This window comes from Aphelocoma coerulescens, chromosome 12, assembly GCF_041296385.1.
Source record: "Aphelocoma coerulescens isolate FSJ_1873_10779 chromosome 12, UR_Acoe_1.0, whole genome shotgun sequence".
In the NCBI taxonomy this organism is placed as follows: domain Eukaryota; kingdom Metazoa; phylum Chordata; class Aves; order Passeriformes; family Corvidae; genus Aphelocoma; species Aphelocoma coerulescens.
The window spans coordinates 2,718,486-2,838,940 of record NC_091026.1 but is presented as its reverse complement, the minus strand read 5'-3'; the positions used below and the strand labels follow the sequence as shown (position 1 = coordinate 2,838,940).

Genomic DNA, 120,455 nt, shown 5'->3' with positions numbered 1-120,455 from the left:
TCTCCAGTAACCAATAGAGGCAATGGGAATGTTTGTAAGAAAATCAGATTTATTCTAATACTCTTTCCAGACTAAAATTTCCTAATAAATTTCAGGTACAAGAGCAGGCTGTACCAATCCACCCCCCAAAAAAACCCTAGAATTCCTGATTAGGAGAGGAGTAAGTAAATAATCATAAATGTGGATCCTGCAATTCCACCACCACGGGCTCCTCTTGCAGGTGCTGTAATTCCCACTTTTTCTGGTCGTGGAGAAGGCTCTAAACTCTCTCTGCTGGCATGGTCTCACACTGTATAAACATTTATCAGTGTCTTGGACACAGCAAATGCAGAAAGCCCTCGCAGCCCTTCTGGCTGGGCTTTCTCCTGGGAGGTGAATTTTGTCTGATTTCTGGCCCTAAATGTGGTGTCTGTTTGTTTGTACAAAGTGCAGCCCTGTGAGTGAATGACTTCCAGCATGCTTTTATCTCCCTAGGTAGGGGGATCTGCAACTGTCCTTGGCAAATCCTGCAAACACTGAAACGAGCCCATAATTCCCTTAGTGTCCTTATTTCCTCTCCTTCAGAAGCATTTTATTGACATGAACTACCTATGGCCAAACCCAGATATTTTTTAATTTCTCTCTTTCCATGAGGAGCCAAATGGTTTTGTTTTGTTTGTTTTCAGTCTGTTCATTTCCATAAGTCAAAAAAAAAAAAAAAAAAAAAAAAAATTAATGCTCCAGCTGTACAAACCCATAACTTCAGAAGCAATTACAGATTAAAAAAATTTCTGCCTGTGATGGCTCCAAGCACTTCCCAACCATATTTATGGCTTTGCTGCATGCAGTTTGTAGTGGCCTTCTGTGAATTTATGCAGTGATCCCACAAAACTGATGGTCTGAGTGGCACAGCTGCTGTGTTTCGATATAAACCCTGATCTGTAAACTCTGTTTCAATTAAGCAAAAAGAAAAGGTGCTGTCATAGTGTGGCTCTGAGTTTCTCAAACTCCCAAAGCTCCATTTCTAAACTCAAGGGTCACCAAATATTTCAGAGAGCTGCTAACAACAATGCTGATAATGAATTAGCAATTTGTGATGCCAAGAGCTCAGAGTCTGCTTTTGCAGCTGATTTGCAGTCTCATTTCTTCTCTCCCTTTAATGATTTGCTCTGCAGTTAATTGCATTGTTCTTGTCTACCTGCACTGACACTTGTATTTTTACAAACCTACTTCCAATTTCGACTTGTCATCAGCAATGAAAACTCAAATTGCACACGTTGGAGGGCTGTGATCTCCACTACATCAAAGTGAAAGAAAAGGAAACTTAAATGGATCGTTGAGAATTAGTAGCACAACAATTGAGTTGATGGAATGGTCACAGCCTTGTCTCAGTGAGTTTTAGCAATATCTGCAGCTAATTCCAGTCTTGTCTCAGTGTAAGATAATTTATCCAGTTGAATAATCAAATGTTTTCAGCTTTCAAATAATAGTTTGGTCTTTTGGGCTTTTTAAATTGAGTGTTCAAGAAGAATACTCAACAATTAGAGCTTTTTTTTTTTCTAGTCCTACCTCAAGTACCTGGTTTTGCACTAAATAACAGTGGAATCAGTACTTGCATTTATAAACACAGTATATTTTAAAGTAAAGCATGTTTTGTGCAAGTCACTTTTGCAATATAATTTTTTCTCTAGACTATTCCAACCTCCTGAGGCTGTGAAGAGAACCTTTCCTAATTTCTGATGGGGTTTCCCACCTGAGCACACTGAATATCCAAATAAGCTTTATTGCCTTTTCAAAGTGAAGGAGAGAGGTGCTTTTCCTTGTAAATCATCTTGGGATAGAGTAAGAAAAAATAAGAATATGCCTGATTATTCTGTGAGCCAGTGAAAAAGACAGACACAAGAGGCAGAATCAATGTTGTTGTGACAAAAATTGAATTTGTGGCTGTAATAGAGGAATATAACCCCCAAATATTTGTATTATCCAGCTGAAAGCCTCACATGCACAACAAGATTTCTTTAAGGATGACATTTTATTTTCTGGAAGTATTATCCCAACCAAAAACCACAAGACCCTGTGTGGTGTAGGAACACTTGGGACCCTCTCTTTAACACCTCTGTGTCTCTACTTCAGAAAAACCAATTATTTTACAATCATTTACAATTCTGTTTTCATTTATTGGACTGCTCAGTCACCTCCAAGCCCTGCAGAGCACCACTGTGGGGAATGCAGGGCCCACACTTGGGACCTTCTCTGGAAATGGTACAATTCTACCTCAGTTTAGGAATATCTTCTCTGGTCCTCACCACTTTCCCTTTGCTCTTCATATACCTGACAAAACCACCTGAGGAATGGGAAAGCATCTCTCTGTTTTACTCAATGATTATTCTACTGTGACTAAAGTTAAGAATTTGGGATCGGGACTAGCAAAAAAGAACCTTGACAGATGAGGTCATCAAATATTGTAAAAAAAAAAATATGTGTATTTGCTTGAAAAAATATTTCCCCTCCCCCAAAATATGATTTTTAAAAATATTTTTTAAAAAATTATTTTCTATCTACTTCCCATAGAGGTTTAATCTTTCCCTCCTCCTTGGTGTTTGTAGGGTTTTCTCTGCATTCAGAAGCATTATAGTGGAATTTACTACTGAAGGAAAGAAATTAAAATTATTAATTACTAATGAAAAACTATTATTGGAGCTATTAATTGAAACTATTAATGAAAAGCTGTTATCATGAAAAACTAATTAATCATTATTAATGACAAACTAATTTTGGGGCTGCAAAACCCCACAGTCAAATAAAATCACAACTTTCCAGTGACCTATTACCCCAGCTGTGACAAATTCCTGGGGTTCTGCCTCTCTTACACCTGCATGTCCTAACCAGAATAGGATTTTTTTCCAAGAGCTGGTCTAGAACTCAAGTAATTACCAGGAAAAAATGGATGGCTGTGCTACCCACTTACGTTGTCAAAAGAGATTCTCATAGTCTGGCCAAAAATTTAATTATTTTAACACTTCACAGTATAAATAGAGCATTCAAATAGCAAACTTGAAAGAGGAATGTTCGCACTCTTGGAAAACTTCCAGGTATATTTTTGGAGAAATTATAATTTTATCCTGGTGGATGCCTGGGCTTGCTCCTAACGTGACTGACTGAGGTGCTGTGCAGATGGTGGAGGCCACAGTCACCCCTCAGAGCAGTGTATTTCCCTGCCATGACCTTGTTGTGCCTCAAGTTAACGTGCAGTTACATTTTTAAAGATTAATAAAAGGATTTGTAGGTCTGAGCTATCACCAGCACCCTAGAAATCGCTGACAATTGCATTTTTGGTGGTATTCTCCTCAGCAGTTGCTGTTCTCATTCCAACCCAAATTGGAATGATGAAGATTCAGACACATGACAGGAATTGTGCCTGGCATTTGGCAGGTTTGTGCTGCTGAGCAGGTGCTGCTGCACAATCCCAGCTCGGAAATGCCAGGCTCTGCTTCCCTGTTTTCCCAGCACACCAGAGCAAGCTGCATTACCTAGACCTGGAAACTAAGAAACATTTCTTAAATGAATGCTCCTTTTTAGATGTTACAGAGTTTTTTATCTGATTATCACACCTTAAAGTGCAAGTGTGAGCTGTGCTCTAATATTCCTCAATTTAGTATTGATTTTAATGGAGTGTGAGCACTGAAGGCATTCCCAGAAAAACCACTGCCCCCACTCTTTACCCTGCAACATTCCTGACAGTGCTGTTCCCCCCTATATTGACACGTGCAACTGGTTTCACAACAAATATCTCTAAAGACTGACAAATATTCATAATTTGCTTTGCTTTATTTGAGTTCAGGGCAATTAGAGGTGGAGTAATGGCACAGCTGGAAATTTAGGCATGACAAGTGCCAAACCCCAAGCAGAAGTCTGGGTGACTTCATGTGTCGGCTCCCAAAATTCACTGAGTGGCCCCTGTTTGGTACAAAAATTTCTGTTCTTCCTGTGGCCTCTTCTTCCACCTGTTGAGCCTCTTTTCCCCGAGAGCTGTGTAGGGCAAGGGCATCGTGGGGCAGGAAAACTCGGCCTTGCTGACCTTCCCAATCCCATTCAGCTGCAGACACTCAGTGCCTGAGTTTCCCAGTGATCACCTCACCTCTGCTTCTGCTCTTACCCATTTTTTCAGGCAGGTGGGACTTACTAATGATAAAAGACAAACTTTCAGCTGCAAGGTCTCCTCATGGCTCGAAACACTGGGGTATAAAAGGTAGAGTCCCAATAGTCCTGCGAGCCAACTGCAGCCCTTTCTGCATGATGTCCTTGGGGTTTTGATTTGGCAGGGTACCTCCCTTCTGGGTGGTCTGAAGATCTCCAAGTCCTCTGGCAACTGAATGGCCTTTTTTCCAAAGCAACTGGTCATATCCTCTTTTTTTTTTTTTTTTTTTTTTTTTTTAAATAAAGTTATTCAGCCACTTAGTCCTTTCAGTTTCACTCAGGAACTCCATTCTAGAGAGACTTTTGGTGGTTCTTAATTCAGCTAGACAGAAAGTTTCTAGTAACACTGCATTATGCAAAATCCCCAACAAACACAGAGGGGAGGAACAAGTTAAGTATGTTGTTAGAGGAAGAAGGATGTTTTTAAAAGTCTCTGGAAGGAGCTCAACGGAAGTTTCATGTCTTACACCCTCTGCCTCTTAACTGCCCCTCTGAAACATTTATTTTATCTTTTGCTTGCATAGTTCCATCTCCCAAACAAGAGAGTTGTCGAGGTATTAATGCATTTATTCTGGCTCTGTTGTGTGGTTAGAATGAGATAAGAAACATCCCACAAATGGACATTTTAGCAAGGAGGAATTTAGCAGGGCAGCTTGTCCTGTGATGAACCTCCCGGGGGAATTCAGGAGAGGGATTGGGAGCGGGGGGAACCAAACCTTGGCAGGTGCTGGGGCTCACAGCAAACCAAGGAAGGGTTGAACAGACTCCTCAGTGTGCAGATTTCATCCCTGCTGGAAGTGGACAGGATGTGCAATCCAGATGGAGCAGGGAATGAGGTGACAGCTTGATGGCATTTGAACATTGCAGCCCTCCTAATTTGGGGGAGAAAGTACAGAAAACTCCTGTTTGGACATAGAAGGAAAAAAGAAACTTTCCATCTCTTGAGAAGAAACCCCTGAAAACACTTCAGTGTTACAGGACTTGTTCAGGCCTTTGCAAAGTTTTTATACCAGCTTCTAAAGAGAATAAAAATGGACCTAATTCCTGCTGGAGACATGAAACACTGAGGCTGGATTAGGGTTATTATTTCCCCTGTTTCTACAGATGTTAGAGAAATATATTTATTTATATATTTAAGCTATATTTAATAATTGAGCTGTGTTCTGGGGAATGGCAAGGTATCAGCTTAGTAGCAATACAAGAGTTGTCTCTTTCAGAGAATTTCTATATTTTTTTAACTTATGCTATGAATTCGAAAATCCCACCAGGATTCCCCCTTCCCCCTGTCACTCTTGACTGTGCAGCACACGACTGGGAGTAGCAAAAATGTTTTATTTGCACCTCTTGAAAAATTTCAGCCAATAATCACCAAAGCCTTTAAAAATATCACCAAAGAGTTCCTGATTATAGCAGAAAAGCTCTTTATAGTGCAGGGTTGTGGGCTCGCTGCCCCCTATTTTGAAGTGGTTTAACGCGTTATTTCTGCACAGGCTGTACAAAATATCAGCTCCTCAGAGGAACCCAGGTTTTACTTTGTTAAACTGAAGTGTGAACCACCCAACTTTCAGCACCCTGCAAATGCCTTTCCTGTCAGAGCTTTCCCAGGAAGGTGTTTTTACAACTCTTGGGTTGTGCTTTGCAATGTAAGGGAGCCTTAATACCTGTGCTGGACGTTTTTGGGAATTAAAAAGCAATGGCTTTCCTAAAAAGCTATTTAGGTGCAAATAAGTTTAATTTGTCATTTTCTGTTAAAGCTAAATGTGGATTAAGAGAATGGGGCAGCATGGAAATCAAGGATACCACAGAAAAGAATCGATGGGATTGATCATCCCTCTGGATATGTGTGACTGCAGCCCACCTCCCTTAGGGTTCAGTGCACTCACTAATTACCCTGCTTGGGGAAGATTTAGAGTGTGATTAAAAACTGGAGGAATTTCAACAGGACAAAAACCCCAATAAAACCAGCAAACAGGTTCCCAAATTATGTTGCCTATTAGGTTTCTCATTTCCTCATTTACACTGAAATCCAAACTGCTGGATCCTCCCAGACCTCATTTCACTTTTGCACTCAGAACAACACATGCTCTTGTATTTCACTGTAATCATCATAAAGCTGTAGCATCAGGAATTCAGTTCTGGAGAAGGCATTCACACTATAAATGTTTTGGGTTTTTTTTACCTCAGTACATGTCTAATTTTGGATTTTTTTCTACCAAACACAAATTATTACCAAAAGTTTATCTACAGCCATGCCTACCATATTTTCACATTTTTTCTTTTCTCCAGCAGGGTCCTATATGATTGAATAAAAGCAAATTAATTCAAGTTCATCTTTCAATCTTTTTAAGTGAACAAGAGAGACACCACTCATTTGAATCTGATGATTCTTAAACAGAAATAGTTATTATGAAGGAGTCCTCCAGCTACCTAACAAATAATTTGAAATTCCTAGAGGCTTCATCAAGTACTAAGATGGCTTGAATTATTAATATTTACTCCCACCAAAAATGTCTGGCATATTAAAATCTACTTATTCTGTAAAGAATATATATTCTATTTAATGTCCTCTCAAAAGCATGGTCAATGAAATGAGGATCAGGACAGAAGAAATATTAAACTGTCAAGGTATTCCAGGAACCAACATCTTGCACCATCTTTAAAGTTAAAAAAAAAAGGCATTTTACGGATTTTGGAATAGAAAAATGAACGAAATTTTGCTTTATACATAATGGCTTCTAAACTGCCTTGATATCTTTCCTAAGATTATTGAGCTCCTGAGAAAGGTGACCCTGGGGAAGGGGCTCAGGGTCAGTCCTGAGGGGCTGAGGGAGCTGGGAAAGGGGCTCAGGCTGGAGCAAAGGAGGCTCAGGGAGGACCTCGTGGCTCTGCACAAGTCCCTGACAGGAGGGGGCAGCCGGGGGGGTCGGGCTCTGCTGCCAGGAACAGGGACAGGAGGAGAGGGAACGGCCTCAGGCTGGGCCAGGTTGGACATCAGCAGGAATTTCTCCATGGAAAGGGCGCTCAGGCCTTGGAGCTTCCCAGTGGGGTTTGGAGTGCCCACCCCTGGAGGTGCCCAAGGAATTCCTGGACGTGGCACCCAGAGCTCTGGGCTGGGGATGAGCTGGGCATCGGGCACAGCCTGGACTTGCTGACCTTGGAGCTCTTTTCCAACCTCAACGATTCTGGGATCCTTTGAGCCTAGAAGTCCATGGCTTGTTTGAAGCTCAGTCCCTGGGCTGAGCCTGGGACTATCTCTGGGGCTGTTCTTGCCTCCCTTGGCTGCTCTGGGCAGGGCTTTGGCTGCCGATGCTCTTTCCATGGGGGTTTTGCTTCCCATTCCTCAGGGAGCAGCGAGCCCATGTAATGCCCTGGCTCTGCTTTCTGGAGTTCTTTTAAAACGACCTGTTAGACCTCAGCAATTCTTAATTCATACAAGTCACTTTCTTTTGTAAATCTTGAGCTTTGTACTATTACAGCCTCTGCATTTTTAATTCAGTAGGCACTGCAGAAACACAACAGTATTACTTTTTTTGCCTTTTTTAAAAAGAAGATTTACATTTCCTGATTTGGCATGTTTGTAATTATCCAAATGTGTTTCCATTCCAATTTGCTGTTTTCTCTCTTTATGCAGCTGCATTCGGGTTCTTCCCAATTTGCCATCTCAGATTGTCAATACTCCAGTTCCATTTATGCATGCAAAGATTACACCTTTTTGTTTTTAATTTAAAAAAACCCCACAAACAACCTGAAAAAACCCCCCTGCAAGCTCATTCTTGTGACTCACATCAGGGTAAGAGGAAGAAGAGGAAGTAAAATCCTCTATAAATAATAAAATAAATGAGAAATAAATGAGAAATAGATGATAATACAATGATAAATGAGAATGAGAAAATACATCAAGGGAAGGCTCCTGGTATACATTTTTCTTGTGTGAAATATTATGTATTGCCTCAGCTGAAGAAAGGAAATTGTCAAGGCAGAGCAATGTAATGATCTCCTTCTGCAAGTAAGGAATCCCTAACCTTTCATCTGTGACTCAGGCAGCATCAGAAGGGGTGCAGAACAAATCCTCGCTGGCATCAGACATCGGAATGGCAGAGCCACGGGAATTGATTATGAAACTGGCAGCACTCTCCCTCCCTGGAAGTTTTTAAAGGTATCACTGGCTGTCCAGGGAAAGTGCATTCTGACAACTTCTGACAACGTGAAGAGGCAGAGCTGCCTTTTATTGCCGAGCATCTGCAGTGCAGACAGCTGGCAGGATTGCCCTCCTTCAACCCTGCACTGAGGCCAGCAAATCCTCCCGTCTGGGACTGAGCAAGGAGCAATTCCTGCTCTGTTTTCCTGAAGAATATTGGTTTGTTAAAGCCTGAAGCTCCTCTGCTTTGTGCTTCCTCTTAATATCTCAGGGTAAATATTGTGTAGGATCTCTCTGGGCCTAAAAGCCAAGCATGCCCCAGCTGTGGTGTGTGCCTGAAGATGTCCCATTGTACATAAAAGTTGTGCTTCAGGCATTATTCAGGGAAAAAGGGAAGAAGAAAGAGCCATCGAGGCAGATGTGCTTGCTGGCCTACAAATCACAACTGCATCCAAAGTCTGGAGGGGCCAGAGCAATGGTGGCTTCATCCTTTGCCTAGATCTGATCAAAACCTGCTCAAGTCGGTGGAATAGGGAGAGCTGAAAATGATGGGCTTTGATAATCCCAACAGCTTTCCACGAGTGCTGGCTCTGCCTCGGAGTTAACGCAGGGAGTGGCAATCAGAGCTCTCTGCTGCAGTGGATTTGAATATGTAAAAAGAGGTTTCCTTGAAATAAGCAGAAATTTTACTACACTGACGATGAAGCAAAATATGCAAGGGTTGATTTCTTGTCAGTGTTTCAATTGAGATGGTGCATATTTTAGTGAAGGGAAAGAATCTCCATCTTCAGCTTGACTTTCCGTGATTTTTTGCTGCCAAAGCTATAAATGGAGGAAAGTTCAGTAGAACTAAAGTGATATAAAATGAGAACTCCACAGCTGTGTCCAAAAGTAAGACTTTAATTGAAACCTGAGATTCTACCTGGTTTTAGGGACTCAGCTTTGCTCAGCTGAGCTCAGTGCATTATGGAGTATCTGGAACTCCAAAGTTCCACTTCCAAACATGGATAGAAATAGATATATATGAATTTATAAATAAGTATCAAATTTTCTGCAAACAGCAGGAGAAACTTACCATAGAGTTTGTCATATCTTAATGCAGTGAGGCAATGCTTTAAAATCCCATATGCCTGTGAAATTGGGGCTCTATAACATTCTGCATTCCTCTGTCTCAAAAAAAAAGGACCATGAAATTTTGGCAGTTGCTGGAACTGGATGTTTAACTCAAAAGGTTAGGGATTTTTAATCCTTTTGTTTTATTCCTAGTGCAGCTAATTTGCTTTTTTGCAAGTATCCTAGCAACCTTTTTTTTCCCTCCCCTTTCCCCAGCACCGTAAAGGTTAGGTAAGGATTCTGGAGAGATTGGCCTAAAATATAAAACAAACTGACAGAAGAACATTTCTTAAAGGCACAATTTTCTTTAGTACCCTTCTGACAATTCCGACACGTTTTAAGGGAAAGGGGACAAGAAGCAGAGAAACAATCCTGGAATAACTTCCAACAGTTTATGACTGTGAAATATTAAACTGAATAAGGGTTTAAGCTTCACAAAGGGCTAGGGATCATTCCCTATGGAGACTCAGGGACCAGTCCTTTAAAATAATATTTGGTGGAGTGAAAACTTGAAGCAACAAAAAATTGTTGAAGCCTATTCAAACCCAGAGTTTATTCTTCTGCAGCCAAACATTTACAGCTGGAAGTGGGAACTATCAAAGTTCCCCTGGATTTTGCAGAAGCTCTGATGAGATTTATATCAATAACACAACACAGAGATGGCGTGAACAGAAACCATTTCCTCATCACAGCGGGTGCAGTCCCAGGAGCCGTCAGACATCACCAGAGTTAACTCCAGTCTGCTGTGAAATGTTCTGGATGCACTTGGGTTACCTATTGCAGCTCCACGCCTGCTCCTGACCTGCTGGAAGGTTCTATCCATGCAGCATTTCCTGACTGGCAGGCTATATTTAGCCATGGATGAAATTTTAACTACTTCAGTCAAAATCTGGTAGGTCTTGGGCAGGACCACATGGGATCAAGGCTGAATAGCCAAGTGCAAGTGCTGGAAGCTGTGCAGTGATGCTGATTACACAATCACAGGGCCTTTGGTTTTCTATTTTCAAGGGTGGGATGTGTTTCTTTTTTTTTTAATTTTGACAACTTTTTGAGCTAAAAGACATGTGCATGTCCAGTATCAGCTTTTTCAAGTATTTACACTTTTGGTTTGTTGTTTTAAACGTCTTTCAGTCTTCTTTTCTAAACATCATTTTATTCCTATACCTCTAAAAAGTAGCAAATATCTACTTTGAAGTAACCACAAGGATGGTAATTTTTCAAATGAAGCAGGGGTGGAATTAATAATCAGAATTTTCAAACGTTATTAAATAAAATTACACTGTTTCACCTTTAATATACTTGTTTTAAAAGGCTTTTATTTTTTAAAAAATGAAGATTTCTCTGTGCTTTCACAGCCTGCATAGCAACAACAAAGAGCCTGTACAACCCCCGAGTCTTTACTCAAAATAAAAGAATTTATTGTTCAGAGCTTTACAAAAAGCCGTAGAGCTTCCTGAACCTACGTGCTCCCGAACAGGTTCCACCTCATCCGGCCAACTCCAATGGGTCAGACTGCACAGAGTATTTTTTGGGGGAAAAAATTGTCATTTATGGAAATGAGCCACCAGAGGGAGCCTGTACCTGCGCTGGTACAGATGTGATCCTGTAGGAACTTCAAACCCAAATGAACCCCCAAACAAACCCCAAACGAAACCAAAAAACCCTAAGCCAAACGAGCTTGATGGATTTGTGTTAAATATGCTTCCCATGCTGACTGCATCCCCGTGCTACAAACCGACAACTTCAGCAGCAGCCAGTTTCAGTTTTTGGTGCTAAAAAGTTGGATAACTCTCCCTTTTCCCTTCCCAGTTTAGATTTTTGCCTTTCTCAGGTGGTAAACCCAGTGCCACCCTCCGGAATGAGCCCCACTCCCCCGTTCCTCCCCAGATCATGACCCTGTGTTTTCTGGATGCACTGGACTTTCTGCTTTCCTGCAACATGGTCTGTTCCCTAACCAGCAGCTTGGAAGTCGTATGGAAAACCAGTTGGGAACAGCAGCAAGAAAGGGTTTGGGAAGCATTCCCTCCACATGTTTTGGATGAAATGAGAGTGTGTTGCAGGAATGCCTCGATATGGGCATGGGTTACATTTATGCATTTAATACAAAGGTTATATTTAATAAAGATTACAGCAAAAAAAAGGTTGCACTGAGAAGCCTTTTTAAAGGGCTTGTTCCATCCACGATCTGTTGTTTGTCTGTCCTACAGCTCCAAACTCTTTTGCTGCCAAGCTGGTGAATTCCCAGAACACAGAGGGGAAACATCAAATATCAGAGACTACCAAAGTCACACTTCTACATCGTGGCTTCAGAAAAATTAACCCCCAGCCCCACCAAGCCTTCATCTTTTCCTGAGGTTAATTGGTGTAATTGCAATCAGACACCTGAAAGCCGAGCACCAGAGAGGACCATCCGAGGGGGGCACAGGGCCAGCTCCTTATTATCCTTAATCCACAACACTTGTGCTTAAAGCCAACGTAAGGAGGAGATAAAAGCTGAGGTTGGGGGCTCAGTCTCTCTCTTCTCAGGCTCACGTAGCCAGAGGGAGCAGTTTCTGCCCAGGGAAGTGTTGCCAAGGTCACTCTGAGGTGAGAAGGACTGAAGGAGCCAACAGAAAACTTTACCACAGATGAATACCTGTACCTGCACAGTGGGCACAAGGACAACTTTTGCTTCCTGAGCCTACTCCCAAGAAATGGGGCAGGGATTTGGGACTGGGAAGTATTGCTGCCTCAATAAGGAGGCATCTCCTCTCATTCCCAGAGACCCACAGTGAGGATTTTCCCAGCACAATCTCAGCATAACCCACCTTTCCCCTTCTGCTATTTACACTAAATACCTGAACAATGTTTTCCAAAACCCTATCTCAGTTCACATTCGTCAAGCAGCTCCTCAGGCACATTTATTTTCACCAGCAAACAACTTTTATGAGTTTTGTGAGGAAACTCCTTCCTATTCCAGCTAGAAGAAAGACAAATGTGAACTCCTGGCATGAGTTTGGATTTCATGCATGTTCCTGTGTGAGCAGATGTCCCATTTGCTGTATAGATTTGGTTGCAGTGTGGAGATTAAAGTAAAACAGATGAGTCAAATTAGGTCACCTTGGTTGAAGGGGGAGAATTGAATTCCATGGTGGCTACTTTGGGGGTTTTAATTGATATTCTGTATGCAGCTTCGCCAAATAAAGGGAAGAATGGGTGATGCTTAATTATCAGCACTTACTGCTGCACAAAAGCTCTTGCCTGTGTTTTCTTATCTATGAACCATCCCCAAATTCTGATTATAGTCATTATGTAATTCATCCAAACCAAACAGGGATCCTGGTCTGACTAGATGAACAATGGGCCTCCACTCTCGAGCCCCAGAACTGTAAATGATGCCTCTCCTAGGCTGGTACCCCATGGCAGATGTCAAAGGAAGGATGGAGGTTATTCAGGGTTTTATGTTTCTAAAGTTCAGGTAAAATCAGCCTTTTCTAGGAAGACCCACTGAGGTTTCACTGCACATACAAATGAGGCTGATAACCTTTTCCATTTTCATAGCAGTTTTAAATGATGTTGGAACTCCTCACTAAATTCAGTATGTGGTTTTCTAAGCACGGCTGCTGGAATTCTGCTGCTGCTGTAAATGACGGTGAGGACTGCCAAGGGCTGCCTATCCTTCTGTGAGTGAGAGAGATCTTTTGTTCTCCATTACATTTTTAGAATTCGGGAGACTCTGATCACTCAGTTATGCACAGGACCTCTGACAAGTGGTTTGGCCTTCGTTTCTTTGTTGTAAATTGGGAGATAACTCTGTCCAGCGAGGCTGTATAATCAATAGGTCATTAACTGAGGTTTGAATATCATAGCCACTTAACAAGGACCACAGGGGTTTGGAAATTAGTGGTGTGATTGTTCACTTGAAGTTTGGCTTATTTTTAACACTCTGGCCGCTGTGCTGTGTGAGCAAGTGCTCTGGAGCCAGAGGTGAGCAGAGGAAGTATTTCTGTAGCACAGAGTGGGCCACCCTAATTTGGAGGGCAGTCTGAAAAGGAACTTTTGTTGACCATCTTGCCCGTTACTCTTTGGTTGCTGTCTGAATGGGATAGCACTGCCCTTGTCTGTAGCTTGGCTTTTAAACTGGGTCTACAATTTACCTTCCTACTTTCACTACCTCATTAACACCTCATTAGTTACTCTGCTTTGCTTCCAACGGCAAATATTTGATCTCTTTCAAGGGGGTTGCAATGCCAAACTCAGGGAAACAGCAGAAAACCCTTCAGTCTGCTAATCCTCACAATCTCAGCTCATGCCCTCTGGAGACTTGCTCTTCTCTCATGCTGCAGCACTGCCCCTGCTCGTGTGATTGACAGGAGTCAATCACTGCCCCAGTGGTTTTACACCAGTTTGCTGCATTCAAACAAACTCTGAGCTATAAAAGCTGAAATAGGATGTTTTTATAAATTTCTCAAAACCAGATGGAAGATCAAATGCTAGAATGTAATAGAGCTACAGCCCTTTTGAGTTTGGAAATCTCTACTGCGCAGTTCATTAATAGGAAATGCACTTTTAATGCTGGTTGACTGAAGAATTTAATGTATATCATCCACACTGATATTCACTATATTAACAAAATTTTAATTCTTATTAATTGGGAGTATGTGGTCAAAAATACTGGTGTGGTTTTATGGAGTGGAGGATACAGAGGTAACCTGTAATCTTGTGCTTCATTCACACATTTATACTGAAGATACTTGAATTTCAAGGCTTGACAACAAGAATGGCTGGCTGTGATCTGGAATGGTACTGTGCCTCTACTCCTGTAGTAATCCTTTTTATATGGTTACAGCAGTTAATGTAATGTTTGGTGTGAATCATTTCTCTACAAATTCACACCACCAGCTATATCAGGATCATTTCCACAAAGAGGCAATTCCAGAGCATCTTGTCTAAGACTGCCAGTATTGTGGATACAACAGACAGACGAACAATTTATCTTCACATCCATTAGTGCTGAGATTAACTATTGCCAAATATCAACTTTTTGTACTAAATTAGACTTTCTTTCATCTTGCCACAAACTATACGACTTTGATACGCCTCCAGTTTGCTTTTCAAAGAGAGTGGCAGTGGATGGGTGCTCATAGGGTCTTCTACCCTCTAGGACAGGCTGACCTTGTGCTGGGACAGAGAGGATTCCTCCCCAAAACCCACTGTGTGTCTGGAGCAAAGCCTTCATCCCGGGAGCTTCCAATGGAAGGGAAAGGCTTTGCTTGTAACAGGACTAAGATCTGAACCAAAAATCCCAAGGATGAGGGAGAAAGGTAACTTACCAAAGGGGCCAGAGGAGATTTATGAGTACGAGTCAGTGCCTTGGATGGGGTTTGAGGTGCAAACATGTATCTTGGGGCTCTAGCAGTGTGTCCTGGCAGCCGGGGGGGACATCAGTGTGCTGGGGGCACCATGCCCAGCATGGCTTGCCAGGCCAGAGACGGGATTGTCCTGCTCTGCTCTGGGCTGGGGCAGCCTCACCTTGAGCATTGTGTGAAGTTTTGGTGCCAAAATACAGGAAAGATGTTAAACTTTTAGAGAGTGTCCAAAGGAGGGACGGAAAGATGGCGAGGGGCTGTGAGGGGAAGGTGCATGAGGAGAGGCCGAGGGCACTTGGGCAGTTCAGCTGGAGGAGACTGAGGGGAGGCCTCAGGGATCTGCAGCTTCCTCGTGAGGGGAAGAGGAGGAGCAGACTCTGATCTCCTTCTGTGGTGACCAGTGATTTGGAATGACCTGAAGCTGTGTCAGGGGAGGGTCAGGTTGGAGATCAGGGAAAGGTTCTTCCCCCAGAGGGTGCTGGGCACTGCCCAGGCTCCCCAGGGAATGGGCACGGCCCGAGGCTGCCAGAGCTCCAGGAGCGTTTGGACAGCACTGCCAGGGATGCCCAGGGTGGGATTGTTGGGACAGGAGCTGGTCTTGAGGATCCTTGTGGGTCCTTTCCTGCTCAGGACATTCTGTGGCAAGCTGGTGTCCTGGTGGCAGTGCTCAAAGGTGTTTCTGGAGTTGTTCTGCTCCTTGGGAACCAAGATTTGCTCTCTGGGCACTATTGTGAGTGCCTGACCTGTAACGTGAGTGCAAGGCCTCACAAGTTAATTTTGTTTTTTATTTTAATGCCTTTCAGTGATGCTGGCTGCCCTCTAGATGAGCACTGCTCTTCCTGCTCAGAGGAGAAAACGTGTGTGAGCTTCTGTTCCTCTAACAACCCCCATTAAACTTCTCTGCATTTATCCCAGAGATTAAACTCCTAGAAGTAGGCTCCCATTCTTCCTTTCTCGGTAGGATGAACACAAAGAAAGCCATTCCAGCATTTTCCTTTCTCCAGCATGTTTTCTGGCTGCCTGGAGCGATTTTTCAGTGTGCACTGCAGCCCTCCTGCTCCGTGTCAGTGCTGATCTGCACCGTCACCCTTGGATCCCTGCCCACAGGCTTCAGGAATGCATCCAGCCTCTGTGTGACACCTGGGCCTGGCTCTGGGAATGCACAACAGACTTTGATGATATATTCAGCTTCTAAAAATAGCTCCATCAGGTAGCTAGCAGTCCTTTTCCAAGACCTAACTCAAGAACACAGTAGCACGATGCACTAGATCGCTGTAAAGCTACTCCATTTCTCCTTTTAAGAAAGGAGAACGATATGGGAAAGAAAAAGTAAAAAGATGAATATATCTAACTTCTCGACAAAGAATATTTTTTTTAACTTTAGACCATTTCCCTCAAGGTATTTCAGTTTGTAACAGGTATTTCTTAACTCTGTGACTCAATTGGTTTTTAATTAAATGAGTGCATGTAATGTAGATTACTTCATGTGCCTCGTCTCTGTAACACAAACTGTTGACCAGATGGGGAACAAAAAATCTAGAATTTATCAACAATGCTAATATTTTAATTTTTTTTCTTGATTGTTGAATTGTGTCTGTAAATGTATTGATAAATTTTGTTTGTTTTTTCCAAACAGTGTCTTTGGATATAGTGTGGTAATACAAGCTTCCACATACATGATCTCTATTTATGGAAAAATATCAAAGCTTAATGCTTCTCTTAAAGTGCTGGGATTGAATGTTTCTATTGCCTGGTCATGTGTACCAAGGCTAAGCAATAATTCACTTCTCACAGTGAATGTACCCTCTCACAAACTTTTGTGTTTCCCCGATGATTCATAAATTTTAATTTTTTTTTGAAGGCTGCATCTCTTGATTTCCATGTTTTCCACATTGAAAGATCAGATTATTGCTCAAGGAATATTGCAAGATGTCTCTTTTGTGCTAAGTACGTGTATCTTTCCCACAAGGCCACCAGGTGTGGGTTTTTCCATAACGTGGGTAGCTTTAGTTGTGAATTTTCTCCTGTCCATGGGTACACTTAAAATAAATTGTTTTTCAGATGACTTCATATTGCTTTGCTCTTCCAGAGAAGATTCATATGAAATGTAGCATTTCTTTTCACAGTCTATATTTAAACAGTGTTGATTTCTAGTTCCACAATGATCCTTATGCTTTATTTTTACTTTTGGAGAATCCCTGTGGTTTGGGGTGCTGGTGCTCAAACACACAACTGAACCACATGGAAAATATGAATATATCTGTAGAGTGGTATAGTGGTATAGCTAATTTCCAAATATTAATGCAGGAGAATAGTGGAAAATAAATATTAGATAAATTCTAAGAACCTTGGTCTGCACGCTGACTATTACCACAGAGTAATTCCCACAAGCCATCCCTGCTCTTGCCTGGGCACAAGGAGAACTCTCCAGGAAAACAACTACAGGCTTGCAAAATAATTAAGCAAAATGCTCACATCCAGACTGAAATCCTGTTAGTGAAATCTGAAAAACGTTGTAAGTTGTTATTGTAACCGTGGGCTCTTAGAGGAGCACCAGCAGCTTCAGGCAAGAAACACAGAGAGGGAAGAGGCTCTTTTTAGTCAGGAAAGGTAAAAAATATTTTGATTTTTTTTTTAGAGGCAATTAAAATACAGAACATGAAAGCTGCTCATTCAAGGCCAGACTGAGGTCAGGATTATTTGAGATTCATAGCAGAAGCTGCAGGTGAAATCATAATGTGCTGAATATTTCAGAGCAACATATAGATGTTCAAAAAAGGTGAAATGAGGCTCCCTCGTTGTGCAAACATTTGGCCAGGCTTTGGTTTATAATATCCTGTGATTTTTGTGGTGGTTATTCTTTCCCATCACAGTTGATATTGCACCTCCACCCACAGATTTTCTGATGTTACTGCAGTGGAATATGATGGATTTCCAAAGCAATCAATAGTGGAGTGTTTTAACTCGTTAAAGCTCAGCAGTGCCACCACAGTCTGTGGGTGGTTTTTTTGAAGTTGAACATGATTTCCCACATCCTTTCTCCCCACAATGTTTATCTGGAACAGGGTGCTGCCTCACCAAGTTATCCTTTCCTAACTAAGTGCTCTAACCACTCTCTAAATAATGCTATAAATAAATGCAAATAGATCTCTCTCTGCCTTCCCATCACCAACTGCTTATTACAGCCATTATTTATTGGCTGAAAGGAGAATCGTAACTTGCAAAGAACATTCTGAGGGTGGTTATAACATTTTTCTTTGTGGACAGCAACAGCATTTAGAAATTTTTCTGTAGTGGTGTGAGATTACAGATGAGATATTAAAAGTCTCTCCTGCAGTCTGTGTGCAGACCTTGACTGAAATCTGTTCTAGATGGCCAAGGGTCCTTATCTTTCACAAGGTATTCACCAGCCAAACCATAAAACTTAACTGCTTTTGATATACCTCAGTTAAACTTTTCCAAGCAGTTTATTTTACTGTAATTTCTCCACCAAGTGTGTGGAAAATGCGTCCTAGTAGCCACAAAACCAAGTGAATCCTCACTGAACTATTGTTGCATTCAGTCATGTTCAGAAAGGGAAAAAAAAAAAAAAAAGCAAATTCCATTTCTTCTTTAAGCTATTTTATCCACATATTGCTAAGTTTTTTAGTGCATCTATTAAAACCATGTTACATATAAAAAAAATTCTGCATGCATTCTTATATTCCTGTGGATTTCAAATCATTGTGCTGTGTAAAAACAAGTTTTGATACCTTAGAGGACTATTACCAAAAAAGTAACAATTGCAACAGTCACAAATCATCTTGACTGTGACGTAAATTGATAAATGCAGCCACGCAATGAAATTATAAACAGATCAATTTTTTTTTTTATTATTAACCAAAAATAATCCCTTATTGTCCTATGGAGAATTGAGCTTGATAGAGTTTGGGCTAGGGAATAATTACTTGTAAACCCCAGCAAGCTGCTCAAATATACAATAAATAGGCTGAGAGTATAACAGCAAATGTGTGGATTTAGAGAGAAAATATCCCCCAAGTCCTGCTCAGCATTAGCAGGATTAGCACTGAACATGTGCCAGAAGATTACAGCAGACAAGATTCTTTTTTTTCTTATTTTGGCAGGGAAAAGCTGACGCTTTTTGAAGGATCAAGCTAAGTGATTCTGTTGTATTATAATTTTCAGCATTGTTTTATTTTTATTGAGAGTTACTGCTGGCTTTTTCCCCTTTCCTGGGCAAAGCCTCTATGAGCAGAGCAGGAATGTCCTTTTTCAAACTGCAGGAAGGGGCTCCAAGGCTCTGGCTGCTCAGTCTGCTGTGTGGAGCAATCAAAGCAGGCACTTGCCCTTGCTCATAGCCTAAGAATGAACATATTTTTTGTATAACAACTTCGAGCTTGCTTTGTTTGCCAGAGCAGATGAAAACGTGCTTCAACTGAAAGTCAAATAGACACAGTTAGCAGAGGATATGAATCCCTATCCTCCCACCAGGTGATATTTGTGAGCAATGCTTGATATACATACCATGTTTGGAGCCCTGCCTTTGCCTGACATTCTTGATGTAGCAATTTTCTGGTTGAGAAGTAACTTTGTTCTGGCTGTTTCCTCTTCTGATGGAAAGAATATATTTTACCCTCTAGAGGTAGAATAGCTATATTTTTTTTACCCAAAAACCAGAATATCATGAAGTCAGTTTAAAAGCGTTCTTAAAAATACATTTCCTGAGAGTAGTGGGAACATTTGAGAAGAAACCACACGATTTCTTTGGCGTACCAGTGGAGTTTATCAAGGTAATATAGAAATATACACCTGTCAGCTGGGCTCAGGCCACCACAGCTGATTTAAATCACTGAATTAATCCAGGGGGACTGGTTTGATCACCTGCTCTGACCACTCCCTTTGCAATGAAAGCCAGGGACCAAGGCTCACAGCTTAGACAGTGGAGTTATGATCTCTCAAATTATTTTTAAGCCCAGGCAGGTTCTCATGATTTTGTTTGCTGATATTGTATCGATATTTTATTGTATTGGTGTTGTACCACCCCACAGTTGGTGTTTTGTGCTACACAACTCCCCTTGCATTTCAGATGAAAGTGCTTTAGGAGACTCCAGCTTTACCCAGGTGGCCTCTTCTCAAATTAATCTTACAAGGTGAGGTCCAGACTCCAATTCTTAACTCTTCTCTGTATAATTGCATTTGAAATCCACAACTCTGTGGATTTTTAAAGAAGTGCTTCCTTTTTTTCTCAGTGGTATTTGCACAACACAAATTTGCCATGGGTAGATCGATGACTTTAGCCTGCAGGAGTGTCGGAAGTCAGTGTGTATTAGAACTCTAACATTTGTATCTAAATTCTTAACTATTTTTAACTCCAGGATCCTTTCAATTGTCATCTGAACTGACACTCATCCAAAACCTTGATTTGTTTTGGTTATGCTGGAAGAAGTTATTCCGAAATCTTTCTGGACTTGTGTAAGTGTTTAATCATTCAGACTTGGTACAGGATGAAAATGATCTCTTCCTCAACATGAAATGAGATCAAAATGACACAGTTTTGCCACCAGTAAAAACTCATTTTCTGTTTGTTTTAGCACAGTGGTTCCAGAGGCTAAAGGAGGAGCAGTTGTCTGTAAGTGGCCAGAACAGGTCATGTCTGTGGATAGTCATTGGGTAAAAAGAGAATTTTGGGTTTTAGTTGTTTAGAGATGTTGCTATTTGGATTTATTAAATGTTTGAAGCTAAGCAGGGGTTAGGCCTTGGAGGCTGCAGTTGCTGATATCTTGGGGAACTCTGATAGTGGACAGGCAAAGGAAAGACGGGACTTGCACAGAACGAGGCCACACAGCCTTTTGGTTGCTCAAGTAGCTGACAAATTCATGATTGTCTTCATGAAAAGCCCTTAGAAAATAACTCAAGAAAGCAGTCAGGGTGAAAATAATTTTTTATACTTTTTTATCCATGTATCAGTGATGTAACTGATGTGCAAACACCCTGAACGATGTTGTCATGAACACAAAGCTCTGGTGAGTCCCACATTACTGCGCTCAGTTAATGGAATCCCCAGACCTGCAGTTGCTCCGTTTACCCCAAGATTAACAGCAGCAACAAAATGTGCATTAGTGGAGCACAAGCAGAATTATTGCTGTTTGCCAGTCGTTTTGGTCACTTGTAAAAGTGCTAAACACACAGGCAGCTGGTCAGCTTGGGAATTCAGCATTGAGGGGGGATGTTTGGGCGCAGGGACTGTCTGTGCCCTGGCTCAGCAGACACCGCATTTCCGAGGCACTGAAGCTCCCAGCAAAGTGTTGGAGAATGTTAATGACTTTTAGCTGGTTTCACTGGAGCCATGTGTTCTCTGGGCAGCGGGCAAGGCCAGCCTGGGCTCTGCTTTCACCCACATCCCTGCTTACAAACGGATGTCCTGGCATCCTAGGTGGTCCAGGGCTGTGTTTGGGTTTGCATTGATACTTTTATCTTCCTAGGAAGTAGAAAAGGTCAAGCAGTTAATGAACTTATTTTAAGGAATATCAAGTCCTGTTCCAGGCAGATATTCAGCTCTGACAACATTGGGTTGCTGAGCCAAGGGCCCATTTTGTTGTCAAGCAGCTCCTGCTGAGAAACTCATTTTGTAGATAATAGAGAGCCCACTTGAGGGTGGGAGGGGGTGGAGGAATGCTGCTCCTTGGAAAGGTCTCTCGTTCAATAGCTGCACATTCAGGGGAACTTGTGCATCTCCAGCAGTCTGGGATACCTGTCAGAGCTGCAGCAGGCAGGTTTCAGGGAGGCAGGAGCAGGTTTTATAGCTGTGAGCTCGAATTCGCTGCTGTAGGTCACACACTTTAAAAAAGCCCTGAACCTTTCTGTTCTGCCAGCACAGGACAAGGTGACAAGAGGAGGCTTTTCTTTTAAAAATAAGTTATGCCATGAAGATTCAGCTGTAAATCATAGATGTCAACCCTTTGGGGGAGTAGTCATACAAAAAATTTTCTAAGCTGTTTCTAGAGTCAGGGGGAGATTGAACCAGACTCTTCACAAAAGGTGACAGGGATGTGATGTTGGGGCACTTATGGTTCACCCAGACAAAGGATTCCTCTGGGATTTCTCTCTCCTCCTTGCTGCTGCCTCTCTCGCTAATCTACTGTCGCACATTGTCCCTGCTGAATTAAGAATTCTGTCCCTACATTTATCTCTACCTAGGTGAGGTTTTTAAATCAGTTTACCTGCTGGCATCCCAGCAGTGGTGTGCAAACAGCTTCAGCCACTGAGGTGAGCCCGTTGGTGACCCAGAATGTTCTGTTTGCAGCGATTCCCTGGGAAGTCTATTGGATCACAGCACATCTGGGCAGAGTTCAGAGCTGCTCGGGAGAGCAGGCAAGACTGGCTTGGTTTCTTTTTCAAGTGCCAAGATTTTGTTCAGCTCTGTGAATCCCTCCTTGCAGCAATTAGGCACAGTGCTCCTGAGTTAATGACAAAAATAAATGCAGGAAGTCCATTCCTCAGCAAGGAATTTTTGCTGATGGTGGCATTTTTGCAGTCTTTAGAAAGCACCTGTAGGAACAGCGTGGAACAATATAGAAAACTAGAAATACTCCATGTAAATAGTCACCTGTTGCATCCAGAAGTGGAGCAAACACAGCCTGATGGGAACATGACTTAGTAAATCAGTCAGTATTAATAAAAAGGAGAGTGTAAACGGGAAGCCCATTTCCATAGAATTCCAGAATGGTTTGGGTTGGAAAGGACCTTAAAGATTACCTCGTTCCCATCCCCTGCCATGGGCAGGAAAATTTAAGCCATGAGCTACAGAATCAATCATGTCTAAATATAAATGTTTTTTAATTTTTTTTTAAATTTTTGAATATATTTTAAAGTAATCTCAAGTGAAGGAACTAAATGCAAGGTGCAACCTGAACAATTAATTTCAACATCATAATGCTAGAGTTAAAATGGCCTATAAAATACTTATGGATTCTACTTATAAGTAAAATTATTTTCATGTTAAGTAATATGTTAAATAATATTAAATAATACATTACAGTATTAAATAATGCATTAAATAATGTTAAAGATGTTAAATAATAAAATAAGGTTGTAAAACCACAGAGAGCTCTTTATGGCCCAGAGACATATTTCAATCAATGGAAAAGCTGTTCTGATTACATCCAGGTAATTATGCCTGGCAAGCCAGTAATAAAAATTGCTTTAGAGAGGCATTATCAAGCATTAAGAGAAATAAAAACAAAAAGCTGACAGGACAATCCAGCTGGACTATTCCATCCAAACCATTTAGTTCCTAACAGTGAACTGAAAAATCTTGGAAGTTATTGCTCTGAAAAAACAAAAAGCTTTGTGAAAAATTAGTTCAAAGCAGAAGAAAAATGAGCCTTAATTTGTCAGGAGAGTTTTAGGCGTGCAAGGGTTTTGATGTCTTGTTGTAGAAAATCCCCGGAAAATATATCCTTTCTATAATAGGGATTGAAGTACTCTATGAAGTTTTAGGAATATTTTAAAATGTCCTACTACTGCAATTTAGTTTTCAGTGTCATATTCAGGACTGGGATGGCATTTGCAGGGACTCATTTTTCCATACTTTAGGGATGCACCAACGAGAAAGGAAAGCCCAGTATTGGAATTGAAAGGGAATTTTACCAGGAGCTGCTTTTCAAACACTCCACCCCCCAAGTCCTTAAGTAAAACAATGAGCATTAATTTGCTTTAATTATGTAGAAATCCTTTCCACTTGAGCAAGGCCCTGCTATAAAGGGTTTGCAGGGGTGATACCACAGGGTCAAGAACAATGGATGAGGAATCATTTGGGAAAAGGCATTTTAAGATAATCTTAAAGCCTGCAAACATAAGTGGAAGATGTGAAGAAACCAACTGTAAGCAAAATACACTACAAGGTAACCCTTTTTTAGACAAACATAGATGCAAGATGTATTTACTTCTCCTGAAAGATTTTAATTAGCACTTGGAACATGGAAAGTTTAAATACTTTTTTTTTTCCAATTTTGAGAATGTATGTTCAGCACCATGAATTATTTTAGATTCTTCATAGCTGTGGATGCAGAGTGAGAATGAATTTCAGCCAAGAATTGGAATAGGATGGTGTTTGTAGAGTGGAAATTGTAGATTTGGGCAGATTTTCAGATATTTTAGTGCACCTGACAAGAGCTGATAACATCATCTGTGTTAGAATAATATCTTGTAAAACAAAAACCTTCATTAAGATGAAACTTCTTATGGAAAAATAACATTAACTACAGGGCTCAAGTGTGTCTTAAGTTTATTGCATTTAACTACCACAGTTTCCTCGAAGAAGTTTTTTTGAATATCTCATTTGCATTAATAGGAAACCGTAATTTATATCTGCTTCAGCCAAGAATAGAGTGCTAAATGTTGAAGGTGACAAAAAGAGTTCCTGGAAGCTGTTCCACAGATTAGGTGCCATTCACTCTGGTGTTTTGACCTTTAACATCAGATTTTGAATGCAGCTCAGGAACTTGCTTTGGCCTCTTCATTTTAATGCAACTCAAACGCTTCCTGAGCAAGCCATTAGGCAGCAGCCAAATTTTGTTGTAATCAAATGGACTCATAGATGGGTTGTTTTCTGTGTCTGGCCAGGATTCTGATTTGCAAATTTAAAAGGGGACTCAGGGCTTCAGGATGCTGTTAGCAAAGGGGCACTGAAACAATTCGAGGAACCACGTAGGGCTCCTGTGGTTAAAAAATGATGTATGCATGAGAGTATAAAGTACAAACAAAGAGTTGCAGGGTTTGGAGCTGTGCCAGGGCAGGTTTAGGGTGGAGATCAGGGAAAGGTTCTTCCCCCCCAAGGGTGCTGGGCACTGCCCAGGCTCCCCAGGGAATGGGCACAGCCCCGAGGCTGCCAGAGCTCCAGGAGCATTTGGGGGATGCCCAGGGAAGGATTGCTGGGGTGTCCGTGCAGGGCCAGAGCTTGGACTGATGATCCTTGTGGGTCCCTTCCAACTTGGGCTGTTCCATGATTCCCTCTCATGAATCAAAAAGAAATTCAATCTGTGTCCTGCTGAGGGATGGCACTGCCTTTGAGGGGTCAGCGTGCTGTGACACAGCCCCAGCCCTGCAGAAAGCTCAGTGCCCAAACCCCAGTGTGCAGAAACATTTGGTAGATAATGATTTGTGTTACAGTTCACAAAATCCACGTTGAATAAGTGCAGTCTGTTGCAGATTTATTGGCCATGCAGCAAATGAGCATAAATTATTTCTTTGAGTGTAAAACAGCACAGGAGAAAGTTTCCAAAGCAGCTGCTATCTCTGTATTAAACCAGGTCTTGCACCTGTAAGTTCTGCCTTTGTTGGAAGCAGCTGAACCATCCCAAGGGCTGAGCAGCTCAGCTGGAGAGGGAAACTTTGCTCTGCTCCTTGTTCAAGGCTCTTGTAAAACCCAGGGCTGAACTGGGAAACTCTTAATCAGCTTAAGGAGACTTAAAATAGAAATCAAGTTAAAATCAAAAATCCATGTAACACAAGCAGCTGAAATGTAATGCTTTCTTATCATCTGAAATTCAATGTGTTCTTATCATTACTTACAAGGAGCTGAAATTAATTGCACTAAGAGCTGGCTGCTCCAAACCCTCCCTGCTTTGTTTAAAAACAAACCTCAGAAGAAAACCTTGCCTGATTTAAAACCTCTATTTCTATGTGTATTACAGCTTTCTATTCTGTGTGTAAAGTTAGTAAGGAACTGAGGAAACTCACACTTCCTTGAGAGGTAAAAGCACTTACAGATATAAATCCAGATCTCCTTAGTCTCAGCTACTTTAATCATCAAAACAATCAATGTCTAAGGTGCACAAACCCCTTTCAAACTGCAAGCTATGAATCAAGTGCCATATTCTGTCCCTCTTCAGCAGAAAGACACCTCAGGAATTTAGCTCCTGAAAACTCAGTCTTTAGGCCCCAAATCTGTGAAGTGTCTTAAGAAATGAATTTCAGGCTGAATATGCAGAAAGTTTTGTAAATGAGGCGCTGGTGGAAAATTTCACTGTGTTTATTTGCAGCATATTCTGTAGCCTGTAAAAGTTAAAAGGTTGTGATTATGGAGACTTCTGCAGAGGAAATTTTCCTCTTCTGGATGCAGTTTTTCTACTCTTAAATGATATTTCATCTCTGTAGCAGATAGAGAAGTTGACTGCAAAACACAGAATGATGCTCCTAAAAATGGTATGCTTGTGATACCAGGGCTGATGAAGATGTGATATTTGTGGATGTGTCACTGTCACTCATGCTCTGACATTTTAGGACATCCAGCCTTATTTTTCTTGACTCCATCAGCAAAGTCTTCCTTTTCCAGTGGGATAAGTCAAAGTGGCATGGAATAAGGAGATCTTTGTAAGTGTTCTTCCTATTTTAGTTAACTACACACACCTAGTAATGAGGAAAAAAAACCACTAGAACAATATTCAGATAAAGTTAAACCAAAAAAATGTGTTGTTTTTTCAGATTGGTGCCTAGCATTCCTCAGCATAGGGAATTTTTCCTGTAAAAAAAAAATTACAAGTAAACTTTAGAGAAAGGGTTTGAGAAATACGTGCTGCTTTGGGGATTATGTTCACCAGATATTGTTCTTAAATGAAAACATGGTTGGAGCACAGATTCCCAACTATTTCCTTCCACTGAGCAGTTCTACTCCTGCCTTCCTTATTACAGACTGCAGAAAGAAATGAGCCCAGCTTCTTTTTCCTCCTGTTGTGAAGCCAGAACTCCATCTCTCAGCTGATGTCAGAGGGATGTCTCCTCTCTGCCTGATAAATTCCCATAACTCACCCTACAAACACCAGGGTGTTGAGGGAGTCAAACATAGGCCTTGGGCAGAAGTCATGCATAAAATGACCTCCAGCAAAATTCCTCCTCCTCTCCTGCATTCAGTTTTCCATGGATTAGGCTCCGTGTTTCTGGTAGTTTGATGATTCTCCTCAGTGCCAGACACTTGGAAAAGAATTTGAGACAAGTGTATTTTAAGCTTCTCTTTGCAATATAGTCAAGCCCTGTAGGATCAGTTTCAGCTTTCTTGTGGATAGAAAAGGAGCTGAAAGGCAGTAGGAACTGTCAGAAATACCCTGAAACATCAAAATAATCACAGAATATCCCAAGTTGGAAAGGACCCACTGGGATCATCCAGCCCAGCTCCTGGCCCTGCCCAGACCCCCCAACAATCCCACCCTGGGCATCCCTGGCAGCGCTGTCCCAACGCTCCTGGAGCTCTGGCAGCCTCGGGGCCGGGACCATTCCCTGGGGAGCCTGGGCAGTGCCCAGCACCCTCTGGGGGAAGAACCTAAAATCAGCTCAGGACTTTGTGAAAGTTTCCAGGAAGGCTTTTTCCACGTATAGGAATCTGCCTGTTTTGTTCTCTGTGCCTGAACTGTTCATCCATTTCCAGAGGAGTGCAGCAGCAATTCCCACATCTCCTCTTGCCCTCCCACCACACCCATTGTCAGGCTCGTGGAATCTGTGCCAGCAGAGTCGGGATCTCCCTGCTGGTCTTTGTTCCTCCAGGCCCAGCTTTGTGCACCTAAATGTGTTATTTGCCTTGTTGCTGTAGGGTTCTTCTCTCTCTGAGTTCCTTTGTTTCTTTCTTTAACAAGTCATTGGGAAGAATCATCATCCAGCAGAGATGAAATTCTGGGTAATCTGGTGCACTTGTATCTTCTCCATTTGCCTTCCCAGAGGATGAGAGTCTACAGGAAACTATTCCCTCTTTTAGCTGGGAAAGACAAACAAGTCCATGCAGTTTTAGTGAGTGGATGTAATAAAATTTGAGAGTATTTTCTCTTTTGGCTCTTGGGCCAGAGATGTTGGTGGGTATAATTGGGTGGGGTTTCACGAGAATTTATTTTCCTGCTCTGCCAGCTAAGTTCTATTTTGACCCAATTTTCAGGTTATAAACCTACAGGTGGCAATTAAGAGCTGATGATTCACAGCTGTAAAGAAAGTATTTCAGTAAGAGGAGTTTCAGTGTTAAAATACTGCAAAATATTTAAAAGAAAATATAAAAGGAATATATTTCTGATTAAAAACACCATTACAAAAAGCAAAAGAGTAAAAGAAATCTCTGGGCACTTTGCAGCACTGCACGGAAATGCAAGTTGGCTGAAACATCTGCAGTATCACATCATCTGCTCTGCAGGAATCTTGTTGAAGGCAATTAATTGTTAATTAGCAATGCGCCAGCAGACAGCTCAGGAAAGGATTGTTTGCTGAGTTAGTCCAAGTTGTCATCTGTAATTTGTGTGGCAGAGCAGTTGCAGGAGCTCAGTGTCTGTGGGAATGGACTGGGGCTGCTTTAGAGAACTTCACACACACCCCTTAAACTCCTGTGCCAGTGCTCAAATGCTGACAGAGCTGAAATGAAATCCTGAATAGCAAAGGGTGTGTTTCACAAGAGCTAATCAATATTTTCCAGGCAATTACTTTACTGATGTGCAGCATCAGCCAAAAAGACTTCAATAAAGGAAATGTTCTGAGAATACGGGACCTCTTTTTAACTTTTGAAGCAGTATATTGCTGTTGCACTCTAGTTAAAAATAAAATGTGATTGAGTTGAAATTTTAGGGGCTAATACATATTTCTTATTATTTTGCATTGGGGGAAAAACAAATGATCTTCATTATGGGTTGACCTGTGTTTTGGAGCTTTGTTCTTGTTTCAGATCTGACACAGAACAAAACCACTCCCTCATTCACACCAGTGGTTGAGTTTCTAATGGTAACTTGCTGTGGATTTTAATGCATTTTAAAGCAACACTTGGCAGAGTGTGCAGTGTTGCTGCCACCCCTCACTGAACCTGAATATTGCACAGGTTCCCATACTGGGAGGGTAGACCATCAGAGGGGGAAAGGTGGGAAAACGCATGGGGTGAGATGGAGATGGTTTAATATGTAAAGCAAAGCTGCATGTGCAAGCAAAGCCAAGCAAAGGATGAATTCCCTATTTCCCTTCAGCAGGGAGATGTTCAGCCATTTCCAGGAAGGCAGGACTTCATCCCATGGGATATTGGGGAAGAAAAATGCCACCACTCAAATCATCGTCCTCCCTCCCTCTTTGTCCCATTTTTTTCCTGCTGAGCGTGACACCTCTTAGCATGGGATGATTAGCTTCATCTTTAAGCTGGAATTTTATTTCTTTAATTACCATGCTATAGGCTCAACCTAAAGCCAACTTGGATTTGTGGCATTCCAGGTTTAACCCAAAGCCTGGCTCAGTGGACTGCTTGTAGAAAAGAAGGGCACTGGACCACGACCTCAGGGGTGGGGGAGATGTTTCTTCCTGTCAGGTTCACTCTTTTCTGTCAGAGCTGTGAGAGTTATTCAATTCCTTGAACTCTGTAATTCCTAACAATCTTCCCATATTGACCTGGAGCATCCAGTGCACAAAGCAACCCCTTACCCTACTTTACAACAGGGAAGAAAGAGTGTCTGGGATAAGATAAAGGACTTTAGGTGCCTGTAGAGAGCATCTGTAATTTGAATTAAACTCTGACTTTTTCATTGAGTACCTTTAATAATACAAAATATTTTAATATCATCAAAAACATATCGAGAGGACCTGAGCACAAACTCTCCTCAGAGTTCCTGCCTTTTCCAGGCTGGAGCAACTCCCACTAATTATGAGTTAGGCCTGCTGCTAACATCTATATCTCCATGAAACCTGCAAATTGAGGCTTTGATCTGGAAGAATGATTGACTATTGACAGTTGTGGTGTTATGCATTGAGTTTTCCTCAGGTCTCTTTGGTATTTCTTTTATTTGGTCTCTCTCTTATTGTAAGTCCCATTCAAACATTCCAAAGGTGTCTTCTCATTTAGTGCTGTCATTTATTTGTTATTTTCCAGGTTTCAGTTCAGTTGGATGGATGACTGCTAACTCTAGGAAGGTGTGTTTTACCTCAGGGTTGGAGGTTCTCTCTGAGCATAAAATACATGTTTAGGAAGCTCAAGGTACCATTACCCATTAGCAGAGGGGTGTGTCCCTAAACCACAGTGGGAATGGATGAATCAACTCAAGGAACCCACAATTTGTGCTGCCTCTTCCAGGAGATCAGCACAAGTCTGCAGCAGAAACCCCATTTTGTGGAGTATTATCACCCACTCCTGTCTAGAAGAGGGTGTGGAAGATAAAATGCAAGTAACAAAACACAGATCTCACACTGACAGTAAGGAGCAAAGGAAAGGTAACACCAAGAGATGGAAAACTGATTTTTACAGCTCTCCTCAACCCCAAACTCAGCATCTCACCCATTGTGAGGCAATAAATTGGATGGAGAGATATCTACGGCGATAGAGGTTAAGCCTTTCTAAATAGAAGCCAAACAATCAGGTGTTGCTTTACTTAAAATTATCTGCAACAACTAAATCTTTTTTTTTCCCGTTGCAGAAAACTGATTAGGCACAAATCAGCCTATTTTTGATTGAAGTCAGCTTGCAAAAACAGCTAAAGGCGTCTGTGTTGTTCATCATGGCTTTGTGATTTTAGGCTTTTGATCCAAAATATTGTCAGATTGTTATCACTGATGAAATTCTTATGGCATTTCTTTGCTTTTGTGTAGCTATTTAGCCACAAAGAGTCCAGCTTTATGAAATCTTTATATAAGGCTTGTGCAGATTTTGCTTATAGCAAATCTTAACAGAGGTTTTTAAATCTGAAGAGAATTGTTGTTCCCTCCCCCCCACAATCATATTGTCACAGGGTTCTGTATTGCAGAAACAACACAGAAATTCAGAGTTACAAAAAGGAGAAGAAAGGAGCCAAGTCCCAGTTTTTAATTTCTGAAACTACATCACATGACTTTAGCTGACATTAATTTTGGCAGCCTGGCAGAATCTTGTGGAAATGCGGATTTTTCTTGGAGGTTGCTTTCCCAAGTTACTCTAGGTATGAATGACTTCCCTCGATTAATTTTAGTTTACAAATCTAAATAAATGTAGCCTTGGAACATTGGGTACTTCACAGCACCATTCTCTGGTTAGCAGAAACATCTGATTTCCACCCCCACCCCTGTACTTTCTGCACAGAGTTGTAAAGGATTCCTTGGGAGTGTGGAGATAAACCTGAATAAAGCAGGACTTGGATTGCTTTTTAGGGCACACCATATTAATGTAGGGCCTGAAAGGCATGGCCAGGAAACTTATGCAGGGTCTCCCAGCAGGCTGATGGGAACGGGCAGGATGAGGAACACCAGAGACACAGGCAAGAGCATGAACTGAGAGCCAGCCTGCAATCCAGGGAATTTCCCTCATTGCTATAGCAAAGGCTCCACCAGAATTAAAAAACCCCAGGGTTCTCAACCTGCTCTAAAATTTGTCGTTTTATGTTGCAGACACTGTGCAGTGTTGACAAGGATTAGCAGCCAGCAATTACTCCCATAAACACTTCAGCTGGTAGGAGACTGAATGGGAATTGGTGCAGGACTACAGCAGTGGGTAAAACACTCGACACCAGGAATTAATCATTTCAAATGGTGAACAAATCAGCAGTGAATAAACACCTTCAGCATCTGCCCCTGGCCTGTCCCTTGCAGCAGGCCCTTCAATTGGGGGTCATCAATCTGTTTGATGAAGGTTGGTCTCTCCTCTGTATTGAATCATCAAATGTTTACTGTCCCTTAGCTCCCCTCCAGTTTTAGAATTACTCTCAGGAATAAAATGAGAATTCACTGTCAGCTTTGATGTTCAAGTGTATCCTGTTGAGCCTGCTAGGCCTGGCCGGAATACAGAAAAGCAGTGTCTGTTTTGATCCCTGCTGAAAACAAGATGAAGGAGGGGGTAAAAATAAATCAACAACAAAAAAAGCCCTTTGAGTTGAGTTTGGTTTGTGCAAAGTCAGCTTGGGAAAAATTGATCTATTGCATCCTCAATTAATTAATACCAACTGCATTAAAAACAGAGACAAACCACAAATTGACCACCCCAGACCAACCTAGATCTGGTAATACCTGTGGGGAGGATACTTTTAAAAAAATAAAATATAAGAATTTTGCATTTTTTTCAGCAGTTTTTCCTTTCCCAAGATAGGTGTGACTAGAACTGGCATCAAGAAGAAAAGAGAGAGGCTCAGCCTGCACCTGTTAGGTGCAAGGGTTGATGTGACAGAGAGTTGACAGGGTGAAGCCCCAGCACCCACTCTTGTGACAGGCATCGTTGAAATGCAAAATTCTGAAAACTTTAACCACAGCAGAAGCTCCAGCGTGTAATGTACAAGTGGGGTACAAAGTCAGCTCAAGTCAATATAAAATCTATCCGTGGGCATCTTTCCACTGTCCTCCATGCTAACAGGAGTCCAGGCAGTGGGAAAAGTCCATGGAGCTGGAGAGTGAGAGGGAGAGTATCCACATGGAAGAGGAGCAGGCTGTCTCTGGGGCATTCTCCAGCAGAGAATCCTGCATTTAGGAGCCTGTGTGTTCCAAAGTGCATCCCCTGGAGCTGCAGAGCAAAGCCTTGCTGATCGTAATTGCAGCAGAGTGTGGAGCCGAGGGAAGATTTGAAGCAAGAACCTGGCTTGGGTGCTGCCATTTGCTGAGGAGAAGCTGCAGAGATGAAGAAAGGAAGAGGTATTTAATTTGGGTTTGGAAACATGGGATGAAACTGACTGACCTACAAAAAATTTTAAGAAGGAGAGGGTTAAATGGGAAAAAATTCTCTACTCGAAATATTTGATTCAACCTGAAACAAAACCATTTGTAATAATTTTTTCCCCTATTCTCGCCTCTTTTACAGCTCGAATTTTAAGCCAAGCCCCAGCTAGCAATGCCCACATGGGCTGGTTCTGCATTTTCCTGGTGTAACTCGAAAGCGCCCACATTGTTTCCACACTTCCCAAATGTTCCCCCTCCATTTATTTTTTCATCCCGTCTGTCCCCCGGCTCCCCCCGCCGCCCTTTCCAGCTGAAGTTTCTGTCATCTGCTCCCGGCGGGTTCCTTTTTTTAACTTGCCGGGCCTGCGCCAGCCCCCCGAGCGCGGCCGGGAGCGCCGCAGGTGCGGGGCTGTCCCTGCGCCCCGCCCGCCGCATGCGGGTCCCCCCTCCCTGCCCGAGGGGTGCGGAGCAGCGCCGGGATCCGCAGGGGATGCGGAGCAGGGATGCGGCGCAGGGATGCGGAGCGGGGCTGCCAACCTGCCGGGCTCGGCCCTGCCCGCGGGGCGGGGGAGCGCAGGCTGGGGATGCTCGGTGGTGATGCTCGGTGGTGATGCTGGGTGGAGGAGAAGGAGGAGGAGGAGGAAGAGGAGGAGGGGGGAGCTGGCGGGACAGCCTGAGGTGGGCGGAGGGGGGAGGCGGGTGTTAAACCATCGCTCCGGGGAGGGCTGAGCATTTGCAAATTCCGGCTCCAGAGCGCGGGGAGCATCCTACTACCCACGCCGGGCCGCCAGCAGCGGCAGGGCAGGACGAGGCTTCCCGGCTCCCGGGGATCCTGAACGCCTTCTCCCCGCCGGCCGTGCCCTGCCCGCGCTCCCGGAGCCGCGGCCATCCGCCCGCAGGCAGCGCTGAGCCACAGCCCGGCCCCTGTCCCCGGCGCGCAGGCACGGGCAGAGCCCTGGGTGAGTAATCCGGGAGCTCCCCTGCTCCTCCAGGCAGGCCACAACCATTCCAGCCCTTCCGCACGTCCCCGAGGGCTCCTGGGCTCAGGTGTGCGCCTGGAAGGTGCAGCAGCTCTCTGTCCTCTGGTAGGTCAGTCAGGCTGGGATCCGTGCCCGGGGAGGGATTTTTGAAAGGCTTCCCTCGGTTAGGAAGTTGTCTGTCTGCACTTGGAAATAGCTCCTTCCCTTGCACATAACCTTATCTCTTCCCTCCACCCCTTTCTTTTCCTTTTCCCCTGCTTTACAACTTTTCCAGCCCTGTGGAGTTGCCTCCCTCACTTTCGCCTGCAGATTTCCACAGGTAACGAGAAGCCAATGCCACGCTGGGAGATTTCAGTCATTGGAGATCAGTACCAGCAAGCGTCCTAACACACCTGTGTGTTTTTCTTTTGTTCTCCACTAGGCTGAAAAGTCATGACAGCTGAAAAGACTATTCCTATAATTAATGGCAAGCCAGAAGATGCTTTGGACCCAGAAGCCTCAAGTACTAACCTCGTCCACATCAATGATAAGAAAGTTCATGAAAGAGGCCACTGGAACAATAAGGTTGAATTTGTGCTTTCTGTGGCAGGGGAGATTATTGGGTTGGGAAACGTCTGGAGATTCCCATATCTTTGCTACAAGAATGGAGGAGGTAAGATGGCATCACGTGTGGATTTACATGGAATTAAACACGGGAATTAAAGAGTTAAGAATGCTTTGCAGTGATTTATTGCTCTAGTAAGAGATACGTGTTCAGGATTTCAGTGCATGTGCAGACAGGGAAGCTTTAAACATCGGACAACTAAGAAAAATCATTGTGTTTCTCTCTCCTTCTCTCCAAACACTGTGTGGTTTATTTTTACAAGTTTCTTCTGTGTTAGTAAATTGAGATATTTTTCTCAGTAGCATTTTTCGTGCAGAAGAAGCCAGTGTTCTGTTATAGTAGTACAGGCTGTCTTCTGCATGTGAATACACACCCAGGCATGCTTAACTAAGTTTGTCTGACACAGAAGAGGAGGCATCACTTTATTTGTCACAACACTGTACTTGGGAGAGGATTAATTTTTTTTCTAATAATGCCACAAGCACTAAATATTTTTTCTTTGTCACGTGAAATTTTTTATACCTCAACGTACCTTTTTTTCCCTCAGTACTTCCCTAGTTCCTACAGCAAGGTAGGGGAAGATGTAAAACTGCAGGTTACTCAAAGAGAGCAAGCACTAATAAATGTAAAATATGAATGTTGGTAGAGAGAGAAAAGAGCAGACTCAACTTCTACAGAAGTGTGACATGTGCCATGTGTTGGTTATAGCTGACTATAAACCGTGTAAGATGTGTGACAGCTGGGAATAAGCACATCAGCTGTGCTGGGGAAGCAACGAAGGAAGAAAAGTCAATTACAAACTCAGTTTAGAATTCTGTGGACTGGGTTCAACATTCTCCCCACTTAAGGCCTGGGTCAGTGGTAGTGTAAACACAGAGGCTGGGAGAAAAATGGGATGTGCAGGGCTGATAAGCAGTGATCTGATCTTTAAAGGGCTTGTTTGCTAACAATGCTGTGCCAAATTTCTATTCCTTGTCCTTCCTTATCTGAACTTGGGGATGGTTTTTAGCCTGTTTTGTCTGCTGTTTCCACACGACAAATACTGCTGTGGAAGTTGTGTTTATCGTTGGAAGCTCCTTTCTTTATGGATCTGTATTTTGGTGAAACTTATGTCACAATAGTTCACCCTTTAGAGAATGCTACTACCAAACCCTGCTGTTATACGTGAATATTAACATGCTGCATATCAGATACACAGCACCTCTTGTTGATTGTTAAAGTGTTCCCAGAGAACTTTTGGCAGAGGAAATAACAGAAATGTATTTCTGATGTGCAGTTTTTGGGTTCACACGACCACCTTTAGGTGCCTCTTTATAGGTATGTGCCAGCTTGTCAAATGGTGATGCTCTCATTTTTAAGGCTGTAACATGAGGCACAAAGAATTCTAATCATTGCTAGGCGTGATTCGATGAAAGAGTAATTACTTGAATATCATATTTAATTAATTTAATTAAGAATAGAATGAGTGGGTGTGATTGAATTGGTCATGTCCTGGCACCATGGGACATTTGCCATTGAGCAGTTTTAGTCAATGGAGGCTCAGTCTGTGACCTGTGGCTTTGTAACCCCATGCTGGAATTAGACCAGAGTTTGTTTTTAGTACTTTCATCTGATGCATCAAACTCCTTGGTGTGTGGTAGGGGAAGGCACTGGTAAATATCTGAGCTAGTTGTGAATAAGTTGCTGCTTACAGAACAAATCTGGAAGCTGTAGTATGGAACTTGTGAGGTCTGACCTCTCTGGGACTTACTCCAAGTCATGACAGGGAGTGCAGGAATCATCTGCTATAATTTTAGGTTCTTGTGGATGTTCAGGTTTTAAGGAAAATTAATTTCTTTGCCTGCTTAGAATTAGGTATTTCTTGGAATGTGATCTTTTTGCAAGCTGGGAAACCTGATGTTTTCTAATTTTCCTGATGTATGCCTGTTGGAACAGTGTTGGAAAAACAGTCGGAGCTGATACTTTGGTTTTCCACAAGTTGCCATGTTAAACTCACTGTGATTGTGTGTATGAGAGGGCCAAGTGCATTTGATACTGACCAGTAAATCATTCAGAGAACCCATGCAAATATTCCATTCTTTGTGGAATCCCCATGGATTGCTTGAGAGGCACCTGGGATTCAGCTCTAGGGAAATTTCCTGGCTGAGGGAAGAGACTCCTGGTGATGAGATGTGAAGGAAACGTGGATTTAATTGTCTCAACTTTCTGATCAAGGTGGCTGAAGCACAACAGCTGTTTCAGGGTGTGGGTGTGCTGTGTTTGGGGTTTGCTGTGGTTCACTGCCTGTGCTGGACTTTACTGCCAGCATCCAAAAAAAGTGTTGATGCTTTGCTATTTTCCTAGAATTTCACATTAATATTTCTGGCTGATGAGGCCAAGCCCTGCTTTCCTGTCCTTGTAAGTAGTTCTGAAGTTTGTTTCCTCATTCCCTTTTCACAATCCTTATCATCAGGCTCATATAAATAACGTGAAAAGGATTTCTTGGATTTAAGATCTGTAACACTTCTTCACCCCTGAAAAAAGCAGGGGAGGTAGTGTAGACTGACGTGGTGCTGAGCAGAGCAGAACTTTGTAGCTGAGCACGGCTGGGATCTTCTCTGTGTTTGAGAGCCTCATGAGCTGACTTTGTGCTGAGGAACTTTGATCTGGTCTGGTTTAGCCCTGGCTTACAGGTTAACTCTTGATATTTGGGGCAGGAGTGAATCCTTCCTGCCCTGCCAGAGTGATGCCTGGGGGATGGCTCACAGCTGATCCTTCCTTTACTGGGAAAATCCTCACTGTGCTGCCGAGGAACTGGATTCATTCTAACCAGCACCCCCCAATATTCACTTGCAGGTGCTTTCCTCATCCCCTACGTGGTCTTTTTTATTTGCTGTGGAATACCAGTATTTTTCTTGGAGACAGCCTTGGGACAGTTTACAAGTGAAGGAGGCATCACATGCTGGAGGAAAGTTTGCCCTCTATTTGAAGGTAACAATTCTGTGTTCTACTACAAAAGAAAGCATTCAGTTTGAAGTAAAATGAAATAAATAGTATCAAAATGGAAGTTAGGATATACTTAAGAGTAAGCATCTGTTTTTAAATTATCTGACAAGCAGTTTTCTTTTGTATCTCACTTTTTATTTTGCTTCTTCAGGCATTGGCTATGCTACCCAAGTTATAGAGGCACACCTAAATGTATATTACATCATCATTTTAGCATGGGCTATCTTCTATTTGTTCAACTGCTTTACTACAGAGCTTCCCTGGGCTTCCTGTGGCCATGAATGGAATACAGGTATGACCTCAGCAGAGATTACTGATATACAAATCCTTCCAAGTGATTGATTGATACATTGAAATATCCTGAACAAAGCCATTGGTGCGGCCAAGTCAGTGGAAGTGGGCCAACCACATCCCACTACAGCAAGAGAAAGGAAACCTGGAGTGGAACTGCCTTGGACCTTTCTGGGTTGGGTCATTGTTTAAGCATTTACTCCTGGAGAATTTAATGTCAGCAGAAAAAGACTATGGATTTTGTTAATTCTGTAAGATGTTCTGGCTAAATCCCAAGACTCTCATTTGCAATCATATCTATTCTCCCTGAACACAGAGAGTGAATTCTGCAGCAGAGAATGACCTGATGACAGGTTGCAATCTTGCTCTTTCACTCTAATGAGATCAGGAGGAGTTTGAATGGAGAGGAAAAAATATTAAATGTGGATCTTTGGATTTGCTCTTTTAAATGCCAGATGTTGAGGGATAATGTTCATCAAGCTACTTCTGGAAATTTAGTCTCATAAATAATCCTTACTGCATGTAAAGTAGCCTCCTGCATGAAGGATGAGGTGTGCATTCATGAGGGTTTGCAGGGTAGGGCTCTGCATCTGTCCTCTCATTGATATTTATATCTGTAATTCTCTGCTCATTGAGTCTGTAGATCACAAACATCCATGGGGAGGATCTCATCCCAGTGCCATGTTCCCATGTTCCTGAAGTTTTGCATTTATCCCTTAAATCCCAGTCCAATTTCAAATCAAGTACCCATCGTATTGTCTTTCATGGTTTCACTAATTGGCCATTTATTGTATTTTTTGAGCCCACCTAAAGCTGCCTGAAATCTTAGTTTATGTCAGGGAATGAACTTTGGGCCCAGTGGATGTAGAAGGCTTTGGTGTCAGTTTTGGCAGCCCTGCAAAGGAGCTTGGCCAGTGTTATCACTGCTCAAATGCTCAGCAGTGCTGAGCTGCTTTGGCCTTTCTCTGTGTTAGAGATAATTATGATAAACCAGAGGAAATATCCATTTGCCTTACCAGGAAAAAGTGGAAGTTTATGGCTGGCCATGTTCCCTAAACCATTTGTAGCCATAACCCGTTGAACCAGCAGCTGGAGTAGGAGCATCTTGCAATTCCCAATCCATCTCCTCAGTTTCTCAATGTTTGTTTCTTCTGCCTGAGGGGATTTTTTGGCCCTGTGCCTCTGGGAAGTGTTGTAGGAGGGTCCTCATGGATGTTTTCCTGGGTTATCCTAATCTGGTGTTGCAGAAGTAGCAGCTGTTGCATTTAGTGCACCCAGAAACCTTTAAGCCCACCCAGAAAACGTGGTGTAGAATGGAGGCTTTTTCCCATCCCCAAGGTGCACAAACTGGGAGATGAACAACAACAGCTGTGCTTGCATGTCAACAGAGCAAACTCTTTCTTTTTGGTTCTTTTCTAGAAAACTGTGTGGAATTTCAAAAACTTAATATGAGCAACTGCAGTCAAGTCTCTTTACAAAATGCCACCTCTCCAGTGATGGAATTCTGGGAGTAAGTGCACAGAAACTTTATGTTTGGTCAGCCTGTTTGTTACCTTGCAATGATTTGATCATTTACACATGGTTAGATACCTCATAACCCTATAGCACTTAGGGATGTGAGCTCAGCTGGAAATTTTCTTATACGGCCACAGTCAGAATGAGAGTTTTTAACTCTTTTTTTAGAGGATACAAGGAAAGGAATTCCATATCCTGAAAGGACACAGAACAAAGTGTGCCACTTGCTCGGGAGCTTGGCTCCTGCTGCTGGAGGAAAGAGCCTCAAACCCATACTAATGAGGAGGCAAAGGTGAAAGAAAGAGGATGATTTACAACATTTGTGTTTTTCCTTTTCTTTTCTTTTTTTTTTCCCCAAATATTTCTTCCCTTAGGAGTTTGAGAGCTGCATCCTCATCCTTGTTTCAGCTAACTAATACTCTGGCTTCTGTATCTCATTATTTTTTAAAGGACTGTGTAAGTGTTAGTTATTCAGCTAGAATAACAGCAGAGTTTAACTCTCTCCTGTCCCCCTGACTCTGATTTCTTGTTAGCCTAAGAGAAGGAAATAATCTGTTTGCAAAAGATGATCTGCTTTTGTGGTGACATATTTTTCCCGACTATAAATATTTAATCAGGGCAGTGTAGTCTCCCATTTGCTCCTCACAGGGCGTTGTGGGTGTTAAGCCAGTCACAGAAATGGAATGTTGCTTTTAACGCTGAGTGATTTCACAATTCAAAGCCTGCTACAAAATTCTGGGTTACTACAACTTCTTGGGGACCCATTCATTTTATCTTGAAGACAGAGCCTTATTCTGAGGCTGTTTTGTGTTCAGGACAGCAACAGCTACACTTTGAAAGAGCCAAGAATGAAAACTCCTTGAGGGCAGAACTCTACATGGACATAATTTCCTTGAATCTTAGAATGTGCTCTTGTCTGCCTGAACCTCTTTTTCTTGGTACATCAGTTAACTTAGACTTCATGGGTTCTTTCAGCAAATAATAGTTTTATTTCAAAATAAAATACACCCCCCCCCCCCCCCCCCCCCAAACTAAATTAAGCCTGAACAATATGAGAGGTATTCACTCTCTGGATAAAACTGAAATTTTACTTTCTGTTCAAATTTTCAATAATCTGAACACCTAACATCTTAAATCAAAATATACCTGCTCCAGTGTTTCACAATAAACCAGAGTTTCTCAGGTGGCATCACTTAATGCTACAACTTCTTTTTATTTTAGCAAAAATCTCTTATGGTTCTTTGGGATAGTGAGAATTAAGACTTCATATCATTAGAGTCAATGAACAGAATATTTTCTCAATTATTAGCCAATTTACCCCTGCATTTATATAATTTTTCAGCAGTACTCCCAGCTCAGCCCCTGATGGTAACTCCAGTTACCCAGAGAAGTAAGAAATGTTCAGTTCAATTACATGGAGGGCACAGAGCAAGTGTTACACTCTCACGTTTCTATGGTTTTGTGGGTTTTGTGTTAGTGCTCATCTCTGGATTGCCTGAATTCCTGTGTCAGTGTTATTTTGAAGCACATCCAAAGCCATTTTAAGCACGTTCCTTCTCAGAGATCTCTAAAAATGAAGCCAAACAAGATTCTGTGGCTCAGCTTGCAAATCAAGTTGCAGTGGGTTTTAAACCCTTCAGTTTTGGGGCATATATCCCTACCTGACTTTGGCTAAGTCAGGAATGAATTATGGAACTAGAAGGGATAGTCGGATTTAAACTTTTCTCTTAGCTGGGTTTACAGTCTTGTGTATAAAAAGTTGAAAATATACAGTCCAAACCTTTTAAAATCACAAACACCAAAAGAAAAGATAAATTAAATAATTGTTATTTATCTGAAACTTCTGTCTTTACCATGCCACAGACAAACTTCTTGTAACACTAACAGTTTACTGGCCAAAATAACTTAAGATATTAAACTTATCTGCTTTCTCTGTCCAACCAAAACTGGAGTTCTTCACACAGAAAACAAATATACTCTCTTCCTGCTAAGGAAGGGGTTTGCCTTGTTTAAAATTTAAGTAGTTATGATGTTGCAGGGCTTCAAAATTAAAAAAAAAGACATGACAGTTTCAAAGGGGAAGAATGAGCCTCATTAAAAATTAGGACTGATTTTGCATTTAAATAACTCATTGGAATTAAGATTATAATTAAATTATATGTCTTAATTACACAGCAGTGGCCTTTCTGTATAAATGTGCAGAGCAGATCCCAGAGCAATACAAAGTAAATATGACTGGAACAGTTAATTTGTTTGGAAGATAAGTGTTACCAGCAATGTTATTTCCCTCAGCCAGAGGTGGTGTTCTCGTGATGATGCTTTACTACGTTGTAAATTCTGGTGCCAGGAGCCATAAACTCGTTGTAAACTTGTTGCAACAATTAGTAAGAGGCGAGTAGCTGGAGGAGACTGCATAGAGCAGCTGCTCAGGGCTATTTCATGGGCAGCGTGTGAGGATCCTCCTTGCAGCAAAAACCCTTCTCAGACCTGGGGTTATTTGCATAACCACCAGGTTCCTTACAATTAATTAACTACAATTAATATAATTAATTAAAATTAATTTAAAAATACAATTAATGCTTGGCAAGGGGAGGGGAAAGCTCGAGGTTTCTTGTGAACAACCATTCAGAACCTTTCCCTGTAATGCCAAGGCTGCCATTGAAATTCCTCCAAGTCGTGGCCACATAAAGCCAATTTATTGTGTGAGGGGTTGGCTTTGGGGAAAAAAATTGGGCTTTTGTGGGATTTTTTTTGTATTTGTGGTGGGTTTTTTTGTCTGTTGAGTTAATCTGTGGATTGGAGTGGGGATTGTTGTGCACAGTGATGCTGTTTGTTTGCTGTACGTGAGCTTGTTTACACGTAAAACTCAATCCTGCGTTTGTAACGTGTCAGGCTGATGCTGCAGCTCTCCTTCCAGAGCTCTATCACGTTGCCCCAGCCTTGTAGAGTAATCACAATGTCTTCAGATGGTTTTAATTAAACCCAGCCTAACCAGAAGAGTGCTTGGGGAAGACTCAGTAATTCCCCAGCGTTTTTGCTGTGCTCTGTGCTGCTCTCAAGTCCAGTGCTCCCAGTCTGAGAGTTACTCGTGCTGAGGGAGGTACAGGAGCAGGGGGGCAAGATGGATTTGGTTTTGTGTGTGCAAATGAATACACCAGGCCCAAAACATCTTTATTTCTGGCTTTGGAAAGGAATCTTTTTTAACTGGTGCTGCTAATAATTTTCCACCAACTGTGCTGTAAGGCTCAGCCTTTATTTACTCGTGACGGGAATTAAATCCAAATCCTCAGCTGGCTTGAGGACTGCAAACAAAAACTTCAGCCTTTCTGCTGAAATGTTTGTAGCTTTTGGTGCTTCTGTGGCCTTGGTGACTCCTAAAGCTGTGGCTTGAGTCAGGCAGGGACTCACCCATGGGCAGAGGTGGCAGAGGATACCTGACAGTGCCATGAAGCTTTCCCAGTTCCCCTTCCTCAGGTGTGCCCAGAGGATGCTGTTCCCTTGTTCTCTGAGCAGGTATAGCCTCACTTCTGATAATTCATCATTCTCTGCCTGCTTTGATAGCTGTGTCACACAAAGGGTGTGTGAGGGTTTAGTTTTTACCTTGCATGGACTGATTATTTGTTAAAACAAATAAAAAAAGGATTCAGAGAGAAAACCTGCAGCAGGTCTTAGATGCTGTTTTCCTCTTGGTACATGCCAAAGAACTCATTAAACTTCAGAACTTTAAATATTTTTGTGAGGCTGTGATTGATAACCACCTACCTGTAGCTACACAGCGAAAATGGTCTGATCCTGCTGGAGGAGCAGCAGGCAAAGTCTGGGAGTTTGAACATTCTTTTCTTCTTCTCCTGCTTGGAAATATCTATCCCTGTTATTGTTTTAAGACTTCATTTGGGTGAGGAGACTAACCACTGGCAACTGATCAAAATTAAGGGATTAAAACGTTTCTTGCTTTACTCAAAAAGACCTTGCAAACCACAGCCTCGACAAGTTCCACACTCTGTGGGTACAGTTCCTAAGATAAGCAGCTAAACTGGTATAAGTTCACTTTTTATTCCTCAAACTCTCTGCTGCTGTGTTCCAAAGGACAGGCCAGAGTCTGAACCTCCACTTTCCCCTCATGGTGGTGCCAGCATTCAGAGACCGACCTGTTTTCTCCCTTTAAGGCATTTCCCTCACTCCAATTGTAGAGTTTACGTATGGATTTTCTAATAAAAAGTAATAATCATAGTTTCAAGGTGTGGCACATAGAAATTTAGTGCCCAAATTTCAAACATAGTGGTAGCTGTGGTGTTGATAATTACTGATAAATTTAAGCAGGACATTAAAGAGAACTGTGGCTGTAGGTGAGGGTGTATTTGTAGGAATCAGAACAGGAGGGGGAGATGCTCTGCTCCATCACTGTTCTGCTTTCCTAGGAGAGGGAATTGCCTGGCAGGTGTGGGGGCTCAGCCATGCCTTGTGTGCTCCTTTGGCTGCTGCTCCAGTCTGTCACCACGGGCAGGAATTTGAGGTTTCCAGTGCCTGGGAAGGGAGCTGGACAGAAAGAGGACCCACGGTTTTGTGGCTGATTCCACCTCAATAGTTTTTTATTGGCTGTGGAGCAACAACTTAGTCCTCTGTTAAAGGAGGTCTGGTTGTTGGCCTGTCACTCTCTGGAGGGGGTGACACATCCTTAGCGTTTCCAAGTAGAGCCTAGTGAGAAAAAACATCGGTTTTGTCTGGGCAAAAGAAAAGGGGCTGTTCTCAGCAAAAAGGAAAAGGCACAAACCCTTTCCTTGCAAAGTCAAAAAAGAGGTTTTTCCTGTTTCATTCAGGCTACAAATGAGTGCAGGAGTCACATTGTGGTTAATCCCCAGCACAGTGAGAAGTCAGGGGCGAGCTGAGTCTGGTCCTGCTGTGCTCAGTACCCAGGGGACTCAGCACCACTCCAAACCAGCCCTTTGTGGGTGTCTTGTAGGACACTGAGCTGTGCCAGACCCTCCTCTTTCTGCCCAGTTCGTAAGGGGCCGTGTGAAAATTGCTTTTTGTTTGGAGCCACGTGAGCTCTCCATCTGGGTTTGCCTCAAGATCACTGACTTTGCCTGACTTCAGCTGAAAAAAGCAAATGAGATTGGTGTCAAAATGCTGCCAGTTTCTCCTGTATTGAGGGCTGAACCCTAAGCCAGGTGGATGAACTTCCATGGTTTTTGATTTTTACATTTCCTGTTGTACATAACACTTTCGCTATGGACAATGAAAAAATGACCTTCAAGTTTGCAAATTCTCCTGACTTTCTACTACTTTGGGAATTTGTAGCATTTGGTTGATTCCTGTGTTAGAATATGGTCAAGCTTTGGCTTGCAGTGGCATCAGAACCAAAAACTAAATTTTTGTAGCAAAGCTCATATGTGAGCCACTTAAAATATCCCTTAACTGCATAATTGTCAAAGTTCTAGAACGCTATTATAACTATTCATAGTAGGTAAACACGCTCAGAAGCTGAGTGAGGTGCTTAAACTCTGATCTTTAGAAGCTGCTGGCTTAGATCTCCAGTTTTGCTGCAAAATGGGAAATCTTATTTATTTGTAAATAGGGGCATTTCCAGGGTTGTGGGTAACACAGGAATGTGTGTTTACAGATGTGCACATCTCTAGATGCCAGTTTTGCCATTATAGGGAAAGAATTATAGAAGAAAAGCACATTTTTCTTGAAGGGGTAAAATTAATATAAAATGAAAAGTCTAAAACAGCAAAACCTCAGTTGTGCCAGGATGGGCTTGGCCAAATCAGCCAGGAGCAGCACGAGCCAAAAGAACCAGGGGTGTTTCTTCTGCCTTTGCCAGGGGTTTCATTGCTTTCTCATGAGCTGTTGATTTTCTGGGTTTGTTGTGTGAAGCTTTTTGGTTTTAATTTTTTTATTTATGAACAAAACCCCTCTACTGAAAGGCCTCCCTTCAGCTAGACCTGGTTTTATGCAAGTATAAAACCACCTCATCCCCTTTTTCCCCTAATTATCATGTACAACCTCCTACAGTATCTACACAAACTTTTAAATCTTCTAGAAAACTGAAAATAAGATATTTCTGGTGCTATTTGCTGCCTGAAACCAATTAGTCCCCTGCAGCAGCTCCCCTGTGTGAGAGGTCCTGCCTAGCACAAGCTGAAAAGTCACATCCATGCTTGACAAAGTTGCCCACTCCAGGAATTATTTTCTTTACTGGCTGACCACAAGAATGGGATGTGCAAGGCCGGATGTGTGAACAAATCACATGAAGCTCTTCCAAGGCATATTTTTCAATGCCTCTGGAACCTCTTAAATATCCAAGTGGCCTTGTAAATAATAGATTGTTATTTCCAACTGTCCAAGAATGAGCCCATTGCTTTTATTCCCTGTCTTGGAATTGGGAATGTGAAGGGCTTTGGTGAGAGGCATTTTAGAGATGCACAAGTAACTGAAAACATTGTCAAGCAGGAATCACATTCCTCTGGTTTTTGGCTATCTCAGCATGGATGCTGTGTAAAAGACTTATTTCCATGCAATTCATCAAGCCTCTGTCTATTTTTGGCTCTTGAAAAAGTATCATCATAAGAAAAATCAAATGTTTAGACACTTTTTTAAGAGTATTTCCCAAGTATGGCTTTGTAGATTCAGGGCATTAACAGAAAGGGTGGTTGCTTGGGATTTTAAATTGAATTAATTTTTTTCTTTTTCATTATTTCACTGTTTTCTACTATATTCTTATAAGGCAGCAAAATTGCTTTGCAGTGTCAGGAGGACTTCCAGAGGAAACTCATTAAATGTTGCACTGCAGTTCCTGGAAAGGCTACAGAACATTTCCAATCAGTCAGTGCAGGCCTGGGAACAGCAATGTGGGCATAGCTGTCCTCAGGGTGCAAAGGAAATAACTGATCTCTCCCCCAAATCCCTTCAACAGCTCTTCTTTAATTATCTCCTATCTGATGTCCATAGGTTTTACTTCATAAATAAAAAAAATGAGTCAGTAGAATTTATCTGCATTTAATTAACAATACTGCAAAATTTGCAAGTGCTAGAGCAGAGTGATATTTTATGAAGACTCAAGTCCAGGGTCAGTGAGTATAAGAAATGTGTTGAGGGATTTTTTTCAATTTTTAAATTTTTTTTTGCTGGTCAGGTAATGGTTTTCTTTTAGCCTGCTCTGTGAGGAAGAGATAAGAGCTTATCACCATTCATTTGTTACATGAGTTTGGAGCCAAAACCTCTATTTTACAAGAACATGCAGTAATTCTCAATATTTTGTGCTCTGTAGTTCTCATTTGATGGACATTTAATTAAGAGAGAAAAGCTCAGTACAACTGCACAGGTTGTCTAAAAAGCTCCACAGAAATTCTGAGAGGCAACAGCTTGACTCGTATTTCTTCTGGGTGCTTTCAGTTCACAGCTGGTGCTGTGTGCTGAGCTAATTTATACCACTTAAGGTGAATAAAAAGGGAGATTTTTGTCACTGGATGACTTCTTCAGAGAGCAGAAGAGGGGAAATTACAAAAAAAAAGCCTGAAGGAGTCGTTGGATGTATTGAGAAAAGAGACTGTAGAGCAGAGGTGAGTGGAACTGCACAAAAAGCGATTGAACAGGATTAAACCCTTGGGCTTGCTGAAGGAGAACGTGCCATGACTTCAGTGAAAGAGGGGTAAGGAAATAGGTCAGGAATGGTTATAGGAATGGGATGTTCTGTGCTTGGCCCCCACTGTCTCCATGTGACAGAGACACAGACACACGAGTAAAAATGAAAAGAACAATATATGCATACATTCAAATAACCAAGTCCTTCTCAGGACAGTAAGCTAAGTAATGAGACAGGGGTTGGCACAAGAAATGTGTGTCTTTTTTTGCAAGCTGTACTAGAAATTTTAGAGAAAAATCTGCAGAAGAAAGCCTAATTCTACTTTTTAATTGGATGTGTGGAGAAATGGGTGATGAAAGGAACAACATTCAACCCTAGCAGGAATTTAAGAAGGAGGAGCCAGTCTGAAGAGTAGCAAATGTGGCTCAGCTAGGAATGGTTCACTGTGGTATGTGTAGGTCCCACTGGATCTGCTGGAAGAGGTAAATGTTTCAGAATAACGCTGGAGCTGAGGGATTCTTGCTAATGTGGCCACCAGGAATTGTCTGTCTGCTGCTTTGAGAAATAAGCCAAGTATGGAATTAAGTGGATTTCCAGAAATGAAGTCTTACACTTTAAAGGATTTCCAACAAATTTCTCTCAATCTGTAACCCACAGATTAGCTCTAAAAGCTGAACTACATCTTTCTAATCCCTGAGCACTGATGGTTGGAGAGTACAAGTGGGTATCAGGCAATATCTGTCAAGGGTAATTTGTAGCTCTTTCACAAACCTGTGGTTGTGCTCTATTTCCTGTTTCAGAGTTGACATGAAACCTTAAAAAGAGAGGTTTGGACACTGCACAGAGCCTGTACCTCTTGTTCTGGATATACAACTTCCAGAAAAGCCAAAGTGTCAGCTCACGTTGACTTGCAGGGAGAGTTTGGCATCCAGACCCTCTCCTGATTTTAAACACTTTCAGGGGCTAAATCTGCAACAAATCCACTGGGAGATTGCCTTTGCTTAACTTTACAGCTGTAGCCATGCTTGTTCTGGAGGTGTTTCAGTGATTACCACACTGCTGCACCGGGAAAACCCCTGGCACAACCAGCCCATCTTTAGTTTCCCAAGTATCAGCCTCTAGAGGGGGGAAAAGAAAGTCTGAAAGGAATAGTTTCTTTATAAGGCATCCTCTCTGTCAGATACCTGCCCTCTGTGTGGTTCACGTGTCTCCGTGCCACTCTTGCCCATGTCATCCTCACATCACTGAGCTCCTCAGGGCAGCAAGACAAAGCAGGGTACAGCAGCAGCCAGTGTCTCTCTGCTTCTCTCCTCCTCTCCTACCAATCCCAGATTGTAGAATTTGGATGGAAGTGAGGTCAGAACCAATTTAGTATCCAGCCTGAGTCACGTGCTGCTAAATTCTGATGTTCACTCAGTGTGTGCTCTGGGCAGTACAGGAGCAGTGTCCGGCTCTGGGGCCAGCACAGGGAGCACCTGGAGCTGCTGGAGAGTCCAGAGGAGGCTCCAGGATGAGCAGAGGGATGGAGCAGCTCTGCTGGGAGGAAAGGCTGGGAGAGCTGGGATTGTTCAGCCTGGAGAGGAGAAGCTTTGAGGTGACTGAATTTTGGCCTTCCAGGACCTGAAGGGGCCAACAAGAAGGATGGAGAGAGGCTTTTTATAAGGGCCTGGAGTGAGAGGATAAGGGGGAATGGGTTCCCACTGCCAGAGGGCAGGGATAGATGGGGTACTGGGAAGAAATCCTTCCCTGTGAGGGTGGGCAGGCCCTGGCACAGGGTGCCCAGAGCAGCTCTGGCTGCCCCTGGATCCCTGGCAGTGCCCAAGGCCAGGCTGGATGGGGCTGGCAGCAGCTTGGGACAGTGGGAGTGTCCCTGCCCATGGCAGGGGGTGGAACTTGGTGATTTTTAAGGTCCCTTCCAGCCCAAACCATTCTATGTTTCTGTGATACTCTGGGGCTAAAAATCAGAAAGGTTATCACTGCTCAAATAGGTGTTCTCTTCCTGGAAAAAGGAGAGGTCTCCCACACAATTTTGTTCAAGTCCCTCATCAGAGGTATGTGATCTTTTACATATTAATTTTTGTTTATGCAATGAAGCTCAAAAAATCTCTAATTTGCCAGTTATCTTTTAAAATACAGTCCTGTAATGTGGAGAAGAGGATGTTTAAGTGTTACAACTGGAAAATGTTTGCCAGCTTTGATATTTCCAGTACATAGAATGTTCTATACCTGTTCTCTAAGACAATATTGCACCATTCTTTCCATTTTCTGTGTCAAAAGATAAAAAACCACACCAGAGAAATCTTGCAAACCAGCACAAGTGAGAAATGCAGTCATGAACTGACTGGAAAATTAACAACACTCTTTTTAGGTTCATTTTATTGAAGGATAATTTTCCTTTTTACCTGGAAATGGTAAAGATATGGATATCTTTAGTTAAAAATCCCGAGAATTTCACAAGGTAAGCTGCCAGCCTTTTGGTTTCACAGTTTTATATTTAGCATTCAGCATAGATTTTTTAAAGTTTATCAGTATCATTTTCAAAAGTTATCATATGAGTAGATAAGGCAGTGGAGAACATCTCAAATCTTTAATATCTTGTGTACTCTGGTTCTTCCAAAACAACTTGTTCCTTCTCAGCTGTTTCTTTTCCACCTTGGAGTTGGAAATGCATATGTGGGTGCGTGGATCTGCCTCTCCCAAATTAGACAGTAATTAGCTCAGATTAGACAGCCACAGGGAAATGTTTGCCTTTCCTGACAGGTATTTTGGCATGGGAAAGTTCCTGGCACTTCAAGCATTCACAGAGGATTCTGGTGCATGGAATTGGAATCCTACAATTTTCAGAATTCAGTAGTATCTGTGGAGTTTCTAAGTCAGAAACTGTCTATTTGCACAGGATACTTGAACACACTTGGGTTGGAAATACACCAGTAAATTAAAGAATATTAATTGCATAAAGCTCAAGGAGAGGAAGAAAGATGTGAGTTTAGGAAATGTCTTTAGATGGAAACAAACTCACTTTTGCACAGAAATAGAGGATGTCTAAAAGATATCAATCCTTTTCTCCTAAGCTGATGGGAAATCTCTGCAGCACTGGCACTCAGGTGTGTTTTGCTTTTCAAAGGGGACCTCAGTGACGAGGTTCACAAGGGAAAGATGGACTGGGTTTGAAAGCTGCAGGGATAAAATGCACCAAAATATAAAATAACAAAGGCCACTCTACAGTGGCACTGCTCAGTGGCATCGTTTTGTTGTCCTTTCATCCCCACAGAGTTCTCTGAGGGCAGAGTAAAAGGGAACTTTGCCCCTGGCTGGGCACATCCCCAGGGAAAAGGGAGCTCAGGAGGGCTCCTTGTTTGGATGGTGTTTGGTGTTGGGTTTTTTAAAGCAAAGTGTCTTGGAAACTGCTCCAAACCAAAGTGGGAACATGAAGGGAGCTTCCCCAAATAGATGGAAGCTGTTCTTCAGCTTCCCAAATCGTGAAATGACGCAAGAAGTACCCCAGGACATTCCTTTCCACGATGTGTTGGCAGCTGTTAATCCTCTTTCTATCCAAGAGCCTGCTCCAGCTCCTCACACTGGAACACTTTAATAAAGAGCCTCTTTCCCAGGAAAATCCAGTGTTCCCATGGCCAAGAAATAGTGTGTAAGCTTTCAGAATGTTTGCATTCAAACTTGGGTGGAAAGGCTGCTTTTCAGTTATCTCACAACATTCCCCTCTCCAGAAATTCCAACAAGGGAGGGGCCCTTCTTCCTCTCAGTTGTACTGAGGCACCAAATGGGAAGGTATTTTAGTACTTTCTCAAACAAATTAACCCCATTTTCAGTAAGGATCTAATACTTGTTGAAATCATCTCCCAGTGGGATTTTATCTGTGTAAATTTTGGGTAAATCTTGCATGTGCAGGGATCTTCATTTGGACAGCAGAGGTGACCCTGGACAGCAACAGGGTGTCCCTGGCCTGTAGGGAGCAGGAGGTCCTTGTATGAGGTCTCATTTCTCCCTGGGTTTATTATTTTATGTGTGCTGAAAATAGGCTGAATTTTTTCTTTATATCTTGCCTTCCATTTTTTACCCACACTTACATTTAGATTCAAGTGAAATTTAAACCAGGCCTCCAATATTTGTTGCTCTAAGCAGAATAAATCTACACTGTAGTAACTTTGTTGTGATTTTGTTCAGTGCAACCACACAGACCCTTGAGACCAAACCTCAGCATTTCTGACAGCCACCCTTTGGAGATGTGCCCGATTATTCCACCCAAATTTATCTTTAATTCATTAGGATTCCTGGAACTTTCACCACTTTTATTCTGTGTTATGCATAGGAAGAAAAGCAAGAATCTCCAATAACGTTTAGCCAATTTAAATTTGTGTGACCAGGGGCAGTGAAACCTTCAAGCACAGAGTGAGACACCACAAATCCACTCTGCTTGGGGTTTAATATTCTACTTACAAGCAAGAGCTGCTGTTTAGAATTAACACTTTGCTCCTCCTGAATTAAAACCTTGCCCTGGTTTGGATTAACCTTTAATTCCAAACTCGCCCCTATGGCAGAGGAGTTTGTTTCCCCTTAATATTCTGCTCAAGAAGCTCCAGTGCCACCACCTTGGCTTCTCTCCCAGGCTCTGGGTCAGCTCGAGGGGCTGAACTGCTGAGTATTTTTATACAACAAAAATCACCCCCCTCAAACAGCTACGACAGCAAACCAATACCTACAATAAATATTTTCAAACTCTCATCAATTTTTGTTTTCAATGAGAAACAGTAATTAATGATTTTTGTCTTCAGTGCAGGACAAACCTTTCTCACAGCAAAGTTTCACACAGTCCTAAGCTGCTGCCAGCAAACTCTGCTTAAACTGGCTTGTACCAAGCTTGATTTTTATGGTCTGGAATAATTCAGATGGGTACCTGCAGCTGTACTGCCAGCTACAGTGGTCTCCCAGGCTTTTATCTATCAAGGAATGTCGTTGGTGTTTTTCATTTCTTCAAATAAAGAAGTGGCAGCAGGGAATTCTAGTGAGAAAGTTTCAAGATATTTCAATGAAATGTCTGTTAAGATATTTCTCATTTACTTTAAGGGGGTTCTAAAGATGCTCAGCTTTAATAAGTCTTGATATACAGAAGGACAAAGTTATTTCTTTTCACCCAAGTGTGATGCAAAGCAGCTGAGCTGTAGATTTGCTATAGAACATTTCTTCAAATGTTTGCTCCTTCAAACCAGAGAGGAGCACGTTCAATGCTGATTTTGCTGCTGGTTACTTTATTCTGTGCATGAAGAGCTGAGGAGAACAAGGCAGTGCAGGGTGCTTGAGAGAAGAGGAGGAAGGCCTAGAGGAAGCTACACAACCTTTTTTTGTTGTTGTCCGTGGTTTATGCAAGGTCTTGCATGGCAGCTTTTGGATAGAAGCTGCACTGCTGAGGAGCAAAGAGCTGTGATCTGACCCCTGAAGGCATCAACCTCCCTTCTCAGATGCAGGGGACAATCATATCTTCAAAATGCTCCCCCTTTTTCTTTTATATCAGTTGAATAAGAAAAGAATTGGGGTAGATGTGGCTGAACTGAGGTTTTGTGAGAAGAATTTCTTGCTCTGATTGCTCCCTCCTTTCAAAGCTTCATCCACAGCTGCTGTTTCAGATGGTTCCAGCAGCAGAATTTAGGTCTGGCTTTAGGGAGAGCTGTGTTGTCCCTGCTGAGGAAATCCCTGCTGGCCTCTGGGCAGGACTTCCCCCTCCTTGGATCCATCCTTTGCATACATTGTGTGTTATAGTTTAATTATAAGTTCTGGACTTGTTGCTGCTCCCTTTCTGAGGGAAACACCAACCCTTTGTTCTGCTGGAACAAAGGAAATCAAACCAATTTCCAGCACTCGAGGGTAATTAAATCCTCATTGTGGTGCTGACAGTTCCAGTTGATTGGCACCACGTGTCTGTTTTAAATGGGACCCGCAGGGATAATTGTGGTGAGCCCATTAATTTGCCATTTGCTTCCTATGACACTTTACAAAAGTATCAGGCCAAGAGTTTTGGGTGGATAAAGGAGGTGTCTCTGCTCTTTGGGACTTCTCAGAGTATCCAGAAAACACCGAGCTTTGATTTCTGCTCCCAGGAATTGGTTGCTTTTAAAAATCTTCATCTCAAGCCTTCATTAAAAATTATTTTCTTAAGGCAAAGGCATCTTTTGGTGTGTGAAATATTTCAGTCACGAGAGAGAGAGAAATAACATTTATTTATGAAGGGGTTTTGCACTTAGGGAAGAACAGTGTAGGAATTGAAGTGTCTGGCACACCCATTTTGGAAAAGCAACCTTACTCATGTTTAGGTTCACATGCACATAAATAAGTCCAAATAGCCATAAAGAAACCTGGTTTCATAAAAACCTAAGGAAAATTTTTCATTATTATTTTACAGTGGAAACAAAGCTAAATGAAAAAGGTTTCCATTTCACAATTATTGTGGCCCAAGTGTAAATATTTTGTCTCAGTTTTCATCTGAAAAATGTACTATTCTAAAAGGCCTTTTATTATTTATTGCCCTATATTATTTGTTCCCTTTTATACCATGTTATGCCAATCGTTGTCCTGGTTCTCTTGCAATAAATTCCTATTCCAGGTGATCTAAGAATTCAAGGATTTCATTTGGGTTTTGAATGAGAATTTGTAAAGAGAGTGGACTTTATCCTAGGCAAAATTCCATGTTCACCTGTCAATAGCTTAGAAGAACTTGAATTTTAACGATGCATTTCATCAGCTCTCGGTGTAATTATGGCTCGGTGATGTTTGCAGGTATCAAATCTGTGCTTCCTCTTCTTGATTAAAATGATCCTTCATTAAAAGCCACCTCTCTGCATTTGGATGCATTTTGATGACAGAACTCCAGGCTCTTTGCAGGTCTTGGCTAGCTGAAGGTGTTCCATGCTTGATCACTTCTCTCCCAAATTATCTGGTGGCAGATTTGAAGAATAAAGATTTGAAGAATAAAGCTAATTCCTGGATGAGGTCGCAGCAATTTTACATTTAGGCAGATAACATTCAAAAAGTCTGTGTTAATTCCCTGCCCCCTTTTATTTTGACTGGGAAGACGTACCTTTATATTCACTGGAAAATAAGGAGAAAAACCCTGAGATGTGGCGCTTTAGTAGTTAATTCTGTCCTTCCCCAGCTAAGGAGGAAGTTTTTAACACACATTTTATGAGTGGCTGCATCCATCAGGAGCAGCAGCTGCAGCTCTCGGAGGTGTGAAACCTGCCCAGGTGCTGCAGCATCTGTACAGGCACCTGGAAAACCTGGGAAGAGTTCAATATTTTCATTTTCCCCCCCTGACTCCAGCTGTTGGCATCTCCAGCCTCCTGCTCCATCCCTACAGGCAGGGAGGGAATTTCCCTTCATCCTCACCTGCTGCTGGTGGCAGCAGAGCCAGAGCAGATTCCTCCCCACCTTTTATTGTTTATATTTCATATAAATATTATCTTTTCATATACATTTTCTATATCATTGAACTATTATATTTTATTGTCTGGAATTACAGGATCAGACTTTATATCCCTGAATTTATTGCCTCAGACAATAACTGAACAGAATCCAAAAGGAAAAATTATTTTATATATTTAACTGTAGTTTGCTTACTTTGCTTTAAATATAATACTCAACCTTTCTCCTAAATTGTAATTAAATTATCTGTATACCTATGTACACATCAATCATATAATCAATTCAAACCAGTGAAAATCAATTAATCTGTGTTCCCTCCCAATGTGAAGGGAGAGTAGTGCAAGTCTAAGGCCTCTGAGGTTGTGATAATTTATATTAACTTGGAATATGGATTTCAAAAAAATCTCTGCTCAGGATGGTTGATGGCAGGTGTTAAAAACTTGTATGTGAATATGTGCATCTGTTGCTTTAAGCTGCCTCAAAAGGTTGAGGTTTTGAAAATGTTTTAATGTTATACCTTCAGTTACGGAAGGAAATTCATGAAAATAAAGATTAGCATGTAAAAATAAAGGTTAGAATTTTTTTTCTGGAAAAGGAATAAAATTGGAAAAACCATTTGCTAATGAAGTGTTGTATTTTAGGCTCATTTGTGTTGGTAACTAATTCAAACTATTTCCTTTTCTTTGGCTTTAAGGAAAAGCTGTTTTAAAATTAAAATTTTGTCACCAACCTGAAAAAGTGAAACATTTGTTCATTTGTAACCAGATACAAAACCCACTGAGAATATTGTGGTTTTTCCTTTTGTCTTCCATTCTACCTTAGCATGGGGCATTTTCAGTAGAGAGTAACGAGGAGTCCTTGGTTCAAATTAATTCACTTTATCCCAGTATTTCATGGGTGATGCTGTTTTTCTTCAAGATTATCATCTTTTTTATAATTAATTCAGTTTTATCCCAGTATTTCATATGTAATGCTGTTTTTCTTCAACATTATCACCTTTTTTTGTAATTAATTCAGTTTTATCTCAGTATTTCATAGGTAATGCTGTTTTCCTTCAATATTATCATTTTTTTATATAATTAATTCAGTTTTATCCCAGTATTTCATATGTAATGCTGTTTTCCTTCAATATTATCATCTTCTTTTGTAATTAATTCAGTTTTATCCCAGTATTTCATAGGTAATGCTGTTTTTCTTCAATATTATAATTTTTTTTGCAATTAATTCAGTTTTATCCCAGTATTTCACATCTAGTGGTGTTGTAGCTCAATATCATAATCTTTTCCCCCTCTTTTTTCTCCCTGCAAGGCGAAGGGTGCTGGCAATTTCGGATGGGATTGAGCACATTGGGAACCTGCGCTGGGAGCTCGCCCTGTGCCTCCTGGCTGCTTGGACCATCTGCTATTTTTGCATCTGGAAAGGGACCAAATCCACTGGAAAGGTGAGGCTGAAATTTGGTGCAGCACTTTTAAGTGGATGTGCTCCAAACCTGTGTTGGCATTAATATTTATTTCCATCAGAGCAGGGGAATTTTGCATTGCTGTGAGGAGCTACATTTGTGGTGTATAAATAGCAAAACTAATTGTAATTAAGAGTTGCTTGTGCTTTGTGGGTTTTTTTTGTTCCTCTTGGTTTCATGATTTGCTCTTCCCCTCATTCTGTTAGGTGAGGCTGGGTGGTTTTGTTTTATTTTTGGTTAATTTAGCAATGAGCTTTACCAACCAGTCCTTGGGCTCTGAAACCAGGTTGTGTTGATTTCTGTGCACAAATTCTGCAAAATTAGGATTTTGCCCTAAACTGACTGGAGCCAAAACTCTCAGTGCCACAAAAGAGTCGCTGAGAGCTTCGATGCACATAAAAGGAGAATTTAAAAATACAGATGGAACACCAAGAGCAGAAATAATGAAAGCACTCAGAGAGGGGAAAAATTACGGGGAAAATAAAAATATTTAGCACTTTTTGAGTGAATGGCCTCAATAATGGGAGCAGAGAGAGGGAGCCATGGAATGAGGGAGAGGCTGCCCCTGGAGTAGTATCAGACACAGCTCTGAGTGGAATCTATGAATAATCAGCTACACAGAGAGAGGAAAAGAGCCACAGATCTGGAGGGGGGATCTAAAATAAGCACTGGTTTCTCATGTTGGAATTAAGGAAACCAGGAAAAAATTGGTGCATTGAAACATTCAATTTTCAGTTGTTTCTTACGTAGTTTGGGTTGTGGTTGGGGTTTTTTTTTGTTTGTTTGTTTCTGTTTTAGTGGCCTCTGTTTACGAAAGAAATATTTGAAATGTAATTTTTTTTTTTGAAGTTTGGGAAATACCAGAGTGAAATTTTTCAGCTTTGTCAACTGTACACATCTTTCATACTATCAACATTTTGGCTGTAGCTAATTGCTGATTCTGGGTGTGTTTGCCAACTGTGCCAGTCAATCTGGTGCTGCGTTCTCCACTCGGGGGTTCGCACGCACACCCAGAGATTTCTGCAGCCCTGCTTTCATCGAGTCACTGCAGGGAAAATGCTGAGAAAGACTGTCTAGGGATGGGGATAAGAATGAATAGTTTAGAGGAGGGACAGGAGAGGAAAAATCCTAACGAGAGGAATCTGGAGCAGCAGAAGTGATCTAAGGGAATGACAAGATCAATGTCCCCACGTCCGTGACCTGCACTCCAGGGAGGTGCACAAGTGCCTGGGAGTTGTTTGAGGGGCTTCAGCTGGCGGGCAAGAAATGAAACTGAGCAAAACTGATATTTTTTTCCATCAGAAGGAATGTCTGAGGATGGGATCTATTCTAGCATGGTTTAATCAGCTGCAGGGGCGCAGGGAAAAGCTCTGTGGTGCAGGTGTGTGCACACACACGAGGCTGGGCCAAGTGCACACACAAAAAGAGCAGTGGGAGCAGTCCTGGGCTCAGAGGAAGGGGCTGTAGTGATTTTGGAGAGGATTTACTTTACATTTCTGGAGTTTACAGCCAGGATTTCATTGTTCTTCTATTGTTCTTCCCTTCTTTCAGTTTATACCATTTCCCCAGAAACAGATCTTGTGCTTTGAAAGTGGTTAACCTGTCTGACCTTTTTTTTAATTTTCTTTTTCTGACAGCTTAGCTAAACCCTCAGCTTTAGGTAGGTGGAATAAATTGTCTTTGATTTTAGTTCAGTGGGATTTTGATAACCACGTCTCTGATGAGGTCAGGAGAAGCAGCCTGGGAGAGAACAGCCTGTCTTGGCCACGTGAAATGGGATGATAAACTTTTCAACAAGCAGAATTAACTTCTAGTCTCGCAACAGAAGTGCAAAGAAAATGGAATTAACACCCAATATTCAGCTTTGTAGGTCTCAAGCTTAAAACATTTAGATCAGGGCTCTGTAAGAGGCAGACTCATCATATACTTGCACCATTTAAACCAGTTTGCCATGAGCAGCTCTTCTGTTTCCAGAATCCTGAGGAATTCCTGAGGAATGGTAAATTCCCACATTTCTCAGGAGACACTGTGGTATCCATGAATCTGCCTTTCCAGCTGGTCCATTTCTCTCAGTAAGGATGTGTCTTAGCTAATATTGATAATTTATTTTTCCAGCTCTCTACCTGTGCTGCAGGTTTTTTCCCTGGGCATAAATTTGCTGTTTATTAATTTAATAATTCCAATATTCTCCCACTTGCCACTTTTTCCAGCCTAATCTCTGGAAATCTGGGCCCTGTCACTGCCTTCCCAGAGCAGCAAACTTCCCAGCTTCAAAACAAAGGCAGCACTCAGGTGCTGGGGATGCTACAAAGGAATTAAATGCTCTGCAATACAAATGGTGCAGCAGATTTCTGGGCTGCAGTTTCCATTTCCAATATAATGCCATTTCTAATATTCATATTTAAGCTCATCCAATCACAAGCCTTCCCACTAAACTGAATGTTTTATGTGCTCATTTCCAGGAAACATTTACAATTGACTTCCAGGTTTTTTATTACAATAATATAACAGTCTGTTAAATTTATGATATACTTTAATTGGATTGAATAATTTCAATAAAAAACCACATGTATTCAAAGCAAAAAACTTCTTAAAGTTTTATCACCTTTGGAACTTTTTCAAAAGGAGGTGTCTGTGAGACAGGCTAGTAGAAAGAGGACAGGGGATAGAGATGTGAAATGGAGAAGGTGAGGAGAGGCTTCCTCTCCACATATTTGTGCTTTGTGAAATATTCAGGAAGTTGGTTTACCCTTCTCCTCTTTTTCACTCTGCATTCTAATGCATGGCGAAAAAAGAATCCAAGCCTTAAAAGCTGTTATAAAATAACTCCATCATTCTCCAAGCAGCACTACCCCAGATCATGAATATTTAATATTTCAGGATATTAAATATATTAAGACTAATATAAAGTTTAACTCCAGGGGAAGTGCTTATTACACTGTTAACAGGATGTTCCAAACTTTTCCATTACTGTTCTTGAAATTCATCACTTTCTCACAAAGCATTTCCATTTTCCATTCCAACAGATGTGCAATAGCAGAATAAATCCAGGTGATTCTGGCAGCTTGCAGGTGAAATGTATTTGTGCCTTTTCAGACAATCTTGTCCTTAATTATTCAAGCTTTTCTTGCCCTGAATTATCCCATCTTAGATCTGAAGATATTCGTGTGCCAACTTGCACATTTTAGATGTTGCATGTATGCAAAATGTGGGGTCTTGCAACGAGAAACTCAAAATCAGATGGAGGAAAATGTGACAAGGCAACGTTCCCATAATGTGGTGTGTGTTGTGCAACTTGCTTGGTAATGTCTGATCTCCATCTCACAGGGAAGTGCTTCCAGTAGCTGAGATCAAATGCTCCCAAAGATGAGGTAAGGACTGTCTAGAAGAGTGAAGAGAGTTAAATTTTTAGCATTTAAATTATCGTTCCAGTCTATCGTTAGGCTTGGTTCAGTATCTGATTCTCCCAAAATACTTTTGATTGCTGGTTATGACAGTCCTGAGTTTTTCTATCATGTGCATAGGCTTGCTGAGTCTTCCCAATTTTTTGATCTTCCTATTTCATTGATGAAATGTTCAGGTAGAAGGGAACCAGTTTGTTTATGGATCTTGATTATCCCTTTATTAATTTAACTAAATGTCCTTATGCTTCAAACTTTGAGGGAGCAACACCAGTAGCTGCCAATGTATTTTTCCTAAATTACTTGCTGAAGGCAGCAAACCTCATATTTTCCTTTTTATTTTTTATTTTCGTGAGATTTTTTGCAAACAAATCATTCCACTGAGCTCAGAGTTGTGTCTCACTCGCAGCAACTTCTGCCCAGCTCCTTTAGAAGGGAGAGGCCTGCTGGACTCGAAGTTATAGGAAAGCATTTTAAGGAAAGCATTTTAAGTCTTCTTTCATTCTCTTTCTTCCTTTTTGGGTGCATCAACACATCCCTGTCTGATATTCCTGGTTTGAAACCCTGGCAGGGACTTGGATTAGTGAAATTGTACAGCTTGGGAGGGACCTTGGAATGTCTCTGGTGCAGCCTCTTGGTTGAAGGAGATTCAGCACCGAACTTGGAACTGTTGCCTTGGTGTTTGGCTGCATCTGAAAAACCTCCGAGGACAGAGACTGCTCATGTCTTGGGGCAACTTCTTCCAATGCTTCATTTCCCTCACCATATGAGTCATTAATCAGTTATTCCCTACATTGAGGTTCATTCCAATATTTATTTTGTTAATAAATTATTTCATTTTTATTACCATGTTACATTTCTGTTGCCCAGACCAAAGCCCATTTTTTATATCATCTGTGTTGCTACAGACCATGGATTTGAGTGTCTCTAATTATTGATGCACACAAACTGATTTGAAAGGACTTCTGTATTAATAATCTAAATTACTAGACTCAAGTTAAAAAATAATCCAGCTTTCCTGCCTGGATGTCTTGAGTGAGAATGAGAGCTCATCAGCATTGATGTGCTTCAGCTTTCTGTGCTGTAGATGAGGAAGAGCTGAATCAAAAATATTTTAAAAACCTCACAGTCTTGCTGTAATTTCCAATTTATTGATAGTAGAACATTTTACCCCACCCACAGCATATTAATGTCTGGTTTCAAACTCTAGACCAGGTTTTGTCACGTTATGACTCAACACCAAGCCAGCATTTTCTGATGAGGAGTGTTAAAAGAACATTGTTGTTCCTCCAGGATTTTATTGAGTATTAGAATATCACACTGATTGTATGAACACTGAGAGCAGTTCTCATAGATTTTGGGTCTTTTTGAATGGGTTCTTGTTAATACCATGAAAATATTCTTTTGCCAGAGCTAAAGTCAAATAGTTCTTGCACAGTGATTTTTACTTCTCCGCTAGTTACTGGTTAATAAGTGATGAGAAATCCTTCTCATTGTGCAGAACCAGCTGCAAGAGAGAAAAATCTCACAGGAATCCATTCTCCAACATTTTCTGGAACTAATCTACATACCACAATCACTGAATATTATTCTATCTGATTCTGACTTCTGAATATTTTGATCCTTTCCTTCTCTTTGTGCTCAGTTCCCTGAACTTCCACTTCATGCTGACGTTAGAATGTGTTCACTTTAAGCTGCCTCTCCACTTGATATATTTTAAAGCTGCCCCAGGAACAGAGGCTCATAAATCCAGGGGGTGGTGGTGAGAGGTGGGAGCAGGAATGTTGTACACCCAGGACTAAGAGGCTGGGATGTTCCAGCTAAAACTGTGGATGCTGCTCTAAAATAAGTCTGCTTGGTTTTTCAGATCATAGTCAACTCTGCAAATGTCTTGCACACTGTCTCATCAAGCTTTTGACATTAATAGGGCTCTGTCTGTCATTTTTACCCCTTTCCACTCTGCAGATGCTCTGCTAACCACAGCCCAGAGAGCTCTGCTGGGAGGTTTTGCTGTAGTACATGAGAAAAAGCACGGATGTAGCTCCTCTCTGTACATAAACACGAGCTAAGATTCTTGGTTAAATAGTTCTGTGAGTCAAAATCTAAAATAAGAGATTAAAGATTGCACAGGCTCTCCATTATGACTTTTCCCCTGATTTATCACTGGATATCCACTGCATCTCTAAAAAGGACACTGTTCAGTTTGCAGCTCATCATTGTAAACCCTTTGAAATGACCTGGCAAGCTTTCTTGGTGGTGCAGTTGTTGAATATACACATAAAAGGCTGAGGGGCTCTGATATTTTCCTTGTCACCTTCATTACTCATTTAAGTATTTCACTTTCCACCACGACACCCCTGGAAAAGTTGCAAACACCAGAGTAAAGCAGAGAACTTTCTTTTCTCAAAGGAGCTGCCACAAGAAGCAGGATTTTGGGTAGAATACGTGCAAGTGAGGGCATAATTTCTTGTTTTACTCTTATGCTATTGATTTTTTTCTTTTTTTCTGTGATTGTGCCAATTGCCTTAAACCGTAATGTTCTCCATAGGGTTCTAAAAATTACATTTAAGAAAATTGGTTAGATTCCATTTAGACTCTCAGATTTTTCCTGGTTTAAGAGTTTTATTTAACCTTTACATGCTAAACTTAGACCAGAGTCCTGCAAAGGCTGTTGAGTGCATTTAAAGCTGTGATTGGTGTGAGGGGTTTAAGATGAACTTCATGAGGGAACTGGGATTGTTCAGCCTGGAGAAAAAGAGGCTCAGGGGGGACCTTGCTGCTCCCTAAAATTATCTGACAGGAGGGTGCAGCCTGGTGGGGTCAGGCTCTGCTCCCAGGGAACAAGGGACAGGACAAGAGGAAACATCCTCAAGTTGCAGGAGGAGAGGTTTATATTGGATATTAGGAAAAATTTCTTCCCTGAAGAGGTGATCAGGTGTAGGAAGAGGCTGTGGTTTAATCACCATCCCTGGGGGTGTTCAAAAGACACGTGGATGTGGAGCCTGGGGACAGGGGTGGGTTTGGCAGCAGGGCTAAGGGTTGGCCTCAATGACCTTGGAGGCCTTTTCCAACCTTAGTGGTTCTGGGATTCTCTGGAATAAATTCTGTAACTGCACAGCTGCTGTCCTTTGCAATGCTGCACTGTTCCTCACTCATTGATTGGTGCCACTGACCACTTTGATTTGCTGAGCTGAAGGCAGTGAAGGGCCACTGAGGAGTCAGGAAATTTTTGGAAGTGTTTATTAATTATATCTATCAAAAAACCTGAGATGAAAGAGAACAGGTACAGCCTGTTTGCCAGGACATTTTGACACAGAATCCTGTTAACAGTAACAGAAAAATGTGCTGAAAAGGGATTTTGACATTATTGTTAATCTGTGAATGCGATGGGCAGGAAACAGTCACTGAAAACTGGACCATTTAATGTGAATAAATGAGATGGCCAAGGAAATGTACTAAAATATACTTAATTCACACCCATGTTTCAACCAGGTGTAACTAAAGGCAGAGAGCCCTGGTTCTTTTCACTTTTTGGTGCTTCTGAGGGCTGCTTGTCCCTGGCTGCAGTTCTGATAAGACTGAATAGTTTAATATAAAATAGACACCTGAGCTGTTGGGAGTTTATTCTGACAAATTAAACTCTATGCTATGCACTACTAAAACAAACAAATAAAAATAAGGCTGCAACTGGAGTTAAGTTTTGGTTATAATTTATTTTTCATTTTTCTATTGAGGAAAATCCCCAGAATTTTTTTGAACCATTTAAAATGAAAATGGGAGCTCTCAGGCTCTGGCTGGCTGAGTGGGGTGTCACCTCTCCCTACTGAATTCCACAAATTCTCCCCTTAAATGTGTTTTTATAGCTCTGCTCCCTCCTCCACCTGCATTTGCAGGGGAGCAAGGGATGGTTTGTGGATGTTTCGCTGTACATCCCAGAAAAGTTCCTTATTCAGACATAGCAAATTATTTTTGCACCCCCCCTACATTTCCAGCTCATATTTCTTTATATTTTGTGAATGATTTATGTCACTTTCAGAACTTTGCTCTTTGAAGGTTTCCTCCTTTCTTTCCAAGGTTTTTTTTTGTCCTGGTTCTGAGGTGAATTTCAGTGTTCCTGCTTGAATTTGGCTTTAGTGGCTTTGAAATAATCTACCACACTATGGGCAGGCCTGAACAGTGCTTGTATTTCTGACTGGGGGTAATTTTGTGTTAATTTTGCACCTCTCTCATAGCAGTGCCTCTCTTGAGGTCAGAGGCCTCTCTTGAGACCTTCTAGCTTCCAGTTGGGCAAAAATCACTGCCATATGGACCTAAAATAAGAGAATATATTGACCTGCTGGAAAATACAACCAGAAAAAGAGCTCAGTGTGTCAATATTAATGCACGAGAGAAGTGGGGAAATTTCTGGGATTAGGTTGCTCTTTTCCCTTGAGCAGCAAAGACACTGCAAGGTATCCAAGGTGCTTGAAGAGCCCAGACTCAAGAGATGGGCTTTTCATACCTTTTCCCCATCATTTTGCCAGCTCTCCCCTCAGGAGTTAAGCCTTGCTCGCCAGCAGTTAAGACTCAGCCACTGGTCCCGAAGAAAATTTATTTCTCAATAGCAGGCCATATAAAGGCCTTAATGGATTCAATGAGGCAGAAAGAAGGAGTAAAAGGACAGAAACAAAAAAAAAAAAAAAAACACCAAAAAAAAAAAAAGAAAAAAAAAAGAGAGAAAGATGTGTGGAAGGAAAAAAAAAAAAAAAAAAGAAAAAAAAAAGAACTAGGGCCCATTGTAGGAGCCCAGGAAAAGGAACTGGGCAGCAACGATTGTATCTCCTGAAGTGTCTTTTGTTTTAGCCTGAAGTAACAGCAAAGAATGGCCCTTCATGGCAAGGCTTTAACGCTCTGGCCAAGGCTGATCTCTGTATTCAAAGGGGGAAAGTAGAACATTCATGAGATGCATGCAGAGTTCCTGCTCTCCGCCTCCTCTGTGTGAGGTTTCAACACTTTTTTTTTTCCACTCTCCTGTGCTCTGAGCATTTAAGGACACCTCGGGTTTGTTAAAAAAATAGATTTTTGTGCTTCTCCGTGGTTTTCCCGACCTTCTGTTGGACAGCTGGGGGAAGTATCAAATAGTATCAAATTCAATTGAAATCGTTTCTTCATGGTTTCAGTCCTTCCCAGCTGCACCTTAGGGGGAAAATCCACTTTTAGATGAATATTTAGAGTGGATCTATGCTCCGGTCCACAGCTGAAGAGAGTGAAAAGTGTTCCAGTGCACTGAAAGACAGTTCAGGGCACATGCAGGTGTGAGAGGTTGTGGGCACAGAAATCACCTGGTCTGTCAAAGTATGAAAAAGCAGAAGGGGTGGGGAGCAGCACAGCATGGAAGGCCAGCTGTGATATTTGCTGGGGCAATGCAGGGAAAATTGCTGCAAAATTAAAGGGAAAGCCCAAAGGCACAGATTAACATGGGAATCTCTGCAGGAACAATGCACTGCCTGGCTAAAGGGAACAATTAAAGGCAACAAATAAAGGTGATTTTTTTCCATTGAGGTTACCAGGAACTTTTAGCCCGTTATCAAAAATACACTGAGCCAACAAAGAGACTTCAGAAATGTGATAGTTCCAGTGGTTTATTCCCAGATGATCTCTTCATGGTTCATTTCTCCTCTCACAGAACCTGCCCTTGCTCAGCAGTCCTCTTTCCCCCCACCCTGTAACCAGTGAATGATGCCCTGCAGCAGAGCATCCAACAGGAGCCAAAGTACAAGCTGTCCTGTTTATTATCATTGTTGATGCACGTGTCAGGGCTAAAATATTATTCCTTCAGGTGCATGGCACTGCTGCTGGCTGGGATTTATAACTGAGGGTTTTCCAAAGCTGTGTTTCCCAAAACTATGTGGTTGCCATGTCCTGGTCTCTATGTGTGCACAGACTTTCTGCACAGAAATTGCAGTGAATATTGCTTTTCTTGATCCTTGATTTGCGTATTTGGAATATTATTTGCACCTTTTCCTCTGCAGGAACACACAGGGCCTCTCCTTGGTCCCTCAGTTTGGATACACAAATGTTCATAGCTCTGACTTTCCTAATGCTGCTCCAATTTCCTATTTCTTCCCATGAAGCAGAATAGCTACAATCCCCTATTCTCACACAGGTAGTTTGTCCTCAGCTCCTGCTAATCTATCCAGCTTCGAGACTGGCTCATTACTTGCAGTTTGGAAGCAGTTTTAGGTATCTATCCCCACCGCACCGTATGCCAAAGTTATATTAAATGAAATTCCTGCCAGTGGGAAGGCAGTCTCTGCTTTCTGCAGCCAGCAAAGTCCAGATTTCTGGCTTTATCTACAATGTGAAGATGTCTTTGTAGTACAGGTTTTGTTTACAAGGCTGTTCTTGTGAGATTTACAAACTCGAGTTCTGTATCCCACCCCAGTGTCAGCTCCCGTGGCTCAGATCCAAGCTCACTCCCAAGAATGGCAAAGCCTAATGAAATAAGTTGCCACATGAGCAACAAAGGCAGCTTCAGGCAGTTGCTGGTGCTGGGCTGGTAACTAAAACACATCCCCAGGAGTGAGTTGGCTGCCATGCACCTGCTATTCACTGCTGCTGCTGAAAAAAACTTGTGTGGTTCAGAAAAGAAAGGAAGAAACTCAAAACATCCTCTGAAGCTTGATTGTGTCATAGAAAGCAGACACTTTAGACAATTAGTAGATAGTTGTGTTGTAGAAAGTGTGAGACTCTGCTCTTAATTAGCTGTAATAAAAAATTCTGGGCTCTTTCCTGGGGGTATAAAATATGTTTGTTGCTATGAGGGAGAACTACCGTGGCTGAGGTCAGCGAGGATTTTTTTTAGTGGTTTGGTTTGTGTGTCCCTTGTTCCTGGAGTGCCCTTCTGAGGCTGGAATCTCAGTGTGCCAAGTGTGGCATGAGCACAGGGAGAGGTCTCTGCTCCCCAGGGAGAGACCCTTTGCATCCACAGAGCTGCACTCAGGGAGCTCTGCTGAGCTGAAGGGATGAAGGGAGAGCTGAGAGATCAAAGCATCTCCCTAAGAGAGAAGAATAAATCTGTGGCAGTCACACACTCCCAAGTCACCCCGTCTTCCAGCCTAAGGTTTTCATCTTGTGATCCCTCTCATTTTTCCTATGCATCACGTCACCTTTTCTTCTCACACTGAAAATCTGCTCAAACCCACAAATTAATTGCAGCAGTGTCACACTGGTGTCCTACAAGTCAGCCTTGAGGTGATTTAGAAGCTACATTTGGAGGCTGCTTAGTGGGGAAGGTACAGAGCAATAAAGCCTCGATCAAGGTGTGACTAACTGCATTAGAAGGGCTGGAGTAGCTACAGGGAAGGGAAATGTGAAGAATTAGGGTGGGGATGATAAGGATGCTTGTTAGTTTGGGTGGTGAGGCAATTTATTATACTTTTTGTTATTATACTTAATGCACAAGTAGGATTGCAAATGCTTCATGGTGAATCCATCTCTCAGCTGTCACCATGGTGATAAGAGCTCATGTTCCTCGGTGGCTGATAGGAGCTGGGCTGTCATCCTGGGGCCCACAAACATATGCCTTTTTCCATATAAATGGTGAGCTCTTTATTCTGCTACAAAAGTCCTGAACTTCCCAATAGAATCACAGAATGGTTTGGGTTGGAAAGAACAAGACAATTCATGGAATCATGGAGTATCCTGAGCTAGAAGGGACTCACAGGATCACCCAGTCCCTCCCCTGGCCCTGCACGGACACCCCAACAATCCCAACAACACCCTGGCAGTGCTGTCCAAACACTCCTGGAGCTCTGGCAGCCTCGGGGCCGTGCCCATTCCCTGGGGAGCCTGGGCAGTGCCCAGCACCCTCTGGGGAAGAGCCTTTCCCTGATCTCCAACCCAAACCTCCCCTGGCACAGCTCCAGCCGTTCCCTGGGTGCTGTCCCTGTCCCAGAGAGCAGAGATCAGAACTGCCCCTCAACTGCTCCTCCTCTGCCCATCCTGAGGAAGCTGCAGCCCCTGGTGAGGTCTGACCTGTTTTCCTCAGTTTCAGGATTGCAAAAACCATCAAAAGAAAGTAGAGGTGTGGGTGAGCTATGGGATATCTTTGCCTGCCAGTTTACAAACCACTTTCCTCCCCATGATTTACTGCACAAGATTAAATAATGCTGTGGTGCCCAGAGAACTGCAGAAGTGACTGAAAGATTTAGAGGTGGCTGGTAACAAACCTGCTGGAGTGCTTGGAGAATTGATAGAATGATTTTCAAAGAAAGTCTCACATATAATTAGTTTTGGTGCAAAATTCTAGGGAAAATTCTTATTCCTATTGAATCAATGTTTTACATTTTTAATATTTGCAATTACTTAAAATATTATGCATTTGTTTGGTGACTTCTCAAAGGCTGCAGTTCCTAATTCTCTCCTTACCTCCTGGTCAGTCAAGGCCTGCAAGGTGATTGGAGACTTTGGTTTGATATATTGACCTTTTCTGACTGGCACATTTTACCTTTTGAGGGCACCTGAAGGAGGAGCTCTGGCTGGAAATCCTCCCCTATAACCCTTCTGGTCATAGCATTGTTTCCACTTCCCAGACTTCATCCAGCAGCATTTTTTGCCTCAGCGCTGGTGTTCATTTGGGAGTGTGTTTTTGTGTTGTTTTTGTTTGTTTGTGGGTTTTTTAAAATGCAAGTGAGGAAAATCAAGCAGGAGAAGAAAGGAATCTAAGCCGCAGATGATAAGGAATGTTTTGGTAAATCCCTGTTTTCCTGGAAAACGTTGATTCAGTGAAACTAATCATTTCAGGGAATCTGATAATTCCATGAGGACAGCACTCCTCCAGGAAACCCAGTTCTGTGTTCTCCAGGAAGAGTCAGAGGGAAAACAAGCCCTGCATCAGGAGAATGAGTTGGCCAAAAATTCGGGGTCCATTCCAATGAGCATTTAAGATCTTACACGTTCTGGAGTGACAGGAGAAATCACCTCCTGCCCTGTTCTGACCTTTGCATCTCTCTCTGCTTTAAGGTGGGTCAGGACCTAAGGAGTGAGAGCTGGCAGGTCTGTCTAGAATAACTAAAAATGCCAATCACATAGTGCCTTATTGAATCCTCATTTCTGCCTGTGCAGAACCAGTTACACAACTGGAAATTCAGGTGCTCCTGTGGGATAACTCTGGCCAACTGTAAATTATTTTCACAGAAATGGGGTTGTCATGAGGAATAGTCATCCCATATTAAGCATTTTTTTGAGCAAAATGCAAACTTCTGGGGGTATATGTAACTCATTGTATGTGGTTTGTCTCTGAAGGTAAACTAGATAGCATTGAGAGGTCTGAAAATCCTGGAAGGTTCTGGAAAGGAAGAGCTTTATTTTATAAAAGCTTGAACATTTCAAAGACCTTTACAAAATGGAAAAACCCCCAACCCTCAGTTGATTAATTAGGCTTAATTTATATTTAAAATTCTTCCTGATTGATTTTTAAAGTTGACTTTTACTTGATTAAATAGCAGTCTTTAATTCTGAGATATTTGTGGCTCTGCAAATTCCCTGCTTGATGGGAGCTCTACATAAACACTTTGCTTGCAGTGATGAGCTCAGCCAAGATGCTGAAATTTGCTTCCTCCCTGTCAGTCCCCCTCTCCCTGCCCACAGCCAGAGGGCAGCTCTTTCTCTTTGTGCACTTGAAAGTCAAACAAAAAAACCACATTTTAGTTATAGGATGCCATTATTTCACTGCTTTATCACCACTGTTTATGGTGGAGATAAAATAATAAACTTCAATCAATGGTCTTTTCTGAGTAAAAACCCCACCAACCCCAAAACATCCTCTGCTTTTAAAGGAGAAACCTCCAACAAACTCATTCCAGGTGCCAGGGACAATAACACTGTGATTTTAGCACTGGAAATCTGTTTTTATATTACACAGGGAGAGCTGTGTCTGCTTGCCAAATTGTAGTGCTCGTTTTCCTAAAGGTTTCCTGCAACTTTCTGCTTTTGAGAAATTCCACCACAGACCTTCCCCTGCCTCCCAGAGTTATTTTGGGGACGCTGTGTTTACAACTGTTGGGATTTTTGCATGAGCAGTGTGGTAACAGCAAATAAACAACGTGAGGAACACATTTTCTAACAAATGGAGAGCACATTCTCGTGTTGGTGTTGAGGATTGGTGCAGCCTTCACTTTTTTCATCAACATAACTCCTCTAGGAACAGTTGGTGAGTGGAGGATTAATGTTGAGTGTGGAAAATATAATTTTGGAGACTGAGGAAGCACTGGGAGGAGGCACTGAGCTCCTGAGTTGTATTTGCTGTAGGTATTTATCTATGAAATAGATAAATACTTTCCTTTTTTGGCATTTAATGACAGCAAAAATGTAATAATATTAATGAAACGTTTCCAACAGTCTCTCAGTTTTTAGCTCAGGTTGATCCTTGTTTAGTGTGGATTCACTTGTGAACATTTAAAACCACTTCAGAGAAGTCACCAAAAACTACTCTGCACTGATTTGTGCACTGTGTAAATTTTACTGTGAATTTGATACTGTGAATTTGACCAAGGCCTATTCAGGCCATAAGGAATCCTTGAAATATAAGGAACTGTGACTTAAAGACATTATTTCAGGATCCAGCCCATTATTTTTGACCACTCCCCCTTTTTGGAAGCTGTTGGCACATTATTTTTCACTGATTAGGTCATTATTAAGCTGTGCATGTATTAAGATTTAATCTGGTTATCTGCATTTGCCATTATTTATTTTTTAAAATAATTTATTATTCTTAAATTTATTTGCCATTGTTATGTATTTCTTTTAAATTTTATTTATTATAGTGTTTAAATGCAAGTGCTCCCATAAATGATTGCAATAATGGGATAAAATTCACTGATTCTACATTTTAGATGAGCACTTTTGTGTGTTCTGGTCTCCATGACTGGGATTTCTGGATATGTCTGCATATTCTGCTCTTGGTAGTCTTACAAATGAATGTTTTGGGGCAGGATCTGCTAATTAGAGAATTTTTACTCGAATAAAAGGAAATCTATCTTTCCATTAGCTCTAGACAGTACACTGATATTTTTTTTTATTAAATAGGAGGTCTGTAGAGCTGATCCAAAGAACCACCAAGCCTGAAGAGCAATTTTAGCAGAAAGAAGACAGATCTTGATTTTACTGCTCCTGGGCAATCTGGAAACAAACCCAGCTGTTGGAATTAGCTGGGAAATAACACATATTTAGAAAACTTGATGCTGCTTAAGGAGTATTTATGGGGAGAAGCAGCTCATCATGGAAGTGAATTGCTCACTCAGTTCAGCTGGGAAAATGAGCTGCTGCTGTGCGTGGGTATTGTCTGCCCCTGGTGCTTTCTCATTGTTTTCCAATTTTAGCTGCATTCCTTGGTTTCTAACAGAGAACTTTCTTCTCTTTCTTTTGGCCCTTTTGGCTACAGGCAGACAGTTTTTGGAACAGAGAATATCTGAAATGGAATTTGGGAAGTGCTGAAAAGTGTATAAAGTCAGACCCAATGTAAAAAGGGATTTTTTTTTGCTGCAAAAAAAAATATGGAAAATAGTTTTTTTCACCCATTTTTAACATGGGATTAAGGCTTCTAAATAACAACTTTGGCTTGTTAAAGCATTTTTCATTCAAGACAGATCTCCCTTCCACCCATTCAGTAGAAAGAAAGCCAAACCAAAATGAAACAGAATGTTTTGGGGTTTTTTTAATTGACTGATGAATTCGGGAGTGAAGTTCTCATTTCATTGGGAAGGAAACAATTCCAGAGTGACTCAGGCTTTCATTTATTTATTTATTGCCTTCACCACCATGTGGAAAAAACCTGGGACTTGCACAGCTCTGCCAGGTAGTGATTTTTCCGTGTCCCAGGCAATGACCTCAGTGTGATGTGGTGCTGGAAGTGTTTATTCCTTTGTGCAGTTATTATTTCATGTGGAATCTTTTGCTTCCTGTGATCACTCAGGTTCCCGCATCCCTTCCCCGAGTGTCCTCTCTTGGCCCCTCTTTTCTGGCTCATCTCATTGAATTTTCATTCCCAGTGAATTCTTCCTCTTTGATACTTATTTCTCAGCCCTCCAATCTCATTAAATTTTCTTAGCTGTTGGGGTTTGAATTCCTTTCTGCTCGGAGTGAAGCTGTCTGCACTCACACATGATCCAGTGGCCATTTGGAAGGAATTCTGCAGTTTACAGGCAATCTGGTTAAGGATGGCTTACTGGAATTATTCTGGAGCATGATTCCTTCTGTGGATAAACAAAGATGACAAACAGAAGGTGATGCTGAATAAATCCATAAAACACAGAGAGAAAACTGAAATATCAGCTGTTTTGTTGATCCCAGTTACACAATTCCACTTCCCTGCTGTTCTGTTGGGTTTTTGCTTTCGTTTCTTTTCAGCATATGAAATTTTAGCTTTAAAATGTAGGTGGACCTCGTACGTTTTCCCTCTTTTGACATGCTGTTAGAATCCTTGTGAATCATTCCTTTATACCATTTTTCTCATAAATCCAATTAATGTGGAAAATCTCTCTTTTCAGTTGTCACCTGTAGCTCTGTAGATGGTGTAGAGTCAGATGAGCAAAAGCCTTTCTTTCCAAACAATGCTGCATGGAATATTTCACACTGCACCATGGCAGCTGGAAATGAAAACCTTTTGCAGTGTTTATCATCTGCTGGTACCATCTAGGAAATCAGAATTTGTGAAACTGGCAAACATCAATGAGGCCAAGTCTGGGTTGACTATGGCATGTGGGACAATTAAAATAATTTTGATGGCAATCCTGCCCAAATTGGTGGTTCCTGGGTGTGTCTAGTCAGACCAGAGCTGCCAGGCAGTGGTATGATAATTATATTTTTATAATTGTGCTAATATGTCCTCCTGGATAAAAATTACTTTTTTCCTTCTTACGTCACTCAGTGGAATTTTGGTTCCTGAGCAGTTTCTCTACACAGGAATGTAGTGCAGTGTGGGCATAGTTGGAGGTTTCATTCTAGCTCTCCATGGTCATGGTTTCAAATAAATAAATGAATAAATAAATTAATAAGTAAATAAAGTTAAATGAACTAGGCTGAAAACACTCAGTGAAAAATAAGGATGAGCAGGGCACAGGGGCAGGTCTGATTTCCCACAAACACTTTAATAGTGAGTTCTGGCAAATCTCTGGCAATTCCTGCATTGATATTCCTCATGTTTGCAGGCCAATGGAGCAACAGAGGATTTTAGGGGACAGGGATTAACAAGCCAGTAATTTCCTGAAGCATACAGAGAAATTTGATGCCATTTATAAAATGCAGTTGGTTCATTGTCGTGCTTGAACATTGCAGCTTGCAGGGGAGAATTCCAGCAACTTCCTGGCCTCCAAGTCATATTTTGTTCAGGAATCCTGGTTCAGAATCCTTAGCCAGAGCCAGGCAAAGGAGGGAAGTTCTCTGCTCCATGCTGCTGTGAGGAAGTGTGTGAAGCTCAGGCTGGTGTGTCCTGTAGAAGAGAGAAATCTGGCTTGGGGCTTTGAGATTTCCATGGGTTTGGGGCTCCGTTCACTGCACGGAAATCTTCCTCCTTTTTCTCAACAGGGTTATCCTGAATTTCTTATCCTCACAAGCCAGATCTCCCTCCCCCTGCAGCATGATCTGGCTGGAGCATTCAGAAAAACACCTTTTCAGTTGGGACAAGACATTCAGCAGTCCCAGGGGACAAATTGGAACACAGGCACACATTTGTGCTGTTAAAATATTTAGGCATGAAAAGATGAAACTGAAATCTAGTTCAGTTCTCAAAATCTTTATGGTGCCTCACTAAAGAAATAATTTCATAGGTACCTAGATATGTATTTATTAACCTGGACTGACATCTAAGCCCCTTTAAGGTTTTGGTATTTAAATTTTGAGTACTTGGTACTCAGCTTAATGCCTATTCTTTGATACTTAAAGCTCGTGGCAGTCAATAAAATATCCATTCTCAGGATCTTTGGTTCCAATGTACTCTCAGTTTAGCACCTGAGTACAGTTCAGTTGTTGGGTGCATTTCCACCTACTTGTATGCCTAAATATCGTTGTAAATTTTTCTTTCAACCACATTGTAAGAGGAGAACTTGGTGCAAAAAATCGCCTGCCAGAAATTTTTATTTTGTTTCCAACTGCTTAAACATTGGCATGGCTCTGACAAGGGTTTAAAAAAGCATTTTGAGCATTGGGATGCAAATGAACATACCAAGCAATTAAAGTCAATTAAAACAGGATGCAGTGTAATTAGAAACAGTTGTGTTCACATTGATATTCTGAGAGGTTCGATGTGTTGAAAGAAAAGAAAACAATTCAGGAAACTTTTAATGCCAGACAGATGTGAGGGAGATGCTAATAATGGCACTGATGCCTAAATTCCCCATCCTGCCTCACCTCAGGAGCTCTTGGGAAGGGGGGGAAAACGGGAGTTAATGTCTCTCTTCCAACACAGTGCACTCACCTGTTGCAGTTGGAGCTTTGCAGCCCCAGGAGCTCTGTGAGCACCAACACAGATCAATTATCAGCAGTGTCAGTGGGCTTGGGAAGGAGGGATCTTTCCATCTTTCCCACTCCTGCTTCCTTGGTCTCCCTTTCCTTGTGGTTCTGGATATCTGCATGGGTATTTATTGCCAGAAATCCTGAGCCAGTGGTGCTCTGTTTATATCCCTGCGTGGCAACCAGAGAGCAGGCAGAGTCCTCGTGAGGCAGAGCGGCCTGATGGCCGAAAAATTTATTGGAGGTTGTGGTTCCAGTCCTTGCTGCTGTGGCATTGCACAGATCCCTTTACCTGGCCTCTCTTGGCTGCAGAGATGAATGGTTTTGGCTCTTCCTTGATGGAGCTGAGAGAGGAAGTTCTCCCAGCACAACCTGGGAAGGAATGTGCCTCTGCCAGACTGCGGCGTTTGCTCAGGTGGGGCGTTCCAAGGCAGCGCCGGGATGTGCAGGAAGCAGTGGATGTGCTGCACAGCAGTGCAGAGAAGGAAGGAAATGCAAGGAAACATTACAGATATTCAGGTGCAAGCCCTTCAGTGCCATCACATGGATGTGTCTGCTGACTACCCTCTGTTAAATGCAGCTATTGATTTAAAACAAAGGGAAAAACAGCTGGCAAAGAGCCAAATAAGTGAAAACCATTAGGTGGCTACTCCATCCTCTCCACCTAATTTAAGGCTCAGAGCAGGACCGTGTCCATCCCCTGTGTTTCTTTTTTAGTTCTCTGTAGCTGCTGATCCTTTTTTATTTGAAATCTAAACATGGAGAGGCAAGGTTTGAACTCAAAGTCTGAACTATTTGAACTCAGCCAGTCATAGCAGTTTGCATTCCCACCAACAGTCAACAAATGTAAGCACTGGGATAAATCTTCCCATTTTGCATTGAATTGACCTATGAATTCATCAGTTCAGGCATTTGGGACCTAGAGGAATAGAATGATGGTCTCCATTTCCTGGGAAATTCAAGTTCCTCCATTTTTTGAGTGTACCTGATGAAGCACATGACATCATTTAATGTTTGGGGTTAAATACTCAGTCTGAAAATCAAATTTCAGTTCATTAATTACAAAAATATGTTTGAGAATCCTTTCATAGGTCCATTCTTTGATGTATCCCTTTCATTTTTATAGGAGACAGATATTGGACTCCTGAGTTTAAAATGCATCTTTTTTTGAGGGTGTATTTTTCACCAAATGATTTTTTTCCATTCTTGAAGCTTAATTAATTTTGACTGGTGTAAGGGAGATGTAAGAATAACACCTCACATTTGGATGGTTAAACCTTCTCTGCACAGGTAGAAACAGCCACAGGGAATTATAGAGTTAAATTTCAGATGGTTATGACATAAATAAAATATTTCTAGTGCCAAGGAATTTATCATTTAATCATTCTCTGAGTTTGAATAGCCCTGTGCTGCTCTCAGATGTGGGATTGTAAAACAAGACCAATTCTGCTCCATTTTTCCCTTGGAAAACGTGACTTCTTGCAGGTTTCCTGTTGCTACTCATGCAGAGAACAAACTGATCTCTGAAAAAAACAAATAAGTGTGGCCACATGTGAAAACACAAGTTGCTGGGGTTCAGCACCTCAGAAATTTTGCTGAAGGTGCTTTGTATGATAAGGGTTCTCTATCAAATCCCAAGGAGATATGGACAGAATTTAACCTTTGGGCTTGATGAAATGTTTATTCCTGAAGCACAGACATGCAGGCAGAGCAGTCTGAAGAGAAACCAGTTTAGTAATTATGGGGTGACTGAGAATCCATTGCACGTGCTGTTATAATATATAGAATTAATGACTTGTTATCATGAGTACCCGTGTTTGGAAATATTATACTTACAGAGAACTTACAGTCTTATGTATACTTCATATATATATTACTTACAGTCCCAATCTCTAGAAAAAGTGCTGACCCCTCCCACAAAACTTAAAGAGTTTACAAGGGAATATGGCTGCAGGACAAAAATCCTGCACAAAGGTATCCGAAGCACTTTTCCTCCAGTGGATGTGAAAATGAGGTGGTTTTGCTGCAGCTGGAAGAAAATCCTTTTCTAATGTTTCTTTCCTCCTACAGGTTGTGTATGTAACAGCCACATTCCCCTACATCATGCTGATGATCCTCCTGATCCGGGGGGTGACGTTACCCGGCGCTTCCGAGGGGATCAAATTCTACCTTTATCCCGACATCTCCCGGCTCTCTGACCCACAGGTAGGACCATGGGCCGTGTCTTTATTTGCCTCTCTGACTGAGAAAAACTGCAAGAGCTTCTTGGTTTTGAAGTCTGAATACAGGTGACTGCTGGGGAGTTGTTCCTCACTGGAGTTCTGGAATTGGGGATAGGGCTGTAAAGCGTGTTGGAACAGGTTATTTTTTTTTAATTGGAGAGTACTTTGGTTGATAAATGAGGATTTTCAGAAGCAGTTGCAGTTGGTGCTTCTGCCACTGAGGGACAAGAGCTTTGCCAGCAGTTCAATGGGAACAAATTTCACTGGGATTTAGCCATTTTATGGTTCTTTGGTCATTCCAGATCTAAATCTCAGTCAGCATTAATAGAGAAATTGTTCATTCAGGGGATTGCTGTCTTCATAGCAGAGCATGCAACCAAAGAGGAACAAAGTGCTCAAACCAGGATCTCTGCCTGTTTTGTTGTTTCCAGAGTAGAGTAGAACATGGAAATAATGGATTAAGTTGTTTGGTTCTTTCCCAGTGACAGATGAGTACCTTAAAACAGTTATTGGACATAGTTTGTGTGATATTGAAGGGGGAAAACGACACAATCTCTGTAGCACCTGACAGGTTGCAGACAGCATTTTACTGATCTGCTTTGGCACTGTAAAAGACATTATACAGTGTTTCTCCTGAGGCTATTACATTATTAAATGGATCCTGAGAAGGAGACAGAAGGGAATTTGGGAATATTTGTCAAAATGATTTTTCTTAATCTGCTTACTGAAGATGTGTCAGTGTAATTTTTTTTAAATCTCTGCTTACTTTAAACATGTATTGTGTCACAAAAGACAATAGAGCGGCTCCTTCAGGTAATTTCCTCGAGGCATCAGAAATATCTGTGGTGTTTGCTTTAAACAAGTAGTATTTATACAGGGAAAAAAAAAAAAAAAGAAACAGAAAAAAAGAGATTCATTTAAAAGATTGAAAATTTTAGATGAAAATTTTAGATGAAAATTTGAGATGAAGATTTGATCATGTTGTGTCTTTTGGACTTGGCAATGTTTGTGGTGTTGTGTGTCAGCATGGACGGGTGAAGGGAAAGGGCTTGGTGGGAAAGGAAGTGGTGTCAGTGCTGGCTGTGGAATTCCAGCTGCACCTTGCTCAGAGGTGGCCTCAGGTCACCTGAGAAATTAGCCCTGGAACACAGGGAAAACCAGGATTCTCTGGCACACTCCCAGATATTTGTTTGCACCTTACAACAGGCTCAGTGCGCAGTGGATCCAGCCTGGTTCCAGCTGAGCCCTGGGTGCCCAAACTCCTTTTAGCCGGGACAAGGATTGTCTGTGGTGTGTTTAGCTCAGCACAGGGGTGGCACTGGTTCGTTCTGCCCAGTTTGAACTGGAGTTTCACCCCGGGGTGTGGGGCTGGCAGCTACAGGTGCCCCCTGCCTTCCCCAGCAGTGCTCAGGGTGCCCTGATCTTGTGCCACACGCTGGGCTCTGCTCCACCCGCAGCGACTGTGGGGAGTCCTGGAATGGTTGGGGTTGGAAGGGACCCTACAGCCCATCCAGTGCCACCCCTGCCATGGGCAGGGACACTTTCTGCTATCCCAGGCTGCTCCAAGGCAGGTCCAACCTGGCCTTGGGCACTGCCAGGGATCCAGGGGCAGCCACAGCTGCTCTGGGCACCCTGTGCCAGGGCCTCACACCCTCCCAGGGAACAGTTGCTCACTAACATCCCATCTAACCCTGCCCTCTGTCCGTGTGAAGCCATTCCCCCTTGTCCTGTCACTCCATCCCTTGTAAAAAGTCCCTCTCCATCTTTCCTGTTGGCCCCTTCAGGCACTGCAAGGCCACAGTGGTCACCCCAAAGCTTCTCTTGGCCAGGCCAAACAATCCCAACTCTCCACGCCTTTCCTCGTGGCAGAACTGAACTCCTCCTATGAGCAGGGCTCAGTCCTGCTGCTTCAGTGCTGGTTCCTTCCCTTGTCCAGGGCTTTTCTTAGAGGCTGCTAACAGGATTTTGCCCTGCGTTTGGACTTTCCACGTGCCACTGACACCCTTGCTTGTGTTTGTCATTGAGGGAGGGCACGCCAGCTTAAGGGACATTATTGCCAGCTTAAGGCACATTATTGCCAGCTCCCAGGAGGGTTTACATGCCTATTTACTATCCTGTTGCCACTTGTAAAGAAATACGTCGTTGCCATGACAATTTGCAAAGCCCACGGCGTTGGTGGGAGCAGCCTGGGAAGCACAAAGCACTGGGGGACACGTGGGGTGTGTCTGTCTGTCCCACACATGTGAGGCTGGAATGCCTTTTGGGAATGCTCAGTGGCTGCTTTAAGGAGCCAATTCCTTCTCAGGTTCAGGGAGACTTTCACTGCTGAGCTGTTGCTCTTCAGTTGCATTTTGAACACCTTTTAGTAGAAAGCAGATGGAATAAAATGTGCCATACCAGAGATGGTGAACACCAACGCAGGTGATTGAACCGGGGTATGAATGCTAAATTGCTTTTAAGAATTATTTTTGTGTTGAAAAATGCCACTCCACCAAAACTGAAATATGTCGTTGAGAATAGTGAATTCAAAACTTGAAGAAAGCTTCCAGAGTAATGGGTGCAATCTCTAGTCACTTTTCAAGAAGTAGAGGAAGCTTAGCTCTTCAGACTTAAAACCAGAATTTGGCACAACTAGTTTTTATTTTAAAAATAGCCTTTGGTTCAGCTTTAGTACAACTTTTAATGGTGATAAGATGGATGTAGAGACATTCTCCATTTTATAGAAATGTAGAATTTAATGTTCAAACCCACAAATATTCGGATAAACCCACCCTCCCCCCTGACTCCACAAAACTTTTGTCAGTTGGTTCTAGAGCTTTCTGCCAAGGAACACAGCTGAAACTACCTGGAGATTCGTGCTTCCAGTTCCCACCTTCACTCTTGTTTCTTTTGATTTACTCTGCAATGCCAAAGCATAAATCATGTGTACCAGCAGAACTTGCTTTCCCCTTCAGTTGCGGGCCTGTTTCAATAATATTTCAGGGAGGGTGCTGGGTCTGCTTTAGGAGAGAGGTGTTTGAACCCCACAGCCAGCTCTGTTTACTGGGGATTAAACAAATGAAGTTTCTCTTCAAGGCTCACTTTAGTTTGAAGTCCTCGACTCTTTTGTCTTTGTGCAATTTGCATTCCACGGTGGGTTTGAGCTTTGTGAGCAGCTATTCATCTCTGCAGCTCCTCTCAGCCTCCGAGGGCTGTGCTCTCCATTTAATTTTTATATTTTATCTTTCCAGCAGCCCCAATCCTCTCGCTCTTAAAATGCCATCTTCTGTCCTGAGTGTGTGCAGAGCTCATACCAATCACTTTGTGCAGCAGCAGTGGAAGCTGGAACAGTCTGGAGCTGTATTTAAGCCTCAGAAGTGTTTTGCTTCATCAACAAAAAGGTCTCAATAATCTTCATGCTCAAATTGGCTTGAAATACATCCCTCTGCCCTAATCTGGAAGATACAGGTGCTGTTTATAGCTTAAATAACTCACACAGAAGCAGTGCTTCAGCAAGTTAATGGGATTGTTATGGGGTTTGTGTGCAAGCCTGGCTCACAATATGGTTCTGGTTGTCCCTCGACAGATTTAAGGCACTCAGTGTGTGATTGTACTTGTGTGTGGTGCTCACTGAGTCTTTCTGGGGAAAACATTTGGTGCTCTGGAAGGGGATTTTGCAAACATTTGTGCCTGGAAGAGGTGAAGTGGGTGAGGGAGTGGCAGATGTGGCAGTTTGGTGGGTCAGGAAGTAACATTATGGATATGACATGGAAAAACACACACATCAGTGTAACCCCTGCTGTAACAGGGGATTGTTAAAATGGGGAGGAAAATAAGAATAACACTCTCTTGTTTATTGGATGTTTGCATGCCAAAAATTGGCCAACTTGCTGGTTTTTTTAATTATAAAAATATGAATTGTTTTGATGAACATATGCACTAGAGCATCTATCAACACAAACAGAACTGCACACTCCTCCAAACAGCTGCTGCTTCCCAAAATCTTGGACAAATTTCCATTTCCATGTGGAAAGAATACAGGTTGTACCTTATCTCTGATAAACTCTCACGTGAATGTTGAGCATGAGGAATGATGCCAAATTAATCAGGCCCAGGAAAATCGGAGCCATCACAGCTAAATTGATTTTAGATTCCTCAGCTCTTTTATTTGCAGTGGCAAGACATTCAAACTGCAATAAGATTTCTGATTTCTGCAATTCTTTGGTAGCTCAGCCAGGAGAATTCTCTTTTAGGCAGCTGGGATGTGCAGGTGACAACTGAGAAAGGGCTTCCAGAGGACCTTTCCCATAAATTCCCTCAGCACTGAGGTTTGGTTGACTGGCTTGAAGCCCACTGGATCTTCCTTCTTGGAAATAAGCACCAAAGCATGAGTGCACAGCAATGAGCATCAGCTTAACCTGAAAACCCACTTACTCTGGAGAGACTTTATACTACAAAGATCCCCCTCTTGCTTGCATTGCCCTCTGGATCAAAAAATGCTTTTTCCTGCATGGCATTTGGGCTCTTTCACGTGTGGTTGTAGAGAAAAAGAGCATTTTAGTACATCTCTTTTGGAGAAAACACCTTTTTTTTTCTGGTAGAAAATCACTCTCAAATAAATGCACATCCTTTTTCCCCCTGAAAATTGTAATTTTTCATGGCATACTCCTTAATTTTTGTATTAGCACGAGATTATTGTGGTGGTTTTTCCTTCCTTAACATGATTTTTCTCTGTTTCAGCATATACATAACCATATAATTAAAAAAAGATGCTACTCATGAAAACTGCAACCAATTTCTTTCCAATTAATCTAATTACAATATATATATTTTGAGAGGCATTTGGGAGTACTGGCCCGGTGTGGAGGTGATATTTCCTTAAATCCTGATCTGAAAACCCAAATTGCAAAAGCTTTTGAGAATTTCTCTTCCCTCAACATTTTATTCCCAAAGTTTAGGGATGCTGAGTTCCTTTAGGAAGAAGAAATAATGCAGATTGATTCAGTTTTAGGATTTGCAGCCTTGGAATCCACAATCCTGTCGCCACCTCGAGGCCAGTGAAGCCTTTTTCCAAGGCAGAGGAAAATCCTCTTCTCTGCCTCTGAAAGTGGAGCAAACTGCTGCATTCAAACATAAATGTTGGGGCTCTGCTTTCTTTAAAAAAAAAAGTTGTAAAAGAAATGGTGATTTCCTATTTGGGTGCTTTCATGCTCAGAAAATCCAGGTTGCTGAGCAGTGGATTTTAGACCTGTCCTGCATCTAAGCCTACTGATCCTTACAATAGAAACTTTGGACTTTTCAGATGTGGGCAATGAAATGATCTCAGATTGCTGGGGAATTTTTGGGTGCTTTTATTTTTTTGAAATGTGACAGGTAGCAATCTTAGAGGTCTTTCCCAACATTAATGACTCCATGATTCCCTAAGGGAGAAACTTACAGTGTAATGAGAAACTGCTCTGTAGGATACGTTCAATACAGGCTGGTGAGTTTTTAAGGATAGTACATGAAAAAATGGTTCAGAGACAGGTCAAATATCCTGAATTTTACCAGACTTTTAACAAATAAGTCAGTAAACCCTTTAGTGGTTTACTGCATTTTTGACTTTTATAAGAGTTTGGGCGGCGATTTAAAAAAAAAACCCAAAAATTTAATTGGGAAAAAATAGTAACAGTGAGAGGAGGAAGATGTCCAGCTCCTGTGACACCGGTGCAGTTCTGCTTAGGGTATGGAATTTACTCTTCTTTTTCCTCCCACTTTCTTCCCATTCTCTGGATTGTTTCCCTCATCAGGTACTCACTGTCTGAACCAGGTGTGAGCTGCAGTGAATTAAAGCAAGAGTGAAAGTCAGAAATCCATGCAAAGGCTGCAGGGTTGGAAATCCTCAGCTGAATTTATTACCTGTATAACAACAACTCCCCCTTTACATGGACCTTTGAACAAGCAGGAAACTAAATTTCAAACTGTTCTTTCAGTGAAAGGAATCCCCTACCCAAACTTTTCAAATTTAAACTGGGAAAAGAATTCATTCTTCTCCGAGTCTGCTGTTTGCACCATCATTACAAATTACTGAGGTTTGAAATTGCAAGGCAAGTCCAGGATACAGCCCAGTGAGATGCTTAGGGATATTTTTCCTACAATGCAGTTTATCACCTCCTCAATGAGGAATTATTTAATTTAATATATCCTGCAGATTCTGCAGTACAGATTGTTTATGTGGCTTTAAAGAGTAGGGAGAGCAACTAATCCCAAATGCAGTGAAAGGTGTTTAACAAGGCCACAAATCACTCCTGGGATGGATTTCCCATTTTCCCCAAATCAACCCTGAAGGGCAAACCTGGGAACACATTGCATCCTCCCTGCTCCCAGGCAGCTGCATCCCATTCTCTGGCAGAATCTGGTTGGGAACACACATTCCAAAAGAATGGGATGAAGACATCCAGGGGCTTCTCCTGTGACAAAAAACAGCTCTCTGGGGTGCCTGGAGCAGCTCAGTGTTTGCTCACCACATCAGTTTTTATATTGTATGGATATTTTGGGTATATTTAAGTATATTTAAGTGCAAAAGTTTTGTGTATGTTTAAGTGGAAAGGTTTGAGGTAAATGTAAGTATTCTGTGGGAAAGGCTTGATCTAAATTCCCTACACAAACTTTTGGGGTGTGCGAGTGAACACAACCCATGGCTCACCTGACAGATCTGATTTATTCAACAGCATGAAGCTGTGACTGTTAATTTGATGTAACAAATGTGCTTTCTGAGGTCCACTGATTGCTCTGGGGTGTTATTTCATGCAAATACTTTGCCTCCTTCTCCCCATGGTTTCTCCCTGTGTTTCTTGCCCTTGCTGCACCAGCTGAGCATGCAGCAGCAGGTTTGGGCAGTGAGAAGAGACTTGTTGAAAGAATGGGCTCATTTTGGAATTTCTTTGGGATTTCTGGGCCACATTGGATCTGTCCCTGCAACCCCTTAGCAACCCTGCCAGTGGAGAGGCATCATCTTCGTTTCAGAGAAGCTTTAATTGCTCTTTAATATCAGATTTTATGGCTGGTGCAATGTGCCACTGGAGGGAGACAGGATCCACACATTAACTCGGAGTATGGGCATGACAGCCAGAGATCTCCCACTGTTTTCATGATGGAACCTGAAAAGAAATACAAGAGAAACTTGAAGAGGCTTTTTTTTTTTTTTTCTGCCTAAATTGGAACATTTAAAGGACTACAAATAATATCAATGGCTTGACCCTGTCAGCTGCTTTAGAAGCCCAGCCTGCTAGCAGAGAAAAGCTGTTGTTAAAAATGCATGTTTCAGATTAAATTAGGAATTAGTAAAATAAAAATCTAAGTGACGGATAGTAATGAGGAAATAATAATAAGGGAGCTTGCACACAGTGGGGGGAGTCAAAAGTGAAGCAAATAAACATTCCATGCTATTTTTGTGACACAAGTGGGTTTATTTTGCCACATGAATCGAGGCACTGGAAAATATGGAGTTATTTTAAGAACTGCTAGTAGGATTCTTCTTAATCCCATTATTCCAGAGGAATGTGAGAAAAAAGCAAAAGATGAGGTTACTACACTGGTGGAATGACGTGCTGCTCGCAGGAAATCTGGAATTTGCTATTTAAAAAGTTGAGTGCTCCTAGAGATTATTCTTTCAAGACCTGTAAAAAAAAAAAAAAAAAAAAAAAAGCAGCTTTCTAATCCCCCTGGTGTTTCTGAAACTTTTTATTTCTGCCCTAGAACTGGGGTAACAGCAGAATTCTCAAAATAACCCAACAGGAAAAAGGCTGAGCAAAAAAGTAGAGTGTGCACCCCACAAACCTGCTGCTGGAACAGCTTTTGATGTCACTGGGGAAGAGAGGCAATAAAATGGGCTTTGTCCCACCAGGGCCAACCCCACACTGCTGCTGCAATTTGGGTTTGTAAATAAGGAAAAGGGAAGGAAATGTTTGGGTGTCTCAAGCAGAGAGGGAATGAAATGCATTGAGAAAAGGTGTTACAAACCTGGCAGGAAATCTGCAGATGTGGGTGTAGTTTGGGTAAGGGTTCACTGATTTCTCACTTGTTTGGGGTCAGTTCCAGAGAACACTGGAAAAAAAAAGTGCAGCTGAACTCCAAAAGAATGGGAGGTGGGATCTGGTTCTTGGTGATTCTGCACTCAAGTTCTGTTTGCACATGGATATTTTAGCAGAACAAACAGAAAGCATTTCACACAGACCAGAGCTTAAAATGTTTAAAATAAAAATACTTCTTAAATTTTTAATTACTATTACATTTGGAGACAATATCTTATTTAGGAACTAAAAATCAAATGCTTCATTTAAAAAAATGGAAAAACAACATTTGGCTTGTCAAAATAACCTTTCAGTTTCTGGCTAAATGCTTTTATGTTTCACACAAATTTGCAAACAAAATTAAATTGAAGCTTCATTCTGCTGCAAAATTAAACATTTGATCAATGTCAGTACTTTCAGTAGCCCCAAATGTCAAGAAGCAAGGTCCTGAACACAGTTTCTAAATGACATTTTATTATCCTAGCGCTTTTTTTGTCTTGATCTCAGATTTACTTTACGTTTTTGCCAGCTCTAAATGCAAGATTTTCCACTGCCCAGCTCTCTTGAAAAAGGCCCAGGCTCACAGCAGAATTCCAGTGAATGCTGAGTGACTTGTTTACTAAAATTCTCCAGCTGGGTGTACAGCTCCTGCCACTCTAAAAACAACTCGGGCTTTTCAAATGCTCTAAATCCCTCTGTGTAAAATAATAAAACAACATGGGGACTCTGGGGGATGCTCACAAAAAGCTCCAGGGAAAGCTGGTACTTTCCCAGCCCAGGGGCCTCCGGGAATTTGTTTATCCAGCCATGAAGGAGAGCAGACCAGAGGTGGGAAATGATGGCAGAGCTGAAAAGTGTACAGGTGGGAAGCAGCCCTCAGTGAGTTTCTATCTTATGAGGGCAGAAAATGTGGCAGAGGAGAAGGGATTACAAATTAAAATGATCTGTTTGGTAATTTGATCTTCACAACAAAGTGGGTGAGGTGGTCCAGGGTCATCAAATTGAGCAGGGCTTGTTCTTCCAGCGTGGGGAGGGAGATGTGTCTTGGAAGTGTGGGTTGGTTCCCCACTATTTCATCAGTCCCAGAAATTCCTCTTTGCCCTGACCCTGTGGAGCACTTGGAATGCCCAAGAGCCAGAGCCAAGACACCTCAGCTTGGGTGAATCAGGCAGAAATTAAATAACACAGGTCTTAATTTACTTTCTTGTGCATTTTGACACTGACCAGCCAATGGTTTTCAATACAGGCATATCACTGCTAAATGTATTTTTGTATTTCTATAACTCCCCTTATCTGCAGAATTTAAAGTTGTTTAGTTTTTAAGTAGTTCAGGTGGTTTTTGTGGTTTTGTGGTTTTTTTTTTTTTTTTTTTTTTTTTTTTTTTTTGTTTTGTTTTGTTTTGTTTTGTTTTGTTTTTTTTTTTAATTTTATGTTCTGGCTTAAATTTTTACTTTAGTTCCTACAAGTAAAAGTAAGAGATGAGTGCATATTTCCAAAATACAGAGTTGAAGAATGCAACACTAAGTGAGCTTTCAGCAAGTGAGAAAGGGAAAGAAATAAACCAAACCACAGCCCCTTTTTGTCTTTTCTCCATCTTGTGTAGGGAGTGCTGTAGGTTGGAGGGATCAGACAGAAGCCAAAGGTCCTTCACGTGGAGGGGGAACATGCAAGGAGTGATTCTGAGGGACAGACATGACCCCAAGGATGTTTTTGGGTTGGAACCACCCCTAAATCAGCTCTTTGATCATTTCAGATAAGCCTTTAAAACAAGCCCAGGATATCAGTAGTGCTTTGTTTGTTTTCCTAATTAACTTCTCCCAGACAAATCTGTCACAGGGAAGAGAACACTAGCTTGTGCCTGAAGGTCTAAACCAAATCTGCGTTATTATTTTGTCTTTCTCCATCCCTCCTTGTATTTGTTCATAAAAGCTCATTCTGATTTTTCTGTCAGTAGCTCCTTACCCAGGAATGTGAGATTCCCTAAACTTGTAACTGAGAACAACCACAAATCCCAAATGCCCCTTAAAAAAAAAAAAAAAAAAAGAAATCTTAAAATCTGAGATTGATTGGACAAATTGTTGCTCTGAGCTTGCTGGAGTGATCTCTGAGATTCTTGGCACGTAAGCCTGGGTGGGTGCCAAGCTCTTGGGTGGGTTCCAAGCAAATTCCAGCCAGCATTCACCAGCAATTAACTCTGAGGCAGAGGCAGCTGGGCCACCCCGAGTTATCATCTCTGCAGTGCTGCCCTGGCAGTCGCAGAGCTGCGGCTGCGCTCGCTCAGCCACAGAATCCCTGTTGTCCCTGTCCCTCAGGTACCACCCCAAATGCCTTCCTGGCACTTGTGGTCCCACACCCTCGATGGCTGTGCTTGTGGGATTCCCACCATAAGAGCTGGGAGTGTGGGGAGAGATGAATTTAAAGCTAATTGAGTTATTCTACAATTCTGTACAATGCCAAAATTAATGAGTGTTGCTTGCTCAGTAGTTTATCGTTGTTGGAATTCAGGGATGGGGCTATGGAAAAAAAAGAAATAAGAGTTAGTGTTTGTGGATATGGAGTCTTCGAGGCTGCAGTAAATAAATGTATAAGGTTTTGTGACCTACATTTCAGAGGAGGTCACTGCAATGAAATCTGAACCAATTCACTGCTTGTGCTGCCACAGAACTGATCTGCTGAGGGCTCAGTGGTGAGGTGGCCTTGGTGGATTCCTGCCTTTGCTCCCCAGAATTGTTCTGACTGAGGGAGATGAGTAATGCTGGAACTCATTCGGGTTTGCCATGCTCAGAGGGGACACATCCATCCACCCTTAAGTGGTGCCTGCAGACATTTATTGCTTTTCCAGCTCTGGCTGCTCCTTGGGGGTGTCCTTGACCTATGGTGACCCCTAGCCAGGGCACGTGGCAGGGGTAGGAGAGGTGCTGGGATTCCCAGGCTTCCTGTGGGGACAGTGGGAAGAGAAGGCCACCTTTGGGGAGCATTCCCATGGCACTGTGCTCCAGCTGTTTGAATTGGGATGCATTTTTACTGCCTAGATCAAAATTGGAATTTGTTGCCGTAACCTTTCCACTATTGTCTGGTTTTGCAACAATAAAAAGAGGACAGTGGGTGACCTCTGCACTGACTGAACGTGTTTCTGCTATGTATTTGTAGCTAAATAAGTATCCCTTGTAGCTGAAGTGAAAAAATGGTTTTGTTTCCGTCTCTTGACAGTAATTTGAATCCTTTCTGTCCTATTAAATCGTGTTAAACAGAAAATGACGGTTCTCAAACAAAAAAGGATGTTTTAATAAAGTGGTTCATGCTCTAGGTTAACTTTATGGATTTTCATCATTTCCTGGGCCAGTTTTTGCTGAGTTGGGATGGAATTGTCCACATCTGGAGCTTTGAGGAAGGCTGAGTGACTGAAATGGGATTAAATTAGAACAAAATTAAATCCTTTCCTGTCTGTCCTCTCGGATTGTTGACCCATAGTGTCAGGACCAATATTTGAAGAATACGTTGCCCCAGATTTCATTTCTCTGTTTTGAGCTTACTTTAGAAAAGATAATTAATTTTTAATTGTGTCTTTAGTATTTATCCTGCCTAAGCTCTCAGTTTTTATTATGCTTGTGAAGGGCAATATTCAGACTATTCTGTGGGCAGCATGAAATCAATGCTGCCTTCAATTAAGCATTTCTTTGTGCAGCAGAATGTGGGGTCAGAAGTTGTCACTTGGCCTTTTAATGGGTTTATTAAACACTGAGGGACTTTCTAGGGACATTTCTGTTAAATTAAAAACATTTTCCCTTTTTCTTTTTGGTCTTTAGGCAATAAATTGGGTTTTTTAAATAAATCAAATCTAATAGAGTTACTTAGTGGATAATAACCAGAAGCTGGGCCATGGTTCTGGTGCTATTGTAGAAAATGGAGTATTTGGAGTGGCAGCTCAGAGATTTGTATTCATTTGTGAGGCTCATTAAATAGCAGTGTAGGGCACTACACACCCAACAGTCACTGGTGAGGTTTTTGTGTGAAAAGGCAAAAAAAAATAAAGAAAAAAAGCTTTTACACACTGTCAAACCTGGAAACAGAGCACAGCCCTCCTGATTCCACAGCCAAGGCACCATTCCCTGTTTGGGTGGCACTCAGCCAGGAACTCAGGAGGTCCTCCTGGAACCCTGCCTTGGCTTTGGCAAAAGTCTATAAAAATGGAGATGTAGTGGGCTTAGAAAAATACAAAAGAATGTGCTTTTTCACACAATGAATGACTAAATGGTGGAACTCGCTGCTAGAGGATGTGGGAGGCAGAAAGTATCAATTAATTCCATTAATTACGGATGAGCCAATTGCGAACTGTTAAACACAAGAGTCCAGATTTAACTTGGGGTTCTGGCTGGTTTCTTCAAGGCATCAGTCCAGCTTTCATGAGGAGGTTCCCTGCCCTGGGGTGTCCATCCTGCAGGGCAGGCTCTGTGTTCCTGCTGTAAAACAAGGTGAAGCAAATGGCAGCAGGTCAGAAAATTCTTGTTTGAATAGAACCCCTCAAAGCAGGTTCAACCAGAACAGGTTGTTGAGGGCCACGGCATCACTTAGGCTGGAAAAGACCTTTAAGATCGTGGAGTCCAACCATAAACCCACTGCCACTCCCCTAAAGTCCATATCCAGTCAGGTTCTGAGCTCTCCAAGGGTGGTGACTCCACAATTTCTCTGTGGGCAACCTGTTCCGGGGTTTGGCCACTCTCTCTGTAAGTTTTTTCTTCAGTTTAAGTGGGATTTGTTGAGTTTCAGTTTGTGCCTCTTGTCCTTCTATCAGCACCTCTGAGGAGACACTGATTCCCTGTCCTTTACTCCCTCCCACCAGGTATTCATTTATACACATTCATTTATACACATTTATTTATACACAAGAATCCTGAGTCTTCTCTAACCTGAGCAGTCCCAACTCCCAACCTCTGCTTTCATGTTGGATGCAGCAGTCCCTCAACCTGGAGCCTTCACTGGGCTCCAGTAAGTCCCTTTTACTCATGAACTGGGATCCTAGCACAGAATTTGTGGTGTTTGGCAAAGGATCACCCACCTCCCTCAGGGTGCTGGGAATACTCTTCCTCATCCTCAGCCCGGGATGCTGCTGGACTTTGCTCCAGGGCACACCATTGGCTTGTGGTCAGCTTGTCCCCTAGGGCCTTCCAAGAGGTTGTTCCCTAGAGGTTTTTCCAGCAGTGACTTTCTTAAACCACAATTGCTGAAGTTTCTAAAGAGCTTTTAGTGACAGATTTTTCCAAAGTGTTTCTGAATATAAAACCAGGCTTCCTTCACCTTCAACCACGTGGTTGCTGACCGCTTGAAAAAACCCTTCAGAACAATAATCTCTCTTGGAGGGAGTTTATCTTTTTTTGTTTGCAGTTTCTAAGCTTTACCAGCAGCTTCTGTGCTGTTTCCAATTCCAAGTTTAGAAGGCACAGAAGGAGCAGGCTGTGGAGAGAGAGGGAGATGAGTTCTGCACTGGTAGCGCTATAGAAACTCCATTGGTTTCTCAATTTTCGAAACGCAGCTGCCAGTGGCACCATTCCAGCAGCTGGGCCAGACTCCAGCGTGGAGGTGCCCACCCAGGGCACTGTGCCAGGGGAGCTGAGAAGGGGAAATCTGTTCTTTCCCTCCGGGCAGGGCCACACTGCCGACTCCAGCTCCGTTCGCCTTCGGGCTGGGGTTGCTTTTGGCAGCGGCTGGAGTTGGGAGCTGTGCTCTGGGACTGCTCCCCTGCTCTCCATGGAGGCAGGAGACAGAGATCCCCTCTCCACCACCTGCTGGCTGCAGGCTCTGACAACAGAAGGTGCGTGAGCAGAAACTGCGGGCAGGAAAAACATAACTCAGCCTCAGTGCCATCTTCCCCAACAGGGAGGAAGGGAAGGATCTGCTCTGATCTGAGGGAAGGGGAATGAAATGTTTGGTGCACTGACTGCCCCAAACAGCCTTTAATGCTGGAGCTGCTGCTGCAGGAAATGCGAGAACAAACAAATTTAAAAAATATATAAACATGAAGGACACCTTTTAGAAGAGCTGTTTCCACTGGGGCTGGTGTTGCCCTGGATTGGTCACATCCTCATCCAAGGAATAAAGTGGAGTTGTTAGGAGCTCACTGCAGGATGCAACCCGGGGAAAAATCTGTATTATAGGTATGCAAAACCAAATCACTCCCAGATATCCCTTGACAAAACTCTCCAGGGTTTTTATCAGGAGTTAATGCAGTGTTTGTTGCATACCCGAAGGCACAATTAACACCTCGGTCACCTAAGGTCATGCAGGGACCTTGGCAGGGAACTTCTGTGTCTCTGTGACAGTTTATCCAAGGGGAGAGTCGCTGTATAAGTTTATTTTTCCATATTGTCTCCAACTCCCACTGCCACCTTCAGGGATCCTTTGGCAGTCAGGGAATTGTTTTGTCCTCTGAGGGATTTCTGAGGGCAACAAAGCTCTAATGAACACAGTTAAGTTTTGGTGAGACAAACTTTGATTTACTGCTTAGAAAATTTAAATCAATGCCTGCAGGCTGTTTTTTATTTAGATGATAATTTTAATACACACATTTGATTGTTCCAAACCAATTCAATTTTAAAGTCTTTATAATGTAAGGGATGAGTTGTTTTTTTTTTTAATTTTTACTTTGCATATTGTGTCCTCAAGCCCATAATTTGCCAAATGCTGCATTAGAGTAGCAGAATATATATATATATATATAAAATCTTCACATATTTAATTTAGCTTGAGAAATATTTCTGCAAGGGAAAGAAGCTGATAAAGCAGTCTTTTAGCTGCATTTCTTGTTTTCATGAATTCCAATTCTGTAAAATCTAGCAAGATAAAATCCAGGCTCCTGGAAACTGATAGGAAAATTTCCTTTGAGTTTTGTGCCCCAACATTGCAGAAGCGTCACCTGTTTGAAATGCAAAAATGTGAAAATTTTAAGCCTTCAGTAGTGAGGCAGCAGATTCTTTCTCTTCTGAGCATCCTTTTCTTTTTTCTATTTTTTAAAACTGCACAGTGCTAAGTGTAGGTTTATCTTAAACAGAGAAATTTGCACATGATGAATTAGACATTAAAGATGTTTGGGGTAAAATTTGGAGCTCGAGTAGAACCTTCAGGACTTGAAGCAGTCTGGGATCTTCAGGACTCACTGAAAATCACTGGGGCTTCCTGAAGAGCAGGAAAAACCCTGGTGGAGTGGTTTTCACTCCCCATATAAGCAGCAGAGAGAAAACAGGCTCCTCTGAAGGGAGGCAACTGCAGTGTTTTGGGGAAAAAACAATGCTTTTGATGTGTGACCTTCTTTGGTGGTGCACATGGTTCATTCTGCAGGCAGGAGTTCCATGTTCCCAAAATAAACTGATCCTCTGGGAGGATCTCTTGGTATCAGATATTTATACAAGGCTGAGGCTGTTTTCAATAAAAGGAAGAACTTAAATCAAAACATCCTCATGCTTCTATAACTCCATTTTCTTCTGTTTTGAACTGTTCCTTTTGGATCCTTTGTTAGAAGTTCAGCTCATAGATAAGTATTCTTCAAGTGGCTTAAGAAGAATTCTGGAAAATTATTATTTTTAAAGAAAGATTAAATAACATTTCACCTGATGTTATACAACCCAAGTAGAGCTTCCTCTTCATTTCTGAGTGAAGTCTTTGCATAATGATTTGTAACCAAAACATTTCCCCTTTGCAAAGAATTCAAACATCACAGCTGAGTGCTGTGTCTGCCATCTCCACTGTTCCTCAGGCTTCAAGGATGCTGAAGGACAAACTAAAGAGAGTAAGAGGAGCTAATAAAAAGCCATTGGAGAAGGGTTTTTGTCACTGGGATATTACAATTGGGCAGATCTGTCATAAAAACTGGATATCTTGAAGGGATCAAGTTGGTGAGAGGAGCTGGAACCCCACTACCTTTGCTAAATCTCCTCTCTCCCCCTAAAAGCCAAAAAGCCAAACCCACCCCAGAGCCCTGCTTTCTGGCAAATGGCAAATGTCACACAATTAAAATATTTGAAGAAAAAAGACCTTTACACCATCTTGGTTTGGATTCAGAGCAGTGCAAGAATTAATCAGGGTCACCTCTGCCATCAATGCCTCAATGCAGTTGAGGGTAAATAGTTTGGAACTCCTGTGAGTGCATTATGGTGGATGTGGGAGCTGCCAAATCTCTCATCCTGAGAGCACTCGTTGGCAGTGTTTCAGTAAAGTGGAACATTAATCAACACCCTCATTTTAAAAATTAGTTGCCTGCACTTCCTGCATTTATTTTAAAAAATGGAGCATCTTTATTTATCACTTATAGGAAATGACATTAACAGACCTGGTAAATCCTGGTGTCTCTGGGACACTGGAAATACATGAAATATACACAGAAATACATGAAATATGAAAAGAGAAAGGAAGGCAATGGTTATTCTTTGTGCTTTTTCCATATCATGCACAGAAGGAAAAAGAAATGCTTTTATTTCCAAATGCCTGAAGCTTGATAGAGTGAAAATGTAGGAGGAGGCAGAACTTTTGATGCTTTTAAGGAAGAGGGCTCCCCAGCGAACTGGGCCATGGGGATGCTCAGCAGTCAGTGATTTTATCAGTCAGTGATTTTATCTTCCCAGAGGGTGGGATGGTTTTCCCCAGAACTCACAGAAACATCCCAGAGGAACAATGCAGAGCATCCTCCTGCCCTGAATTTGTGCACCTGAAACAAGTCAGTGAAGACAAAGGTGCTGCTCCCCAGAGATGTTGGGATTTAATGATGCTTTGCCTCTTATCCATACTTTTAAAGAGAGATATTGTGATTAAATATTGATACCTTTCTAAAAATATTTCCAGCTTGCCATATTCCCAAATTTAAGCTACCAATCCACTGAAGACAATTTTATTTTCCTATACCTCAGACACAAAAGAACTGTTACAGATGCCATTTCCCCCCCCCCCCCCCCCCAAATCATGTTATGATAAGGATGTAAGTGTTTTTATATGAATTATATCTCCAGAATACTCTGTGTACCTTATACTGTCAGGCATTTCCTTACCATGTGCTCCAGAACTGAATTAATGGAAAGCTGATACCCATTTCAAGGGATTTGAAACCTGCCCTCAGAAAATGCTGACAGGGAAGTGAATCCAAAGCCTCTGGCCTCTTCCCTGTCTCCTGTTGTGCCAGGCAGAGTGAGGTAACTTTGAGGATGAACACCGATAAGGCCAGAATCAAAGAGAATCTCACACTGAGGAGACTGAAACTGGAGTTTGGAAACCAAAGGCAATTTTTGGATCTCTCAGAACCCTGCTCTGGGTTCGGTTGCTGCCCTTCCCACAGCCACTCATCCTTGCTCTCTGGAGGGAGCATTCCAGCCCCAGTTTTCTCAGCCAGCACTCTGCAGTGGAGAGGGACTTTTTGGATAAAGTTTATTTCTTTTTTTTAACCCATGCACAATCACAGAGTGGTTGGGGTTGGAAGGGATCCTATAGATCATCCAGTGCCACCCCTGCCCTGGGCAGGGACACCTTCCTCTATCCCAGGTTGCTCCAAGCCCCAGTGTCCAGCCTGGCCTTGGGCACTGCCAGGGATCCAGGGGCAGCCACAGCTGCTCTGGGCACCCTGTGCCAGGCCTGCCCACCCTCCCAGGGAAGGATTTCATGTCCCCTCCTCTCTGTGAACACTCTCATGGTTTACACGGTTGTATATTCTCTGTACCTTGAACTGTCAGGCCTCTCCTTACCATATCTTCCAGAAGTAAAGCAGTGGAAAACTGGTACATAGTTCAAGGGATTGGCATCCTGCCCTCAGAAAATGCTGACAAGGAAGTGAATCCAAAGTCTCTGGTCTCTTCCCTGTCTCCTGTTGTGGCTGCTCCTCTTGGAATCACACCAAGGCAACCAAGATACCCCCTAAAGTTCGGATTAAGGAGTGCAGGAAAGCAAACCAGTCTCATAACAAACATTATTTCCCTCATGAAAAGAAGTGAGAGGGAGGCAAAGAATTCCTTCTGTACATCCCTGAAGGACCCTCAGCATGCTTTGCTCCAGCACCTGACTTTCCACTGTTGGATGCTGCCACAGGAACAAGCAACTGGTGTGGCTCCGGTGCTGAAGAAGGTCCTGTCCCATTTTAACTGGGTGGTACTTGGCTGACAACAGCCCCTGGGGAAATTAGCAACTCAATATCTGTAAAGTGATCCCAGCTATAGTGTTGGGCTCCAAAGGCAGCAATGAATAAACAAAACTCGGAGTATTTAGGTCCTGCTTCTCCCGAGTTTCCATTCTCCCAATGAATATACCGCATTCAGCCCTCTGGAAGTGACATTAGCAGAAGGTAGGAGAGAGACTGCCTAGCAACCCACAGAAATCCCAAAGAGAGGTGGAAAGGAAGTGATTTTCATGTAATTATTCACCCCTACAAAAGCTGTTGTCAGGTAGACACTAGAAACATAGCTGTTTTATTCTTCCCCTAACCTACTTTGAATCTTTTGAGAATCACTACCATTAAAGAGAGGGAAAAAGAGCTTAATTCAGCCATTTTCTGCCTGGCCGTTTAAGTGGTGTTTTCCTGCTCTAATGAAGGCTCTGCTTTCAGAAGCTGTGTTGTTTAGAAAGCCCTGGGTAGTAAACTTCAGAAACAAACTCACTCCTGGGTCCAAAATGCACCATTTTTGTTGCTGCTTCCCCACAATGCACAGTTCATATTTTGTTTGGGTTTAGTTCCCCACTTAATGGCATTTCCCACTGAGTCGAGAGAGATAAATTTTTCTTTTTTCCAAGAAGGCATTTGGGGACAGGGACCAGGGGCCAAAAAGCTTATTTATTTTAGGTAACGTGCTTGGTGCCAGGCTGTTGGATCCAGTGGGTTTTTTCCTTTATTTTCTTCAGCCAGGCACCCCAGCTTTGCCCTCAGCCACGACTCCTTGCAGCTGAGGCTGCTTGGAGATAACTGAGGGATATTTTTGTGCTGTTCTTGCCGTCTGGATGAGCCTGGAGGAGCTGAGCATCACTTGTCCAGCATCACACCAACCACTTTTGCATCAATGACTGTCAGAAGCGTTGCCACTTCAAGCAGCCTGAGGCACGTCTTCAGTGCATAGTCTGACTTATATCCTTATTTTTCTACAGTTGCACTGCTAGCCTAGGTTCAATAAATGCAGAGAGGATAACAGGCATTGAAAGCTTGCTTTTAAAGGGCTGTAGTCACTGGAAAAGAAGTATATCAGCAGTAAGTTGTATCACTGCTGCAAGTGTATTTGTTGAGGCAGCGACATCCAGAGTCGTTTGTTGTGAAGAACATCCTAAAAATTCTCAGAGCTTTAAGCGGTGTCTGTAGCTAAAGTAATATTCTGCTTTAAAATTGTATTCTTGAAGTCTGTTTTACTCACTGGGTCTTCCCAGATTCTACTTCCAAGTGGAAAACTGTATTTTCATACTCAGCAAAAAGATTTTTGTCAGGACCCCAGGGATTAACTGGTTTAATTTTGTGAAATAACTTCTTTTTGGTCTGATTGCTAAACACGGAATGTCTTTTAAATTGATTCTGTTGAGAAGATTTGTAGCTTGTTTTTAACTAAACATATACTAAGACTATTTTCTAGTCAAATATGAAAAACTATCCAGGTGCAATAACTGTGTTGACAATGTGGGAAAATTAAGATGATAAAGTTTATTCTTCCCTGTTTGATTTTGCCTGCAGGATTGATAGGAAGAAGATAAAATCAGTGCACTGCTAGTCAGGGAACAGCAGCATGCGTGCAAGGAATGGATTTGTTCACTTTGAACGTCTGCATCCTCCAAGTGTTTGGGTTGTTTTGCAAATGGAACAGAACCTTGACCTCTGCATTCTGTATTTTGGCAGCTGCACAGCCCAGACATTCAGCTGATTTCTGTGTTCGCTGCTATTCAAGAAAAAATTTCACTTGATTGCAAGAGAGTGACTAGGGAGTGAATGCAAACTGGTTGGTTTTATTTTTCTTGCCTCTGCACAGAGGCTTGGGTTGGTGGCAGTGAATTGTGTTTTGCACTTTGTGCAGCAGAATCTGAAGGTGCTGCACGTTCCTGCTCAGCGGGGTCTGGGCAGATGTGGTGCCTCAGCCTCTTCTCCATCCATTCCACAAAGCGTTTTGCACTGAAAATACCCAGGTTGCATCTCTGTCTGCCTTTGGGAGGGGCTGTCACGTGAATATATAATATTTTTCAACTTGAGGAACATGGGAAGTGCCAAAAGAAGCAGCCAGGTGTAGATCTGTTGCCTTCCTCCTGGTACGTGCAGCCTATTTCTCATCCCGTGCTTCCTCCTGCTGCCACACCAACAGAGGAGGCTGTGATGTGGTTGAATGTTCTTCATAATGAAAAAGCCAGGAAAAAAATCACTTTATTGGAATATGATCAGAGATAAAATGCTCAGTCCTCCACTACTGCCTACGTTAGCATTATTCCTGGAAATACATTTACATATAGACATAAAGATGGGATTCGTAGCAGAGGAGTGTAATAAAATGCAATTTAGGGAATGATTCTTTTCACTGCACGTTACCCTGGTGCTGTGAAGGCACTGTGAAGGCAGTTATTCTGCAAGCAGCAGAATAACTTTTAGTTTCCTGGTGTCACCAAAAGTTCATCTTGGGGCTAAAATTGTCCTTTATTGGAGAGAGCTGGGATCTAAGGCTGGGAAAAGGAGTGTTGCAAATAGACAATGGCAAACTCTCTGTGTGGGGAGCCTCAGCAAGGTCACAACGTCCTGGGGGGATCTGCTTCTCCGAATGGGTGAACCCCGAGCTGCGTGTGGAGCCTCACACAGCACGAGCACCTCGTGTTCGCTGTGGGGTGACAACAGAAATCCTCCCTGGTTTTCAATCCCAGCTCCTCCCAGTCAGGTGCTCCAGCTGGGCACTGAAAGCAGCTGGAATGATCCACTGAGAGAAAAGAACTTCCTTGGATATTGGAGTTGAAAGCAAAGGGCGAAATTGGGACTTTGGCTTCTTCCCAAACCTATTAGAAACTGCATTTTTTTTTATCCTGGTTTTTTTTTAGCAGTTATTTCGGGCTTTCCTATAGTTTATGTCAGAAATTATTCTGAGCTGTTGCAGCAGTGCTTGAACCACTCTGACCTCATTCCAGAGGACAGGAAGGAAGCCTTTGTTAGGAAGAGGTCTGGCAGGTACTTTTGAAATGCTCTGATTCTCCAAAAGCTTCATTAGTGCTCATAATTAAACCTGGTGCTAATTGTCCCATGTCTAACGGGGTCACTCTTTAAGTGCAGGTGTTGCTTCAAGGTCAAGACCTCACATTCTGATGGTTTCTTACAGTCCTGTCCCACCTAAGCCTATCTGGCAACAGGTTCTTTTATTCAGGCATTTGTGATAAAATTCTGCAACTGTACTTGAAATTTCATTTATTATCTCCTCATAGCACAGGCTTTATTTTTCAAATTCTCATTTGAAACTGAAGGCAGACTGCTTTTTAAAATACAAACACTGCTGAGATTCATCAAAAAGTAATGAGTAATTGAAATTAAAAGAAAACCTGGAGTGATTGCTCATTCTCTGATAACAAAAAGGGAAATAAATGACTGCCAGCATTTGGAACATCGTGTTTTAAAGAGCAGGCACAGCCTTTAAGTGGTCTGGGAGCTCTCCTGTACTCTCAGACAGTGTTTCACGATGGGGTTGTCATTAACCACTCTGGAATTAGGGATGCTTTGAGCTCTGGTGTTCAAGCTCACTGTTGAGAATGAGAAAGAAAAAAAAAAAAGTGGATATTTATGATGCTACACCCATGGGATGCAGATTCCAGCCAGTGTGAAATTAATGCCCTTGATTTTGACAGGAATACTCAAAGGAAGCAAACAGAGCTGTGTGGGCTGTAGGAAAGGCCAGGGCCAGACAGAAAACCAATATATTCCTGTTATTTACTGGGGGAATCCTCCTGGTGCCCCGTTGCTGTTCCTGTTTACGTGGGGACACTGGGATGTGGCAGCTCCTTCAGCTCAGCCCTTGCATTGAAGCCCCAAGCTGTCACCTGAGCCCCTGGGGTGTAAAATGAACCCTCTCCAGTGACAACAGAATGTATTTTCTTTTATTAAAAACCCCCTTCCTATCTTTTAGGAGGGTCAGACTGAAAACAGCTGCCTGATCTTCCCACGTTCCCCAGACATGGAACAGTTTTACACCTTTTGGGTTATTCAGCTCTTTGTCATGGCTCTAAAAGCTCATGGAAGTGCCAACTAAAGTCAGTGTGTCCTGGGAGAGGCTTCCTGCATTCACGGGAGGGTTTCACAACAGCTGCATATCCAAAATATATCCAGAGAGCACAGGAAGTAAAGGGAAGGTACAAAGTTAGAAACCCCTGGAATTCAGAGCTATTCCTTCAGCTGAGCACCATTGTTTTTCATTCCATGCATTATGAAAATAATCAACACCAACACGTCACAGGTTTTCCCCCAGGTCTCTGCCTTAAGCTCATCTCAGGACAGTTATGCGATATTTTGTTTTATCCCTCTCACTCCTTGCTTGGCCCTCTAAATTCACTGCATGGGGCTTGATCATCACCAAAAAAAATGGCTCAGCCTTGCAAAAGGACTTATTTCTGCACTGGTCACGTGCTGCAGAAACCTGGGTTATTTTATTTTCAGTGTATGGCATGAGCCCATCCTACTGACAGAAAGACATTTATATTGAGACTGAAATGAGGGGCTGCCACTCTTTTGGGGATTTTCAGTTTGAAGTTGGGGTTTTTTAGTTGTTCAAGAAGTGACTTTAATTCACTTCTGCAACAGTGAGTGCCCAGTCACTTTGTCCTTCACTTTGGACACCCATTAGAGGATAGCCAAGTTAAGAAACACGTGAGAAAAGGTTGCCTGAAGTGATTTATGGCCATAACATCCCTTAGAAACTTTATAGCAGGGACATGAAAAGGACCTAATTCTCCAGAGCAGGGTTCTGTTGTCTGCACTACAGCACATCCCCCTTCTTTCTTCCTTATCCTGCTTTCACTGCAGGAGCTACAAAGGAGGCAAGGCATCCTCCAGACAGCAGCATCCTGTGTTTGTCCAGCTCAATTCATCTCCCTGGGCAGAGAAAGCACTCATGGAAGTGAAGATTGTGTCCTGGACCTGCCACATGAAGGCCAAGTTAAGGTTACCCACCCAGACTTAAAGTGTGGGTATGGCCAACTTTTGAGAGCTGGACTTTGCCAAGCAGCACTTTCCATTTTTAGTAGAAAATGCTCCTGTTTATTGTTTTGTGGGATTGTTTGTACCAACAGGAGTTATCAGCTGAGGCTGCTGTGTGAGAGCTCATGGTGTGAGTCAGGAAAGCTGTTCCTGGAGTGTGGGAAAGCCCTGGAGTGGGGATCAGGGCTCTGCTTTCCCTTCCTGCTCCCAAGATGGGAAGATTCACAGCCTCTCACTGTCCTGCCTCATTCCTGCTGGGAGAAAGCAGGGATGCCGTGGAGTTACATCCCCTTCTCCTTTTGGGAACAGAGCTCATCACAGGGGCTTGGGAAGGGACTGATTCCTGTCCAGGAAGGAGCTGGAGCAGTGGCTGTGCTGTGTGCTCAGCACTCCACCTGGCTGGAGGATAAAACTGTAACAGGGGAAAAAAACACAACACAGGAGATACAAAGGTCCTGTCCTTTGGCACTGGGATTTTTCAAATATTAGGGTCAGTTACCAAAGGTTTTGTACTTTAATTTTAATCTTGTTTGGCATGGAAACATTTTACGTGTGATTAAAAAAGCTAACAAAGGCTTAGCTCCATCCTTTAGAGTAGGAGCTTTAAAGTAGAAACTATAAAACAGTTCCAATCCCAAGTTTGTGAGTGCTAAATTGAATTAATTAGCAGTGACCAAAGGGTTTTCAAGGTGCACAGTTCATAAAGCACAGACAGGGTGTTCTCTGGTCCAGGTCCTTTCCTCTGGACTTTACTCATGCCAGAAGAGTATTGAGCTGTGTTACCTTTCAGACAAATGTCCTCCTTAGTCCCAGCTGCTGTCCCAGGGTTGCTGGCAGTGTCCTCTGTGTCCCTGCCCTTCAGAATGTCATTGTTCTGCAGAACTGTGCTACCTTCATTCCATGGAAAAGCTTCTGGTCTAAGGCAGACTCAGCACTCTCAGAAATAACCCATAATGGTTTTGTGGCCGTGGGCTGGGTGGGTGGCACCTGGATGGCACCTGGATCTGGGATTGGTGTCTACAAGGGCCCATCCATGCCCACTACAAGTTGGAATGAGAACAATTCCCCTGAGGTGCATTTTGTGAATGGCTAAATTGGGGTCACATAGACTCATAAACAATTTGGGGAGCTCACCAGATTCCCCAGCCATGACCTGAGCACTGCAGTCCAAGGATAGATGTCAAATGGTCCCTTGCTGTTGGAGCAAGGAGATGGAGAGCTGATCTGAAATGTCACCTGCATGGCGTGGAAGTGTTGGCATGTCTGGCAAAAATCCACCAGGGTCTGGCAAAAATCCAGCTCTTGTGTTTTTTCAGCTACCAGCAATCTACCTGTGAGTTCTAAATTTATGTTCCTGTTTGCCACTTTCCTGATGACTTTTTGCCATTTTAGAAACCTGAACAAATTAAATGTCCCTGATCCTCTGAGTGTACAACCCAAAAGAGGCTATACTGATTGTATTATTCCATTCAGCAGATAAAATTGCTTCTCCATTCCTGTTTAAACATCAGCCCTAAGTTCTGGGGGAATTTCCAGACTGATGCCATAGAGTGCAACAAAAGCTCCCTTCTGTCTGATTCCAGTTTTACAGAACATGTGAATATTTCTATGCAGATGTTTCTCATAAAGTGTTTGTCACTTTTTAGGCTGATTCACCGTGGGCTGCCACAGTCTTTGTTTTCTTTGAAGGAAATAGCATCACTTGTGGCCAGAGTTTGATCTGCTTTTCTGCCTGGGAACACAGGACCTCCAGAGGGATTTGCTCTCTGTTCCTCTGCTCGAGCAGCTCTGGAGCTCCTTCCTTCCAGCACAGTTCTCGTTTGCCCCCACTTCCACCAGGACTGGCATTCCAAGGAATGATCAGACTCGTGGGAGCTGTGCCAGCAGGAAGGGCTGTTGCTCCTCTGAGTGCTCCACCCTCCCCTGCAACTGTGGAAGGGCAGGAAGGGAAGGATCCGTGTGCTGATCCAGTTTCCCAGCTTTTGCCTGGGCCCCAGAAGATGGTGCATTTTCAGCTGACCCATGCTCCTTACAGCTTTTTGGGAGCTTCCAGTCTTGTTAAAGAGCCTGTCTGTCAAAAGCCTCTCCGTGTGCAGTTTTTCCTCAGCGATGGTGCAGCTCTGGGATGAAACCAGCTGTGTCTTATTCAGGGTGACAGCAGCGAAACCCTTTAAGCCACTGATGTAAATCAAATGTGATCTTAATGTTATTTCTAAACAGAAACACTCAACAACTCCAGAGAGCAAGGTCTCACTTGATCACATGTCAAACAAGCACATCCCCTTCGTGTGTTTAGGAGGGTTTGATGGCTGTTGTTAGTCCTGAAATCCTTCCCTGTGTTCCCTCTCCCCTGGCTCCAACCTCGGCAGGGAATGGCCTCACAGCCACTGCCTCTGGTTAGCAGTCAGGGTTTGGTGCTTTGATTGCTCTGCTTTAACAAAGAACTTCAAGAGATCATTTTTCCCAGGAAAACAAGAGCAGGATTTTATTGGATTGGAAATCATAATGCAGCTGTGTGGGTTTGGGTTCTCTACATCACTCCCTTGGAAAAGCCAAGGCTTCAAGGGGTACCTTCAGCTCCAGTGGGAACACACCCACACTGGTCAAGTGAAATAAATTGCTTTATTGCAACACTTTTAAAGCAAAGTGAACCTACCTGTTAATATTCTGAGGTTGCTGTGAGGAGAAGAATCTCACTGTGTCAACTCATGCGTTCTTCTTCTTTTCTCTGATTTAGAATTAAGCGTTTGCATCACTGTAGGATGTAAACGTTCCCACAATGATTTTACAAAGCTACTGACTTGTTAAGCTCTACAGAACTTTTTCTTGATTGTACGGTGACCAGCACCATAACTTTGTACTTGTTGGATCCACTGAATATTGCTAAAAAATCCTTTCCCTGGATAAGTTATCCCTTCTTTCCCCAGCTTAATTTATGTGCTATCTAGGAGTGGCTCATTTTGTCTTTAGAGCATTTATTCACACTGAGTTTTTAAGTTTGAATGAATAACAATCCAACTGGAGTGAGATAAATGCAGGTGATTTTATTTAGGCTGCACTTACTGACACCATATAAAAGCCATTAAAGAATTTAATGGGTGAGGTTCTCTAGGAATTTTGTCTTCCCTTTCTACTTTAGGCTGAGCCTGTAAAGATCAGCTGAGCTACTCCTCGTTTACACCTTTGGGATGGGGAGGGGGATTTCACTCTCAGCATGTTTTTCTCTTGAGGTTGTGATTTGTGAAAGGTTTGCCAGACTCTGTTGACCTGCAGAGCCTCCTCTGTGGATTTGCAGCCAATATTTGGCACGAGGGTGACTTCTCCTGGCTGTTTTCTGAAGCCCTCCCTGTTCTCTGTCTGCAGGTGTGGGTGGATGCTGGCACACAGATCTTTTTCTCCTACGCCATCTGCTTGGGGTGCCTGACAGCCCTGGGGAGCTACAACAACTACAACAACAACTGCTACAGGTAACACCTGCCACGCTGCAGTTCAGCTTTTGGGGGGCAATTTGCAGGGGTGGAAGTGTCCATGCACTGAGCTTCACTTGGAATCCCTTCCCTTTTCCTTTTTCCATGGATAACCATAAGCCCACGCAGGTGTTTTCATAGGACAGAGACCTGTAATGTTTCTTGGAGCTGCCCCAGAGGAACTCTGCTCCAAAATGTGGTGTTTTCATCCCTTTTGGGCATATCTGACCCTTGCACAGCCCCTCAGTATGCACAGGGATACAAATCTCATGCAAAAATACAGAATTTCAGACAGGTATAATTGCATGTGTGTGCATTATTTAAGCTGCTCTTTAAAAAAATACTACCAAAAAACTGTCATTAAAAATCACCTCAGTTTGGTCCATGCCCTGACTGCCACTTTTCCCCATTTTTTTGGGGAAGTTTGCAGGCCCTAGCCCAGAGGGAATGGGCAGCACTTCATGGCTTATCTCTATATTCCCAAGGAGGGAATTGCTGATGACTTCAGGAGGTTTTAATCTCCCCTGAATCAATGCCCAAAGGATATGACTTGCACAAAATCCTCATTCCATGGTACTGGCGTGGGCAGCAAGATGAGCTCTACTCTTTTCTTCTGGAATCCATGGTTATTGAATCAGATTTCCTACAATTCCTACAAGGACTGTTTGGTTGTAGTGACTCCATTAAGATCTCCAGACGGAGAATTAAAATTTTATGTTTCTGTAAAGGAAGTGACACAGTCCAAAAGCCAAAGAACCCCAAAAAACCATCCCCAAACCTCCCAAAAATATTTAACTCTAAATTACAGTTTTACTTGGACAGCTCAGGAGACAGTTTTAGGAAATGCCTCCTTCTTTCCATGTCTGAACAAAACAAAATCTTTTCCTGCAGAAAGGGATATGAGTCCCCTACAACCTTCACAGCCACCCCACAGAGCATTGTTAATGAACCTTTTCCCTGATTAGCACAAGTGATCCTTTAGCAAGGACACCACTCCCTTTCCTCTCTTACTCAGCTTTATTTCTATTTCTTTCCAGTTGTATCCCAACTAGAAATTGTCACTGCCTCGAGGAGTGCAGGAATGCTTTTCCTGAGTTTTTGTAACCCGCTGCAAAAAGCAGAAGTTTGGATGTGCGTGCTTGTGGAATTTTCCTTCCTTCCCTCTGACCCCAGAGCTCAGCTTGTGCAGCTCTGTCTAAAGCTCCCGAGCAGGATGCTGCAGCAGAACACCTTTCACAGCATCCAGGCTCCACTGTCCCCCTCACAAAACCTTTCCCAAGTTTTCCAGCTGGGTAGTAGATGTTAATGTATCCTGACGTGTGGCTCTTGAGGAGTCTGAGGGAAGGGGTGGTGCAGGGAAGTGCAGAACGTGGCTGAGCTGAGCAGGGCAAGACATAAACAGAGCTGTGATGTGGAAAGCACAATTTTGTATTCTAACCAGAGCTTTAAAAAAATAAAATCAAGCTGGGGGTTTGCCTCCTGCAACCCCCACAGTCTGATCATAACATCGACTTTTTCTGCTCTGGTTTGCTCTTTTTTTTCCTGAGGGAAAATTGCAGTGGAATATAATGGCAAGAGGTATTTCAGTGGGAAATGGAAAAATCTGAACGGCACGTGGGTCTTGTGAATTTAAGATTTAAACCTGATTTAATTCATTAACATGGTACATGAATTGCAAAAGTCATTTCATACCTTTGAATAAGAAATTAGTTTTTATTATCCTTATGTATATTTCCTAGAAAAACATAAATACAGCTCCTCCCTGGATGTCCCAGAGTTTCTATCCAGACTGATTCCTCCGAGAAGATGAAAGGCCTGGCAGTGCCTTCAGCAGGCAGTGTTTCCCCACAGGGATAAAAGACAGGTGTACTGATGTTTCCTCTAATTTTTATCACGCTCAGAATCCCAAATGCACTCCCAGGTACAAGTCTGGGGTCAGCTCCCCTGTTCCCACTGTGAGGCAGGAGATAAAGGAGTGATTTCACACATGGACAAAACTTTCAAGACCTGAGGATTTGTCCTTTGTCAAGTTTCTAGTCTAGGAGGAAAAGAGAAATGAGAATTGGTGTTGATGGGATCCATAAAGGGAAGGAAGGGACTGGAGGGATGCCTGGGGCTCTGTGGGCTTGGAGAAGCTCCTTAAGGAAGGCAGGATGAATTTCCACAAGTGTCCTGCCTGTCAGGCAGGGAGAGGAGAAGTGATGCACATCTTGAATTATTCAGGTGATTGGCAGGAGTTTAATTTGGAAGAATGTGAAGTTTTCATAAAAATGTGAAGTTTTCCTTTCACTTGACATCAGTCAGGGCTTCAGCCAGGCTCTGGTGTCCTCCTGCCAAGGGTGCACATAAAAAATTCATGCTGTCTTTCCGATGGTGCTTGAGCATTTGTGTTTTAAAACTCATTGGTTTCACAATCAATGGATCCAGATCCCCCTTCCAGTTTTTCTTCCCAGAGCAGAGAAAAAAGACTGGGCTACAGGTTGCTTCTGCCTGTGGGATAAAAACCAGGAGCTGGTGGAATTCCTGCAAAGGCAAAGGAAGGGAATTGCAGGTTATGTTTTTATTGGGATCCCCAGAGGAGCTGTGTTCCATCTGTGGGTGAAATGATTCAGCCAGGGTGGTGTTATCTGAAAAGAACAGGCCCCTCACTGGCTGGAGGGGATGAAAATCCTCTTTTCCCCATTTCCTTGCAGAAAGGTGTGTTTATTCTGCAGGTAGTTTGTACCACAGTGCTGTGGTTTGCCAGACTTCCCTGAGAGTGGAGATCCCTGGGATCCTCTTGTTCTGTGGGATTGTCCAGCTGGGCTCTGCCCCTGGACCTGCTTCAAGAGGGAGCAGCTGACCCTGCCAGGGGCTCCAGCCTTTATCTCCCACTCAGGAACCAGCAGCTCTCAAATACCCTGAGCCACAGCATTCCTCAGAAGGAAATATCTGGTTGTTCAGGCTGCATTTGAAGCAGGGAATTACCTAAGCCAAATCTTATCTGAAGAAAACAGCCTGTGCCCAGTGGAGGCATCACCTGGCTGCATCCACCCCCCAGCAGTGTCTCCCTTTCCCCCCACCAGAGGGTTATAAAATTCATCTTTCTGACCTCTCTTATCGACAGGGTTTCATCACATTTAGTTTTAATTTCTCGGTGTTGAACTCACCAGCTCCTGGGGTGAGAGTCCCTCCAGAGCTCTTCAGAGCTGAAATCCATTGAGAAGGTCAGGAGGGGGCTGGTTTTTCATTTTTTGTTTCTCTGCAAAGCACAAAGGCCTCTGGGCTCCTCAGTCCTTTCTTTTGGATTGCTGTTTTGCTTTAAAACATCCAAAGTGTAGAACTGGCCTGGCTGGGCAAAAGCACAGGAAGAATTTCATATGAAAAGCAAACAAATAAAGGTTGCAATTGTATTTTCAGCAAGTATTTCACTGCAAGTAAACAGAGAGAGAGTCCAGGCATGAAAGAAGTGTGAACATCGCTGCCCTTGTTCCTGTCTGAGTCTTCATTACAAATGGGAATATTCACTTTTTTTCATTACCGGGCAAATTTTAGCAATTTGTAGATGATGTGCCACAGAGATTAATTTTACTCTGAAATGGTTGTGAAAACATAAAACCTTCCCAAAATAATAGCTAAAATTAAGTACAGCTGAGGTGATGAGAGGGCGCCGAAGCCTCCCATGGCCCAGAGGCTCAGCTGATCCCTGGATTTGCAGCTCAGGAGTGTCAGGCTCCCTGCCAGGGAATGTGGGTGTCTGGTGCTCAGGTGAGTCCCAGTGGTGGCAGAAGAGTTTGGCACAGATGTGGGAGACAGTGCAGGGCTCATCAGTGAAGGAACAAGGTGCTGGAACTGGTCACCTCACTTGCAGCTCCAAAAACTGATGAGGTGATGTTACAGGATAAAAATACTAAATGAGACAAGCAGCAAAACAGGGAGATTAGCAGAGAAGTTTTGAGGGAATGAATAGCTTTAAAGCAGGAATTGTCTCTGAATCTCAGCACCAAATCTGTGACAGAGATTTGATCCACGACTGAATTACTGCAGCTGCAGATTCAGAACCTGCTGGATTTTACAGGGTCCTTTCTTCTCATGAAAACTTGCACAAGAATTTGCTTCAGAGCCACAGTGGGACGGGGGTAAACCAGATTAAGGGATGGGCTTGAGACAGCTCCAGGCTTGCCTTGTGTTTCAGTGGGATAGAACCCTAATTTCTTTCAGGCATCTGGGGTAGATTATTACTTTCTCTAGCACACGGCTGTCTCTCATGGCAAACAGTCTTAAAGGAGTGGCTGTCAGGATAAATCATCACTGCCTCCTCATCTGTCACGCCTGGAGAGCTGTCAGAGCAGCATGAACAACGAGATTTCCCTGGGCTCTGGGGAAATTCACACCTTTCTGCAAGAGGATCTTCCTTTTCTCTAAAGTGATTTACTCTTGTGACGTTTCTTGGCAAAGAAATCCTTCCTCACCTTGGCCTTGTCGTGGTTTGAAGTGTGGGATGTGTTTGTCTGAGGGATCACTGTCCCTGCAATGCCTTTGCCTATTTTAGGCACTTTTTTAGGTGTGCACACACTTCCTAGATTCTGTACAGTGCTTTTCATTCCCACAGCCCCTTAAATATGTCTCTAAACCAAACTGGAGCTGTATTTTGCACGGATATATTTTGTCAATATTCTGTAACTGGGATAGAAGGAGATGAGCTCTGACCATAGGATTGTTTTTATCCCCAGGAAACAAATGAGACCATTTTTATCAAGTTTATAAATGGGTTCACACCCTCTGGAATATATTAGTACAATTACTATGGAGAAATTGTTCTTAGCACCATTCTCACAGTAGTTTAACGTGGTTTTTAAAGATTCTATTGGAAAACTGTGAGCGAGTTTGCAATTCCAGCAGTTAAAACACAAGCAAGGTTATTCTGATGGTGTCCTCCTGCATGTGATAATCCCTGGCTGCTCTAAGGAATACTTTGAGTTGGGACCTTCCTGTTAATGAACAACTTGCTTTCCATTCCTGCAGTCCAGGGTTCTGTCAGTCCTCTGGCTCAGTGGATGAAAGAAACCCCAGCTCTGGAGATCAACTGCAGTGTTTTTTATTTATATTTTCAGAGACTGCATCATGCTCTGCTGCTTGAACAGTGGCACAAGCTTTGTTGCTGGTTTTGCTATCTTTTCAGTTCTTGGATTTATGGCTTATGAGCAAGGCGTGCCCATTGCAGAAGTTGCAGAATCAGGTAAGTTCCAAAAGCAGATTTCTGAGTTGACAAAAAATGCCCCAGAGGTTGTGATCAGAGCTCTTGGTCTGTGCCATGTGCCTGAGCTGACTCAATGGAGTGACCGCTGCAGGAAGAGTTCTGAACTATTTTTGTGGCCATACATTTGTGTGTGAAAAATGCAAATGTTGCTGTGCACAGAACCAAATTCATAAAGTCAAGGAGCCCCTGCCACACAAACTGATGCCAGCTGAGCATCCAGAATGTTGTCTGGCAGAGGTAAACTCAGTTGTGAGTGTTAATCCTCATCTGCATTCCATCTTCTTCCAGTGAGACAGGCTGAAATCCACAGATATTTGTTCCTTCTGGAAAACAAAAAAGAAAAAGGATATTAATGAAAAAAACCTACAGCTGTTAAAATGAGAAAGCAGACAGGCACACAGGCCCAGATTTATGAAAAATTACCCATCCACAGCCACCACTGGAGCTGGGCATCCAGTAGAGGTTACTCCACACCTTTGTGGCTGTAACATCCTCAGCAGAAGAAAAAGAACAGGAGGCTGCCCAGAAAAAAACCCAAAGCAATGCTGAGCTGTTGAGGAGGAGAAATGCCTCTCATGGAGTTAGTCCCAGGAAAACTGCAGAAGGAGCAGAGCTCCACTGATATTCTTCTGCTGGAAAATATTTCTCTTTTCCTAAATCCCTCAACACAACTGGCTGACACTCAATTATAGGAGCTTGTGAATGCTGCTTTCAGTGAAGGAGCAGCAGTGTGTGACAGGTCTTCAGTGAAGTTATTGCAGCAGGAGCACAGAGTTCTCCTCTATCAGCTGGGAGAGGGCCTCTGTACCCCTGCTTTGAAAGCTGGCTGGCTTCATAAAAAACAGGCCTAGATAAATAAAAACAGAAAAACATGAGCAAGGTGAGAAGGTATCTTAGCAGATCTGAGAAGTTATCTGTGCTGTTACAAAAGTGTTCTGATTGAAGACTTCTCTAAATATGTAGCCAGTGTCACACACCAGCAGCAGCACCCAAAGACACAGAGCAGGATGGGAACCAATGTTTGCCTTGCACCAGGTCAGGAAAAAAATAAAGATTCCAAGATATGTTCCTAAGTTATATAAGGCAATCACAGGAGCACATGCTATGATTTATCCAGGGATGCTTGTAGATGCACATCCACACGAAAAAAAAAGGGGACCATAAATCACTGGGATGTCTGAACAGAGGCTGAGCATCCTTTGGGCAGGTTGCAGGCAGAGCTGTGCCAAGCAAGCCTCCATTTCTGATAAGCCTCAACACCAGTTGTTTAGACTGTGAGAGACGCAGAGTTTGTCAAGGTTTTCAGTCTTGGGTTTAGCTCCTCTTATCTGCCATGAAAGAAGGATCAGGGTGTGGTGGGCTGACCCTCAGCAGCAGCTGAGCATCCACACTGCTGTTCATCCACTCAGCTGCCCCAGTGGGATGGGGAAGGGAACAGGAAAAGTGACAAAAGGGGTGTGTCCAGCCAAAAGAGTTTGATGAATGATGCTGAGTGAGCCCTGCTCAGCCAGAGCCACAATTTTGATGTCAGCAGTGCTGTTCTCCCACAGCTCAGGCTGCTCTGCAGGAGCTGAACTCCATCTCAAACTCCCCCACAAGTGTAAACTTTTCATTTCTTTATTCCTTTTCAGGACCAGGACTTGCATTCATTGCCTACCCTAAAGCTGTCACCATGATGCCTCTGTCTCCTCTGTGGGCAGCTCTGTTCTTCATGATGCTCATCTTCCTGGGACTGGACAGTCAGGTATGAAACAAACCCCATTTCAGTGCTTTGGCAGCCTCCCCAGCACGTGGACATCACACCCTGATGAAAGACTGAACCCTAACTTAATTCTTTGCTTGAGAGCTTCCACTCAAGTCCCTATTTTAAATCTTAGTTGTGATGCTGGATATTCCCCCACGATCCACTTAAAGGCTGGTTCAGCCTGACTCCAACTTTCATTATTAACATGGAAATCAGCCTGAACTTCAATGGGGCTGATCAAAATTCACGGTTCAGTAAAATACCAGCATGTCTTTGCCCATTTTTAAAGCACTTTGCAATGAATTTTGAAGCCGAATATCAGATAGTGACAATGCAATTTTCTATGGTGTATTTTTACTGCAAGATACCATAACAAGGAACGTGTAGTCATATCCTGCAGCAAAGGGGCAGCAGAGAAGTTGTTGTCCTTGTGTGACTGTAAAAATTGCAAAGGCTGCTTGAAGGAAAATGTGAAGTGGCTGGGATTTTTAGCATGCAGCTCAGCCCTTGGCATGACTGGGTTCAGAAAGTTTGTGATTCTAAAGCTCAGCAGTGCTTGTTCTGCATGACATTTCCAATCATTAAACCTAATGTTTTAATAACTGCTCTTTTTAATGATGTAAGAAGTTTTTAAAAGTTTTGGGTTTGTTTTTTTGTTTTTTTTTTTTTAAGTGAGCAATTTCTGGATTTTGCTCTTGACTATTCCAATGTCTACTTTGGGGCATTAATTTTGGGGCCTGTTTTAGAAACCTTGCTTCAGAGCCCTGAGTCAGAAGCTCAGGCCTTTTGCTTTTTGCTGATGTTTAAAGACACTGAACATGTTGCTGCCCTCCTTCCTTGGAGGTACCTGGCCTGGGCACTCAACAGCTCTGGGGAACTTCTCTCTTCTGGTAAATGGAAAGAAGTTCCCCCCAGCCCTGCTGCTCCTTTAGCAGGTTGGAAGGTGCATGGCAAAAGTGCTTGGAGTGACACGATGCCATGAAGGGTTTGTACATTATTTAATTCCCATTCAAGCCACATTTGAAAGATTTAATTTTCACTTAATCCACATGCTACAGGGCAAATGCGCTCTGAGATAATGTTAGAGAATCCAACTGTTTGAATTTGGTGGAACTCCATAACTTTGGACTTTTTCATTCTAAAATGTTCCTCTCGGTTTGAGCTTGTGCTTATGGAGCATCCCCAGGGATCATCCACTCTCTCTGATGAAAACGTGGGAGGATATTTGAAGTGTTTGGTGGCAAATCCCAATCCCAGCAGCAGAGGGGACACAGCTTTCATTGGTGTTTGCTGTCCTTTGTTGCAGTTTGTGTGTGTGGAAAGCATCGTGACAGCTGTGGTGGACATGTACCCCAAGGTGTTCCGCAGGGGCTACAGGAGGGAGCTGCTCATCCTCGGCCTCTCCATCGTGTCCTACTTCCTTGGCCTCATCATGCTGACTGAGGTAAGCACTGACTTGTGCAGAGGAAAAGAACTGGGTTTGTGTTTATAACCACAAGAGATAAAACACGAGAATCTTTGCCACAGACAAATCTCCCTGTCAGGAATGTGACAAGGAAACACTTGAGAGCTCGTTCTCAGCTCCTGTGTAACACCTGAAATGGGAAAAGTGTCCTTGTTTTGTCAGCTGGGCTTAGGAAATGTTTTAATCAGAAATACACAGCATAGCCAAGGAAATTCCATCTGCTCTGCGCCAGCCAACCACACACATCAGTCATAGTTTCTGCTTGCTTACCCTGGGCATGAACAGCCACATTCTGGATGGAAAGAACAGTAAAGAAGATGAAATAAAGTGAAAACAGAAAATTAAAACATCTTTGGTTTCTGTATCACCAGGCCGTGTCAATCAGTGCAGCCAATCTCTGAGCAGAATTTTTTTTCCCAAACAAAGCAGGGTGTTTGCTTTGGGGTATTCTAACCCAAAAATTCCCAGGGTGTCAGCCCATCCATCCCATGGGCACTGGAATGAGCTGGGGTGGTCAGAGCTTGGTGCTGATAACACCAAGGTCGAGGGTTCCACCCCCAGGTGGGCCACTCACTGAAGAGCTGGGCTCCATGATCCTTGTGGGTCCCTTCCAACTCAGAGTAATCTGGAACTTGGAATGGTAATATTTTAGTTGCACCAGTCAAACCTCCCTCTCTGATAAGAGATACAATTCTCTGTGTGAAGTAATGCGTTGAGCAGAAGCTTTATATTCTTATATACTTTATACCTACCTGGAATCATTCTTACTCTCAGTGAAATAAATCATCTTTGCTGTGAAAATGGGAAATCTTGGAATAACCCCTCACAGCTCACGTGTTGGGCAGAGCACGGAGAGATATTATCAAGATATACAGGCTAAAAGAAACATTAACATGAGGAGTGAAGGGGATGCCAGTTCTCAAAACTGCAGGAATATCCTTGCAGGAATTTTGTTGTCCTTACCTTGTGCTGTCTTAGCTGGTGGATTTCTAAATTTGCATTTCACTCAGGTATTTGCTGAGCCTCACCATGATGACTTTGCAGTAGAAACTCAGTTTTCTTCCTATTTTTAGGATTCTCTTCCATCTGCAGAAAGTTGTCTGAGATGTAGTGGATCGCATGAGGTCCCCAAAAGACATTAAATTCCAACTGAGGAGCTCATCTCAAGCCCTTCTTTCCTTCCTTAGGATTCCTTTCCATTGAAATGCTCTCTTGTGGACATTCCTCCTCATTATTTCAATATTAAATGCAGATGTGATAAATGACTAAGTACCTCACATAAAAAGTAGTGTAATATTATCCATATCATTTTAATTATTTTAACCATAATATGTATAAAACAATAACCATAGTATATAATATATAATAACCATTACATATAATAACCATTGTATATAATATAATGATTGGATGATTCTTATTGCTTTTTCTTTGTGACAGATAATAAAGACTTGTTTCAGTCAAGTGGCTTAAAGGCTGTGAGATACACTCACACTTTTTAGGTCACTTTACTCATTTTACACCAACAGAGAGGGATTTTGGTAGCTACAGATTTTACCTTCTTTCCCCACATTTTAACTGATTATTTTGCATATGAATAGCACAGACACAGAACCAGGATCTGGAGGTCAGAAGCACCTGGGAATATCTACAGCTTGATGTGATAACAAATGGAGGTAAAAGCAGAGAGGTAGGAGAGAATTTCCAAAAAAAAAAATCAAATTTACTTCACTCCAGATTTACCACCCTAAAGCGAGTGCAGAGTAAAAAAACCCCAAGAAATGAATATTCTCTGTTCAAGAAGAACCAACTTGAGTAGGAAGCTTGCCAGGGAGCCAACAGCATGACTGTGTAATTAAAACAGATTTGCTATGAAATATTCCTGCCGGTGCCAACACAAGATTTGTTTCCCTTTCCTGTTTTTCCCTTCCAGGGTGGGATGTATGTCTTTCAGCTCTTTGACTCCTATGCAGCCAGTGGGATGTGCCTGCTCTTTGTTGCCATATTTGAGTGTGTCTGCATAGGCTGGGTGTACGGTGAGTGCCTGGAAATTGCTCTGGTCTTCTTAGCAAAGTTTTCTCTTTGCATAAAAGCAAAGTGAGGACCTTGTATCCTTATGGAATGGGGCCCTCCATGTTCCCATGCCTCCAAAAAAACAGGAATGCCTTTTTCTCCATGAAGATGCACACTCTGGATAATTCCACTTTGTAAAACGACATGGGAACTGCAGATCACATGTGCCCAGCTACCCCTGGGTTCACACGTGAGCTCCTAGCATTTAAATACATTTATAAATAAAATATATTGTCTTTAACTGGGGTTGTTTACAACCTGATTCCACAGTGAAGAGAATAAATGAACCAAGCAGAATATATTGGGTTTCTACATGCTTTGAAGGAAAGCAAAACTAAAGGCGTGGAGGAAAGTGGAGAGCAGGACTAAATGCAATGTTAATATTTTAGTGACAGCTTGTGCCACTCTAATCAGATCTCCCTTCTGATAAGAGATATGATGACCTGTATGGAATAAATGCAGTTGAACAGAAGTTTTATAGCACCAGAAGTTTTTACAGCAGCAGGAATTTTATATCCACCCCTGCCATGAGCATGGGGCAGATGGCAGGGAGGAGTTTTCCAGGGAAAGAGGCAGCAGCTTCAGCCTTCCCAGCTTTGTGCTTTCCTCTCACTGCTTTAAATCCTGAGCTGCCAACCCCTTCCATGTGCACTCTACATCTGCTTTTCCCTTGTGTTTTGGGCAGGCAGCAATCGCTTTTATGATAACATCGAAGACATGATTGGCTACAAACCCGTGTCATTGATTAAATGGTGCTGGATGGTCCTAACTCCAGGTATTTGTGCAGTAAGTACAGAATGTCCAGATAACTTGTTGTAGATAGAAAGAGGGGTTTCTGTACCTGCTTTTAATAATTTTGCTGCTGCTAATTGTTGAGAGAAATGCCTATTGATTCGTAGCACGTCTTTCAAATAAAAGCCCGCTCTGTAGGATCTGTAAAAGTTGTTAAATATTCTGTGAAAAACCTCAGTATGTACAACCAGAGGAAAGAAATAACGCCAGGGCCCTAAATGAACATTTGCCAGAACAAGAGAGACCTGTAGTTAGTACACCTTGTGTGCCAAGCTCCTCCAGACTTGTGCTGGGTCCTTTCCCCTCTCTCTTTGGGGGAGTAGACATTTTTACTTTTAAAAGTGGTAGGGGAGGCCAAAAGCCCATCCCACGGGCATGAAGGAGGGGAAGGAAGCTGGTGCCAGCTCTGGAGATGTGTGGCAGTGTCACAGGGAGAAAATTCCCAGAGCAGCATGATCTGACTGCCCTTAAAAGTGAGGATTAGATGCTCACACGCCTTCCAGCTGTGTCATGCTCGAATAAGGGCAACTGCAAACCACAGGAGCTGGGGCACCTGGACATCCAGGTTTCTTTGAACTCTCATTTGCAAACTTAGGAACGTTTCTGACTCATTTGCACCAAATCTGAAATGACTTTTATACCGTTTGCTCTTGTACACTCGTTTCACCACTTTGGAGAGCATTACATAGTAGCTTTTCTCTATTTCATACACTGAAATGGTCCAAGCTGCTTGATTAGAAATTTAGACAGATTTTTTAGGGCTTTTGGCAGGATGAAAGCACTGGCCTGCAAAACTGCAGATATAGTGGATTAAGGCAACTTCAAAAATTTTGGCTTTTCTGTTTCATTGTGACAGGTTGGAGAGAACCCAGCTCGTGTTACTTAATCACAGCTGGTTCACTGTAGCAAAACTTAATCTTTCCTGCCCAGGTGCTGTTTGCCATCAAAGTGCAGGGTTTATTGTCATCCAGAGGTAAATAGGATTAAACTTGAAAGGTTGTTCATTTCTGCAGGAGCCTCTGAGATGTGTTATTTAAGCTGTACAGAAAAGAGGATGTTGCTGGTGGGTTTTTTTCTCTGAGTGAAGAGCTCCCCTCTGCTTTCCCTCCTCAGGGAGCCTGGCCTGGCCTAAAGACTCAGTCAGGTCCTTGTAACAAGGGCAGGGTCTGCTCAAATCTGATAATACCTCTAATAATAGCACTGCTTGTTTCAGGGAATCTTCATCTTTTTCCTGGTGAAGTACAAGCCCCTGAAATACAACAATGTGTACATCTACCCTGACTGGGGCTATGGCATAGGGTGGATGATGGCCCTCTCCTCCATGGTCTGCATCCCACTGTGGATCTGCATCAAGCTCTGGAAGACAGAAGGCACCTTCATGGAGGTGAGAGGGATTTGCAGATCAGTGATGCTGGGAGGGAGTGGGAGTCCTCACCTGCACCCTTTAATCACAACAGCAGTGCCACATCCCTGTTCCCCGGGTTAGGGCTCTCAGTTGCTGCTGGAAACCCAGAGTTCTGAATGTTCTCTGGCTTATTCTGAATTCCTGTTGGGTTTTTTGCCTCCAGTGATGTAAGCCAGTGGTAAACTCACCAAAACTATTGACTTAAGGTGCTCTGTCCCAGCTCAACTTGTATCTTAAAACGTCTGTAACATCCCCTAAATCCCACAAGGTTTGTACCAGCCATTGCCTCAGGTCAGCTGCCTTTCTCCATGGTTTTAGTAACCAATGTTTGTGCTGCCAGCATTTTCTCCAGGAGGTGGGTTGCCCACATTCCTGTTTTTTGGACAGTTTTCCTGATTTCAGCTCTCTAAATGAGAAACACAGACAAATAAAGAGATTCAGTGGAATTTTCTGACATTTGATGTCAGGTTAGCTCAAGTCTAGGCTGAGGTTATTATCAAATTGAAGCTTGGAAGGTTGCTCATTTCTGTGGGAACTGCAAACAAAGGCAGTGAAGGAGGCAATAATGGAAGAAACAAAACCACAAACCCTTATCCAGCCTTTTGGGATTTCTCACACTGCAGAAAAGCCTCATTTTGTCCATATTGCAACCACTCCATTCAGCTGATTAAACACAGCCTGAAGACTACCTAGGAGATCTTTACTGGCTGTTTAAACTAAAAGTGAACTTTCCATGATATATTTTTCTTAGAGTGTCAAAAACCAGAAGTCTGCTCAAATCTAACCACGAAATCTTTCCTCAATGCTCCAGCCTCAGCTGTCCCTGCAGCTGAGCAGACTTTGCTGGAGCTGCAGCACTGCAGACAGGTCGTTATCTTTTCCCTGCAAGGACCACAAGAGGATTGTTTTAATCACAGCTGGGAGCTTCTCAGGGAGCCAATGTCCTGCTGTGAGCAGCAACCCTGCTGTGGATGTCATTGCTAGAAAAGAGAAAGCTCTTGGCTGAACATGTAGAGTTTTCTTTATTGCAGCTCAATACACCTTGGCTGTCTCTGGTTTATTTGCTTTTTCCAGTGGACATCCATTGATGATAAAAGGAGAAACAAAATGTACCCCTAGAACAGGCACAGTGCTGGGTGTCTTCATGGAAGGGGATGATTAAACCAGCATGAAAATTCACTTTGGTTTGAGCTTTGCCTTCTTTGGTCTGGTGGGATTTATCCAGAATTGTGTGGCTGCACACAACAGGGAATTGAGAAGCAGACGTGAAAGAGAAAAGCCTTTTATAATCAACCTGTTAATGAGAGGTGTGGCCAAGAAAAGCATAATGATTGTCTGTGACCAAGAAAAACATAATGATTTCCAATTTCTCCAACTTTCTAGAAATTCAGGAAGTTGATTACACCTAGCTCAGACCTGAAAATGCGGGGCAAGCTGGGAGGAGGAGCCTACATTGCAGCAATAAATGACTGCGACGCCAAACTGAAAGGAGATGGCACCATTTCCACCATCACAGAAAAGGAGACACATTTCTGAAAGAACTTTTTTTTGTTGTTTTATTATTTTTTTTTTGTATAAAGAAATAAATAAATTCACTTAATTATAGAGGCTGGCTTGTTTTGCACAGAATTTTATTAACCAGTTAATTTTAAAGTGAAAATTGTATACTTGTTTAAAAAGTGATTTTTTTAAATTACTCTATACGTAATGATTCTGTAAAAGAAAAAGAAATAGCATTATATGGTCTGTTAGTGATGACTTCTTGTAATATGGTGATTTTTTTTTTTTTTTTTTAGACTTTAGAGGGACCTGTATAATGTGCTGTAAAACTTTTCTACTTTGATTTGTGGCAGGTGTAACGTTGTATAGATCTCCTAACCTGTAAGCATTTCAGGCCATTTCAGCTGTCCATGTGTGTATATAAAGGGGACTAGCCCATCCTGTGGTTTGCTTGGGAAGAAATCTCCTTTCAGGGCGAGTTTGGTGACGCCGACGGCGCCTCAGCTGCTCCCACCTCCTTCCCTCCACCCTCCACCAGCTTCAACAGGGCTGAAAATGTGGAATGGGCCCATCCTGAGCCACTGTTTTCCTGGAGATTGAATAGAGACTGGTTCTGAAGGGCTCTGAATTTTGCTGCTGTAAGTTCCTGGTCTCTGAGAGGATGCACTCCTCAGGAGACCTCCCGAACCTCTCCGTTTTCCTCCGTGGGTGGCTGCTCCTGCATTTTGGCTGGCACTTCCCAGCCCCTGCAGTGACCCCTGCTTGTCTGTGCTCCTACAACAGGAGGTCAGCTTTGTTTTGCAGAGCAGGAGATGTTCTGAGGGGAAAAGAGCAGGTTTAGGGCTCTCTCTGTCTGCACAACAACTCATTCCCCTCCAAAGGAATCCAGGATCCTACAATGCCAATGTGTAGCACTACACAGCTCCTCTGCTGGCACAGCGTGGGGTTTTGGGGTGTCCTGTGCAGGGCCAGGAGTTGGACTGGATGATCTTTGTGGGTCATTTCCAACTCAGGGTGTTCTGATTCCTCTTGAAGGTCCTTTCCAGGTCCCCTCAGAGCAGGCACTGATTCCTCTGCCCTGGATGGGCTTGAGGCTTGCACTGAAGTCAGAGCAGGAATTTCTTTAGCAGAAGGTTGGAGCAGTGGTCCTTTATCTCTGCAGGAGTCCCAGGAGGTCATTTCTGTGTGGTGCAGGGGAAGGGATTCAGACAGGGATGTTGTGACCCCTTGGTGTCACGGAGGGAGCAGTGCTGGGTTTGTTGTGTCAGGCTGGAGTGACTGCCTGGGTTTAAAGCTGATTTTGTATGTGAATCCAGGTGCTGGATGGTTGTTCCAGGAGGTGTGCAGATGGCCTGGTATCAAAACCTCTAAACTCTGTCTTAGGATGTGGGGTTTTTTTACCTGATAATATTCCAAACACTGTTGTTCGTTCTGGACAATTTTTCTTGGCCTGTTTTTGTTATTTGATGGTTGTGCGAGAAACCTGTGGAGGAACAGCATCCTACACTGCACAGGATTGGAGGGGAGAGACAAGAGACAGCCCAGAAGAAATGTCATAAAACCTGCTGCCTTCTCTGCAACTCCAACCCACCGAAGCTCAGACACCAGCACCTGGAGTTGTTAGGAACAGAAGTGGCTCCTGGCCTTCTCCAGAGGAAGTATTTCCCCAGAAATCACTAAATATATCTTAATATTGGCTAGAACTGTACCTGCAGCCAGCATTTCTCTGAGCTCTTGTTGTTACTTCCTAAAAAAAAAGCATTTTCATGGAGCTGCTTTGTCTCAAGTCACTTCATTAAATCTACTAGAGCCATTTCATTTTTACTTTATCTTATTTTTAGGGGATTATTTTGTGTGTGGCAAGGTGGAAGCCCAACAAAGGACTTCAAATCCTGTAAGTCCTGTTTGCGTGTCTCCACTGTGAGGTGCTTGGGGCAGGACATTTGGGAGGAACCTGGATTTGGGAAGGCACAGAACCATCATTTTGTGCCTGCTGGGCCTCCCTCAGAGGCAACCAAAACTCAGTTCCATGGGAAAATGTTACTGGGAGAGAAATTCCCCCAGAACTGAAACCACAGATTGATTTATATGCAATGAAGAAACTGAATTAACATTGACACCCCAAAATCTAGGAATTCACATTTTTGGAAGTCCTGGTGGGTCATAAATGTCTGTGGCCCATTGTCCCTTCCTGGGCTTGCTCTCCACCCACCCGGGCTGCAGAACCAAGGCCCCAGAGCCGCCCGTGGGTTTGGCTGTGGTCCCTGGCAGGGAGAATGTGAAGACATTTTCTGATCAGTGAAGGGAGAAGCACCTTTAGGCTGTGCTTGGCTTTGATGTCAGTGTCATTCCCTCAGCAATCGGGATTCTACGGAAGCGCCAAGAGGCGCAGCCCCTGCTCCTGGGGCCATCCATGGGCACAGGGTGACCCCACACAGGCCCAGGCAGCCCTTGGCATCGGGATGAACGCTGCTGTAGGGGAGCAACTTGGGTCCTGTGGCTTGTCCGAGTCCTTTGGAGGGCTGTCCTCATGCAAGCTGCTCCAGGAAGGCTGTGCTGTGTCTGGAAGCTGCTTCCTTGTGCTGCTATGAACGTTTCAGTTGTGCTTTGTACCCCTGCAGGGCTTGGGATGGTCTAAAGCATCCCCGGTGTTACTGATGTGCTGCGCTCTGTGTGCTCCTAATATCTGACTTGTTTAACATTTTACTGATTTTTAAAAACCTTTTTTTTTTTTTTCTTTTTGTGGGGAGGGAAGTGGGAGGGTAAATTTCCTAATTGTGTTTGGTTTGGGGTTTTTTTTGGAACTATATGAAGGGGAAATGCAAAAAACCCAACTCTGTGGTGAGGATTTTTTTATGCAGTAGCAACGAACTGCCCTTTTCTGAAATATTTGCAGTATTATTAAAAATAATGCAATAAAAATGAACAGCCACTAAGGTCTCTGTAACATTTTGCACAAAGAAAGATTCTGTTTGGTTTTGGAGGGCACAAGATTTCATCTACTTACTTTGTTCTCAAAAATTAAAGGAAATGGGCAAACCCCATTCTGTGTATTTTAGTTTATATCGATGTATTTACATGACACTCCCCGTGAATTAAATAATCACAGCTACCCTGGTAGAGAAGACAAATGTCCCTTGATTTGACATGGGGAACTGAGAAACAAGAGGAGGTTTAGTAACTTGTTTGAGGTCATGCAGCAAATCTGTGGCTGAGAGAAACTGAACCTCCCTGGTGTCACAGCTTCATGTCACTGTTATTAAATGGGAATTTCTCTATAAAATATGGACATAAATAAATATAGATCAAATATAAAGCACAAATATAAATAATATACCTATATTATAAATAAATATATATATATATTTATTTTATATATATTTATACCTATATTATAAATATAAATATAAGTATAAATATAAGTATATATAAATAGAAAGAAAAGTGCAGACCAGCCACCACTTTCCTGCTGCTGCCCCTTCCCTCACACTCACGGCTGGTTTTGCTGGGGCCCCTTTGTGTCACTGGCAGAGTCAGAGCCATGCAGGGAGTGGCTTCAGGAACTGCTGGGGATGAAAACCCAGCCCAACCCAAGCTCCCAGTGCCTCCATCCCCCTGCCCAGACGGATGCTGGTGCTGGAGGGAGATGTCTCAGGGAGGGGAATTGCATCTTCCAGCTGCTGGATTGAAATAACCTCCCAGCCACGGCCTCACTCCCAGCCAGTGCTCTGTCCCCCTGATGATCTTCTGTGCTCTGATTTGATGCTTTTATGCTCTTCTGAGTGCCTGGAGCGTTCAGCTCGGAGGCCTCCAGCATAAGAAGGATGTGGAGCTGTTGGAACAAATCCAAAGGAGGCCACAAAAGTGATGAAAGGGCTGAAGCCCCTCTGCTCTGGAGCCAGGCTGGGAGAGCTGGGGGGATTCACCTGGAGAAGGCTCCGGAGAGAGCTCAGAGCCCCTTCCAGTGCCTGAAGGGGCTCCAGGAGAGCTGGAGAGGGACTGGGGGTGGGAGAATGGCTGCCCACTGCCAGAGGGCAGGGATGGATGGGATACTGGGCAGGAATTGTTCCCTGTGAGGGTGGGCAGGCCCTGGCACAGGGTGCCCAGATGAGCTGTGGCTGCCCCTGGATCCCTGGCAGTGTCCAAGGCCAGGTTGGACAGGGTTCGGAGCACCCTGGGATAGCAGCAGGTGTCCCTGCCCCTGGCAGGGGGTGGAACTGGCTGATCTTTAAGGTCTCTCC

The 120,455-nt window shown here is 42.7% G+C and overlaps 1 protein-coding gene across 22 annotated transcripts; it reads left to right on the top strand.

Annotated features, from left to right (window-relative positions):
- The first annotated feature begins 19,665 nt into the window (after positions 1-19,665).
- SLC6A11 (solute carrier family 6 member 11) lies at positions 19,666-118,014 on the top strand. 22 transcript variants are annotated; one of them, XM_069027929.1, is made up of 24 exons: positions 19,666-19,751; positions 19,862-19,925; positions 20,151-20,247; positions 20,372-20,445; positions 29,648-29,688; positions 29,849-29,985; positions 30,516-30,686; positions 31,132-31,372; positions 31,822-32,361; positions 33,640-33,684; positions 33,787-34,017; positions 36,805-36,939; positions 37,106-37,246; positions 38,665-38,755; positions 55,085-55,217; positions 75,194-75,328; positions 101,893-101,996; positions 107,090-107,214; positions 108,867-108,979; positions 110,286-110,423; positions 112,378-112,480; positions 113,203-113,303; positions 114,523-114,693; positions 116,098-118,014. In XM_069027929.1, exons 11-24 carry the CDS (start codon positions 33,798-33,800, stop codon positions 116,248-116,250), a joined length of 1,863 nt encoding a protein of 620 aa, XP_068884030.1. In that variant the 5' UTR covers positions 19,666-19,751; positions 19,862-19,925; positions 20,151-20,247; positions 20,372-20,445; positions 29,648-29,688; positions 29,849-29,985; positions 30,516-30,686; positions 31,132-31,372; positions 31,822-32,361; positions 33,640-33,684; positions 33,787-33,797; the 3' UTR covers positions 116,251-118,014. The 22 variants fall into 22 exon arrangements, with proteins under 22 accessions (XP_068884030.1, XP_068884028.1, XP_068884045.1 ...); XM_069027927.1 differs by having other exon boundaries at positions 20,367-20,445; XM_069027944.1 differs by lacking the exons at positions 20,151-20,247; positions 20,372-20,445 and having other exon boundaries at positions 29,648-29,752; positions 33,787-33,867; positions 33,955-34,017.
- The last annotated feature ends 2,441 nt before the right edge of the window (positions 118,015-120,455 follow it).

Bases quoted from the DNA above. Each gene is read 5' to 3' on its own strand.
- SLC6A11 (XM_069027939.1), top strand. From the start codon at position 33,798: ATGACAGCTGAAAAGACTATTCCTATAATTAATGGCAAGCCAGAAGAT. The intron at 37,247-38,664 runs GTATGACCTCAG...GTTCTTTTCTAG, and splicing joins TGGCCATGAATGGAATACAG to AAAACTGTGTGGAATTTCAA. The intron at 75,329-101,892 runs GTAGGACCATGG...CTCTGTCTGCAG, and splicing joins CCCGGCTCTCTGACCCACAG to GTGTGGGTGGATGCTGGCAC.